Source organism: Haliotis asinina, chromosome 6 (genome assembly GCF_037392515.1).
Source record: "Haliotis asinina isolate JCU_RB_2024 chromosome 6, JCU_Hal_asi_v2, whole genome shotgun sequence".
NCBI classification, from domain to species: domain Eukaryota; kingdom Metazoa; phylum Mollusca; class Gastropoda; order Lepetellida; family Haliotidae; genus Haliotis; species Haliotis asinina.
The window spans coordinates 33,265,198-33,393,898 of record NC_090285.1 but is presented as its reverse complement, the minus strand read 5'-3'; the positions used below and the strand labels follow the sequence as shown (position 1 = coordinate 33,393,898).

General features: G+C 40.1%; 2 protein-coding genes across 5 annotated transcripts; both read left to right on the top strand.

Annotated features, from left to right (window-relative positions):
* Positions 1 to 28,469: 28,469 nt before the first annotated feature.
* LOC137287515 (probable cytochrome P450 CYP44) lies at positions 28,470 to 90,433 on the top strand. Of its 3 annotated transcripts, none has more exons than XM_067819852.1 (10): positions 28,470 to 28,578; positions 69,820 to 70,047; positions 70,949 to 71,171; positions 71,986 to 72,167; positions 72,656 to 72,854; positions 73,656 to 73,830; positions 74,106 to 74,272; positions 74,958 to 75,039; positions 75,836 to 76,048; positions 86,867 to 90,433. In XM_067819852.1, exons 2-10 carry the CDS (start codon positions 69,846 to 69,848, stop codon positions 86,978 to 86,980), a joined length of 1,557 nt encoding a protein of 518 aa, XP_067675953.1. In that variant the 5' UTR covers positions 28,470 to 28,578; positions 69,820 to 69,845; the 3' UTR covers positions 86,981 to 90,433. The 3 variants fall into 3 exon arrangements, with proteins under 3 accessions (XP_067675953.1, XP_067675954.1, XP_067675955.1); XM_067819853.1 differs by lacking the exon at positions 28,470 to 28,578 and adding an exon at positions 58,252 to 58,332; XM_067819854.1 differs by lacking the exon at positions 28,470 to 28,578 and adding an exon at positions 64,367 to 64,514.
* A 14,093-nt stretch (positions 90,434 to 104,526) lies between these two features.
* LOC137287258 (quinone oxidoreductase PIG3-like) lies at positions 104,527 to 128,262 on the top strand. Of its 2 annotated transcripts, none has more exons than XM_067819488.1 (8): positions 104,527 to 104,730; positions 123,486 to 123,623; positions 124,221 to 124,356; positions 124,663 to 124,794; positions 125,150 to 125,362; positions 125,553 to 125,657; positions 126,410 to 126,501; positions 127,392 to 128,262. In XM_067819488.1, exons 1-8 carry the CDS (start codon positions 104,647 to 104,649, stop codon positions 127,587 to 127,589), a joined length of 1,098 nt encoding a protein of 365 aa, XP_067675589.1. In that variant the 5' UTR covers positions 104,527 to 104,646; the 3' UTR covers positions 127,590 to 128,262. The 2 variants fall into 2 exon arrangements, with proteins under 2 accessions (XP_067675589.1, XP_067675590.1); XM_067819489.1 differs by lacking the exon at positions 104,527 to 104,730 and adding an exon at positions 105,662 to 105,792.
* Positions 128,263 to 128,701: the final 439 nt, after the last annotated feature.

Genomic DNA, 128,701 nt, shown 5'->3' with positions numbered 1-128,701 from the left:
TATTTACACCACTAATCATCTAGGGGGCGTGATGACATTTAATGTCAAATCATGCAGATTTCGATACTGTCCTTTCAACAGTTAAACAGAGAGTCAAGAACACACCACAGATGATATCATATTACATTGAAATCAAATAATACACAGTTACTATTTACTAGTGGTATAATTAGACGAATTTACTATTAACTACTTTTATGTTTGTTTATGGATGTTTATTTGTTCGGGAATTTTAAACATATTCGGACAAGTTTGCTATGCATGTATTGCAGGCTAGAGTTTTATAACCGTTTGGATCATATTGACTCTTTGTTTGATTATAAATACATTTCGGGTACAGATCTCTACAGATTTACAAATGTGAAATTATGCTTCCAAAATGTCTCTTTTAATTGATTCTTGTATCGAGACTGTTTTACCTAAGAAAAGGGTCTCGTGAAGAAATTGTGTTTCTGTACGTTTGACATTGTTGACCTTTTATGCTATGATGTTAAATAAAGTCTTCATCAATTGTTATTATGGCTTTTGTATTCCGGGACCAGACATACAATGTACAAGCAGTTGGCTGTAAGCGCGATCAGAATTATAACACCACGACTAGCAAATAAGCATGGACAATGGCAGACTTGTGGTCACGCCGAAGATCCGGGTTCTAATCCTCACATGCGAAGTCCATTTCTGGTGTCCCCCCTCGTAGTATTGCTAGAATATTGCCAGAAGCTGTGTAAAACCATTCTCACTCACTTTTGCACATACGCACAAAATATTTGTTTTACCCGCTCTGGTTTACCCGCTCTGGTTTACCCGCTGAAAAGACCAGTGAAGATTGCTGGCTTGATTGATTGTTGTTTAACGCTGCACCCAGCGATATTCTAGCTACATGGCAGCGGTCTGTAAATAATCGAGTCTGGATCACACAATTGATATATGCAATTAGGATAAGATAGCATGTGTTAACCAAGTCAGCGAGTCTGACCCTCCGATCCCGTAAGTCCCATCCTACGACAGGCATGGACTATTAAAGATCATTTGTAACATAAGGATCTTTACGGTTGAGACCAGTGAAGACAAATCAGAAGTAGTTGACACCAGACAGCAAGGTGAGTATTCAACTACGCTGAATAAACCCAAATTGCAGTTGTATGATAGATCGGTAGTTGTTGGAGATTTGCCTTAGACCCCGAAATCCAGTGGTTCGTAAGCCTACATGTTGACACATAATCGCCCAGTGTACAGCCAGTTCAGGCCCAGTTCACATCCAGTTCACGTAAAATAATTCACGGTTTCTTGGGATTCAGTCGACATCTACATTGCTTGTCAACAAGGTACACGTCCATAAATATAAGTACAGAGATGTCAAGGCTTGTGGATCAGTCCTTGAAAACTATAATTAAACAGTACAGTTAACAAAACGATTTATCTAACCGCGCAACATTAACCTAAAACATGTTCCTCTTACTGCTTTTATAGAAACGTCAGTTGGAAGCTCGGGAACGCCCATATAATGCAGTGAGGTGCTCAGAAAAAAGTGTCTCTTGTTATAAAACCCCATTACCATAAGCTACACAAAATGCCAAATAACTTTGGTTTCAGCAGTGGTAATTTACAAGACAATGTGGAACAACAATGGCATACATTGGAATTGGTAAGACTGAATCGTTTGACAGTTTGTCCACCTTTTCAATTTTGGACACGAGGAATAATACAACAATACTTCCCTTGAAACATTCCTTGTTTCGTAATGTAACCGAAACATTGAATTTCACATTTGTAATTAACAAAAATGCAATTCTAAAGTAGCAGATATGTAGTGCTCTCTCTACCCGATAAAGTCATGCACCGATCCCTCTCGGGGTGTGTTGATTTCCTCACCCCATAGCAACCTACATTTTGCAAAATAGCTAGACACAAGGCCACAAACCATGCGTCACTGCGCATATCCAGTTTCAGACTAGGCTATTTCTACTCACCCTTGTGACGATGAAGTGGTCGTCTTACAATCCGCTGAAATGTCTCGACATCGTATCTGTGGTATACAGAGCCTGTAACCACCTATCATGAACTTTGTGTTGACTCCTACTGTGTGAATACCTGGTGTCCTTTGCAGTGATGTTACACAAATACAATCACAACGACAATAGTCTCGGTCAACAGAATAGGGGTAATGTTGGCCAAAGTGTTATACTTACAGAACTCAATCAATCAAAACCTCACAATGAACCCCAGCACAAAACCGTTTGATCTTCTCTTAATGACCTCCAACCTGCGATACATAATCAACAAAATTAGAATATGGACACCTGTTGAACTGTAGTAAAGTAGTAAGTACACCTTTATGAAAATAGATGCGCAATATACTGAAGTCACTGAACAAAGCAAACAATGGAAATGGGATTGCTGCGTGACGTTCTTGGAGACATAATGCATGACGTTCTTGGACACATAATGCATGACGTTCTTGGAGACATAATGCATGACGTTCTTGGAGACATAATGCATGACGTTCTTGGAGACATAATTCATGACGTTCTTGGAGACATAATGCATGACGTTCTTGGAGACATAATGCATGACGTTCCATGAACCCAACCAATGGAACTGTTGTCGTTGTTGCTGTTACGTTGGACATTCAGCCCCGGACCATGTAGTTGCATCAATGGAAGAAGGTTTTGGAACTTGGTCCCGATACCGAGTGGATGACACAAGACGTACTTGCCCACCACAGACATGCAATTGTCATCAATAATATCAGTGTCTAGTTTCTAATGTGATAGAGTATATATAAACGGTTTTATCCTTCCGTTTCACATGTACTTCCACCCTTTACAGTATTGTCAGAAATAGGAAAAAAAATGTTTTTCACACTTAATCTACAATTGTGCAAGTGTGCAATATCTGTTAAACCACGTTCGGCCTAACTACAGTACCAGTGGTAGGGAGATAGGAAACGTAATAAAAGGACTTTGCTGGGGAGAAACTAGTGCAGAAATGAGTAAAACAGAGTTTTTCAAAATCGAAAGGGACGTATTTGGGACAGACTCAGCTTCACTGTTCTCCATCATTTACCGGCATGTCCCTTTCTCAAAATTACACCCCACTTACCCCTGTGTCCCTTTCTCACTACGTCCTGCAATATCTAACCCTATCTCCCTACTTACAATGCCCTCCAACATCTACCCCTCTGTCCCTCTCTCACTACGTCCTCCAACATCTACCCCTGTGTCCCTCTCTCACTACGTCCTCCAATATCTACCCCTGTGTCCCTCTCCCACTGCGTCCTCCAACATCTACCCCTGTGTCCCTCTACCGCAGCATCTTCGCCATTTGTCTGCATGTCCCTCGTTCACATATCTATTTCCATCGTTTACCCCTATGTCACTATCTCCCAGTGCTCTCCCATCGACCCACAGTTTCACATTTCACATTCCAATTCCCCTGTGATAGCATCACTTGTTCATTCTGACATCATATCTACATGTTGTTCCAAGGCACAACAAGGAATCACCTTCATCACGTTTGAAGCTGCTACAGGCGTCCCAATCCTGTCCAGGTAAGCGAAACGACAGTCCAGGGGTGCATCCGTGCATGAAATACAATCATTCGAGCTAAGATATGTCCTTGATCTGTCAGTAACTAGGTCGGTGTGTGTGTCTCACAGACAGATCCACATTATTTTCTTTACCGCTAAAGCTCTAAATCTCCTAACTCACTGGGACTACTTTTAAATTTAAATGGGTTTATTTGTTACTATGAAAATTATGTATGCAAGGACTAAGGGTTAGTTTAGCGTGTTATCTGCCAGTCTCCCACCTGGGGCGCTCAATATTTACGACTGAGTTTAAACCAGACACATAATTTGGGTGAACAGCGTGTGTAGTAAGAACTGCATTACAACTCCGTCGCATCGTCTCACTTGTAGAAAAAGACGTGCATTTACAGATTTGTGGTATTATTGTGTTTTGCGGCTATCATGGATCCAATGAAAATAAAAACCGTTGCGTGTTATCAGAAATCGGCTTGCAGTTGTAACTTGATGGCAGTAGGCTTTTCATTTATGTCGCGAGGTTAGCTATTCTACAGTTGGCGTCATAGGCGTCACGTTTCATGTTGTAGCGTCATCATTCATTAAGTTCTTTGACCTTGTGATTTGTAAATATACTGGGCAAATAAAATACAATGACAAATTCTGAATAATGATATATTTATTCAATGACACGCTGATAAAATATAAATCCTAACAACAACGGTACCAGTATCCAAAACTTATTTTGCTCAGTATAGATGACCTCCGTTGAGCCTGTTGACCTAAATTCAGCCTGTTCACCCGTGATGCTATTATATGTTCTGTTCTTTTTAGATTACCTACAAATTTTGTCGGTAACGTTATACAGTATATCCTTGCAGAACCCCCCTAGAAGTATCCCAACCCTCCATCGCCCATCCCATTTTGGGGACACCGGGCTTCTACAAATCATAATGCTCTAACTCAAGCTTTACCCTCTTTGTTCGGCGAATTAATTCAACATTTGGGAACGTTTGAATTGTTATGAATATGAGAGGGGGGATATTCACTATGGGGTGATATTATCCGAGGACCGCCTGGAAAAGTTTACTAAGAAATGATTATTCCTGTCACAACTTTCATGTGAATTCAGTGCAAACACACTCATTTCGTGTAGGCGTTTTCCATGTTGTGCAATTTACAGTGAAACTTATCAGTGTGTTGTAGGACATTTCGGGGATAAAATCCAGACTGAAAGGGAGTCTGATGTTAAGTTTTAGTCAGTTACACGTATTTTTAGGTGCACTGTCCGTTATGTCTTGAGCGGCATGTTGTAAGTTAGAACGAGACAGAGCATTGTTCGCAGAGGACCGTTTCATGGGAACAACTGTGATACGACGGTTCAAAGAGCCTCTCAAACAGGAGATGACATAAGCTACACAGAGGATCATCAAACAGATTTGTCATCCGCAAAAACAAGTGCAAATATCAGGCAGATGTCTGCACTATGCTGTTACACTGTTTTCCCGAAAACTAAAGATATGTACTATCAACGTTAGCAGACTTCTAGGTTTCAATGGTATTACATGTGACTTGTTGAGCTAGTATTAATGTGGGGTAAACAAACCACGGTTGAAATAAATATACCCAGAATCACAGAGAATAAGTAATAGATGGAAAAGGCCATGCTGTGGATGGACTGGGCGGGCATCACGCACCAAAGGACTCTCTTCATGTAGTGCATGTGCTACATCGGTTCTTCATTGCACACATGCACCCACGTACATACATACAGCTCACATATGGTACGTAATGCACTATATCAAAATAACCCCTTAAGGATATAATGCACCTTGCAAACAGATAAATCATAAGCCTAGAATACCGACAAATGTGGTCTTTGCATTCATATAGATTTCAACTAACCGTTATGTCTTCTGTCACAGAGAGTATCTTTACAAGGTATCGATGATTTCAATTCTGTCACTGACAGGAAATTAACGGCCTTGGTTAGCAACAGCTATCAACTAAGGAACAAACAAATAAAACATACTGTCGGAAAACAATCTGTCCTTGATTAGACAAGAAGGAAAAGTATGAAATCCCAAAACCAAAATGGACATTTGTTTTATCTTGCTGTGTTTTTTTGTATTTTTTGTCTTTTTCTTTTTGTTTTATTGTAATGGAAAGTAGACGTAATCAAAATATCATGTTACGCGCTGGGGAAAATCTTTTGATTTTCGTTGTTGCGTTGTTTGTAAGAGCGACAACGCGATGATGTCCTTTCATAGATTCAATTCCCTGCATAGCGATGTGGAAAATCAATAAACACAAATCAAAAGATGAACTGAATCTCATCTGGTTCCATGTCAAGATCATGAAATTTTCTTTATCACAGGACCGGTGTTGCCTTGGCAACTGTGCTTTCACAAAAAACAGCAATGCCCCTACACATAATCACTGACGAGTTTGGAAGTATAACGCAACTTCGCGTTATGTAATAACTTTCATAATGTAAGTTAGCTTTGAAAAATACAGTGGAAGCTGTCTAATCCGGCACTCACTGGGACTGAGGAAATAATCCTCTTTAGGCATTGTGCCGGATTTCAGAGCTGATGATAAATGTACAAGCCACCGAAGGGACTTGGATTTTGCGCTGGTGTTGAGATTTTGCTGGATTAGACAGCCGGTTTTGACAGCTTCCACTGTATACAGTTACACTGTATTTAATCATGAGCATCAGGTGTTGTATTGAAAATTCACTTATATGTAAACTAGGAACACAATTGCCAGAACTCAAACAAATAATTTACAGAATAAAAAATATAATATTAAACAATGTTCAAAAAAGAATAACCGGGCTTAATTATCCTTAGAACCAAATTCAGTGTGGTGTGATGGGGAACTAGCTATCTGTGACAAATATATCAATGGATAAGTGAAACTCAGTCTTGTCACCAGGTGTTCGCAAAAAAGGCTCTACAAATAGCGGCGATTCTTCCTTACCATGGAGTGATAAACAAACCAGACTATTAAGTGGCCTGAACCGAAACAGGGAGAACAGGATACCTTCCCCTTCATGATAAAGTCGAAATTGTGCAGTCTGTGTGGAAAGGGGTTTGTCTCTATTACGACTGCACAGCATAATGCAATACGCTTTTGTAAATAAATACGTATTGCAATATTTCTCTGAGAACCAGTCTGTTGGGTAAAGAACAATATATGTGATTACAATAACAATAAGATTTGTGATTATCTTTGCGTATATGGTTTAAATTAAGATCTACACAGACTTTCATTCACAGCCGATGTCTTACTTCGTTATTTAATAACGGCGTGCTGTAAAAGTACAAACTGTGTGAAAATGAAAAAGGAATCCTCGACTATGCAACCTAATATGGGGAAAGTTGATTTCAGCCATATGTTTTGTGATTTTCATTATGGAAAACAGGATTGGCATGCACAATTAGTGTCTCTCACTGTCAAACACTTAAGTGCCAGGTAGTTCGCAATACGTATTGCAATACGGGCACGCGAATCGCAATATACATATATTGCAATACAATTTATTTGCCAATAGAGTCTTATTTTCTTAGGCTCTATTGTTTATTTGATAATGTTACGGAAATGTCACAAAAAATGTGTGACGACAAAATTGTAGCATGTTCCAAAATGGAGTGTGTACGTTAGGATTATAACCACCTTGAATAGCATGTCAGTAATTTTACAACGTTGTCAGCTTACTGTGGGAGTAAAATCCGAAGTGACCAGAAGGTCTCAGACAGTTACCACGAATGGAAAACTACTATAGCCATGGCCAAGATGAGTTACCACTGCTTTTGGTGGTTAGTTGCATATACTATGAATCTCTGCATGGCCAAACACTGGCTGGTGTAGAAATAATCAGGAAATAGTTTCCCAAAACATATAAAAACAGCTTGAATAAAAATTCTTTCGTTAAATAATGCATGTAGCTTCATGGTGAGTCCAAAACATGTAGTTGTGAACATAATCATGTTTCCAATTATGTGAACGTGTTAGAACACCTTCAAAATATATAGCTAAACGTTTACCTACTTCTAAAATTACTGATTACAGAAGTAATTGTTGAAAACTAGTACAGGTTTAACACACAAACTGTATCTAGCACTAACATGTTAACCATGTTTGTTCAACATATAAAGAACTGAGCTTGTGGTATAGTTACCTACGTCTTTTTATATACTATTACATGGAATCTGTCTATAAGTGCATACATGTGGAATATATCATTCTGTAGATACACATATATACTACCGACAGAAAATAAGGGAACCAAGAAATTGAATGTAGATGACTTTGACTGTGACAGGGTCCGTTATTGTGGTGTATCTCCCAAACGCAACATCCAATGACAATGGAATTTCGCATAATGCATGCCCAGCACGTGCTACACGTGCATACAGAAGTTAACTCCTGTAAATGTACTAGAGAAGTCGCAATCACTAATGCAATAGTGATTGACACTTACGGACAGAAATGCCTCCGAGGCAGTATCTCGGTGAAGCAACAAAATGAAGAATTGTGGGGATGATAGAGGGGGGGGGGGGGGGGGGGACATCATTATGTGAAGTTGCCCAGCAGATGGATAAATCAAAAAGTGTAATTTCACGCCTGTGGGATAAGTACCGTCAAACGGGTGGGGTTGCAACGAGACCTGGGCGTGGTAAACCAAAATCAACGACACCACGACAGTATCGTCTCATTACGTTAATTGCTCTACGGGATAGGTTTAAATCGGCCCCTGCCATCAATAGAGAATTCCGCACACTCACTGGAAGACGCATTTCAACCTCAACTGTTAAAAACCGACTCTATCAAGCTCGTCTCAAAGCAAGACGGCCTGTTAAGGGTGTCACCCTTTCAGCTCACCATAAGCGCCAAAGATTGGCATGGGCTAGGCAGCATCAGGGACGGGCTATGCGCCACTGGCGTTACACCATGTTCTCTGATGAGTCAAGGTTTTGCCTACGATTCACAGATGGCAGAAAACGTTGTTGGCGTCGGAGCGGGAAGCGATATGCCAGAGCAGCAATTCTTGACCATGATCGATATGGAGGTGGTAATGTCATGGTGTGTGGTGGGATTACACATGGCAGACTGTGGAATAGATCTGTAGGTGCATACCTGTGGAATAGATCTGTAGGTGCATACGTGTGGAATAGATCTGTAGGTACATATCATGGAATAGATCTGTAGGTACATATAGAAGATATGGACAGCATCGACCGAAATGTCCACGTCTGTCCAGATTGTGACGTGCTGGTAATGTCGCGAGTGGGTATAATATTTTTGTTACCTGGACATCAAAACTTTGGGGGGCGTCATATGGTTTAAGTGATGTTTGTTGGTGCGTGTTTTATTGAAGTCGTCAGACCGTCCGTCTTGTGAAGTGCATCTGAACAACGACAGCGCTAATGTTCCATCTCGTGTTTAACTAGGTGTTCAACCAGGTGTTCGAACAGTTGTTCAACCAGGTTTTCTTTCAACTATTTGTGGACCATTGCATGTTTCCGATGTATAAAAACCTCTCACACAGATCCAGTTTATCCTGAGAGATGTTCAGTCAAATATGGTGACGCGCCCCAGCGATACATACAGGAGATTGTTTTTCAATTCTGATATGTATTAGTATGAATTATTCGCGGATTTATGATATCAGTAGTTCATATCGTTCCTTTAAGGGCACATTCTCACCCAAAAATAAACAACAACAACAACAACAACAACAACAAAAACAAAACAAAAACAAACAAGGCCACAGTAGACGGTAGCTTTCAACGATTGCAAATTGAATATTCGGATACACATTGCTATGCTTTAGCCAGTGAATTGTTGCCTTGTCAGACAGCTGAAAGTCATAACTTGACACAGTTATATTTAAGCCCCATATAACAGTGGTACGTCTGTGTATTTTCCCCAAACAATAAAATATACTTGTTAGGGTTTTATGTTATGTTGGAAAAGCAACAAAATGGTGATATATACATTTCTGTTCAGTTTGTCAAACAGTTAGTTTCTCTCCTGTCCCAGTTACGCTCTTATGACATAGAAATGTGATTCATTAAAGGCATTTAGAAGTTGGCGTAGCAATACAGGACAATTGTTATCGATAACAACTTCTTGAGTTCATTTTCACGACGTTTCGGGGCTTATCCTGGCCCCCATGTAAAAGATGAGGCATCGTAATATCCATTTAGGTCACATTTAGCTGTCTTGGAATATTAAAATCAACCCCGATAGAAATGGACATTACGATAATTACAGAATGCAAAATGACATTTTTAGATCTGGAACTGCATGCTGTGTGAAGATAAATATGATTATTAAAAACAAGGCCTTCGTACAATATGGTTTTGGAACAATATTCTATACATCAATGCCATCGTATTATCCGTAGTGTGCTATAATGAAGGCAATATGTACCTTTAGATGTTCGTTCTGATATTCTGCGTGTTGCATAATGTAACCACAACCAGTAGCTGCTAGTATATATCGAGTCTGCACCAAAAGATGTCCGAAATCAGGATTTGTTGGTAAGGTACTGTAAAAGTGCATAAATTGGTGTGAAGTTTTTTTCATACTGAAATGGCAATTCTGAAGTCACAGAGATGATTTTTGAGAAGTTAAATATGAAGATTCCTTCATGCTCTAATCCTTTCATCCGCTCCGAGTACAAGGAAAGGAAAGGAGAGACAGAGACACAGAGAGAAAGAGAGACAGAGAGAAAGAAAGAGAGGGTGAGAGACGGAGACAGATCTGGAATGAGAAAGAGAGAAGGTCTGTGGTCATGTGACTTCTATGAATGAATGTGCCACTATACTTTGATGGTTGGACCCTTGGCGTCGATCGTTGCTCACTCTATCAATCACCGTTTCAGCTTCGATCATTTACATACCGCAGTCACAAAGGTTCATTTCGCTTGTTAACGCATCTGACGAGCTATCAGCGTTCCTGCTATAGACGAATAGCACTCACCATGATGACCCATATACACTACGTTTCCAATCTGTAGCTGTTACTCACGTAGTGCAGATTGACTTTGCTGACTCAGCAACTATTGCTAATGTGTTTCCAGGAATTGCCATTCATTTGTATAAAGTACCAGGCTGATTTCGGCCACACAGTGTATTCCCATCACTGTAAATTGGTTAAGAGCTCACCGAAGACAAATAACGAATAGATGGCATACTACCAATACAGTGTGTCGTGTTTACGTATGGTTCTTGTTGTATACTTACAGGAGTTGTCTCCCTTACCTGACAGACGCTAGTTCACTTTCACAGCAAATGTAGGACCTACAAGAACAGGTAAAACACATACGTTTTGGGTCAGTCCCATACGAACGCACAGTTACGACATTCTAGAGAATTCGTTATAATGTTATAAGTAATATATTCGATCGTCTCGTGATAATTACAGGTTCACATATTTGCATACATTTGGTTGTGGTCATGTTTATTTAGTGGTCTGGTGGTTCGAGCATTCGCTCACTAAGCATAGGATAAGGGTTCGATTCCCCAAAATGTGCACGTGTGAAGCCAGTTTATGGTGTCCCCCTCCGTGATATTGCTGCAATATTGCTAAAGGCATGGTAAAACTCATCTATATTTCAGCAATTCATGGTGTGTTTCACGTGGCCATGAATTTCACTTAACAGCTCAATCTACAAAAGTGGGTAACATCACATATTGTAACCATCAGTTAAAACTATTGTGGCAGCAACTTTTGCACTTCAGCCTGGCTTTGAAACATTTACACTTGTTTGAAACTTGATGTGTTCAGAGCAGCCACACCTCACAAGCTGACATATATATGAAATGAAATTTCATGAAATGACTGAAATATAGTGATTGTTGTTACAAAAAATGGTGCGAAATGGCTGACCCTCTTATTCATTTCACGATATGACTGAAAGTTTTAGTAATTTGACGAAATGATTTATTTCACAATCTCACTGTAACATATATATTTGACAAGGTTCCACAAGAACATGGACCTTTCACTGAAAACCACGACTTGACGAGGCAAGAAGAGGAGACAACTCCTGTTGTCATTCAGTTGTTAGTCACCTGAAAACGAGAACACGCATGGTAAACGAATTGGTCTACATCTATCGACCTTGTCATTGGTCCGGCTAGTGCAGCAGCTGCAGCTTGCACCTGAGGACAGTCTAAGGCCGACCTATTGCCTTCGTGTGCACTCTATGATTTGCACATGCACGTACACGTGCATATATACTTATAAACAAGACGTCAGAATATGCGTATTGCTGCAGTTGAATGCTCACACCACCGTGACATTGCCTGCCTCACATTGCGTGTACTGGTGCATGGATACTCATGAATATACTTAGATTAATATTTCCGAACATTCCACGTGTATCGTTATTGTTTTCGTCTAAGCCATTCGAAAGTATCACACGTACTCAATATAGAAAATGTTTAACAAGGACTTTATTGAATGATTCCTTGCAAGATACGACCCTCGATAAACCGCACGGGCAGGAACAAGGTGATCGTGCTCGGAATAATTCATTTCAACATGTCTACTAAAGGTGAACCCAGGTCACACAGCAGAATACGATTCATTGCGCCTCAGTGATAAGTCTTTAACCCTTTAACCCTTTCACAGGGTAGATATCGACCAGACCGATACATTGTGAAGGGTGTATTTCAGATCAACAGGGTTTCACTGTAAGTAGGGACTGACCTAGCTTCAGGTCAGACGTAGAGGTGAATGAACTTCCGGCAAAGTAAACGTTCGGATCTAAACTGAAATGAACTATTCACCGTTGAAGTTGATATGTCATACCCTTTCCACACGCACAGACGAGCCATACGTGCTGGCAAAATAATGAGATACTTCAATCAGGGAATTCTGTACTTTTATACAGATACAGACGGAAGACTCTAATGTGTAGAGATATGGCCTAATTCCTGCACATAGAAAACACATGAAGAGAGAAGACCCGATATCTTAAGACGCTCCCATAACTGCAGACAGGCAACTCCATACCATACATATAAACAGAAGACAATAGATTTGTAGACAGGAGGCCCTACAGCGTCAGAAGAAGCGGCCATATCTGGCCAAGACTGGACACGTCCTACATATTTAAAATTACCTCATACCTAAATGCTTCTATACCAACAGAGGTAATACCCCATATCTGGAGATAATAGATCCAACACCTTTAGACAGAAGGCTCTATTTCTATAGACAGAGTACCTGATATCTGTAGACAAAAGGCCCCATATCTGTAGACAGAGAATCGCACATTGATAGAAAGATAACCCTATTTCTAACAGAGAACCTCATATCGCTACAGAAAATGGCTCAGAACCGTATATTGAAGGAGAGAAGGCACAATTTCTACAAACAGAGAACCTCATGTGGATAAACAGAAGGTCTTGTTTCTATTGGAGGAGAGTCTCACATTGATAGACAGAAGACGCTATGCAGATAGACGGAAGACACCAAACTTGTACAGATGTCATACGAAAGACATGCTTTCTGTTCACAAAAGACGCAGTTATATGAACAGAAACCTCTGCACATACAGTTAAGTACTCAACACAAATAATGGGAAGACCCCATAGCTAGTGGTAGAATTGACGTGAAGATGACTACGCTTGCAGATGTATGGCATATCATTAAAAGTATGACCCATTACTACAGACTGCTTAATATCACGTTTCTGGTTTCTAACTGTATATAACATTGATGTGGTGTGTACCTATATACAATATTCCCTATTAGTGTGAAAAGTATATTCCTAATGCTCATCTCAACAGAGAGGAAAACATAAGTCTCCTAATGCTCTCCAAGCACTGGTAAAATACATAACCTTGTGGTCTCAGGATAAACACATTTCTTTCTATGGTTTTATGTAATTATACGTATACAAATGATGTGGATTTTCAGCATCAGTAAAATCCACATAAATCACTTTAGTCCACATACAGACGACCTACAGCCAAAAGATATCCTATCTTCATGCTGACATACATGCACTCTGACAAAAGACACTTAAATGCAGACAGGACACCATATGCCTGAAGAGAGAAGACTGCATGTCTACAAACAAAAGACCCACTCACCATGACCTAATAAAATAAGTCATGCAGATAGAAAACGACATAATTATGATTACAGACAGATGTAACCATGCCCAAAGACAGAAGACTTTATGCAAACACTTTTACAAATCCCATGTTTCCATATAAAAGATACCATTGAATGTATACATCTAAATGCATAATGTATGCATGAAGGAATAATATAGTTTAAAGAAGGTATAATCTCTACTGATGGGTGTAACTTCTTTGTGAAACCATCTTAATCCACTATAATGTCTTTGTAACGTCTTATCAAGACGTAATGCAAGGGAAAGGCAGATGTTAAAGACGAGATCACATGTGTGGAGCACACATATGATACATATACCCTTGAGTTGTGCATGTAGAACCTGGCACGGTTGTATGATCAGCACAACCTTATTATTTGTTTAGAGTGCAGGGAATCTATGTAGCATTATCAGAAAGCTGGGATGTTATATATTTTTATTGGTGTCATGGTTTGTGACATTGCCACACATTGACAACTGTAACATTTTGTTTGCACCATCGTTAGTCCAGTTAGGCTGCGATCTACATTCCCACGATCCAGTGATCAACATCATGGGCATTAATCTGCCACATGGGATACGTTCATATTTGTCAACCAAAGTCACCTAACCCAAATTAACATGCTCCATTTTGTGTAAGCCACGGGAGCTGAGAAGGTTAGATGGCTGACTTTTAGAGCTGACGATTTCGTGCCTGACTCCGAGGGCGTGGGTTCGAATCCCGCGTGGAATTCATCCCCAAACTGTACTAGAATTTGTACTTTACTGAGAAAGTGCAATCCCAAATATAAAATGCGTTGTAATGGTTCAGATGCACGGTGCACAAAAATATACAGACTCACCTAACAATTTTGGGAAACACGTTGTGAAATGGATGTGAAGTAACGACAATGCTAGCTTGAAAGACATCAGTGTGACATACGAAGACATACATCTCGCACTATTGTAATTTGCATGTTAAAGAGAACAGATATGCCTGGACATGTTTTAGCATTCTTTTCTGCCTTCATATACGCAAATAACTTAGTTAGGCACACACTGACATCTATCAAGATTGAAAGAGTTCCGATCTCAACCATTTGGAGTGTATTTGGGACATGATTGTCGTCGCGTTCAACAAAAGGATCCCCCTGTACAGAACCTGGTACATTTGAAAATTGTTTTACTCGAGGAATTAGTCTTACCCTTCTTAGGATCAGGAGACTGACAGAGGGTATGAGAAGGAGAGTGCTGCCTGTCACACAGTCACATGGAGGTTGCACTCGGTAATTGACCTTGAATCGTGTAATACACGCAACATGACATTTTGAATACTCACATTCACTTATAAACATTTGAGGGCTGCAACTCCACCAACACTTTTTTGTATCAAAATCAGTGCTGTTCTTAAAAACATGAGTATTTATCATCACAATATTAAAGTGGATTCCAATCACTTTCTCGTTTTTATGTGTCAGTGGATCATATGGGTCCATAGTGGTCAGCACGAGGCGTTTAATGTACGTGTTGGAAAATCACTGAAATACATACATGCACGCATACATACATACATACATACATACTTACATACATACATACATACATACATACATACATACATACATACATACATACATACATACATACATACATACATACATACATACATACATACATACATACATACATACATACATACATACATACATACTGTTTGATACGTTAGTATTATTGTGTAGTATCTACACACACAAGAAACACATGTATTTATTAAACACTGGGTGTGTTGATCTGAAGGTTTAAATATTCTCCATGTTGAGCTAAACCATGGTAAGTATTTGAAAGTGTAACCTAATTGTTACGATCAAGTATGTATAGCAGTTCAGTATTTATTTATCATTATGATCAAATATGTGGAGTAATTAATCATTTATGCATTATTATCATCAAGCATGTGTAGTGATTCATTATTTATGTATCGTTATGATCAAGTATGTGTAGTAATTCATTATTTGTGTATCATTATGATCAAATATGTGTAGTAGTTCATTATTTGTGTGTCATTATGATCAAGTATGTGTAGTAATTCATTATTTGTGTATCATTATGATCAAGTATGTGTAGTAGTTCATTATTTGTGTGTCATTATGATCAAGTATGTGTAGTAGTTCATTATTTGTGTATCATTATGATCAAGTATGTGTAGTAATTCATTATTTGTGTATCATTATGATCAAGTATGTGTAGTAATTCATTATTTGTGTATCATTATGATCAAGTTTGTGTAGTAGTTCATTATTTGTGTGTCATTATGATCAAGTATGTGTAGTAGTTCATTATTTATGTATCATTATTATGAAGTTTGTGTAGTAATTCATTATGTGTATGTGCATCATTAGTATCAAGTTTGTGTAGTAATTCATTATGTATGTATCATTATTATGAAGTTTGTGTAATTGTTCATTATTTATGCATCATAATGGAGTATATGTACTAATGTATTGTATGTTTAGCCAGTAGTTACTATAAGCCAAAATATGCTTCATTCCATATTAATAATGATAAACAGGCATTTTATGTTTTGGGCGCATGGTTTTCGGGCTTAGATTCTGAATAAATATTAACAGTAGTCATGTAGTCTGGTCATGTGTTGTTGCACCTTGGTAAACGGACGGGACTGACGGATCATGTCAGCATGCCAGGGTGTTTTACAGACAGGTGTATTACATGTAGGTGTACCTCGTGTAGGTAATCACGAAAGTGACCCACTTGCACTGACTAAAGGTTCAAGTTGGTATCACGTGTTTGTATCAAGGAGTTTGTTGATTGGTGGTTTTTACAGATCCATTCTTTCACGTGATGTTGCATGTCTTTTTTTTATTTTTAAATATATATTTTTTTCTTTTGAAAGATATGCCTTATCATACCTACGTAACAGTTTTGTGTGATTTTAAAGTCGGGTTATCTTTGTCAAGTTGACCGTGCTGTTTCCATTTCACACGTGATTAATATCTGTAATTCGGTTTATAAACTACGTAGGTTTCGATAATATCAAGACCATTGTATTAAAATGTAGTGACACTTTTTATTCACTAAATGACGTACAATTCTAAAATAGGCACCCAACCTACAACTGTATGAAGGTGATGACTGAAGTATCACACCATCTTGCACGGGTGAGTTTAACCTACTAAGTTTGCACATGCGAGGACCAATAGCAGAAATGATTTTGACTGGTGACTTCCATTAGGTCACTGTGACCCTTTGTGTCGACCCGGTTGTTGACGCTGCACAGTGTCGAGGTCACAATGAACCAGGATCTGACGAAATAGGTGTATGCACAACTGCGTGACCTTTGGTCGTCTATTTATGACACAAAGACCCTGTATTAAATGTACCCATGCGAACCGAACAATATGCATGATCTCAGCACCGTGCTTGTCAAACCTGATTCAGTGTATCTGGTAATGCTGACTTATAACCATAATATTGAGCTTGGGTCACGGTAACCTAGTGCAGTAACTATTGTTATTTTATCTAATTTTTTTTTGTTTTCGTTGCTCGCAGACATGTAAAGTAACCATTAGGTACAATTAAAGGCATGTTAGTCAGACATTACATATTGCATTGTGCTCTAGAGCAAAGTCTCATATTTGTGTATCAGTTACGATGAGACATGTTAGATGTAGTATACAGTACGACCCTTGACGTAGACCACAAGAGTATATGTAATCTCTGAATACTGAATACTGGTTTTATTGACGTTATAAAAATTGTATGGCTACTTTCACAAAAGGAACTGATACAAAATACAGCACTGACACAAAGCCCATACCTTGAAGGAAGTCCTGGTGGATCTTTAATTAAAATAAACAACTTTAAAGCGGCGTATCCAATGACCATCACCGTACTATGTTTCTAAAACAGTCAAGATGCCAAAAAGTACTTTGGACAAGAACCATGTACAGTGATATGTTTAGAGCTAAGTTATACTGTCATACTGTCAGACACATACACTGTCATAAAAAGCAATCACGTTTGTCAGGACTCTGAGACAGATTGAACTCTGTATACAACAACCCAGCTGTTTTCCAGTGGCATCATCACGTGTATTTGTACATCGCTGTCAGAGAAATAAGAGATTACTTTCCACATCTCTCAAAATCTTTTTGTAATCTTCAGAGAGACAACGTTTCGTTGGATATCTTGGGGAAAATAGCTTTACAATAGCATATGAAACAGAAGTTAGTTACGTGCTGAAAATCAGATATCCATGAATATTGCCAAAGTAGCGATTATACTGGTTTTGGAAAATAATTCTGGGTTTAAATATGCAAACCCTTACCATCAGAATGCAGCAATCTTCATGTCGTGTATCCAGACCATATTCCACATTAATATTGTGATTTTGCATGCAAATTTAGGTCAAATTTAACCCCATCGTGTTCGGCAGAAATATATAGACTCATCTTTATTAACAACAACTTTAAAATGTAAACAGCTACGCTCGTTCACATAACAGATTATAATGACACATGATTTAACAAGGTCTACCTTGCCTCTTGATGAAGGTATTAATCCAGAACAACATTGCCCTGCGTGTCACATTTCATCTGTACTTACACCATATTATGTTTTAGAAGAACATTTCACGGCTTGAGGTATGTTTGTAATAATAATATTATTTCCGTATGAGAGACCTTAAAATGTCCTTATTTTGCCCTTCCTGTCCTCTTCAAGGAAGGGTCGTTTTGGGAGTCTGAATTTCTAAGGGGACTATTTTGGGTACTTCTTTAACATATTGCTTCAGGGTTAGAATAAATCCTCAGCAAACAGTGTTTTGTTCCTAAGGGACAACTGGTCAGAGGATAGGATGGTCAGGCTCACTCATCTCTCTCACTGCCAATTTTCTTTCGCCCATGAAGTGGGGCGGGTGCATAAGTGCATTATTGGTAAGCATATCCTTCTTGTCAAATGCATGGATTTAAATATGCAGCGTTTGTTTGCTTAGCAATAAAGGCAGCTGGCTATCGAACACTAAACCCACTTCACCGATTTAGACCGACCCACCAACAAGTCACTGTGACCCATTGCAGTAAATACCTAGAACACTGAACCCAGGTTGTACTGCAGGCGTGATAAGATATGTTTACAAAGCGTACGGATACACTGGACTGTGCTCCAATCTCATCTTAATTAGCGTACTTACTTTTATGTGCGTACAAAATGGCAAAAGAGGAAACTTAACTATTTGACTTATTAGTCAATAAGTGCACATTTCTCAACCATTAACACCAGAGCAGGAGATGTCAGAAAGTCTCATTTCTTCTCGTATACTTCTCATAAAGGCTTCGGTTACACGTGAAATACCATGCATACACAATACAACAGAGCGAGACAACTTCAAAGCTGTATTTGTTGCAGTAGATGTTTTAATGTATACTGCACTGGGGTAATTATACTCCCGTAGGGAGGGTGAGACAAGATACGCCCATTCCCGAGATATTTGGGGTCCATGTCTGACGATGTTTATGATTTAGATTGATAACCCCGTCCCCCATACACTGAGCACATGATACTGATGCACCTACTGGACGGGACGTGTCACTGGGAACGAACAGTCCCATGTTGAACAGCTACCTCCATGTGTTTACATTCCCATATCAGTATCTAGTATGTTAAACTTCTCATACATATTATCATTCGTGCTTTGTCCAAATATTCTTTTTCAACGTATGTCTCAATTATATCAGGATCCAAAGACTGTATAACACATAATAACACATACTGCAGATTTATGCATAAGTGTTGTGCATGAACCAACATGTATAGTTATAAACACATTATATCCAGCAAATAGCATGAAGTAATGCGTGTGTGAGACTACAACATATTTTGAGGCATGAATCTGTGATGTGTGTGTGAGACTACAACATATTTTGAGGCATGAATCTGTGATGTGTGTGTGAGACTACAACATATTTTGAGGCATGAATCTGTGATGTGTGTGTGAGACTACAACATATTTTGAGGCATGAATCTGTGATGTGTGTGTGAGACTACAACATATTTTGAGGCATGAATCTGTGATGTGTGTGTGAGACTACAACATATTTTGAGGTATGAGTCTGTAATGAGTGTTTGAGACCACAACATATATTGAGGCATGAATCTGTGATGTGTGTGTGAGACTACAACATATTTTGAGGTATGGGTCTGTAATGAGTGTGTGAGACCACAACATATATTGAGGCATGGGTCTGTAATGGGCGTGTGAGACCACAACATATACTGAGGTATTGGTCTGTACTGAGTATGTGAGACCACAACATATATTGAGGCATGGGTCTGTAATGGGCGTGTGACACCACAACATATACTGAGGTATTGGTCTGTACTGAGTATGTGAGACCACAACATATATTGAGGCATGGGTCTGTAATGGGCGTGTGAGACCACAACATATATTGAGGTATGGATCTGTACTGAGTGTGTGAGACAACATCATATTTTGAGGTATGAATCTGTAATGTGTGCGTGAGACCACACATGCGCGCACACACATACATATATGTTATATATATGTTATATATATGTTGCAGGGCATTGTATCTTATTATTAATTCATTGAAACAAGTAGATATATAGACATCAAAATGCAAAAAGGAAAATGCAATCTGTAAATGTTGTATTTGAAACCTAACGATTGTCAGTTTCCTTGTATATGAGAATCAAATAATAATGCTACAATAAATAATTACTTTGTTCAACATCTATAAGTTGGTATCTTAGGTAAGCCATTCAAATCTAATGCGCTTTGAATGTCTGTATTGGCCATGATGTCTGTATTGCTTTTGATGTCTACTCTTTGCAATAATGTTAAATACAATGTTGACTATATCGGTTGTATATGATGTGTGCACGTTATACATAAGATCCACAGTAGTTCTAATACCTGGGTTGCATATATTGCGTGCACGTTATACATAATCTACATTGATCGTAACGACTACTCAGTATACCATCTTCATGGCTATATTTACATCCGTCCTCTGTTAAGGATCATTCCGTTACAGAACTCTATGTATATGCTTATATATAATGTACTATCCAATAGTCAGTACATGCCGCCTATAATGACTGTTATAAAAGCTACAGTACATGCCGCCTATAATGTCTATATTGATCATGATATCCCTGTTATTAAGGCTACAGTACATGCCGCCTATGATGTCTATATTGATCATGATATCCCTGTTATAAAGGCTACAGTACATGCCGCCTATGATGTCTATATTGATCATGATATCCCTGTTATAAAAGCTACAGTACATGCCGCCTATAATGTCTATACTGATCATGATATCCCTGTTATAAAGGCTACAGTACATGCCGCCTATAATGTCTATATTGATCATGATATCCCTGTTATAAAGGCTACAGTACATGCCGCCTATAATGTCTATATTGATCATGATATCCCTGTTATAAAAGCTACAGTACATGCCGCCTATAATGTCTATATTGATCATGATATCCCTGTTATAAAAGCTGCAGCACAGGTCACCTATAATGTCTATATTGATCATGATATCCCTATTATAAAAGCTGCAGTACAGGCCACCTATAATGTCTATATTGATCATGATATCCCTGTTATAAAGGCTACAGTACATGCCGCCTATAATGTCTATATTGATCATGATATCCCTGTTATAAAGGCTACAGTACATGCCGCCTATAATGTCTATACTGATCATGATATCCCTGTTATAAAGGCTACAGTACATGCCGCCTATAATGTCTATATTGATCATGATATCCCTATTATAAAAGCTGCAGTACATGCCGCCTATAATGTCTATATTGATCATGATATCCCTGTTATAAAAGCTATAGTACATGCCGCCTATAATGTCTATATTGATCATGATATCCCTGTTATAAAAGCTGCAGTACATGCCGCCTATAATGTCTATATTGATCATGATATCCCTATTATAAAAGCTATAGTACATGCCGCCTATAATGTCTATATTGATCATGATATCCCTGTTATAAAAGCTACAGTACAGGCCACCTATAATGTCTATATTGATCATGATATCCCTGTTATAAAAGCTATAGTACATGCCGCCTATAATGTCTATATTGATCATGATATCCCTATTATAAAAGCTGCAGTACATGCCGCCTATAATGTCTATATTGATCATGATATCCCTATTATAAAAGCTATAGTACATGCCGCCTATAATGTCTATATTGATCATGATATCCCTGTTATAAAAGCTACAGTACAGGCCACCTATAATGTCTATATTGATCATGACATCCCTGTTATAAAAGCTACAGTACAGGCCACCTATAATGTCTATACTGATCATGATATCCCTGTTATAAAAGCTGCAGTACAGGCCACCTATAATGTCTATACTGATCATGATATCCCTATTATAAAAGCTACAGTACATGCCGCCTATAATGTCTATACTGATCATGATATCCCTATTATAAAAGCTACAGTACAGGCCACCTATAATGTCTATACTGATCATGATATCCCTGTTATAAAAGCTACAGTACATGCCGCCTATAATGTCTATATTGATCATGATATCCCTGTTATAAAAGCTGCAGCACAGGTCACCTATAATGTCTATATTGATCATGATATCCCTATTATAAAAGCTGCAGTACAGGCCACCTATAATGTCTATATTGATCATGATATCCCTGTTATAAAAGCTGCAGTACAGGCCACCTATAATGTCTATATTGATCATGATATCCCTGTTATAAAAGCTACAGTACAGGTCACCTATAATGTCTATACTGATCATGATATCCCTATTATAAAAGCTACAGTACATGCCGCCTATAATGTCTATATTGATCATGATATCCCTGTTATAAAAGCTACAGTACATGCCGCCTATAATGTCTATACTGATCATGATATCCCTATTATAAAAGCTACAGTACAGGCCACCTATAATGTCTATACTGATCATGATATCCCTGTTATAAAAGCTACAGTACAGGTCACCTATAATGTCTATACTGATCATGATATCCCTATTATAAAAGCTACAGCACAGGTCACCTATAATGTCTATATTGATCATGATATCCCTGTTATAAAAGCTACAGTACATGCCGCCTATAATGTCTATACTGATCATGATATCCCTATTATAAAAGCTACAGTACAGGCCGCCTACAATGTCTATATTGATCATGATATCCCTGTTATAAAAGCTACAGTACATGCCGCCTATAATGTCTATACTGATCATGATATCCCTGTTATAAAAGCTACAGTACAGGCCGCCTACAATGTCTATATTGATCATGATATCCCTGTTATAAAAGCTACAGTACAGGCCGCCTACAATGTCTATATTGATCATGATATCCCTATTATAAAAGCTGCAGTACAGGCCACCTATAATGTCTATATTGATCATGATATCCCTATTATAAAAGCTACAGTACAGGCCACCTATAATGTCTATATTGATCATGATATCCCTATTATAAAAGCTACAGTACAGGCCACCTATAATGTCTATATTGATCATGATATCCCTATTATAAAAGCTACAGTACAGGCCACCTATAATGTCTATATTGATCATGATATCCCTATTATAAAAGCTACAGTACAGGCCACCTATAATGTCTATATTGATCATGATATCCCTATTATAAAAGCTACAGTACAGGCCGCCTACAATGTCTATATTGATCATGATGTCAACTACAAAGTAAAACTGATGTCCTAAATACGTGTGTGATACTAGAAACAGATAACGTCTTTTGAATACGGGTTTGGTTATAACGTCTTCCGAACCATAGATATATACATATGGACATTAATTACACAATACCCGAATGTTCTCAGACAGAGAATTAATGAACTGGTGGACAGAATGTGTCATGACCATCTGAATGTTGTAGTGGAACGAAGGAGCTGATGAGAAACATAACCAAGATTATCATGAGATAATCTGGTATATTTGAAGACAGTACACATTTGAAAGATAAAGTATGTCAGGCAGTGCTATTACTGATTTCACTTTTCCTATACCGATTCACCTGAACTTCACAGAATTGAAGAAAATGTGTCGTGAACACTAACTGTCTGTCAGTATCTTGTGTAACCTCTCTGAACATAATAAAACCGATGCACTGGATCTATTTCCGGATTTGATTCTCAGGAACCCTACTCCGTTGCAAAGCAGCAGTCAGCATTGATAGTTTGGAAACGTGGGTCTCTCTGTCAAAATCGACTGTCTAAAATGTACCACGGTTGGTATCATGGTTGTTCATCGGATGGTCACAACATATCATGGATGAGGAATGGCATTATCATCCATGAACATATGCATTGTGACTACAGGATGCTTATCAAAATGTTGTACAACAGCCCTTGTAAAGATCTCCTGTTGAATAAACGACTGGTAATGAGGTCTGTCTTTCAACCTAAGGAAACACATCTCCATACCATGGTTGATCCCGCACTCAGCTGTCTGATAGATACTTCGGGAAACTATAGCTATGTTGCATTTTCTCCAGGAACGTGTTCGACCGACCATCCACCATATGCAAAAAGAACCGACTCTCATCGGAAGGATGTGAACCCTCCGCCATGATGCAATGTTCCTGCGAACACGTTCCTGGTGGTTCTGCAGGAAATGACTCTCCCTTGTAAGCGCTGTTGCCTCAGTTATTGAGTTCCATAAACGGCTCGCAACAAGTCTCAACAATTCACGATTATTACTGTCTTAAGGAATCTGCCCGGTTTTGACATTGTTAGCTGTTATGTGGTTTCTTAAATAGTATTGAAATCCTATATAACTTCAAGGCTGCATGACACTGTACAATTGCTCCAGATCTCTCCGCTCCTATGATAAGTTTCTCCTCTCCATGCCTTCTTATACGCGGATGTTCTTTAAGTATGCAACTGCTACCTTTTGGAACTCACTGCCTCTTGATCTAAAACTAGTACCAATTTTACCATGCTTCAAAAAGAGACTCAAAACACACCTCTTTCAACAACATGTTTCATAAATCCATATATTATCTAGTGCATATGAACTGTGACTTGTCAGCACTTTGAGAATTGTCTTAGTTTGGTGGAAGTCGGCACTGTATAAACACTCTTATCATCATTGTTATTAAATGATGGGATTCATAAAGCCCAACTCTGTATACACTTGAATACAACAATGGTAGTTGTATGGCATTTCGCGTGCACTGAATATTTCCATGCAAAAAATGATGTTTTTCAATAAGATGAAAAATGGTACTAAATCTTCAAGAAAAAGCTGTATTTTCGTAATTCACAAAATTATATGACTATGTTTTAGGTGTTGTTAAATAAAGCGCCACATTATACCCACGGAAAAGTAACTGGATGAAATAAAAGTTATTTGAAAAGTGATAAAAATAGCTGTAAATATGAGACATGTAACATAGCTCTTTGCATAAAATTTCACGTATCGCGTGCACTTTGTGCACTATGAACTTTTTGCATGTTTTTAACACCTGACGCTTGCACACCTGAAAATGAAAGATTGACTATTCTCCAGCCTCTGAATGAGTTGGCAAACGCGTTAACATCATCCTAACCTGCGCTTACGTGATGCCAAGGCTTGAAAAAAACCAGAGTCTCCGCGCTGAGTGTATACTGGAGATTGGAATGGCCTACATGATGTGGTCAGATATTTAGCTTTCTTCGATCGCTTAGTACTGTCTATGTGTCGTCGTTTTCAAGCCTGTATCAGTACGATTGGTGGACACACACGATACTGAATTTGTAAACAGCTTTTGACACCAAATCTTCTTGAGGACGTGTCAGTCACGATGCCTCATGTTAAATCATAAAGATTATTCTGTCAACAGTTAAACAGTGGTTAAGGAAAAAGCAAAAAGATCATATTTTTATCTTTTTTGCATTAAAACATAAAATAGTACACTTTTGCTTTATTCCAACACCCTTCGCTTTTTGAACTTTGGATCAGCGGTACACGTCAACAGACATTTGGTCTTTAATGCTGTGACATTTGGATATATCTGATCCAGAATTAAATGTGCTATCTCACGTTGAGGTTTTGCAGCGAAAATACGTGAAAATATACTTGTACGTTTCTTTTTTCAATATACGGGTATATGGCGGAAAATTGTATAATTATTTTAACTTGTTGTTTATTTGACGGAAACTCTAGATAGTGTCTTTGATATGATAGTATATATCTGATGTTACCGGCCAAACTCCACTGGTAGTTGATGGTTTGAAAAGTCAAGAAGTGTATCAAAGTGCATTTATTCCACAGATTTTGTAAATAAAGTGCATGTTCACTAGTGCCCTTGATTGTCTTACAGAATTATCCCTCAGAAGAGAAGTTATTGGCAGATCACCAGTTTTGGATATATTGGTCTTCAGGACAATTTTTGTTTATTTTCGGTTTCAGGTAATTTGTTGTTTTTAAAAGTCCTCATATAGCTATTACTTGTCTGGAAGGGAATATTTTGAAGACGTTTATTTCATAGTTTATCATTAATATTTTTTACACAATTACCTCGCCTCATACAAAGATAGCTTTGTTGCTTTCACAGCTTCGGTGATTATTTTGAAGTGCACATCAATATTTAAAGGTTTTCTTCCAATATCATCATGTGAAATCTTAATAGGGTTGTGATTTGACTTACTCGAAGTAATTTTCTTAAGACGGTCAAGGGAACATTTTCAATAATTCTTAAGATTTTTCAGCCCAAACATTCTGAAGTGTGGGTAACAAAGATGTTACAGTGGCATCACATACTTAAACTGGACACTTACAGATTAGAAATACGATTTCGATTATATAAAGCTTTAGAGACTTTTTCACATAGTGATTGTGTTGGGTTGTGAAAGTAATTCCATGATTTGTAGATTTGTTTTGCTTTATAACATGAATATCACACAGTGCGATCTGTGTCTAAGTAAACATTACATTTAACAGTGATTTGAGACGCAAATAAATAATCCGCCTCTCCTATATGTGGCATGTCATGTCATCAGAGGACGGTCCTGCTGTCTACAGATATCTACATTCAAACAAACACTTTTCAGAGCATGCAATTGTATAACGATTGTATGGGTCGATGAACCCGCGAACTGGCTTATTACAAAGGAGCGATTATTCTGAAATCTCTATCCAAGTCTAAACTAGTGGTCTACGGACTGGCAACCACCTAGATCACAATGCACCCCAGTGATGATTATAGTGTATCTAAGCATGGCTAATTTTAATCTGTATGCTTGACACAGTGCATCTACTAATATAAGCTACGTACATTCATAATCTACGAACTGGTAATATCAAGATCCCTTGGTACTGGTGCCAACGCTCTGTTTGTTCTTCTACGCTATAACTATGAAGCGGAATAGTTCATACGACATGTTCACCGACACTGATGCTAACGCATCTGACTTAATCTCCTTCAAGGGTTTTACGATTAAATGGTGTTGGGTTCGAATCCGCATACTCGTTTTATACCAATGGTTTTATAAGCAACATATATGTGCTCTAGGGTGTAACCATAGACTATTAACGATTGACTAGACTCTGCAAAGGAAAAATGTTCATTTCGTTCTTTAACCTGGGTATCTAAGATATTACATGAGGATTCAATTTCGATGACGTCACCTGCTTCTATTAAAATCATGAAAGTTTCTCGTTACACTGTTGTCTTTCTCTGTCGCATATGAAGCAAGGCATTTTGCGACTTGTCACATATTCCCAAGCACAGCACCAAATTTTCCTTCAAGTGCACTGCTTGATTATTGTAGTTCAGGTTATAATTTTGGGGAACGACTGGTACAATTTCTTCATTCTCAACGAGTTTCCCCATAAGTTATTTCGTGTTTAAATCTAATGAACAATACTATAGATTGTGGGGTGAGACAATTACCTGAATACGATATTTACGAGGTAAACAATTACCACATAGAATCATGTACGTCTTTTCTCACCTACAAATACGTCTTTCAACTCAGTAATTTGTGTATGAACTGTCTTTTCCTTACGTGTATCGGCGTACTCGTAAAACGTACTCTAAACCTCATCAAATACACATAGCACACACAGGATAATAGTGTATAGTATTTAGAAGGTATTACTTCCAAATGAGGCAGACTTGTTGCACGCTATTGAACCCAGTGTGTGAATAACCTCAATCGAGCTATGAATTCCCTCTTTGGACACCTGGTATAGAGTAAACTTGACCCGATTTCCAGTTAACTCGTCGAAGGCGTGTGAGATTTTGCCCGCAAACGCTGCCTGCCCTGCCTATCGACTACTGCGTCGTAAATGTTAATGCACGAATATAAATAGATTTACTATACTCTCTCCCTGTGTTTTTTTTAAAGACTTAAACGTTGTGTAATTCCCTACTACAATGTTTTTTGGGGTTTAAGAATCTGTAGAAAATACATACTTCATGAAAGCTATGAAGTTAAGTTCATTGGACTATTTACTAACAGGGTGGAACGGCATATCGCCACATCGGTCGTTGAACCCGCTCGCTCCAATATCACACAATCATACGCAACCTGGCGGATCACGGCGGAAGGACATTGTTATGGTAGGTAAACAGGTTTGTTGATATAATCTTAACTAATTAGGACAATGCCAGGTAAAAGGCTTACCAGAATCTACACATTGTATCAAAGTCAGTACATGAACGACATGACACGGTGTGTGTTTATTGTGACGATTTTCGCCACTGGTGAACGGACTACATCTTATAGGAATTCCGGAATCCCCCGATAAACTGAATGTTGTTATGTGACACTGGGCAGGGTCATAGAGACCCCGCTATAAATACAACCTCTCACCGGAGAAGTCGGTGAATACATCGAGCTTCCTCATATACACAGGTAGGTGTAAATTTGTTTTAAGTCAATTCGAAATTTATATTGATCATCTTTTTATATTGCTGCAATTTCGATTCAAATCAAAGTACGCTCTTACATATGTGTTTATAAAGAAACAATTTACCACCTAATAGGATTTACGGTATACTTGTTCGAACTGCGAAGTTTACTGATTTGGGAAAAGTCGATGTAATAAAAGTGTTTAGTGTTTGTTCAGACACTTATTTGACTTTTTATTTATTTATTATATTTGTATGTCCATATCAACCTGAAATGTGACTAGGCGATGCTCTGATTTCTTAATCATTCCAGTTAGTGTTATGTATTAGATATTGTTTTCCTCCTGATTTTGTGTTTCTGAACATTTAACACGACCGGAGAATATTGTGATCATGCAATACCATAGTTCTGTTTTTCTAAAAAAGAAAGCGCAAAAGAAATAAGTTCTTCACAGACTACCAACTGCGCTAATTTAGTGCAGTGTTCAAATAGCACACAGTGTCTACATGACTGTATCGGTATATCACAGTCTTCAGTAATTAACGACCATGTCTAAGCTTGCAGTAACGGTTTGCATTTATCTGTCCCCCAGACGGGTTAGTCTCGAGTGCATAACACATATCAGTTACATATGTACCTTGTTTAAAGCTACTTTCTATAATATCACTGTAGTTCAATACATCTTGCGTCTTTGGTTGGTTTATTAACGCAGCCTGCTTATTTCTGATTTGCTTTGTCTACTGTTTACTGAAAACAAACCATATATCGGGGTATACCAGTGTGTGTGGTTGTGGATGCGGGTAGAAATGAAGGTGGCGTTGGCGTGAACGTGGGTGTCTGCGGATCTGACCGTGGGTATGAGAGAGTGCGTGTGTTTGTGTGTAAGCATGCGTGCGTGTGCGCGTGCGCGTGCGTGCGCGATTGCGATTGCATGTGCACTTAGTGCAGTATACGTGTGTGACGAGACAGAGGGAGCGAAAGAGACAATGCGTGTGTGTGCGCCTATCCATTATATGCATGATACGACGGCTTTGTTTGTACTGAAACTTCATCACCGCTCACGTCATGTTTAATCACGTGATCTAGTCGTTTCTAGCAACACCTGTTCGTTTCGCTTTAACATACATATTGACTTGTATATGCGCTACTTTATTTTACGAGTTAGCTAACATAAAATGAAAATTACAGCCAACAGGTTATGTATGAATGTAATAGTAATACTATGTAAAGCAGGTATTAAGGAATGTAAACATACATTATGTAAAGAAAGACACGTCACGATAGCTTGACTGCCATTACTTCTTGACAATATATCCTGTATATGGCGCTGTTAAAAACCACAGCGTTACTTTTGCATGTTTGTATTGCTGTCGTCTCCGGGGACTAACACAAACAAAGCGCCCGTCTTATCTGTCCGTTTCGACACGTCGCTAGTACTTTTTGCGAGCTAGTCATCAGAAATGTACTCCGTCGTCACCCCATCCACCCGTATTTATGATTGCCATGCAGTCTTATTCATCATCCGGGTGTACCCCGGAGGAAACGACATTCGGTTCAGTCAGGTTTTGCCGTTCATTCCCACACACTATTCTGCGGCTATAACGAAGTCAAACAGACAACTCATTTTAGTTCGTTACAACCGTTGTTGGTTATTTTCACCTAAAATGTACGGGACCAGATCAACATTTCGTTATAAACGAAGTATACAGGTTTCTGAAGGTTTAGGAATGCTTAAATGATATTTCTGAATATTTGATGATACTAATACCTTTCTTGCACTGGGTGTTTGGCTGAGTTTAAAACCCAACAATGAATTGAAAGAGGTGTCGGTTTGGTTGTATTCAGGCACTATATATAATATGCTATTCAGGCACTATATATGATAGAGTCCTTTGAAGCATTTCACAAAAGCCATTATCCTATCTTGGATTGTAATTTGTTGATAATGTACTACATTGCATATATTTCTGAAACTGAACATTACGGCCTATCCTTGAAGGTGAGAATGTGTTTCATTATGTCGGCTACATTGAGATCAGATACCGTTAGACCAGCTACCATAAGACAAAGCACCGTTAGACTGCGTACGTGCACAGGTCAGATGTCCCAGTTGTAAGACACAGGCAGGGAGAGATGGCTTGTCTAACAAGTAGAGGTTTAATGCCTTGTGTGTTATTGGACGAATGTTAAGAGACTCAGATGTGTAACCAATAAATAAATACGCTTTAAATTATAATGATGTTTAAAATGATAAAATAATTGAGCCTCTCTAATACAGCAGGATTATATATTGTTCTGACCATGAAAGCGTCATTCTTAAATTTGTTTCTCAACAAACGTATTTTTACTGAACTGTACATATATTGTAAGAGATGTCTTGATTTGTCACAGACTTGACAGGTGTCAGTAATGTTTTTGCATTACCTCTTCAGCATGAGTGTGGTAAGGTGGTTCGTAAACCGCCAATATTAATACGTGCTCTCATCACAAATTGAAAGAATACATACATAATGATCTGGTTTGACATATATTTTGCAGATCTACTTAAGTTAACGTTTAATAAAATATGAAAATCAGTCGCGAAGTTTACTTGTATAAAAGACACAACACCCGACCGAAAGTAGCTACCACATACATTATAGGTAGATTTAACCTCAGGATCAGCAGTACGCTGCACCCTGTTAATATCAAGTTAGATACGAGAGGTGGTTTACATAATAAATACCAAGGTCATATCAAGGTGAATATATCCAACATATATCATGAACAGGTTCTCAAGCGTTTTCTTTCATGCAAATATATTTTGGGAATTTTTTAATAATTCTTTTTTATAATATTATTTATAATAATATTTATTACCCGTTTATGTTGATTGAACTTTGAACTAAATACATCTTAGATGCAGAATCAATGTGTACAAATATGTACTCTAATATGTCCTCTTTATACGTGAAAATGCTGTTCTGATAGGATGATAAGTTTAACTTTGGGGTAATTATATTACAGAGTGGGTGGCTTTTGTTCCAAATGCCTAAGACCGGGTACCACGACTCCCGTTATTCAGGGTACCTTTCAGCGTGCGCTGTGATCGAATTCGCTTGTCATTTGTACCGTTAGATCGAATAGCGTGAACGATGACTTGATTTTGTTCCACGCCGACCAGTGAAAAACAACGCTGTCAGGATGATTGTAAACAGACAACAATAACACAGATCAACATATCACAATCGTTTTCTTATATTACGTGAACACTTGCTTGTACAGCGCCACAATCAGCAATATTCCAGGGACACCATGTTCATTGATCTCTGTATGTACGATACCATGACATGCGTCAAGCAAGTCGGAGAGACCAACTACCAGACCCCGCCAGTCGCCTCCTTCGACAAACATGGGTTAGGATTGATTCTAATAGGCCTCAATAAGAATGAGTAAACGCTATTTTATGCCACACCAACAGCTATTCCTGATACACAAATCAACATATCGGATGTCGTAATGGATTTGTGAGGGCTGAAATAATGCCGATGCGGCGTAAAACATTATCTAACTCGCTCACTATGGATTTTGCTTTTAGTCCAATAGGTCGGGCGATATCTGTGTGTTTTTATTACTCAGCTGGGCTGTGGGGTAGCTTAGTGATTGAAGCGTTGGCTCGTCACGCCGTAGACCCAATATGGGTATAATGTGTGAAGTCCATTTATGGTGTCTCCCGACCTAATATTGCTGGAATATTGCTAAAAGGGGCGTAAAACCACACCCACTATTACCGAGCGGTATCAAGGGTTCCTTATGACAGTGCTTATCTAGATGGATGACTCATTACATGCACTGGCCCTGAAATAATCTTGTTAGATAACATGTGCATGCATACAGTGCAGCGCATTCAATAACTCAGATAACAGATTGCGCAAGTGCAGCTACCATGGGTTTGACCTATGTAGGTGATAGTGCAGTGACATCGGGCACCTGCTAAACGGAGTAATCAGTAGAGCAACGAACCCTCAGCTCAATACACCAACAGGGTCTGAGCTCGTGGTAGATTTGTAAGGATAAGAAAGGTCGTTGACCTATGTCAAATATATGTGGAAAGAACACCACCAAGCACTACCTGTCACAAGTGATGGTGTCAACGCGACCTTTTTTTAACACTTACTGATTATTCCGTATATTTCGACCCCTGATGTCGAGAACAGTCGAGAACAGTGAATGAGTTTAACTTATTTTTACGCCGCTTTTAGCAATATTCAGCAATATCAAAGGTGTACGTGTGTGTGTGTGTGTGTGTGTGTGTGTGTGTGTGTGTGTGTGTGTGTGTGTGTGTGTGTGTGTGTGTGTGTGTGTGTGTGTGTGTGTGTGTGTGTGTGTGTGTGTGTGTGTGTGTGTGTGTGTGTGTGTGTGTTGGGGCGGGGGGAACAAGAAATGGGCTTCACACATTGTACCCATATAGGTAATTGAGCCCGGGTCTTGAGCGGGACGACCATACTAAGCTACCCCACCGGTATCGAGATTTACTAATATGCAGGGATACTCAGTACGCATGTACGAATTTTTTTATGGAAAAGTCAAACAAACATCGCTCTGGGCCAGAGTTTTCTGTATCTCGGGGGCTGTTTTTAACCTTGTCAAGTTGAGAGCGACGTTAGCAAATGTTGTGAAATATATTTTTTTTGGGTGGATACCTTTTTCTGCTGCAAGTGGGTGAATGATAACTCACTATGACATTTGTTTATTTGGGTTCATTACATATCACAATCCAAATAATATCTCACGCGCTTCTCGTTTTTGTATCTCGCTTGTGGTGAGATGTCTTAAGCTTTTTTACATTTCCAAGTCTCTAATGCTCTTTCGTACGCTGTCTGAGCTGTGACATGGGCCTATTCAGAATACAGTCCTTTATGTGTGCCAGAGTCTTGCATTCTTGGGTTCGAATCCCGGATTCGGCTAATGATCCGAGATGTGTCTGTACCACATGCGTGATATTGAGTTTCGAACGTCAACTTCCACCAGTGATACAATTATTATGAATCGACAGGATAAATAAGGATAAACCTTGTTGTGTTGTTTTTATATGAAAATAATTACCGTATTAATGTGTAATTAAGATTTTATATGGTAATAATTTAGTTGATGAAAGGCGATTTTAATTATTGTTACACTACATGGAATATTATTAGGAGTAAGGTATCGAATTTAGGTGCTGACTGTGGTTCACAATGAGTTTGAAATTCCAACCTCTAGTAAGTTAGGTTATTGAAACTCACTCACTCACTCATCGTTTCACTCAGGTAGTCGGACTATTGTTGGGTGATTTTCAGCAGTATTCTTACCAAATATCCGTACTGCAAAATAAAGCTTTAATCATTGCAACCAAGGGGAGAAACGAACACCAATCTATACGCGACGAGCAAAGTGTTCAATCACTTGGCTATCCAAGTAGACCTTTGTACGGAAGCGTATTAGGACCACGGCGAAATTTTTATATATTTTTTTAGTCTCATTATCTCCATATACTTGGTATCTCCTACGTAGGACCTAAAGTTTTTTTAGTCTCATTATCTCCTACGTAGGAGATAGTAAGTCCTACACAGGAGATAGTAAGTCCTACGTAGGACATACTATCTCCTACGTAGGAGACACTAAGACCTACTTAGGAGATAGTATGTACAACGTAGGAGATAGTGACACCCCCAAAAAATGTCACCATGGCCCTAATACGTTTCCGTACTTCCGTACCTTTGCCTTAAGTGCAGGTAACTTAAACTGCACTAAGAACACACGTTGAAGTAATCACAGAACGCAGTTTCAAGATGCTGGTAGAGCGTTTATTAATTTTCGCATCATCTTACATAAGAATGTTCTTAATTATAAAGGGCAATTAGGTCTCTTGCACACACTTTCCTTTAATCTCAAATACCAAGTAAGTACATTGTTGGAGTATGTGTCATATGCATGTTTTTAAAGTACGGTTATCTGAAACTGTGCAAGTGCAGATTTCTAATAGACAGACACGAGGAGTTGGCGCGTCATTGCAAATATACCTAAAAGTTAGTCCCTGAGGGCAACCTTCTGAAAAAGGATCCCGGATCCATGAGCGGTTCCAAGGTACGGAGACTCTAAGGGAAATGTTTTTCGGGGGCGAGGTGTGTGGGGTGTGTCGAAAGGTTAGGGGGAAATACTCCTCAGGGGTTTTTTGTGGGAAGAGGGAGAAGGTGGGGAAGTGAGCACCCTACCACCCCACCCCCACACATGCACCCCCACACCGATGCACAAACTCTGGATCTGTCCCAGGGATCCTTCACTTGCAACAAATGTCATATTTGGGATTTCTCTTTCTTAGTAAAGTACAAATTCTGGTACTTTTTAGGTTGAGTCCCATGCGGCATTCGAACCCGCACGCTCAGAGTCAGGCACCTAATCCGCCTGACTACCTGTATATATTATCACACGTGGAAGTCGAGCTGGTTGAGCGGGCTAGGCGGCTGGCTTTGTGTGCTGGCGATTAGGTGCCTGACTCTGAGGGTGCGGGTTCGAATCCCGGATGGGACTCAACCTAAAAAGTACTAGAATTTGTACTTTACTAAGAAAGTGAAATCCGAAATAGGACATATGATGCATTTGCCCACTTTCTAAATGGCATCGTGTAATCACAGATCCTTCACTTGTTTAGAGTGGTACAGAATACACTGCGGTCCCTGCTTCCAAGGTCGATGACTTTCAACAACATTTCTGTGGAATCCATTAACGATATATAAAAGAGCAGAGCGTCATTCAGTAAGTTACTGAGCGAGTGTAGTGCAACAAAAAAACAGGCATGCATGTGTTGAAGAATGCAGCGTGGTTACTGGAAGATCTTCAGTTGCCGACACGGAGCTAGCGTTACCGCGGAGTACGTCAAAGTGAGGGATTATAACATCCACGTGGAACACAGGTGGTAGTGCAGCACAGAACTCCTTTTTATTCCAGTTAACGCAAGCGTAGTGATATTCTCCCCAACATTAATTACAGTTCTGAACTAAACCTACCTGCGTCACATCCGGTGACTAAAAAAATCACAAAGCGTGGTAGCTGAGAATCTGAAAATGCAATTAAAATCACACTACCCAGATGCAGTCAATATGTAAGGTTGTAATTTTCGTCGAAAAGTTTCATGAACGAGTAACTGACATGAAGAGTGAAGTGTTTATTACTTCACTTTAACGTCATTTTAGGCAATGATTCAGACAGTACCTGTATGTATTATTACATTGGGAGTACTTAGTAAACTATACGATCACTCTTACACCGAACAGACGGATAAGATGAACGGTTTGTGCCTGGCCACCTGTTATATAAGTTAGTTTAAACTATATAACGAGATATGTGTGATATGTTTATAACGAACTAACATCAGTGGTCTCGTTGAAGTTAGTTACAACAATACTTTAATGCAGTTAAACTGACGTATAAAAGAAATCACACACCTGGCAATATGTTCACACATGTTTGTGGCTTGTAAAATGTTCAAAATATAAATGATGATTTTAGAAAAATAATACCCCGAACGGGCGTTTACTAATTGTTGTTCGTCAGTATAGGTCCGGAAGCAACAAACAGAGCAACGGAACACCGAGTGGGAGGTCATTTGCATCCTTTTATGATTATTTTCAGACGTATATATCAGCTGCGAACCTGAAATATTTTACCTAAAACTGTTAGTCCAATGTACTTAATTCCATGGGAGCTTTCTTTCTTTCCTTGAAAACCAAACACAAATCCTGTATTTTCGTTCAGAGAAACAAATCCAATTTCGTTAATAAAGCGACATTTACGCATTCATGTTATAATATAGAATCAAAAACAATTATCTCACGACCTATTCGAACCCGGTATGCAGTGATTGTTCTTCGCTTTGTATGCATAGGTTAATTGCTTTCGCACAACTGGTGGAATATGGTATACAGCCAGCAAGGGTATCTTATTTCTTTCACAGCCATCAACATCATGTCTTTGACATTTGTTGATATTTCCTAATGTTCAAAATCGGAAATTAAGGATACACCAGAACACTGATGTCTATCACTATTCCCATATAACAGTTGATTTGGGGGATCTGTTCCAGCAGAATCTAGTAGACGAAGTTCCCCTTGTCCTGTAATCAGGCTGCCTATAAGTCAGCGTCTCAGGAAGAATCAGGTGCGACTCGGTGAATGCGCTTCAGAGTCTTCTATTGATCTTGTTCTATTTTCAGAAGTGAAAATTGACGGCATTTAAACGAAGTCTAGAAAACACTAAGTGGATTGTTTATTTATCATCCACCCATATCTTCCGAGGTCATTCTGTTGCATATCCCATGAGGGGACTGAGATTATGTGTCTTTAAAAATCATGTGGGTGCAGTGTGGACAAACCTCGAAACCGGGACTCGAACCAGCAGTCATAGGGCCGCAACTACACAGCGGGATAACACTCTGTCCCTTAAACTACCCAAAACAAACCTGTTTCCGTACACTGCGGAGATTATTTTGCCTTTGTGCTCCTATGGCGCAGCTCCTACAGATGATTTCCTGAGTGATAAGATGACTTCTCCATATGTTACAACAAAGTACATCTCAGTAAACACGCCGGTAGGCCTTGACTCTGTTGTGCGTAGGAGAGACAACAAACAGGCCTTGGGGAGTGAGGGGTGGGGGGTGGGGTTGTGTAGGGGTTGAGGTTACACAACTCATACAAACGTAGTGGTATTCTCTACTTTTTCCGCGATATTTTTTACTACGAACAGGATACTTACACCCATGTAGTGAGTACTACGTACCAACAACAACATAGATTATGTTCACATCCGAGTAAAAGATACATAAACCACTAATACGCTTGTGTACGATATTAGAATCAAAGTGTCAAAGGATGGTCTATGAGGGGTAACAGATGGGGATGGTGTATGAGGGGTAACAGATGGTGTATGAGGGGTAACAGATGGGGATGGTGTATGAGGGTAACAGATGGGGATGGTCTATGAAGGGTAACAGATGGGGATGGTCTATGAGGGGTAACAGATGGAGATGGTGTATGAGGGGTAACAGATAGAGATGGTCTATGAGGGGTAACAGATGGGGATGGTCTATGAAGGGTAACAGATGGGGATGGTCTATGAGGGGTAACAGATAGAGATGGTCTATGAAGGGTAACAGATGGGGATGGTCTATGAAGGGTAACAGATGGGGATGGTCTATGAGGGGTGACATATGGGGCGGGTGCAAGGTGGGGGTGGGGGAGGGGGACAGACGACGAGTGCCAACCGGTACCAGGATTCTCCCTGCATAGTCACAAAATATTCCCATTTAGAGACGTCTTGATCCCGGTGTGTGATACTGTGATCACGGAGCGAACCACTCTCATTCGAACAAGCTGTATCCTTGCTTGCAAAAATAGTGAAATTATAGCACAACGATCCCGGGGTTTGAACTTCTCCCATCCTGCTGTTTGTAGATATTAACTACCATCTACGTAACAGATGAATGGCGCTGGCCCTCCATGTCAGACATTAACGTCGCCAGGCTTCTTGCCATGGCATACAAATCTGATGGTCGCGAGTGGGTTGCTGACATCGTGACATGTGTACATACGTCACCAACATCACATTTAGAAAGTGGGTTGACGTGTACAATTGGGCTTCAACTGACTGTGCTCCTGTGGTGCGATGGGCGGCCATTAGACCACTGTAATTAACGTGCTTTGAAAAAAAGCCAGTATCGACACGGCCGCTACCCTCAACTCTTACATGGGACCCCAGAGCTGCGGGGTAGTCTTGAGGCAAAAGTGTTCGTTCGCTACTCCTAAACCCGGTTTCGATTCCTGACTGGAGGCTCATATCGACACAAACTGGGTTGAAATCTGACACATGATCATAAGCTACGAGGTAGTTTTGGGGTGAAAGCGTTCTCTCGCTATGACAAAGTCCGAGTTCTATCCCTGACTCGGATACTATCTATGTTCTCGGTTGCCCTATTAGTTGCCCTTTGTCAGTGGCAATAACCATTGACTCCGTTGCCCTCATTACTATCTTCAGTTTCCGAGCAGTAAACCCATTTCAGTGGGTTTTATGTGGTCATTGTTTAAGACCTACGGTAGCCTTACTTCGAACTTTTTCATTGTGTTAAAATAACCATGAGTGTAATTCAGCAGAAGCATTGTGCAAAACGTCCTCAAACCCAACACACTCAAATTGACTGTTTCAAAATATTTTTGCTTATGTCTGCTTAGTAAGGATATCGCGCTTCTTTGTCGTGAGGCACTACCATCTCAGTTTATCTAAGACAGATGTACTACTAAGGACATTTAACTGACGCTCTCGTTCTTCACACTGGTGAAATTCACACTTTTGAAGGTGCAAATTCTGTTAAAAATAGTGCGTCACACTGAGTACAGGTACTCAGCGAGAAGTCTCTCCTGAGATATATTCTGTGGCGGAACGCGTCTGCTGTTAAATAAGTCACCTGTTTTGTGTTAAATAGATATATTGTGACAATGAATTTATTTCTACGGATTGCGTTGTTGCTATGCTGCTAATATCTTAGTACCGTGAAAAGTCCATGTAGTTTCCCAGCAATCGTAAGATACGCTGTCTTGAACCCACTTCACTCACTCACGGGGTGGTGGGGTAGCATTGTGGTTAATGCTCGTTAGCTCGCCATGTCGAAGAACTGGGTTCGATTCCCCATATGTGTTCAGTGTGTGCTGGGGCCAATGATATTGCTTAAGTATTGCCTCAAGCGGCAAAGAATTAAAATCACTTACTCATTTAATCACTCGGTTGGGTTGGGTTTTTGGCTTGCGATAGTGTCCCGACGGCGTGGATAGTCACTAGGTTTTCTTGTTTCTTCTCAGTCGTTTCAAACATGAATCCTGCTATTGAATACTGAGTTTAACAACTGTTTTGTGTTTCATGTCCGTGTGCAGATGGAATGTGTAATCAACTGCTTTCCCCATTGTCAGACCCACACAATGGCCTAAGTTTTTAGCGTTTAGTAGTTTTTACTAATGAGGATTGGCCAATGGCCTGCTCATATGGTTTGAGCCCCCACACGCAACATGTGAAGGATATTCTTTGTCCTCCAGATGAATTAGAAATTAGAGGCCACTAAAAGACATTTCAAAGCTTCAAAAAAGACAACAAACAAAACAAAACATACCATCTGCTATTTTTGTCAACAATCATCATCTCAACAAAAGATTCGGAAACGCGTTATTGACACTTCGCCGCACAAAGAAACCTCGTCGTGATAATGAACGTGTGGATATGAGACCTAGTGCACGTAATATATACACAACTGGCTTTATGTCCTTATCATACAATCTACTATCTACCAAGGCAGGCAACGTATTTAATTCTAGCCCACGTGTGAAAGGGTTACAAATGAGATAAGCATATCCTGCCATTTGAAAACTAGATTCCAGGTTAACGACTAAATGGCGTGTAAGCATCGCAATGGAGACCTTTGGGACGACGTTTACCTTAATTTTCTTCTGTAGATGGATAATGTATGACTGGTCACTGCCTGAACATGTCACTGATCCTACTGAGAGGTTTCTTATTCTTTGTGTGCCCGCGACCGTGGACACCCTGATTGATGTGGACAGCCAAACCCGTGTTTAGCATAGCAAGCGATAGGGGAATAGACTCTCAAATACGGTCGGTGAATGACCTGTTGGACAATGAATTACACTGAGATTCCTTTAACGTAGTTCTCTCAGGTGATTCGCTGTGGCACACTGCGGGGAAGTATTTCATAATGAAATTTATGTAGGTCGCGTTCACTCTTCAAATATATTTAATGAATTTGTAATGATCAGAAAAGACGACCAGCCTGTCAGCGAAGTTTCACGCAAGGGCTGGTTGGTTTGTTGTTTAACGACGCACTCAGCAATATTCCAGCTGTTGCGGTTCATGCAAGGACTGGTTGGTTGGTGTTTAACGCCGCACTCAGCAGTATTCCTGCTATAAAGTCAAAAGGTGTATACTGTTGGCAGACCAGGCTAGTGGTATCGTTTGAGTATCATCATGATCTGGAAGAGTACATATGAATATATCACCTTGCATGGAACCTGGTTTGGTACAACACAAGCATAGAAAGGGTGGATGGTTTGGTTCAATATAAGCATAGACAGGGTGGATGGTTTGGTACAATATAAGCATAGAAAGGGTGGATGGTTTGGTACAAAATAAGCATAGAAAGGGTGGATGGTTTGGTACAATTTAAGCATAGACAGGGTGGATGGTATTATACAATATAAGCATAGAGAGGGTGGATGGTTTGGTACAATTTAAGCATAGACAGGGTGGATGGTATTATACAATATAAGCATAGACAGGGTGGATGGTATTATACAATATCAGCATAGACAGGGTGGATGGTATTATACAATATAAGCATAGACAGGGTGGATGGTATTATACAATATAAGCATAGACAGGGTGGATGGTATTGTGCAATGTACTACGTAGGAATGTAGTTATTCAAGTTTGATGAAATACATGTCACGTGAACAAGACACCGCATGCCATCTTCTCTTAGTATTTAGGCTCAAGCATCAGACCAACAGAGGATTGGGGCTTCTGCCACCCCCAATCCCCAAATGGGTATAGCCAAATGAGAAAGGCGTTCGTTCGTCACACCAAAGATCCGGTTTCGATTCCCCGTAAGTGTACAGCGTGTGAAGCCCGTTTAAAGTATCCCACGCCAACTTCGTTGGAATTAAATCACCAACACACGTTAAATCACGTTGTAGTTGACATCTTCAGCTCGTCTCCTCGAGGCTTTCGAGTCTTGGAATGTTTTGGTGCACCGGGACATTCTGATGACTCGTATGACACGGTGAGAGTTGAGTGATCGATCAGTTTCATGGAACATTCCCGTGTTATTCAACAAGCAAGAACTGTGACGACCATAAGCATTGGGAACCTCTTACAGTTTCCAAAATAAGATCCTATGAATGAAAACGTACATCATTGTCGTGAAGTTGGCAATAAACGATCGACCCTGCTTTATCGACAACTACAAGCAGCTCGGCAGGATAATGAACCAGTACTAATTTAAGGAACTGTTATCTGTGAATCTGCTGAGTGAACTCACTTCCTTGCTTCTTTAAGGGTTTTTTCACTAAGTGAAATCTCTTCAGACTTTTTTTCGGGGCAGTTATCGTGAGTGATGGGTATCGTCTTTCACCCTCTTCCCTCGAGGTATTTTATGAGCTGATGAATGTTTTATCGTTCTTTCCGTAAAGGCTTGAACGAATGGCTTTTTGAATGAACGGAGGTTCGCCCAATCCTTTCTCTATGGGCTCTAGAAGTGATGTTCGATTCACACTTTCATATAAGGGCACATTAAGTGATGTTTGATCTTCTATTAGAACTAGATTCGCATTAAGTGATATGTAATCCACCTTTTCACCTAGGAACGCATTTAGCGATGTTTGATCCCCCTTTCACCCAAGAGCGCAGTAAAGTGATGTTTTATCCATCTCTTCACACAGAAGCACATTTAGTGATGTTTAATCCACATTCTCATCTTGCTGCATTAAGCCATCATTCTGATGAGAAACATACTCGCCTATCGCATCAAACGATACCTTGCCAACTACGCGAAACAACACACATACCCATCACATAAAACAACACACATACCCATCACATGAAACAACGCACAAACCCATCACATGAAACAACACACATACCCATCACATGAAACAACACACATACCCATCACACACACATACCCATCACATGAAACAACACACATACCCATCACATGAAACAACACACATACCCATCACATGAAACAACGCACATACCCATCACATGAAACTACGCACATACCCATCACATGAAACAACACACATACCCATCACACGAAACAACACACATACCCATCACATGAAACTACGCACATACCCATCACATGAAACAACACACATACCCATCACATGAAACTACGCACATACCCATCACATGAAACTACACACATACCCATCACACGAAACAACACACATACCCATCACATGAAACTACGCACATACCCATCACATGAAACAACACACATACCCATCACACGAAACAACACACATACCCATCACATGAAACTACGCACATACCCATCACATGAAACAACACACATACCATCACATGAAACAACACACATACCCATCACATGAAACAACGCACATACCCATCACATGAAACAACACACATACCCATCACATGAAACAACACAAATACCCATCACACGAAACAACACACATACCCATCACATGAAACTACGCACATACCCATCACATGAAACAACACACATACCCATCACATGAAACAACACACATACCCATCACATGAAACTACGCACATACCCATCACATGAAACAACACACATACCCATCACATGAAACAACACACATACCCATCACATGAAACAACACACATACCCATCACATGAAACAACACACATACCCATCACATGAAACAACACACATACCCATTACATGAAACAACACACATACCCATCACATGAAACTACGCACATACCCATCACATGAAACAACCCACATACCCATCACATGAAACAACACACATATCCATCACATGAAACAACACATACCCATCACATGAAACAACACACATACCCATCACATGAAACTACGCACATACCCATCACATGAAACAACACACATACCCATCACATGAAACTACACACATACCCATCACATGAAACAACACACATACCCATCACATGAAACAACGCACATACCCATCACATGAAACCACACACATACCCATCACATGAAACTACACACATACCATCACATGAAACAACACCCATACCCATCACATGAAACAACACACATACCCATCACATGTAGCAACGCACATACCCATCACATGAAACAACACACATACCATCACATGAAACTACGCACATACCCATCACATGAAACAACACACATACCCATCACATGAAACAACACACATACCATCACATGAAACAACACACATACCCATCACATGAAACTACGCACATACCCATCACATGAAACAACACACATACCATCACATGAAACAACACACATACCCATCACATGAAACAACGCACATACCCATCACATGAAACAACACACATACCCATCACATGAAACAACAGACATACCCATCACATGAAACAACACACATACCCATCACATGAAACAACACACATACCCATCACATGAAACAACACACATACCCATCACATGAAACAACACACATACCCATCACATGAAACAACACACATACCCATCACATGAAACAACACACATACCCATCACATGAAACAACGCACATACCCATCACATGAAACAACACACATATCCATCACATGAAAAACACACATATCCATCACATGAAACAACACACATACCCATCACATGAAACAACACACATACCCATTACATGAAACAACACACATACCCATCACATGAAACAACGCACATACCCATCACATGAAACAACACACATATCCATCACATGAAAAACACACATATCCATCACATGAAACAACACACATACCCATCACATGAAACAACACACATACCCATCACATGAAACAACACACATACCCATTACATGAAACCACACACACACCCATCACATGAAACTACGCACATACCATCACATGAAACAACACACATACCCATCACATGAAACAACACACATACCCATCACATGAAGCAACGCACATACCCATCACATGAAACAACACACATACCATCACATGAAACTACGCACATACCCATCACATGAAACAACACACATACCCATCACATGAAACAACACACATACCATCACATGAAACAACACACATACCCATCACATGAAACTACGCACATACCCATCACATGAAACAACCCACATACCATCACATGAAACAACACACATACCCATCACATGAAACAACGCACATACCCATCACATGAAACAACACACATACCCATCACATGAAACAACACACATACCCATCACATGAAACAACACACATACCCATCACATGAAACAACACACATACCCATCACATGAAACAACACACATACCCATCACATGAAACAACACACATACCCATCACATGAAACAACGCACATACCCATCACATGAAACAACACACATATCCATCACATGAAAAACACACATATCCATCACATGAAACAACACACATACCCATCACATGAAACAACACACATACCCATTACATGAAACAACACACATACCCATCACATGAAACAACGCACATACCCATCACATGAAACAACACACATACCATCACATGAAACTACGCACATACCCATCACATGAAACAACACACATACCCATCACGTGAAACAACACACATACCATCACATGAAACAACACACATACCCATCACATGAAACTACGCACATACCCATCACATGAAACAACACACATACCATCACATGAAACAACACACATACCCATCACATGAAACAACGCACATACCCATCACATGAAACAACACACATACCCATCACATGAAACAACAGACATACCCATCACATGAAACAACACACATACCCATCACATGAAATAACACACATACCCATCACATGAAACAACACACATACCCATCACATGAAACAACACACATACCCATCACATGAAACAACACACATACCCATCACATGAAACAACACACATACCCATTACATGAAACAACGCACATACCCATTGCATGAAACAACGCACATACCCATCACATGAAACAACACACATATCCATCACATGAAACAACACACATATCCATCACATGAAACAACACACATACCCATCACATGAAGCAACACACATACCCATCACATGAAACTACGCACATACCCATCACATGAAACAACACACATACCCATCACATGAAACAACACACATACCCATCACATGAAACCACACACATACCCATCACATGAAACTACGCACATACCATCACATGAAACAACACACATACCCATCACATGAAACAACACACATACCCATCACATGAAGCAACGCACATACCCATCACATGAAACAACACACATACCATCACATGAAACTACGCACATACCCATCACATGAAACAACACACATACCCATCACATGAAACAACACACATACCATCACATGAAACAACACACATACCCATCACATGAAACTACGCACATACTCATCACATGAAACAACACACATACCATCACATGAAACAACACACATACCCATCACATGAAACAACGCACATACCCATCACATGAAACAACACACATACCCATCACATGAAACAACACACATACCCATCACATGAAACTACACACATACCCATCACATGAAACAACACACATACCCATCACATGAAACAACACACATACCCATCACATGAAACAACACACATACCCATCACATGAAACAACACACATACCCATCACATGAAACAACACACATACCCATTACATGAAACAACGCACATACCCATTGCATGAAACAACGCACATACCATCACATGAAAGAACACACATACCCATTAAATGAAACAACGCACATACCCATTACATGAAACAACACACATACCATCACATGAAACAACACACATACCCATTACATGAAACAACACACATACCCGTCACATGAAACAACACACATACCCATTACATGAAACAACACACATACCCATCGCATGAAACAACACACATACCATCACATGAAACAACACACATACCCATCGCATGAAACAACACACATACCATCACATGAAACAACACACATACCATCACATGAAACAACGCACATACCCATTACATGAAACAACACACATACCCATTACATGAAACAACACACATGTTATGTAATTTGATAATGCATGATGTTCAGCAAATGTTTCATTAAGTGCGGTATATTTAACCAATTTCATTTGCATCTTCACATTGTGATCCACCTTTCACTGACTCCTGTATGTTCCATGCAGCCACCTTTAAGCTGCATCACTCCCCTTGTGTGAACGTACACGCTGTACCATCACACAGTATCAGTCCCATTCTTTCACACGAGTACTAAATACTCGCACAATGGGAAGAAAAGCAGGAATCTTGGTTTCAAGCATACTGTCGTAGGAAATCTGTTGATGGGTTTCTTCACATTCTCATTAATAATAAAATCACATTCCTGGTGGCATTTATTTAAATGAAATGAGATATGTTCAGTGGAATCTAGACCAACGCTAGGTCAGTGAACACATTTTCATAGAACCAATAACTCATTTTAAGTGAAAACGAACCTCAGTGAGGTCGGAGATGTTGACTCAATTTGGGTTTTTGCAATACAGAAGGGACTGGGCCAGCGTTTCCTTCGAAGTCTTCATCTCACAACAACTGTTGATACTCTGAGCAGTACGTACGGTTGATATGTTGATGACTAATTTGTAATAACTCTTTTTTTACTTGACACTGCTGATGGCCTGTAATCAGTGTTGAGCATTTAACATCTTTACATTTTGTGTATTATATCTTCATAGCTGGTAACACACAAGGAAATGTTATTTTGCTGTCTACTTGTTTTTTGTTCGATTTTTTTATCCTTCCCCGCCGCCTGTTACTCCCCCTCCGCAATTCTCCTTCTACTCCCCTTCTTCTTCCCCCCGACTTTCTTTAACTGTCCCCAATCCCCGACTTCAATTCCTCCGTCTCCTCCTAAATCTCATAATTTTCCGTCTCGCCATCCTCCCCTTCTTCTACCAGCTCTTCTTCTCCTCCTTCTTCAAAGTTGTCTTTTCTTCTCCTGTCCATTTCTTGTTCACCTCCTTCTACCCCTCGTCCTTCTAATTCTTCTACACCGCCTTCCTATTTTTCTCACGCGGTGGGCTAGTCTGATGGTCATGCGCCCGCTAGTTAAGCTGAAGACTTAATGTTTCTAAAAGAAGCGTAAATCTATACTCGAGTATCTCACTCTAATTCTTCCTTTTCTCCTTCTCCTCTTCTTCTGATCCTTCTACTCCTCCGCCTTCTCCTCCTCTTGGTGTCTTCTTCTAATTTTTGTTCTCCTTTTCGTCTCCTTTCCCTCCTCCACCGCCTCATTTTCATCCTCATCCTCATCCTCTTCCTTCTCTGCAGACAGGTTCACCCTGACATGTGTCGATGTAACCACGAGTTATCTCTGAAATATGCTGTACACTAAGGTGCAATTACTACAACAATCTTCTTTCGTTTAAAGTGCCATCGATGCATGAAGCCCAACCCTACACTCAGATAAATATTAAGGTAATAATTTACAAAGGGTTATGGCAATTACATTTTCTTTCACCATCATTTGCATGCGCACTGAGTCCTACTAATGTAAGACTTGAGTGGCTCTCCGCCATTAATGCGCTACCGTGATAATCAGGAAGGTGCAATACGATCCAGATAACACAGGTTTATGTCAATCACCAGCTGCAGATATGTATTTCGGTGATTTATGGCGGGCATTCGAGTGCAGTTGCCTCACTTTTTCTTAAACATGCGATCACGTGTTAGCCTACAAATTAGATGTTATATAACTCAGGATATTTCATATGGAACGTTCATTACTCTCTATCTGTACTAGTATTTTTAACATTATACTGTGGAAGAACATAAGCTGGTAATAAAAACAGAATATTAACAAGTTGCCGTCATATGTTCGGCTAATGACGTTAGCAGTATGGAATGGCAGATGTTGGAGACGAACTCGCACACCGAGTAGGTATTCATTCTTGTCTAAAAAATCATGAAGTTAAATTCTTTTCTTTAAGTATCCGTAGATGACCAGCGAATTTATTTACCGTTATTCACCCAACCTTTAACATGGACATATTTATTCCGACGTAATATTTACGTGTTTGTCCAAGACGCCACTCCATTAAGACGCTCGTGCTCCCTCATCCAAATGGAAAACTGTAGTGTGTCTCAATGACAGTGTTACAAGGGGGTCTGCACATTAAATGAAACACCGAGAATCAGTAGAGTTGGTCTAAGTTAACTCTCATCACGTACCGCACGTGCATTTGTTTCAACTGCTGCTCTTACCCCCTTGTAATACAAACCAATAATGGCGATTTGAATCTATTGTCGTTTGTTAAACAACATTTATCTAAGGTGAATAAAATTCTGAGACCATTATTTTCAAGTGACAAGGTAAATTGAGAGGATTCGCTATTTTAATTTCACTGTATTTGGTTTATTTTTGTTTTGTTTAAAGTCAAATTCATCGGTACGTTTTCACTGCAAATAAAGTATAGTCCTTTTTAACTTTGCTAATGTATATGCGTTTTAGTAAAATATACGAAAATGGTAAGTACAAAGAAACATAGGGCCCCGTTTCACAAAGCTATCTCAGCGCTACGACTGTCGTACCTCCTGTGCTGGGCCAAGTTTTTCCAAGCGCTCTTGCGTCTAAGACAGTCGTAAATGCCAAACATTAACATTAACCTGCGCTTGTAATAGCGTTAAGAGAGCTTCGAAAAACTAGGCCCTGGGCCTAGAGAGTCGTAAGTTAACGTTAATGTGTGGCACTTACGACTATCTTAACGCTAAGAGAGCTTCGAAAATCTAGGCCCTGTAATATAAACTTACGAGAGCTTTTGCGCTACGATAACTTCGTGAAACAGGACCCTGCAGCTGTTTGTTGTCTATCGTTTCGCTACACGCGTGCTCGCCGTAAACGTGATTTTCTGTATGCGCCACAACTGTCTGTGTTACAGCCTGAACGTGGGTAAATCAACAAAATGCGACTCATGCAGACGCAGCATTACGTATTCTAGTGCATTTGAATCAGTAATTGAAAGCTCGTCATTGTGTTGAGCCGTGTCACCTTGCCCTATCCTCCTGCCTCTTGTTATACACAAGTATAATGTTGTATGAGCAGACGAGCCAACAAGAACGGACCATGTGCCTACATACAATCAACTATCTCAATACAAAGACTTCTTCACATTCAAAGCGCGATAATACTATATACTGAAGCTTTTCAGGCACCACTTAGTCTTACCAGCATGAGCTGCTTCCAGAGCATTTCTCAACAATGACGCTGCTTCAAGCATGAACAGATTTATGTGAAAAACTCTTTTACCCAAAGAGAAAAATTACAATTTTATGACCCTTCTCACGGCACTTTCATGAGAAATGCACAACGTACGGTGTTCTGTCATTGACCGAGATTGTGTCACGTTGACACATGGTACGTCAGTGCGTCAGTGTTCAGCTGCGATATAGGTGTACGCTTGTCAGTTTATAGGTACATTCATAGCATGATGTTATTATTTTTACATATAAAGCGATAATTTGATGTCTTAGATTCGCATTAATGGTTGTGATTTATGTCTATTTATGTCCACTGAGATATTCATCTTAACCCTTCCTGCAGAGACATGAAGGATGTATATATGGGCGAGCAAAGTCCTGAAAGGCATGTGAACCCGGTAGGCGTCCATACCATAAACTATCATGCATATGCATAGCTATATTGGCAGATTATTTAGATGTGTGTCATGTCATTCTAGAGGACGTTGTACTGCAGTATGCATTAATGGGAGAGGTCGGTGTTGGTGTGAATGCTGTTTTTGTGCTGTATCAACGGGTGAGATCGGTGTCTGTGTGCATGATGTGTCGTGATGTATTAACGGGTGGGGTCGGTGTTGGTGTGCATGATGTCTCGTGCTATATTAACGGGTGGGGTCGGTGTTGGTGTGGAAGATGTATCGTGCTATATTAACTGGTGGAGTCGGTGTTGGTGTGCAAGATTTGTCGTGCTGTATTTACGGGTGAGATCGGTGCTAGTGTGGATGATGTCTCGTACTATATTAACTGGTGAGGTCGGTGTTGGTGTGCAGGATGTGTCGCGCTGTATTATCGGGTGGGTTCGGTGTTGGTGTGCAGGATGTGTCGCTCTGTAGTAACGGGTGGTGTCGGTGTTGGTGTGCAGGATGGATCGCGCTGTATTATCGGGTGGGGTCGGTGTTGGTGTGCAGGATGTGTCGCGCTGTATTATCGGGTGGGTTCGGTGTTGGTGTGCAGGATGTGTCGCGCTGTATTATCGGGTGGGTTCGGTGTTGGTGTGCACGGCGTGTCGTGCTGTATTATCGGGTGGGTTCAGTGTTGGTGTGCAACATGTATCGTGTTTTATTAACGGGTGGGATCGGTGTTGGTGTGCATGATGGATCGCGCTGTATTAACTGAAGGGTTCGGTGTTGGTGTGCAGGATGTGTCGCGCTGTATTATCGGGTGGGTTCGGTGTTGGTGTGCAGGATGTGTCGCGCTGTATTATCGGGTGGGTTCGGTGTTGGTGTGCACGGCGTGTCGCGCTGTATTATCGGGTGGGTTCAGTGTTGGTGTGCAACATGTATCGTGTTTTATTAACGGGTGGGATCGGTGTTGGTGTGCATGATGGATCGCGCTGTATTAACTGAAGGGTTCGGTGTTGGTGTGCAAGATGTGTCGCGCTGTATTATCGGGTGGGTTCGGTGTTGGTGTGCAGGATGTGTCGCGCTGTATTATCGGGTTGGGTCAGTGTTGGTGTGCAACATGTATCGTGTTTTATTAACTGGTGGGATCGGTGTTGGTGTGCATGATGGATCGCGCTGTATTAACTGATGGGTTCGGTGTTGGTGTGCGTGATGTATCGCTCTGTAGTAACGGGTGGTGTCGGTGTTGGTGTGCAAGATGTGTCGCGCTGTATTATCGGGCGGTGTCGGTGTTGGTGTGCGTGATGTATCGCTCTGTATTATCGGGTGGTGTCGGTGTTGGTGTGCATGATGTGTCGTACTGTATTATCGGGTGAGTTCGGTGTTGGTGTGCATGATGTGTCGTGCTGTATCTAAGGGTGGGATCGGTGTTGGTGTACATGATGTATCGTGCTGTATTAACTGGTGGGTTCGGTGTTGGTGTGCATGATGTATCGCTCTGTATTAACTGGTGGGTTCAGTGTTGGTGTGCATGATGTGTCGTGCTGTATCTAAGGGTGGGGTCAGTGTTGGTGAGCAACATGCATCGTGCTGTAATTTAACTGATGGATTCGGTGTTGGTGAGCATGATGTATCGTGCTGTGTTAACTGGTCGGCTCGGTACTGGTGTGCGTGATGTATCGCTCTGTAGTAACGGATGGGGTCGGTGTTGATGTGCATAATGTGTCGTGTTGCATTAGAGGATGAGATAGTTGTTTATGTGCATGATGTGTCGTGCTGTAATAACGGGTGGGGTCAGTGTTTGTGTGCAACATGTATCGTTCTGTATTAACAGATGGGTTCGGTGTTGGTGTGCATGATATATCGCTCTGTCAGTGTTTGTGTGCAACATGTATCGTTCTGTATTAACGGGTGGGATCGGTGTTGGTGTGCAACATGTGTCGTGCTGTATTAACAGATGGGTTCGGTGTTGGTGTGCATGATATATCGCTCTGTAATAACGGGTGGGTTCGGTGTTGGTGTGCGTGATGTATCGTGTTATATTAACTGGTGAGGTCGGTGTTGGTGTGCATGATGTGGGGTGTTGCATTAGAGAATGAGGTTGGTGTTGGTGTACATGATGTGTCGTGTTGCATTAGAGGATGAGGTCGGTGTTGGTGTACATGATGTGTCGTGCACTTGCATATCGGCGTGGGAAGCGGACCCATTAACCACTCCATTAAATAAGGAATACCGATGTACATGTAGCTATTATTACGATTATCATTGATAGAGATTCTTTAAAAAGTACCATATAATATGCCTGTTTATAAAAATAAAACCTTCAAATCAAAACAACAACGCTGTTCAGTTATTTGTACTGATAACCGCAAACAGGAAACTGTAACGTACTCCTTGTTTGGATTCCTGTGAACACGAACAATGTCCACCAGTCGCCTCGATTAACTCAAGCCCTAGTGTATATGACCTGAAGCGAATATAGACATCCCTTGGCCGAACGGTGTCCTCGTTTATAAATCCTCGAGGGAAACGATGACTATTATTATCTGGGGTTGCTTGTCAACTCGGTGATGGTTCAAACATACAGGTATATATAGGAGAATGAAGGTCTCTGTGAGTATAGGTCACGGGCCGGCTTTAGGACTACAACACAGCCTTGACAAATACAGGTCAGTGACACAGAAGTGGTCGACTTGGCGTGCTGTTCTTGAAGTGTAACACACAATAACACTGTTGACATATGTATCATCTGAAATTACTGAGTGATCGGTGAGGGGATACGTGAACGGGGGTGAGGTTATGTGAGGGGGTGAGTGCTTGATCAATGGTTGATTGAATGGATGATTGTATGCGAGTAAGTGAGTGGATGGGTAGATGAGAGGAGGAAAAGGATGTGGCTTGAGTTGACAGGGTGGTAGAGAAACACGATGAATAATTGATCAGGAGAGTGTGTGAATGATTGGGTGTTCAGATGAGTGAGTGCATAACTATTAGTTTAGCTGAGTGAGTGAGATTAGCTAAGTAGGTGCATGATTGGTAGATTGGCTAAGTGAGTAACTGATTGGTAGATTAGTTAAGTAAATGCATGGCTGGTAGAATAGATAAGTGAGTGATATATTGGTAGGTTAGGTGTAAGTGAATGATTCGTGGATTAAGTGAGTAAATGATTCGTAGATTAGCTAGATTAGGTGAGGGTGTGAATTATTGATAGATTAGGTAAATGATTGATTGATAAATTAGGTGAGTGAGTGAATCATTGGCATATTAGGCGAGTAAGTGAATCATTGGCATCTTAGGCGAGTGAATCATTGGCATATTAGGTGAGTGAGTGAATCATTGGCATGTTAGGCGAGTGAGTGAATCATTGGTATAGTAGGTGAGTGAGTGAATCATTGGCATATTAGGTGAGTGAGTGAATCATTGGTAGATTGCTAATAGCTAAGTGAGTGAATGATTGGTTCATAAGGGGATCAGGGTACGATAAATAAACATGATTTTATATCATCGGTAGGAAACCAGATTCATTATAGGATATTCCCGAAATTTCACACTAACACTGACATATTTAACTATATGTACGGTACTTCCACTGACTGGGCCAGTCTAAAATCACTGTCCTTGCCGCTCGTATTCTGCAGGCACTCGTTACTTGTATAAACAAACCACCGGGTCGCTCAATACGAGACCGCGGTGTTATGGGTTTATCTAATCAGTGTGTGATGCAACATTTCGTGTGAATTGCCATCGTTACAAACTTGACCCACAAAGAGTGCATCCTGTACAGAACAATCGGCTGAACGCTGCTTTACATCTGTCTGCAGTTCATGCTGATCGATAGGGAAGTCAGAATGTTGAGTATTGATTGGGAGTGACACCTGTCGATTACTCCGGCTGAACATAAACACATGTATGTACAGATACCGAAATACTTCTCGATAGATATTTGATAGGCCATGGGCGTCAAGAACATCTGTTTTTTTGTTTGTACATGTTGCTGAAGCCATACCTAAAGATAATTTGACCACTATAATATTTATATATTTATAATAGGAACACACTATCTACCAGTTGACCCGATATATTCCATGTTGACATATTACAAGACATGTTCTTGCCAACAACATATTTGCATTAATAGTAGGTCATGAAAAGCGCTTTCCAAGTCACGGGTATATGTTCAAAGCACTTCATGAGGTCAAGTTGTAAAATGATGTGCTGATGACAGGTGCAGTGTATTAGAGGTCACTTGTAACGTAGACATAGAGGGTTTGAATGTACCTTGGAAAGGACTCGATTGGGAGTGACTTCTAAGCAGAGACGCTACTGCATATGAACAAAATTATTCAGGCAAATGATTTTAGATAATAACTCGGGACAGCAATAATAGTTTTTGTGATGAGCCTAGAGTTCTTCATGGAGCGTAACGTGTCAGTGGGTCTTAAGGTCAGGAAGGCATTAAAGGGGACATTCAACCAAGTGTGACGTCGAGTCTCGAGTCATGGGTTCATTGTGATCTTCATCATAATGTGCACAGGTATTAAGGATTTTATAACAGTATTAACAAACTTAACCTAACAAACTTAACAAACCATATATGGAATAGAAACATTATCATCGGCATAAAAGAGCAAGCACTCGGCAAGTAAGCCATAACGGTTCCCTGTTTCACCCAGTATACACTAAATGTATCGTTTGTATGTATTGTAACGGGGACGTCCATGTTGTCAAGACAATGTGCATCATGTCCAACAGAGTTGTGTAGTTCATATTCGATTGCTAGACTTTCGATTTGGTTCCATCTGTTTTTTAAATTCACAATTTAGGCAAACAAATAACACAAACATGCACGCAATGGACAATCCCAGATGAAATAGGTCCCTTGAAGATATACATTAAATTTTGCTCATTAAATGATGCACACGAAATGAAATGTCGATAGATGTGATATAGGTATATATATCACAGATATGTAACTGAGCAAAAGATTCGAAAGAGCACACGAGTTCTAAACTCCATTTCAGTCAACGATAGTATAGAATTCCCATTTCACAGTCGTTTTAGGATTCTGGATGACGCCAACGTGTCATCGCATTTCGACACTACCTGAAAATCTACATAACAAAACGTTTGAGTAAAACAGATCTTATGCCACATATAATGTTTACTCAGAATCAGCTAGCTGGAAATCCTATACAGAGAAATCGGTTCGGTCATAATCTTGTTGGTGCACGCTGAAATCCGGAACACTGACGTAATGTAAGTCAACTACATTCGGCACAGAAACTGACCTCCAGCATAGAATGCGTCACGAATAGACGCTGGGTTCACCCGTATTTATCTTTTGTATACGCAACTAAATGCATAATGTTCTACATTTTACGATCTATCCCACTGACTACTATGGAACGGGCATTGACTTTCAAGCTTTTCACTGTTAAAGATTCATCATACTAGATTTTCACTACAGAAGATCCGAGTTCAAATTGAACTTCAACAACCTGTGCTTGTCGAAAGAAGCAACTATGGGGATTCGGTGGCAGGGCATGTGGTTGGTGTATGTCAGCGTGTGACATTTGCGAAGATTACGGTGATTGATGTCAGTAAATGAATTGGCTTTTTCAGTCGAACAAGACCCTGGAATATTGCAGCTTAAAGCAAGAAACAAACATTGGTTAATGTATCTTAATTCCATAAGTCTGAGATTTTCATGAAACGATCATAGAGGGTTTCTGCTAAGCTAACAATAATCTACAATAGCTGGCCATCAGTATAGTTGATATATGGCCATCAACTAATTATTGACATTAGGGCCTTTCCCCTGAAGCTGATAGATGTGCTGAGTCTCAGTGATCTGGTGGTCCGTATCGAAACGTGTCTTTTGTATATGAAATCCACAACACAATACGTGAAAGGAAGCCGGGGTCAAGGTCGAGAGCCTTCTCTAAAGGTTAATACCCGCTTCTTACATTAAGCTTTCTTTTTGTGTGCTACACAGTGATCATGTTTCATGGCTAGTTTATTATCCTCACAATGTCACGTTGATCTCTTATGAAAGAATTTGTCTGTATTAGGGTAATGAGTAGTAGAACACTATAAATGTACAGGAACACTTACACGATGAGACAAATGATTTGGATATTTGGCAGTACTTGCATCTCAATCTTTCCATCTATTGAAAGGGAGAACTCATTGTCCGCTATTTTCTGAACACCTTTATAACGTATTGTAATGTTGGACGTGGCGAGCCATTGGAAGCACGTCTGGATGGGTGTGGGTGTGGGTGTGGGTGTGGGTGTGGGTGTGGGTGTGGGTGTGGGTGTGGGTGTGGGTGTGGGTGTGGGTGTGGGTGTGGGTGTGGGTGTGGGTGTGGGTGTGGGTGTGGGTGTGGGTGTGGGTGTGGGTGTGGGTGTGGGTGTGTTTTACTGAATTATGCTAGGATTACATTTGACTGGATCAGGTATGATATATGACTGGATCAGACTAGTAATACTTTACTGGAGCAGGCGAGGAGTATATTTCACTGGATCAGACAAGGAATATGTTTGACTAGATCATGCTTGAGACTTGTTTGACTGGATCAGGCTTGGGACATGTTTCACTGGATGAGAAAAGGGATGTATTTGACTGGATCAGGCAAGAGATAAATTTGACTGGATTATGCATGACTGGATCAGGTTTGTGAATGTTTGACTGGATTAGTCAAGGGGTGTATCCGACTGGATCAGGTTTGGGAATTGTTCGACTGGATAAGTCAAGGGGTGTATCCGACTGGATCAGGTTTGGGAATGTTTGACTGGATAAGTCAAGGGTGTATCCGACTGGATCAGGTTTGGGAATTGTTCGACTGGATAAGTCAAGGGGTGTATCCGACTGGATCAGGTTTGGGAATGTTTGACTGGATAAGTCAAGGGGTGTATCCGACTGGATCAGGTTTGGGAATTGTTCGACTGGATACGTCAAGGGGTGTATCCGACTGGATCAGGTTTGGGAATGTTTGACTGGATAAGTCAAGGGTGTATCCGACTGGATCAGGTTTGGGAATTGTTCGACTGGATACGTCAAGGGGTGTATCCGACTGGATCAGGTTTGGGAATGTTTGACTGGATAAGTCAAGGGTGTATCCGACTGGATCAGGTTTGGGAATTGTTCGACTGGATAAGTCAAGGGGTGTATCCGACTGAATCACGATAGTTAGTTAGTTTGACTAGATCCGGTTTTTGATACAGTTAGGCTAGATCAGACTTGAGGTATAACGACAATTTTAGTCTTAGACTTCATGCACCTGCAAGTTAGTAACGATAAAATGGAGAAACACTACATGCTCCCAGGTATGTGTAGTGCGTACACTGTAGTAGCTGGATCATGTGATGTAACAATACACACGCTTCGCCATGATGTTGTCATATACAAGATGTCCTGGACGTAACTGTACAACACCATGCCTGAGCACGATATTACGTTTGTCAAAGTGAGGCGACTGCAATACATCTTTCTGTACAGTGCCTTACCAGAGAGTAACACATCAAGATATCATTAGAACACTTTAGAATGTGTCTACTACCTCAGTGACCTCCGATATCAGGCATAACAATATCATTGTGAATGATCTTCGGAGGTGCTTTGACGCTGCTCGTGTCTTTTACCCACAGTCTCATTTCGGGGGAACATCCCATTAATTTAATTCACTTAACTATTACAAAGGCTAGGTAAAACAATCACCTGGATTAAACAGCGTATCTCCATTAGACTATTTTCCCAGTATTTGTAGTGGTACTGTTATGTCAGCTTTATTCGTTTAATATTATCGTGACTTTTTGGATCATTTTGGAATGGAATATATTATTAATAAGAGGTTCAACTGTATAAAATTTCCGGACACGAACGACTTTTGGTGTAGATAGCAGAACGGGTTTAGATGCTCTCGCCCGTTGAGGACGTAATGTGCGAGAGATTAATGACCGCTGGAGCTCCTTTAAACCCTGATAGGATACAATTTGCATCAGAACAACTTTGGTGGGTAGTAAAACCTCGGTGGAGAAAATGCGCTTATGTCCTCTCTTGCACATCTGCATTATTACACTGTCCGTTATTCTAAATTGAACATACGCTGACACAGTGCTTTTGCTTATAAAACTTTACGTACCCGGCGAACTGTGAACAGTCTACGGTTGAATATGACAAGGCGGTGGCTGTAAGCTTGCACAGCTGATATTGTAGTTGACAATAGGATCTCTCACGTGGTTCCAGGTAGAATGCTTCTGGGATGTATGTCACTTATGCTACTTGTAGGATATAGCTGTCACATACAGGTGAGTACATACGGCAATGTATATACAGCTACCGGCTACATGTATTCATGTTGTAGTATTGCCTGTCAATGTATGCGATCGACCTTCTTTCTGTCTGTCTGTCTGCCTGTGACGTTACTACTGTCTTAACATGTCTGTCTCTGAGTGTCTGTCTATCGAGCTACTATACACTTAGTAGCAGTGGCGTATAAGCAGCCTAGTGGTGAAAGTGTTCGCTCGTCACGACGAAGGTCTGGGTTCGATTCCCAACATGGGTACAATATGTGAAGCCCATTTCTGGAGTCCCCTCCGCGATTTTGCTGGAATATTGCAAATGGCGGCGTAAAACCATACTCACTCACTACTACACACGTAGCTAACATGTCTGTCTGAGTGTGTTTGTCTGTGTGTACTGGCATAAAGTGCCTACGCACACAACCTATCTGTCTGTCTGTCTCTGTGTGTGTCTGTGCGACTGTGTCTGTCTGTCTGTCCACACAATATCCACCATCGATCTCCAATCTCGTGTTTAATTCTGATTGCTGCCGTTGATCATGTTCCCATTAAACAAACTTCTGCACCTCTATGTGTTGTACGTTCATTTGACAACTAACGCTTGCTCAAATAACACCAATCTGGTACAATGATTAGAACTCGATAAGTACATTTCAGGATGTTTGGATTAGTTGTGACACTACTGGGATAAACTGTATATTAATTCAAATGAAACGGGGTTAAGCATCATCTTATAGATAATTTCAGCTATACAACGACGTATGTATATGAAGCTGCTTGCACTATTCTGGATTTATGGAGATCAGGGCCCTTATTCTCGAAACGTTCGTCGCCCTAAGAATTCTTAAATTTGATACTAGCCAATGTGTTAATTATGAAGTTAGGAAATTCGTAGGGCCACGAACGTTTCGAGAATAACTAGCCAGTACTTGTATCTCCTTAATACCGAGTGTCAGGTAGTGTAACATCAAGTACCCTCCCTTGGTGTATTTAAGCATGAAGCGACGGGGTAATTGAACTAGTATAATTATACCATTGATAACGCGCCTTCAATAGCATACAATCTGATTGTTATTACCTTGGATAACCCAAGCTGCCTGTTTGGAGCTGGAAGGTTGATATTCTCGCGACATATTTCACCGAGTACCCACGCTGGGGGAAATGGGGCAATTTTGAACAACCTTTCTCGTTTATCACAATTAATGGATAGCCCGATATACATTTGAGACTACAGTGAATCTGTCTAATCCGGCACTGGTTGGGACTGCACAAATGATCCGGTTAGGAAAATGTGCCTAATTCTAGAGCTGATGCTAAACGTACAAACCACGGACGGGACTGATATTTTATGCCGGTGGGGACAACTTGCCGGATTGGACAGATGCCGGTTTTGAGAGCTTCCACTGTTTGTTAGCTTACATTTCCTTATAACTCTTACAATAAGGTGTTATAATTGGAAAGACGCTTATGGTGATCAACGATAACTCGATATTATGTCGATAACATAGAAGCGATACTATGCTTCGTACCATGCAAACTGTGACTCAGAAAAATGTTAATCGTATTTAGAACATATTTCCTTTCGCATGTGATTTTGACGGGTTCCAGTTAAAGGGCAGGGTACTCTCACTTTTTCGTGGTTATCTGTTTGGTAAGTGATTCATAAACACATACTCATACAAGGCCGTAGGTTGCCCTTAGGATAAGGGGGCAGCTGCCCTCCTAGAATTTCTTAGAGAGTATATTTGTACGACAAAGAATTGATAGGTCATATGCCCAACCGCAGCCCTGGAATCCACACCTCAGTCAATGATGGCGAGCAGCCAATTTGACAAGAATGATGCACCTGACTACAACAAGTATTAATAAATAAACCAAGGACGACAGAACAATGACATAGTCTACACAGAAACCCTACAGCCTGAAGGCATATTGTGCAATACCTAATAATCAACGAACAAAACACTAATTAGAAAAAGGAACGTCGAAGTGGTCATGTAGTGTTGCACATGCACAGAAGCACGCCTGTGATAATATGATACCAAGGCCATGTACATATATTCAAGTACAGCTAAAAGTGTATGATGGAGTCAAAATCATTTTATTATATTCCCTTGGAACTGTAAATGTGTTAATTTCATGGTTGATCATGAAAAAACAATCTTTCTGACTGACGTATCTTATTAAGTTGCAGTGAGTAAACTGAGTGTGGAAATTTTGAACAAACCTGAAGATACCATCTGTATGGTGTAAATACACCTGCAATCTGAACTGTCGAATGAATTAATAATGCAACTATTATATATTAACACTTAAACTAAGCAAAACATTTTTCAGATTGCGTTATATACAGATGTGTCTAAACATATTGATAGTGTTTTGCTCAGAACATTATGTACAGATGCTACAATTTGGAACAAAGAAAGTTTAGAAAAAACATGAAAAGTGAGGTCAAAATAGCAAGTAAAAATAAAATTGTACACAAAATTAGATATTACGTAAATGGAATCATTCCACCTACAGAAAACAGGATATGGCATCTGAGAGAATCTATTTTTTAAACAATCAGGACCTCCCTAGGCCTAGATCCACGGCTCGAACGTAGATAGTGTCTAATCAACATACGATATAGGTCGGTGTACACACGATTCAGATGTTAACAGGTGTTTCTAATGAATATGGAAAGGGTTGTGTATATATCTATATATAGTATAACATATAATTATAACAATGACAGACATGCGTGTATGTACAGGTGTATACATGCCATACTCCAGGTAAGGTGATACATTTCAGTTAAACCTTTGTTTACTTGGTATTTTAGAGGGAATCTTTGTCATTGTGAACCGTATGACGCGTTTTGACAAAGGCCCGAATAATATACGATCGGACTAGAAATGTCGAATTGTAAATTACGAATAACTTTTGGGGTACATGCATGAAGGCATCAGAATTATCAAGCCGAGGATGAAGACTGAGCGGCTTTTTTCTGACACTAAAAGTGCTGAAGTAAAATAAGACAAGATGTAACTTTCCCGGAGGAAATTCTTTTTTATCAAGCGCTGCATCAAAATGACGCTGTATAAAATTTACAAAAATATACATAATAATTACATGCACAAAATGATTGCTGATGATTCCATACAATTACTCACATTGGTAAAATGACCCAATACATTATAATAAACATGTTACTAGCATCTACGTATGAGCAAATTTGCCACTAAATATAATATATTTTATTTGCCAATTTGCAAACAGATTTGCCAATGTTTCTATATTACCAGCAAGCCTTCCGGAGGTCAGCAGTTGTTACACTGAAACATATTTTAGCTGATGTCCAAATATCACAAGTTTTGAAATGAACAAGTCCAATTATAGTTTATAACATCTATGTTGAAATTTATTTCTACAGGCTTTGCTAATAACTCGTAATGTAAAGAGGGACCTTCCCATGGCTTTTCATGTGAAAAAGAGACATACTTTTCAAATTGGACAGAAATCAATACCTGTACCAGTCATTGCAAAATGAATAATATAAAACAGTTGTACATGGGTGACTAATATGCATGTTCACGTTTAGACTTGCGACGTGCTAATCACGACACAGTGTTGGTGATATATAATACGTTTGTTTGTGTCTACTGTGAATACAAAATAAGAGGGTAAATTCGACATCACTATCGTCCAGCTGAATGATCCACATTCAGGTCACAGTTTCAAGCATAACGACTTTTATTATCTTATGTTATCTTATTTGGATCCATGTTTGGATCCATGTTTGGATCCATGATGATCCGGGTTAGAATTGATCATAAGTAACCCATGATCATGGTAAAATGCGACTAACCGGATTGGGTGGTCAGGCTTGCTTAACGCATGTCATTGTGTCCCAATAGATCGATGCTCAAGCTGTTGATCACTGGATTATTTGGTCCTGACTCGACTACAGACGGCCGCTATGTGACTGGTATATTGGTGAATGCGGCGTCAAACTGAACTCACTCATTCATTCATTGTTAGCTTTATTATTAGCCCTGTGTATCACACAATAAGCGATAACGTAAAATGACCTTTTGCTTTTTGATTGCATGTATATTGTCAAACGCATCATGCCCAGAGACATCGCCATGCACAGTTTCCTTAATGTGTCATATGTGTTAAATATGTGTATATTTCTTAGTAAGCCAGAGTAGCTGTATAGTGATATGAGCTCTGGAAGATGTATTGGGAGGCTGAACGTGCTGCATTGGAAACATAACCTGTAACGTCTTCGGGAACACAATGTGACGTCATGGAAAACAATTTACATAGTTTCTTGAATAAGCAATGGTTTAGTGTTGACATATCACTTATAATATTCAGCACGAATTTAGAACTGGAACATATGGCAACTGATTGTGGACGTCATTGACACCTTGAATTCATTCAGACAACTCAGTCCTGAGTGTTTCGCAAATATATTAAAATATGAGAAAAAACACGTTTTGTCAAACAAAAGCTATTACCTTAGAGCATAATACTGGTTTGCAAGTACACTGAAGAGAAACACATAGCACTACATTGATAGTTATCAATTCAATCATCACTGCTAAGCTAACACATTTGTCAAATCTTTTGCATAGTTTTGCAGTGTATTGAATATAAATGCCAGTGCCTTCAGCATGTATTAGGTACGTGGATATGTGCAATACATGAATATAACAGTAATATACACTGTAAATGATCAAAACTGTCTTGAGATCTTTGCGTACGCAGCCCCTACCTAGCGTCAGCTGATTGCAGCTCAAGGACAACAATCCCGTGACAAATCATTTCAAAATGTTATTTCATGTTGTTTCACATGTACACATTGTAGGACAGATTTCGGTCCATGATCATGCAATACTTCCAACGACACCGTTACCGTGTTCTGTCATATTCAGACCAATACATGCTACACTAAAACGAAATACTTTCTTGTCTAAGGCCATCACACGAGAAGGTGCCTATTGCACTCACTATGCCTGGGAAAGTTCAAAGAACGACGTATTGACAATGATAACAGAAAAAAATACAAAACTATGTTCTATTTGCATATATTAGCAATTAAATTTATATTAATATAAATGTATATTCCATTTCAAATGGTATGTCTACCCCCCCCCCCCCCCCAACCAAAAAAAAACAACAACAACAAAAAAAAAAACCAAAAAAAAAAACCGTTTACGTATTTTATCTAAAAAATCATATCTTATGTAACCATCCGCAATCTGGAGTACCCTTGTGCCAATATTGTTTATAAGGTATTGTTTGCGTCGGCGTACTGTATCAAAACCAAAATCATGTCACATGTAGACATTTGACAAAGAAATGGAGTCTGGCATTTTCCAGTTCTATATTGTATGGTATGAACTACGCTACAAGGCATTCGAACACTCAATAAACTGTATTCAATACACATCTTAAACTGTAATGAAATAACAAAAGTTCTTTTGCTGACAGGTGCAAGAGAATCTGTCCATCTTCTCAAGGTCTGAGTTCTATAAATGAGATACTGGTGTTCTTTGCTCTCAAGAATCCCCTATTTTTTCCCAGAAACTGAGAACTTGATCTTCTCAGAAATTACTTAATGAAGACAAGTATGGTAAACTGTGAACTTGCTCTTCTTTGAAACCCCTTTATGCAGACAAGTATGATAAACTTTGAAATTGTTCTTCTTTGAAATCTATATATGAAGACGTGCATAGTAAACTCTGAAATTGTTCTTCTTTGTAATTACTATATGAAGACAAGTATGATAAACTGTAAAATTATTCTTCCTTGAAATCCCTACATGAAGACAAATATGAGTTTCTGGGAACTCATTCCCCTTTGAAATACCTTGGGATACTATAACCAAACTGTCCCCTCACCACCTCTAAAATCTCTTTTTCAATACAAGGATGATATAATGGTAATCCATTTTTTTATCTTAATGCTTTACATTAACTTGAGACACACGTTATGAACAAATGAGACACGCGTTATGAACGTAAACGCTGACCTCTATCAAAAATTTACACCACGACGCCAACTTACCTCGTGTCACTTGTGATTAATACAGCTCTACACGGAAGCATTGTAGAGCGTGTACATCCACGTTCATTGCCGAAAAATACATGTTGGCACTATGTAAACGCAGTGACATGTACATGTCCAGACAGCGTGTGAGTACAAAGTGTCTGTCTGTTACCCGGTTATCCTAACATTGCGTATTATGACATTGTGTATTTTGTCGAGAATAGTAATATGTGCCTACTCCGCACGTCATATTTATATACAGTTTAGTTTTCACTCGTGCTATGTGTTTTCTCGTAACAAAACTAGGGACAAAGTATGCGTGTTGTCCCATTTTACGTGTGTACAAACATATGTGTTTCATTTCGAGATGTAACAAACTCAGAAGAATTTAAATGCATATGTATTATCTTTTCTTAATTCAAATAAAAAAAAACAATGACAAGTGAGCCTATAAAGAGTACTTGTTCCTGGGAAACTTGAAAGGGAGACTGCATTTTTCATCTTATATACATATCGTACTCAGTTTTTTAATTTAAGTTTATTTTAAGATGTTGAACATGATTTCATTTGGTGCAAAGAGTGATGCGATCCTTCAAGATATTGGTGTTGTTGAAGATTCAAGAACACATATTAATAAATCTAACAATAATTGTTAAAATTCCATACACATCGCTGTAAAATGTTTGCATAGAAACCTTTTCAGAGTATTATTATTTGTATGTATGCATCTAAAGCATAACCATTTAATATACATCAGTGTTAGTGTTTTAATATACACCACTGTTAGTGTCGTATACAACCAGGAATGCCTTGAAATTGAGTATACTCTGAACTAGTTTAATGCCAGGTGTTGCTGGAATATATCAACTTATTCCACAAATGTCAGCTGTTGCTGGAAGGCATGAGCTCGGGTGTAAAGGAAACGTGTGCTTATACAAAAGTATTATTCCCATGTAAATTACAAAGTCCAGTGAGGAACACGCGTTAATCCTATTCCGTCACCATTACCAAGAATTGTTTTCGCGTTTACTTCATTAATCAACCATTGTTTTTCATTTCTTTTGTCAGCTGTAGGTAAAACAAAACAAATCATTCCTCAACGTAATACAACATATTTAATGTACTGAGTCGAAGGTCAGAAGTTCTGATGAATGATAACAAATGTTATTTAAGTAGGAACCAAATGTGTCGTTCTATTTTCCATCTTTACCTATCGTGGAGTAGGACACACAAAGCATCAAGCCATCGATCGTGCATTGAATTATTGCTCTTAAAAATAATATGTTTGAACAGCACGTATCGATAATTATAATGTAATCGTCACATCTGACATGGAGCGCCCATGGAGGTCATTGAACGACAGTTCGATCTTGAGCAACAAAAAAATCAATAGACGAACGGAGAAGCAGAAATGAGACCGAATGTGGGTCAACCGCGATATATATATATATATATTTATATATTTATGTACACTGTACTGTTTGTTGGATCAGCTGATAGCACGTATGGTAGGTGTATTTTATATCTATATACACGTTACTGGATCACACTGCAGAATGAGGTTGCTGCAACTTAGTGACATTTTCACCCAGCTGATGATACAAATCATTTGCGTGTCACAAAGCCTTGGAGATTTTCTCAAGTTTGTGTGTCACATCTTAACGAAAGAAAGTGTAATGGAAACAGCACACATTGTGAGACGGGTTTACGCGATGTATAAACACCAGTGTGAGGTAAATAGTGTCTTCATTGTTTCTTACATTGCTGAACAGATTCAGCGTATTGTTCTTCTCCAACCACACACGTGTATTTAAAAGATAATGTTCCAGGATCAACGAAAACCCAAGTAAATGGGTTTAAAAGTGCGAATTAATTCTCCTTTATGAGACGCGTGTCCCGGTCTGACATAGTGAGGTATGTCAACTGCGTCTTTCAAATACGCGAGTTCAGCATACACGCATGTGACGGGAAACGTTTGTTGAATCAGTTTGTTTTCGTTGTATACAGCGTTAGATATGCAGGTATAGCACTTTTACTTCTTAAAACTATGCCGATAAATATAATCGTTTCTCGGCTATTTTCAAAATGGAACATGTCACCCCATAAAGTACATATCATAAGGTCCACCGTGTATACACACAAGCATTCTTGTCAGGTTCCTCTAGACCGTATCATATTGCATCTATGCATATAAACTGCAGTGGCATTATGTTGCATCTGAATGCATACATATCGGTAACTATTTCATTTGCATGCATATGTTATTTTTAGTTTTTCACAAAAACAGACACATATAAATAATGTTACAGTCGGCGCCATATGTAGATTCTGTTTTTGACTATCGCAATTACCGGTAATTTTAGCAATATTTCTTTTAAAAATGTTCATTGTTGTACAATTTGCCATCTATCAACCTGACATAGTCAACACTCAGTAGTCAGATATTCTCCTAAATGTCCTTGGAGAAATACATCTGCTATAGACAGGGTTCGATGTACTCTTTGTTTGTCAGCAAAAAGATAGCATATATGCTAAGCTTCGGTTTATATAGGAGGATATTTAACAGTTCGGTGTTACGGACATATTTTAACATTGCATTCTTTTAATAACGTCAAGAGTGAAAACCGACCAGACTTCCATATGCCAGTGAAATTATCAAATATTTATTCGCATGATCTAAATATATTTTTAAATTCTAACCAATTTTTTAATCACTTTAAAGCCAAGTACATTTAGTTATTCTGACTTGTGATGGACACTAGATGAATCATACAGATAGCGGTCGGGTCGAGTCACAGTGCTATATCTGACTGGGGAATATGTGTGAAACTGCGACATTTTGTACCAGTATACAAGCAGGAGTGGTACATGCTCATACATGTACATCTATATACATGTTTAACAACGTTACTTAAACCCGATTTAACTTCATTTCCCTCACCTCATCACACCCGAGTACATCTGAATTTAGAGGGCGGCTTGTTCTGCATGACTCGAGGAGGAACCGTTGAGTGAGAGCTAGTCCAGTTCCTAGTCACCACATGGTGTGTGGCATTCAAGTCACACTGCTATAGCGTTTGCCGAACATGTCAACAAAACTGTACGCAATTTGTCACGGATCGTACGTAAACGCCAGATCAAGTGCTTCGGTGAATTAAATGCACACTTATATCGCAGCAATATACGAATACTTATGCACAAATATACACACACCTACCTTCCCCTGCAACACATTCCACACAACTATAATATATTACGTAACGTACGTCTGTACTATGCATGCATATATGTGTGTGTATGTGTGTATACTTGTTTGTGTTACATGTATGTGTCTATACACGTGTAGTTTTGTATACATACGTGTGCGTATATATGGTTGTGTTGCATATATGGGTGTATATAAATGGTGTTGTGTACATATATATGTGTAGATATGTGTGCACATATATATGTGTGTGTGTGTGTGTGTACACACACACACATATGTATGTATGTATGTATGTATGTATGTATGTATGTATGTGTGTGTGTGTGTGTGTGTGTGTATGTGTAGATATAGTTGTGGTACATGTATGTGTGTATACATAATGGTTTTGGGTACATACAAGGATGTGTGTGTATGTGTGTGTGTGTGTGTGTAATGATAAATGCTTTCGGTACAAACAATGTTGCAGGCGGAAAGATAATAGTGCCCAACCCAGTTTGTACGGTATCGATCACTTCCTCGTTCCGCTGCAGTTTATCGATCGATGTATCGACGAGGCTCCGTCTAGCTAGGTAACGGCTGAAGGTTGCAATGCATGTGTAGCATGTGGCTAGACCGATTTCCAGCTATTTATAGCTTATCATTACATGGGCCATGATGCGATGACTGCTGGCTTGAACAGACATTGGGTCACACTGCACCGGGTCATCAAGGTCATCCACACTTCCCACCTCGTCCACATGTTGCCATTTTATAAGCAATGGGGTTACATATTTATCCATGATTCAGTCGTATCAGAAGTTTGGGGGGGTTTTGAAATGGGACTGGTAGAGATAAACGCATTAAAGTAGGGTACTTGTGATGATAGTGTGATACTAGTAAGTGATGACAGCTGGCTTTATTGATCAGGTTTTGGCAACAGTTTCTCTTTCCATGCAGTGAATGTACCTTCATCACTGTGTGTGTTTAACGAATCATGTGAGTGTGTGTGTGTGCATGCGTGCGTGTAGAGTGAGCTCTATATATTTCTGGTAGAGTTTTTTTGTTTACCTTTATTACATTTCATAGTTTGGTTCGAAATTTATTTTCGAGATGTGTATAAAATGTACATTTAAATACGCTGATGGATTGCTTTTGGAGATATTTATGACATGTGTCAGATATATATCTCGCGATGATAAGCACGTGTGCATGGAATGCATTATGGCTCAGTGCCCTAGTGCCCTCGAGCCAATCTCATATAAAATATCTTGTAAAAGATTCAGTCTACTCCTAAATCACATAAAATGCGACATTAATTACAAAGTTATCACCCGGAGAGACCCCCTCCTTGTAAGTTATTGCACATAAATTATACCTTAAAAACTATACACAATCACCGACATTTTATGACGATGATTACTTTCATACGAGCTTGGTTCGAATACGTTGAAAAGAGACAGCAATATATATCATAACTATCATCAGTTTTAACAACTGGATGTATGTACATTTACAAAACCGAAAACCATTTTCAACATCACCAAATCGCAGCTGTGAGATGATTCAGTTCAATGGAGGGTTAGTACGATAAGTGCTCCTTAAATACGGATTGTGATTTGGTGTAGTCAATGTAACCAATGTCACACCAAATTTCTCTAAAAAATCCCAAATGCATTTCTCTCACACCCCTAATCGCACAGTTAGATTAAAATATTATATTAAAAGCTAGAATGAATTAATGCAACATTGCAAAATCAACTCTGCGCCATCTACTGGCCGAACATTGTTTCAAACGTCTTTTGGATCGCTCTCTACGAATATCCTACCAAGCACTTTGTAATTTAAACCGCGTGCGACACTTTTCGACATGCGGAGAAATTCTTTACATTCCATATATGCCAATTGCTATCTATTTGGAAGTTGTTCGATCTTATCGATTATCGATTTCAGGCAACTTGTAACTGATAACAAGTCTTTTATCTCACCCGTGGGAAGTTAAAGAGAGTGCTTATGCCCCCAATGTATAAACCATAGGCCAAACTATTGACGAACATGTGTGACAGTGTGCCTTTAAGCAGGAGTAATATGACTGACAATATTAAATATGTGCTGAACGTGAATAAAATATATGTGTATTTTCCAACATTTCCAGTGCATCCATCTGTTCAAATTATCTTGCTCAGAAACTAGACCTCGGCCTCTCAGTCAAATTAAATTACTGATATTGGTAAATGTGATTTATCAGTTGAAACCATTTTATTCAGTCGCCACACCTCCGCCTTTGAGCCTGATGAAGGCACTACGACGCCTTGTCGCCCAGTTTCGCCGCTCACACAATGACATCCTGGTCAAAACACAAGCCACAGCCGCCGCAGCCGTCTCACCAGCCGATGTCGTTACCAAAGACGTCAAACCCTTTGAGGCCATACCTGGACCAACAGGAATATGCAACTGGACTCGATTCGGAGCCATGCTGTATTTCAAACCATTCAGTAGGTAGACACTATTTAAAACACGCAGAAGACTCCCAAACAAATGGCATGTTATAGCGAATCTTATTTCTGACTTCAGTTTTCTGCCGCTTTAGCAATATTCCAGCAACATCACGGCTGGGGACACCGGACGTTGGCATCACATATTGCACTCATGTGGGGATTCGAACCCGGGTCTTTTGCGTGACGGGAGAACGTTTTAACCACTAGGCTACCCCACAGTCCCTTATTCAGAAGCAAAGGATAAAGTATAATCTAACCGAATCTGTGCCAGACACTTTTAATTCTTTTTACAAAAGTGTTTTGATTTGTTCTACACGTTTGTGCATACTGTCTCGGGAATCTAATAGAAGGTGTCGCGTCTCAAAACATAGTAACAGTTTCAGAGTAGTGTTTCAGATCAGAATGAGTAAGACATTTGTCGATCCCCAACAACTTTGTACTGCTTGTTACTTAAGTCGCCGACATTGCAAAATCTACATTTCGTGACCAGATCCTGACATCAACAGAGATTAACTTACAAAATGACACGTTCTCATTAAAGACCCCATGCGTCACACCATCCAACCCCATCTTTTTCCGTCATGAGCCCAATATGACATGTATGGTCTCCCCCTGACATGCCCAAAACACCAGCTCGCACGCACGCACGCACGCACTTACCAACGCACGCACACACACACACTCACGCACTTACGCACTCTCCCAGTATATCTGTGTGCCACCTTCTCTCTCTCGTTCGCTCTCTCCCTCCCTTTCTCTCTATCTCGATCACTTTCATTCAAAAACCAATCCTGTATCCACCCTGATTACATTTCTCCTCATGTGTTATCATTTCCCTCTTTCCTGAAGTAAAACTACTCGACAGGTATATTTCTAATCAGAATGACGCGTGTTACAGCAAATTTCGAGCCTTCTACAATCCACTTGTTGTTTGATCACCTTCACGACAAGTATGGCCCAGTGGTCAAAGCTCGAATGGGCGGATGGACAGTTTATGTAGAGGATCCCGCAGACATAGAAACTGTCTTTAGAAACGAAGGACGCATGCCCAAAAGACCACTTCCGCATCTGCATGTGTACTACAGCAAAACCAGAGGGATAATCGCTGGCTTGGCTTCAATGTAAGTTACAAATAATTTGTTCTAGTACTTTGTACATTAATATGTTCAGCATAACTCCTGTTTGCACATTTATAATGTTCAAAACCATACATGGTAATATTTTGCGGGTTTCCGAACCTCTTTTACATGGGTTCACTGAAAAACGAACTTCGAAGTGCTTAAATAAAAACCAGCAGGCACGTAGCGCCCTGTATGACATTCGTAAAGTGAGTGAGTGTTTAGTTTTACGCCGCTTTTAACAATATCCCAGCAATATCAGAGCAGGGGGACACCAGTAAGGGGCCCCATATATGCGGGGAATCGAACCCGGGTCTTCGGCGTGACGAGGGAACATATTAACTTCAAGGCAACTCCACTTCACCTCATGAAGTGTAACCTAATAACTAACTCGAATATCATTAAACGAGGTATGACTCAACGGCAGACTCCTCATCATGTCTTTACACTACACATCAGGCGAAAGAAAGCAGATACTGATATCTGATGTTAGATACAAAGGAATGAAAAAGAAAACGGTTTGGGAATTATCACGTGTTCCATATGAGTATCACAGAGGTGTTTTGGACTTGTATTTGCAGTTTTCTGCGACTGAAGAGAAACTTTTGTGGAATGCAAACCATTAATTATAATGTTCAGGCTATAGTAGCGTTTTGAGTTTTTCAACTGTATAGTATTACTTTGAATTCTCTTTCGCTCATGGATAATATGGAAATATGGATGACACATAATCACAAAGACCTAGAGGTAATGAGGTTTCACAGTGATGTAATCCATTACCAGTACATATTAACCTCACACTTTCTAAACAATTTAGGCAAAATGAAGAGTGGTACACCCTGAGAAAAGCTGTGAATGCCAAGTTAATGAAGCCGAACTCTGCACTTCGTTACCTGGCAGCGCAGAACGAAGTCGCTGATGATCTTGTACAGAAACTGACTCATCACAACTTTACGCCAGAAGAGTTGCAAACTGTCTTCTCCAAGTATGCGTCCGAAAGTAGGTAATACATGAAGTCATTAAGCCGCAAGCTGCCGTGTGCACGTGGCAGTTCTTTTGTTCTGTCAGATAATAATGATTAAGTCCATCTATACTGCTCTAGGTACACACCGACTGCATGCTACAGCGTAGGTTGTTCATCATTACCCTGGATAGCCTAGGCTGCCCGTGAGGCGTTAGAAGGTTAATGGTTACATGACTTATCCTATCAGGTACCCATTTTCTGAAGGGTGAGCAGAGCCATTTTTCATCAAGCTCACTTTCTTACAGTGCAAACGTGTTAAACATAGTCTAGTTGCAAGATTAGACTAATGCTAAACAGGAATATCAAACACTTTCTTTCAATTTGAAAAGTTGCCAAAAAAAGCATTTCAGAAAAGGTTATACAGAAGGGGAAACACTGGGGTTCAGGAACTGTGAGACAGACTATATATAAAGTAGGATGTGATGTTGTCATGTACGCTCACATTTGTTTATTACCGTTTCAGGTATTTGCGTGGTTGCATTAAACAAGAGACAGGGCCTTTTGGATTCAAACATGGACGAACAAGTCGATGAATTCTGCAATAACATTCGAATTTTTTTCGACTTGTTTATGAAAGGTTTCCATGCACCTCCTTTGTACTTTGGCCTGTTCGAGACTCCCCTGTACAAGCAGTATTCAAAGGTTGTGGATGACATCAGAGAGTAGGTAGTTCACTCTCGGTCCGTATTTCCATATCTAGAATGAAATTAACACAATTAAGACACAATGAATGTTGGTTCCAACTGGAGAGTAAGTAATGTATTGATCACGTGTTCATGCTTGGGGCATTGTATCCAAATGATGTCAATCTTTGGATTGTCATTAGTGTGTTGGCTTGAGTCTTTCAACGGCAAACAAAGAGCATTATACTTAGTTCTGTCTGATTTATCACGATGATACTGGAAAGTGACAGGCATTCGAGGTTGTATAGTCCACAGTACGCCATGTTGATCATGTCAGTGGGATACATTGAGCATTGTGTGGGCAAATGCGTGAATTGGTTACCTCGAACATAAGTATTCTGGTGAGCATGACGAGGGTAACAGCTGATCAGTGAAACATGAAACATACAACTTTATGGTTGGCAACTTCTTGAATGCCGATCAAACAATTATTTTATCAATTATTGTTTTTTTTCGGGATATAATTCCTTTTCAACTTTATTTTTTACAGTTTTATAATAAAAATGAACTTGAGTCAATTACTACGTTTAAAACGAACACGCTTATTTCTTCCGCTGACATTTGCAATATGTTTTGGTGGAATGCACATGACGAAACACTGTTGTAACGAACTGATATGAGTGATCCCTGTGAGTTTGTAATAGCCTGGGTTAGTCACGTGTATTATTGTGATAATTCACTTCGTATGACCCGTCACAAGAATGTGTCAGTGGAATGGAGATATTTGATATTTGAATGTATGGCTATTTTAGTTACTTTGAAATCGTGTGTCGTTTGCAGACATGTGGGTGTTTTACTTTGTGAGGCAATGGAGGATTTGAAACAGAAGGAGAAGATGGGTTTGCTAGATAAAGAAGAACCCAACTTCCTGTTGTCACTGCTTGGCCATGGGACATTCGGTATGGCGGAGATAGAGATGATCGTCCTGGATCTGCTAATAGCCGGAACAGACTCCGTGAGTTGTTCAACACTTCTGTACACTGTGGAATATCCCAGTGGATAAGACGTTCACTCACCACACCGGTCACAGTGTGTGAAACCAATTGTAGTGTCAGCCTCCATCACTTGAAAGATTTCTGCTCTTCAACTGATAATTTATTGTACATACTACTAAAAACGTTAAAGGACAGCCAACGCTTTCAAAACGCGAGCCCTAATCGAACATGTCCTAAAAGAGTGAGTATGTCATGTGACTTTCTTTAAATGATTACTCGTACATTGATTCTTCAGACCGCGAAGAACCTCCAGGTGTTTCTGTACAACATTGCCCGGCACCCGGAGGAACAACAAAAACTGTATGAAGAGATACACTCTGTAATTGGAGACTCGGGCCCTCTTACAGAAGACCATTTGGGGAAGCTTGTATACCTGAAGGCCTGTCTCAAGGAGTCCTTCAGGTAGGCATGAGATCAACAGATGACACAAATGGTACATAAAAGAACGAACGGATCGAATTTGGTGCTACAAACGTTCTCAACCTGACCTAAAAGAACCAAAAAAACGATTTGATTATATCAGTTGAGAGTAAATCGGAGTGAGTCAACAGAGGTTAACAGCTGTCGATCCCCAACATCTTTGTACTGTTTGTTACTTAAGTCGCTGATATTTCCAAAAAAATATATTGCGTGACTAGATCACGACGTCTACAGATATTAACTTACAAAATGGCATGTTCTCATTAAAGATCCCATGCGTCAAACCATCCAACCCCATCTTCTTCGTCATGCCTCCAATAGCCACATGTATGGTCTCCCCTAACATGCCCCGAAGCACAATACATCGACACATATATACGCACGCACGCACGCATACACACACACACGCAGCCAAGCACATACTTTCTCTCCCTTTCTGTATGTCCTCCCTCCCTTCCCCTCTCTCTCTCTCTCCCTCCCTCCCTCCCTCCCTCCCCCTCTCTCTCTCCCTCTCTCCCTCCCTCCCTTCCCCCTCTCTCTCTCTCCCTCCCTTCCCCCTCCCTCCCTCTCTCTCTCTCTCCCTCCCTCCCTTCCCCCCCCCTCTCTCTCTCCCTCCCTCCCTCCCCACCTAAAAAACTGAGCTATGTCAACATTTGCATTGTTGCAGATTCGTATATCCTACCGCGTCTGGTACTGCTCGATTTATCCCGAAAGACTTGGTGCTGGGTGGATACAATGTCCCGGCCGGGGTAAGTCAGTAAAACCTTGTGCAAGGTTAGAATAGTCACAGCTACATAGTAATGCCACAAGAAGTGATTAGGTTGGACTCTGTTACTAGGCTTATGGGGGAGTTGTACACCGACAACATGGAACGTTGCTCATGATGTCAATCACTCGATTGTCTGGTCAGCAAGTAGTTTCAATTGACCTTCGCTATGTAGCTGAATCATCGCTGAGTACAGGTTTAAACAACAAAGAAGAAAACCGTTACTTGATGACCGCAAAGTGAAGCAAACGTGCACACACACTCACACACGTGCGCACGCCTTCGCGCACACATTCACACACCACCACTACCAGGGTCCACTTGCACAAAGCGATTTTAGATAGGAGTAACAATAATTGTAGTGTTGAGACCCCTTTGTGCAAGTGAGCCGTGGTCTGTTACTGGAATTGTTTTACACAAACAGTCATCCGTCGTCGTTGAGATTAGGGCTTGTTTATTGCTGATTGCTACCTGAATTCTTTGTTTGGCCATGTTCACTGACCATACCTGCAACACTTCAGGCTGCCAAACCATGCTTAAACTGATATACTGCATCAAACCCATTCAACAGAATTTACATATTACCTATGTTATCAATGCATAGTTTGACCATCACATACTTCGACAGCAAGCATTCTACAGCATTCGGAACAGTCTGCAACCTGCAGTATCCGGAACTGTCTGCATTCCGCAGTCTCCAGAACAGTCTGCATTCTGCAGTTCCCGGAACAGTCTCCACTGCAGTAAGCACGTATTGTGACCCCCCTTCTCTGCTGCAGACGCTGATTGTGATGAATAACCAGCGGACAGTGAGAAACAAGAAATATTTTGACCGTCCTGATGAGTTTATCCCTGAACGCTGGCTCCGGGATGAACACGGCAACAGACAACGCTTGATCCCACCCATGGCTCTTCTACCCTTTGGATTCGGACCCAGAAATTGTCTGGGGAGGCGCTTTGCTGAGCAGGAAATATATCTGGCGGCTGTAAAGGTATGTTCAATAATTTGCTTCGGCATCATAATCTAGTGAGACTTGCTTTGCCCCTTCTTGATTTATATATTTAGTTGTTGCCTAAAAGATACTGTTAGTACGAGGGATTACATCAAACCATCAAGAGATAAGTTATGAGACTGAATTTCACATTCCTCCCAGTTAATGTTGCAGGAGGTGTTTCTGTTTCAGTCAAAGTGAAAGGTTCATTGCCACTGGCTGACAATCCATAATAACAGTTGGTCATTCTATGGAAAGGGGCAGTTTCAGCTTTTGCTCTTAGAAAAAAAATTATTTGCATTTTCTATAATTTTATTCCGTCATGTAATCTACTTTGCTTTGTACGATTGATTTATTGCATCAGCATTTTGGACTGGAGTTTTTTTCATCAAATTTATTGTGACGTTTCAACTTAAAATCAAAATGTCATTACTGCAACGGCGGCATAAATACTGATTTTGGAAATTTCAACGACTAATTTAAATAACTAAGACAACGATAGCTCTTGTCTCCAACAGTTATCAGAACATTTTTGAGTACCTACGAAAGGCAGCTAGTTTGCATGATCTGGAATTCAAGTGGATTTCTAGATTCTAGATAAATAATATTTAGCTAACAGCGCATTGCCGGGAGAGCCACAGTCACACGATCATTCAGTCATGGCCATCGTTGGCTGAACCACACCATTTTCGATGTGTATTTCACGGGTTACAACCATATCTAGTGAGTTATAGATGGAGTCTTTACATAGCTTTCAACATAATTCCACTCATATATCGAACAAAATGCAAGCTTGTGTGTGTAATTTACTAATTTGGACTTTTATAGTGGTAGCCCATAGAGACAGCATGCCTGAGGCTAATATGAAGACGCCGATCAGGCACAGTGTACAGGCACCAGCCGTGACTGACTAATCCTTCTTTCAAATGTCGTGTGCCAGGCGCGGTGACATCAAGTGCCATTTTTAATGTTTGGTATAATGCGGCGAGACAGAACACACATGACATTCATGTTTTATAGAGAAGCGACACATACCAACAAATCCTTTATACATATTTCATCCAGACAAATTCAGCATGGACACTGCGATATAACGTAAAATAATGTTTCCACAAATCGGAATCACTCCGAATGTATGTGTATAGGCTGAAAAGCATCTCTTAACCACGAGTCACAGCACACCTAGGCCATAACTGACATACTACCCGAACACTGAACCACGAGTCACAGCACACCTAGGCCATAACTGACATACTACCCGAACACTGAACCACGAGTCACAGCACACCTATGTCATAACTGACATACTACCCGAACACTGAACCACGAGGGACAGCACACCTATGTCATAACTGACATACTACCCGAACACTGAACCACGAGTGACAGCACACCTATGTCATAACTGACATACTACCCGAACACTGAACCACGAGGGACAGCACACCTATGTCATAACTGACATACTACCCGAACACTGAACCACGAGTGACAGCACACCTATGTCATAACTGACATACTACCCGAACACTGAACCACGAGGGACAGCACACCTATGTCATAACTGACATACTACCCGAACACTGAACCACGAGTGACAGCACACCCATGCCATAACTGACATACTACCCGAACACTGAACCACGAGGGACAGCACACCTATGTCATAACTGACATACTACCCGAACACTGAACCACGAGTCACAGCACACCTATGTCATAACTGACATACTACCCGAACACTGAACCACGAGGGACAGCACACCTATGTCATAACTGACATACTACCCGAACACTGAACCACGAGTGACAGCACACCCATGCCATAACTGACATACTACCCGAACACTGAACCACGAGTGACAGCACACCTATGTCATAACTGACATACTACCCGAACACTGAACCACGAGGGACAGCACACCTATGTCATAACTGACATACTACCCGAACACTGAACCACGAGGGACAGCACACCTATGTCATAACTGACATACTACCCGAACACTGAACCACGAGTGACAGCTCACCTAGGCCATAACTGGCATACTACCCGAACACTGAACCACGAGTGACAGCACACCCATGCCAAAACTGGCATACTACCCCAACACTGAACCACGAGGGACAGCACACCTATGTCATAACTGACATACTACCCGAACACTGAACCACGAGGGACAGCACACCTATGTCATAACTGACATACTACCCGAACACTGAACCACGAGTGACAGCACACCCATGCCATAACTGACATACTACCCGAACACTGAACCACGAGTGACAGCACACCTATGTCATAACTGACATACTACCCGAACACTGAACCACGAGGGACAGCACACCTATGTCATAACTGACATACTACCCGAACACTGAACCACGAGTGACAGCACACCTATGTCATAACTGACATACTACCCGAACACTGAACCACGAGGGACAGCACACCCATGCCATAACTGACATACTACCCGAACACTGAACCACGAGTGACAGCACACCTATGTCATAACTGACATACTACCCGAACACTGAACCACGAGGGACAGCACACCTATGTCATAACTGACATACTACCCGAACACTGAACCACGAGGGACAGCACACCTATGTCATAACTGACATACTACCCGAACACTGAACCACGAGGGACAGCACACCCATGCCATAACTGACATACTACCCGAACACTGAACCACGAGTGACAGCACACCCATGCCATAACTGGCATACTACCCGAACACTGAACCACGAGTGACAGCTCACCTAGGCCATAACTGACATACTACCCGAACACTAAAAATTCGCTTAGCCAAGATAAAAATCTGATTCTTATGAAAACATACAGCTTGGGAATATTAATTATAATGTGTCTTGAATTCCCTATCCATTACACAACGCACAAAGGAAACGATTAACCTATATAATTCGATACCTTTACGGCTCCAAATAGCATAGAAGATCGCGGGTTGTGCAAGTCGTTACCGGCTTGGATTTCGGATGTCTGAACGTTCATTTAATCCTTATGGGATTGCCACCGTGAAGTCCCCATCGATGTCACTTATGTTGATTCTGGGAGTAAAGTTTCTAAACGTAGTTTATGTGAGGTTAAATGGACGCCACGTTCAGTGGTATTGCAATTTTACAGCTACGTGCTTCTCGAAAGGAGGAAAAGGATAATAGAAACCTTCTGAGGTCCAAACAGCATTTGGATGTATATACCTTAATGTATGACGTCACAACGAAACGGTATCGAGGACAATATCAGATGACGTCAGCTGGTGCTCATGAAAAGAAAACAAGATAGATCAATAGGCAAAGTTAGGTTACGTTAATATCTGGATGGTATACTAAATAGCAAAAACATCCCACAATTTCGTTTATTTTGTTGTTCAGTATATATCATGATTGACTTTCCAGCAGTTCTGACTTTTAATAACGGCGTGTAAATTTCCTTATTCGTCTGTGAAATTGTTCAATATCCGGATGTTTCATACAATATTTCGAAGATTATATGCAAATTCCTCTCATAATTTGGTTGTACCCCGTTGGTCAGGATCAACTACAAAATATGTAGGTATATACGAACATTGTAAAATATGAACACGGATGTCCAAACACTGATTATAAGGACATGACAAATGGTCGCTGTTGAGAGCGCCAAGGAAAAGGACACCATCAACCAGCAAGAACAGTCCACATAACGCCTCTGTGCGTACGGTACGATGTATCATATGTTGTCGTAAATGCCATGATGCGTCTCCATTACGTTTACGGCTTCATTAATGTCTTTATTAGTCATAATAGTATAATGTATTGCTTCACATATTTCACCTGCTTAGTAATGTAATGTCATCTTCTTCACGTCTAACTGTGGTTTTTAGGATTTATTTATCCCGTTAATTTTTCTTAGTCATTTGTGTCTCCGCTGTAAACAGAACCTAACTGATTCCTGTATCTAGCTGTGTCAGTTTGCACCTTAATATAATACATCATCTCATTTGGAAATCAGTTAATCCGGTTTGTTTTGTTTTCGGATTTTCTGTATATACTGTATACTGAGTTTCTTCTATTCTAACAGACACATTTCTGCTTAATACATTTCATCATGTTCTTGCATACATCATTCAATTCATTTATTTCACCATGTTATTGTATATAATAATGAAATATTGTATATAATATATGTAATATATAAGATGACACAGACACATCACTCCTTTATACATTTCATCATGTTATTGACAATGTATATAATAATAATAAAATACTGTATATGATACGGATACTATAGAATATCACACACACACAACTCCTTTATACATTTCAACATGTTATTGAACATAATAAAAAATACTGTATATATTACATATAATATACAATATCACACACACAACTCCTTTATACATTTCAACATGTTATTGAACATAATAAAAAAATACTGTATATATTACATATAATATACCATATCACACACACAACTCCTTTATACATTTCAATATGTTATTGAACATAATAAAAAAAATACTGTATATATTACATATAATTTAAAATATCACACACTCAACGCCTTTATACATTTCAAGATGTTATTGAACATAATAAAAAAAATACTGTATATATTACATATAATATACCATATCACACACACAACTCCTTTATACATTTCAACATGTTACTGAACATAATAAAAAAAATACTGTATATATTACATATAATATACCATATCACACACACAACTCCTTTATACATTTCAATATGTTATTGAACATAATAAAAAAAATACTGTATATATTACATATAATTTAAAATATCACACACACAACGCCTTTATACATTTCAAGATGTTATTGAACATAATAAAAAAAATACTGTATATATTACATATAATATACCATATCACACACACAACTCCTTTATACATTTCAACATGTTACTGAACATAATAAAAAAAATACTGTATATATTACATATAATATACGATATCACACACACAACTCCTTTACACATTTCAAGATGTTATTGAACAGAATACAAAATACTGTATATATTACATATAATATGCCATGTCACACACACAACTCCTTTATACATTTCAACATGTTATTGTATACAGTCTGTATTCTAGCAATCATCCCAACATTTCACCATGTTCTTGTACACTGATAATCCTTCTTACATATCGATTGCATCTTCGCTGAAATTAAATTGAAATAGGTGGATTATCTTATTCAAACCGTCTGCTTATTTCATATTTTGTTTGCTACACCCATTCCCATTGGCATTCTCACATCGTCGTTATAGATAAGTTTAAACTCATAGAATGGACGTCCCATTTCAGTACAACATAGACGTGGTTTACATTTGTACCTAATGAAAACTATCAAAAAGTCAAATAGGAACTTTCCGAAATTACATGATACATACAGTGCTCCCTCTTCATAACGTCCCGGGTCAAAATGGCACCCTGGATTAAATGCCATGTTTAAGACAGAACGGATTTCCTGCCTAATTAGTGGCTGCCATACTAGAATGTATGCATTTTATATTTCGTTGTTAGTACGTGCCCCGGTGGAGATATGATGTACATGTACACAAGTGCAACAATGTATCGGCAATGGGTAACTTCAAATAACGTTATGCCCTATATCCTTCACTGCAAACGGTTGTGGCGGAGAGCCAGTCGGCCATGAAATATGACCTGTTATTTCATTTTGACATACAGTTGATAGTGTTCTCGGCAGGATAAAGCCAACGGATATTTTGCTGTATCCGTCGGTGTCATATACGGGTATCGATGCAAATTTGAGAGGTCATATGAAAATTTTAGGGACTACTTTCTGAGTGTAAATAAAGATGGCGTCAAGGGCCGGTGATCGTGCCCGGATTGACGGCCGTGGTTACGGTACTGTCAGTGCTTTGATCCATGAAAATTCGTGCCTCGATATGATAGATGGAGCAGATTACAAAGCGAAGATAGATATCCATTGGCTTACGAAGATACCAACAACAGTTTCCCGACCGACTGTCAGTGTTAGCGTGAGGACGGCATGTTAATGCACGTGCACAATCTCACGCGAACATTAAGCGTATTTGTTGTTCAAAACGTCAATAATTGAAATTTTCTGAGCTTGTGACGTCACGTATTACTACGCACATGTATATGTTTGCGACGTCATAGATATGAGGGCACATCACACAGAGTTTAGGTTCATAATCTATGGCAAATGAAATCGTATTTTTTTAAACTGTAAAGTGAGAATGACATTGTATGATAAATAGGTTACCATACTTGTGTTTTTTTACGATGGTTAATATTACGTATAGCCAAGGCTCGCTAAATACAATGTTTACTACTGATGTAGGAAATTAACCACCCGAAAACACACGAGTATGATAACCTATATATACTGCTTTTAACGCATGATCACAAACCGTGTGGGTTGATTCTTGTGATCGTACAAGGTTAAACTCTGTAACTACCTCTACATCTGTAGTGAGGTCAGTAAGGTATGTGCTAATCATGGGAGTAACAATCGACTTACGAAGGACAATCACCCTTTATCCTTTAGGCAATGGTAAACATAGATATAAATTTCACAAGTCAGCATTATTACTTGGCACAGTAAACTTCTACAAACGACTATTGATTTGAGAAACCCAAACTGATTAGAATAGGCAGGGATAGAGTGTTATGTTTCTCTCCTCGCTTCAAGGTCGTGTATATTTTCACATATGACATTATCCATTTCTGTCTATAGTGTTGGAAATAGGATTACAAATTCTACACAACAAAAGGTTGTTAACTGGAAACCTACAGTTCTCCCAACTGATCAGAATACATGCATCCATGTGTAACCTTTTATCAAACGTTGAGGTTAGTATGTTTTCTGGCGGAGCGGTCATTCACTCAGTCGCGTTTAAATCAGTACATCTATTCTTATGTACAGTTAAAAGGTCACAGGCACTGGGGTACTCTAGTCGAGTTCGTATGTATGCCAGGTTAACAAGAGCAGTTATTAAGAGAGGTGGTTTCTCAGCTGACAAGTATGCTTTCGCTTTTATGTATGTTATTCTGTGGACTTTACGTGTTCACAACACTGTGGGGTGACGCTGACATCTGATATTTTAAGAGGAATCCAAAGCAAAACGTTTCCTCAATGTAAATTTGCGTTGTTTCTTCACGTCAGAAAATGACGTAATATATGAATAGTAATATATGTGTTAGCTGAATTAGTGGTTAAAGTGTTGCCTCTTAACGCTGGTGTCTCCATTCAATGATATAAATGGTGTAAAGCACTCGTCTGTGTGGTATAAAGCACTAGTCAGTGTGGTATAAAGCACTAGTCAGCGTGATGTGATACGCTACACATAGTACTCCTGTTAATATTTCCGCTGCTTTTGGCGGTTGGGCCTTGGCCAGTCAAGTCGAACTTCCTGGTTCGATTCCCCTCAAAGGTATAATGTGAGAAGTCCATGACTCGTGTTCATTATATATGCTCGAATGTGCTGGGAGCGGCGTAAACGAAACCTACTTACTGGTTGTCATAGTAGTGTAACACAAGAATGTCCTCCCCGGTAGCAGTGATGAAGCCATATTGGAACAGACATCTCTGGCTTGACGAGTTCCATTAAGGCAATAGACAGGCAATACTTACAATTACATAAAATCGGTGGTAACGATAAGAGAGGTTTTCTACCAAAGCACATTTATGTTTAATGCTGAGTTATCTGTATACTTTATGTATTAAAATTAACACATGTGGTGGAGACATCCTAACATTTTGCATCAGCAAAAGAACGACTTTTTTACCTAGTAGTACTGCAGTACAGAGATGACATGCCTTTATGAAAATGGTTGCTGAACCATTTCATGACATGCTGTTACCCCGTTTGATCAAAGTTTGATCACCTGTTGAATCAAGCATGAAAAGGTATGCCAGTCACATTTGACATACACATCAATCGTCGTGATCAAGGATATATTCCTTGACATTAAGGGAATACCATTGACTGAAACACATATCATCGTTCACATAATGAACTCTGGATGTTACAGAACATTGTATGTAACTGGGATACGTCGACAAGTGTCAACCAAACAGCGAGTCTCTCTACCTGATCACATCAGTTTCCATGGGTTACTGAAAACACTTTTCATGATGGAATAGTGTGTCAGATGCAATTTACATGCATCTGCCGTATGTCGCTCGGTGGTTTCATTATAGAAATATATACTTTGCTTTACCAGTAGAATCTGTCCCGATGGCCAGAAGCTTGAAAGCAAGTTTAACTCTTCTTGGATAAAATCAATGAATGTGTCTTATGAAGGACAAAGAGAAAAAGTTCTGAAAACTTCAAATTTACTCAACGCGAAAACGACGGGTATTTCTTTTTACAGACGCTTCAGTTTATATGCCTTTGAAACTGGTTCACTGGGCCAGGGACTCCATGTATTCTTTTAACAAAATTCGTTTTAATGTTAAAACTCCCTCATATAATTATTAGACAATCTGCTTACGTTTTCACCAGTGAGCTGATTATTTCGGTTTGCAAACTACATGGATGAAATACTGCTCAATACGGCCTTAGGGTAGGTAGCCTGGTGGTTAAAGCGTTCGCTCGTCACGCCGAAGACTCGGGTTCAATGCGCACAACCTGTGAAACCCATTTCTGGTGTCCCCAGCAATGATTTTGCTGGAATATTGCTAAACGCGGCTGCGTAAAAAGAAAGTTACTCACCCATTCACTCCTTACGGCCTTAAACAATATTCGCTCACTCCCTTCTGGCCTAACGAGTAAGCCGTTACCAGAATAATACCGACACAAATTAAATCAGTGCATTGTAAGCTCATATTTCATGAGCATACAACATTGTCGGAGTACCATCACCAGCCAGTCTGATATATGCCATGCATACTTTGTTCTCGGAGAGCGCATAGCGTGACCACAAATGCCAGTGTATATGCCCCTGAAACGAAGACCTACACTGACGTGCAGCTGGATCAGCTTATTGACACTGACGTAGATAACTGCCCCATGTAGGTCAGTCAGGCTACTGATCCTCCCGATGCACTGGTACACATGTACTGTAGTTGCCAGAGGTCATCGTCTCGCGATCTCATTTTGCCGTGATGCTACTCAACCACAACATAACTATACATGAGAGATCGGATCATATGATACGAATACTCGAACATGGTATTTTGAAATACCAGGTACAATACATGTAGGTGATATTGCTGAACAAGGCAGAGATGTTGCTGAACAAGGTCGTCCCATTTTACGCTTCATCGCATCATCTGTAGGCTTATGTGTGTAGAATATATATTTCTGATAAAATAATTCGTCTGTCACCCCAGATTCCTTTTCTCGTTTGTATATACCATTCTAACGTTTTGAGATCACCACTGCAAAGACATCGTGCCCATCAGTTCAAATATAGAAGGACTATATGGCGTTAACAACACAATTACCAGGGATTAGACTAGGATGCATGATCCTAATAGAGATGCAAAAAAGAAAACATGCTTTCCCCAGGACATTTCTAAAGTGAAGTGCTTGCAACTTGCTGAAATCTTTCCGTCTAACCGCTATGTTGTTTACCTTCATTTTAATGGGTATCGGATCCTGACATTGTGCTTTGCGTCCATTCCTTGCAGATTACATTAGAGGCATGTATAACGGGACGAGAAACAGGCTCCGTATCACTCAACCGCATCACAGCTTCTTGAGCACTCGTCCACAGCATGCCAATGACCGCACGCCTGTGACCAATATAAAGTACTACGAGTAGTGAGGGGTTGCATATTGGTATAAGGGGATGGATTTTAAAATCCTCAAAACTTGATCCTTAGCAAACCTTTGAGTGTATACAGTCAAAGTGATAACTTCACACATAAACAACTTTCTAAAAGTGTGTTTTAAAGATTAGGTGTTGCATTTTCACAATTCATAGACGTCAGTCGGTGCAACATGAGAGTGCATCATAAGTGTCTTATGTGCATAAAACAGGAATGCATTTAGCATTTCTCTCTTCAATCATAAGGATTATAATATATCACCGCCTTCATGTAAAATATGTGTGACATACCTAACGATGATTGTATAGGTTTATGAAGTCGTACTAGCACTTTTCGATCAGGGTGACATGCTGTTTGCAAAGAACAGTGGCTGAGTATGGCTTTGCGCCTTTTTTAGCAATATGTCTGCTTTACCACGGCGGGGGACACTAGGAATGGGCTTCACACATTGTACCCATGTGGGGAATCGAACCGGGGTCTTAAGCGTGACGTGCGGACGCTTCAAACACTAGACTAGCTTCCCCATTGCCCCAGAGAACAGACGAGCGAGTGGTTGGTGTAAACAGCACAATCGGGTTAAGATAACACACTTTGTGATATGTCACAATGTACATCACAGCGACGACCATGTCTTTACAACATGCACGGGTTACACGGGTCCTATCCTGCCGCAGACATTTCGCGTTGGGAGGTGATGTACATCATCACGCACTGCACACAGGGCGTCCGCACGTACGCAGTGATGTCTTGGCACACTCTCACTCCCTCACTAAAACTCCCAATTACAAATACACACACATTCACACTGGCACACACTGACACGCACACACCTTCGTTGTACTGATCGACCCGAAACCCGAAGCCAGATAAAACAACCGGTAGTGCACTACCCGAATGGTTTGGGTTCCAGTCAGATTGTGAAAGCAGTCATTTCGTGAACTGACTAAAGTTTTCAGTCATTTCGTGAAACGACTAAGAGATCTTGTACCATATTTTATCTTTGTTGCAGTTGATTCAGAAATTCAAAGTTGAGTTGGAGCCCGATCACGAGGACCTGGAAGTCGAATACTTCACTTTCGTCTCCCCGACTCGACCAATCAGGTTCAAGTTCACCAGACGCTGAGATGTCACGCTGTTTCTGACTGGTGCTAGTAGTAATGCGATTGGCCAATGAGGACCAGGGCCTAGATTTTCGAAGCTCTCTTAGAGCTAAGATAGTCGTAAGTTCATGTTAATGTATGGCACTTACGAGAGTATCTTAGCGCTAAGAGCGCTTCGGAAATCTAGGCCCAGAGCTTTAGTTCTACACGACCAAGAACTGGTTTGGCAATCAGAGAAAGGTATTAGGCACCTGAACATGTATTCAAAGATATACCTGTGCATTACGTATACATGTACATATATGTCAATTTTAATACAATTGTGGAAATGCTTTTTCACCTTAATGTGCCATATTTTGTGTACAAATTTACACCGTACATATATTTTGTTTTGATACTGTGCTTTCTCCTTGCAGGTATACTGCACAGCAAAAGAAACGCAACTCTGCCTTTTTAGAAAGAAAAGATAAATATGAACACTAACTTTAATGAGATTTCATGTTTTCGAAAATTGGTTTTCTTTTGCTACTCAGTATATATTCGGTTAAGCTCATGTGTTTCCTTACGTTTTTGCTAAGTAAACATGTTTCCGTTACAAAAGACCTTGTGAAGGGAAACGTAACGAGCATACTGATGTTTTGTAAATGTGAACTAGTGCTGACAAGTTTATCTGCAAACATTCCAGACACGAGTACCTACTATACACAGCACACATGTCTGTACATGTTCAGCTGGTAATTAATTAGCATATATTTTCCTTACTTACATCTCTTGCAAACTAGAAGTGCCATTCTAAATATCTTTATCCTCAAATCTGGTATATATTCATTGCGTAGATTCAAGGATAAAGATATAGGGGGAAAACTCGTCTATCGACTACAAATACAGATAATACAGTCTAACCCCAAGATTTGTGAAGCCGATCTCTGGGCCCACCTGCACAAAGCGATCTTAGAGCTATAATGATTGTAATTCCATTCTCCAACACAGGCTTAAGATAGTTGTAGCGCTTAGATCGCTTTGTGCAAGTAGGCCCATGCCGTGACATTGCTAGAATGTTGCTAAAAGCGGCGTAAAACCACACTCACTCACTCAGTCACTCATTCATTGTCGATGATGTCCTGTTCTTCACCCTGTGTTATGTTTTCCACAGTGACTGCGCTAACACGTCGTAACATTTCATGTCCGCTTCATTTGATTCACTGGCGTCAAAATATATTTCACAAAAAGAGGAGCCAACGGACACAAGCATGCCTCACATTGAGCCCGGGCGCCAGCCACTTTGTGCTGACGAAAGTACAATTTTACGACCGCTTCATGTTTTTGACTTTCATAACATTGTTTTTGCAATACCGACACTATTAAGAACGTACCGCGGAGTTTTAGTCAGATATATTATTCCAAGGTGTATGTACTTTGACATGTATTTATTTCACTCTATGAGTGTTTCATAAAGGATGTTCTATGTAACCTGCCAACATTTTTGGGAATGTATACTACTCAAAATAACAAAAGAAACCCAATTATTGTAGATTACTGTTAATGTTTAATGTGGATGTTTATATGCTGAAGAATATTTTCTTAACCTTAATGTTTGTTGTATTGCATATGTTTGAGCTCTGTAAGAATTTAGAAGTCGAAATTCCTTCCTTTTTTGCCTTCCTTCCTTTAAAAAGATTTAAAACCTTTAGAAATCGTTATGAAAGTTATACGACCAGATGACTTTAATGACATCAAATACAACGGTCACTTGAACAACAGTTGATAGTATAGGATTTCATGTAATTATTTCTTTCTCTCTTTCGACTCATGCAGTTTTTTTTCTAAAACATGTTAGACAACCGCTTGGTATCACATACTTTCTAAACTGGCCCTTCTCATGCTTTGATTTAAACATTTGTTATCATTAGTGAAATTAACATAAACATTAATCATCTGTAGTCAAATGATATGTTTCGCTCAAAGGATATAACACGTAAGTGGTACACTTGGCAGTGAAAATGTAGGTTTATATCATTTTTTCCTGTTGGTTTACAACCCACAGTTTTCTTCCTTCCATAGAACATTCCAACCCACCGAAAGCCCCTCAACCAAAACCCTACCACCCACTTCCCCCACGTTTCAACATACACCCTGCAACCTGGAAACCACCACCCAAAACCCTACACCCCACGAGTCACACCCTACTCTATACACCCTACACGCTTTTACTAACACTCAGCAATCCACACCCTACTTCCAAAACCCTACACCCACCACATCCACCAAAGCACACTCAGTAACCACATCCAACCACCCCTGCAACAAATCCCCATCCAACTCTTTCTTATTTATAATCTCAATTATATGTTCTGTTACCGGAAAAAAACATTATATGATGTAGAGAATAATTCTTGTTAATTTAAAGGATTGTTGATTGTGTTACAGGTTCGTATTTAATTATGAATAATTATTGATTGTTGCCTTAAATGACAATTTCCTTGATGGAAAGCAATGGTTTGTTGAAATGTCTGGCACTGTTATCGAGGTGTGGTGATGAGAGGAGTGCGTTGTGTTTATGATTAGCTGTGAAGGGCTAACTCTGTTACAAACATTGTAAATAGTGTACTATAGAGGTGTCTTGACACTGTATCATTGTGGACTCCATGAGGATAGTTCTAACTCTCACAAACTAAACACAGATATACCCGCAACAGTCGTTTCTGTAATAATTCCTTTCTTCTCTCGTTTTTCATTTTGAGCATTGAAGCATGCACATACAATATAAAATTAATACACCAGTCATTTCGTATCTTTTGATATTCGGAAACAAAAACGAAATTTCGGTTCTGCAGAAATGGGATTCCGTACTGTCATATGCCACTGCTTGTGAAGGTCGTCCCGGTGAAAATTGAAACCTTGTAATTCTACAAACTTACAATTGTGTTTGAGATCAAACACTGCCTTTAGTATTCCAGACACATGTGGTCGTGGGTCGAATCCCGGTTAGATGCGATTAGGTTTCTACGTATGTCAGCCCGGTGTCACAGGTGCAAAACATCGAATACCTGCATCGCTTCGTGATGTAAGGAACAACGATATACCCAGAATATGAGCAGTTCACTCACTCACTCACTCACTCTCTCACATATGCGCATGCTTCTTGTATTCCGTCATTTTTTCCAGCATATATTATAATACCCATGGCGCTTAATTTTATTTCTTTCAAAAAGGAATCGTATCGTTCGTCTAATTAATTATATAATGCGTTAACCTTGGGCTCATTTTGCTTTTAAAGTATAAAACATTTGCATATATTTATGTGTGCCGCAATGCTTACCTTTACGACAGTATATACAGATACCATTTTTCATTTCTGATTTATTCTCGTTATGTAATTAACTGTTCATAACCTGCCATACATAAGAGATGTTAGTAAATTATGTATACTGGAAAATAGGCAGTGATATTGTTGGTGAATAAAACACTTGAATGTAGTTTGGATGCTTTGTTGTTTGTCTTTGTTCATACGTGTCGTATTATATTAGTAACGCGTTTTCAAAATTCAATACATACACGCACGCGCGCGCGCACGCACACACACACACACACACACACACACACACACACACACACACACGCACACTGTGTTTATCATTTGTGCATTTCACATTCATGTTTCAGCTACCGCGATTGTTAAAAAGACGCTCTGTCATCCCCCAACAATTCTTCATGTCTTAGGTACTTGTAGTTACACCGAGTCTCGCCAGCTGCAAACACTGGATTCGCATGACTATACACATATCAGCGTCTATATAGCAGATGAACTCTTCGACCTAAATTTAGCTCATGTCCATGTAGCCAGTTGGAACGGAGTTCATCACGTGAATTATTTAGAAAGGTAAGAGGAAGGCTGTTCAACCCGACAAACATCTTAACCGGTGATGCAAGAAAAAGTATTTCTGAATGTTGTGTGCAGCAAAGCTTACGGTGCCAGGGATTGTGTTGTAGATTTAACTGACTGATGGTAGCTACTTTTGACTAAACACAAGGCTGAAACGAAAACCGGAATACACAACCTGTTTAATGGACGGGCAAGATGATTGGATAACTTTCTATTTGCGTCCGAAGCTATTCAGGTGATAACGGTGCCCAAGTGTGGACGGATATGGGGTAGTGACTATATTGTAATGCTGGTATTGGCATACAGCCTGCGATACTAAACGGTTAGTGATGAGGATGTATTGCCAAAATATTGTGCACTAAAGCTGCGATAAGATACGAATCTGGTTATAAGGGTGGCGATACGAATACGCATCCCGATAGTGAAACCTTTACTTCTAACACCAACTGTAAAACACCGTGTCACTGTAAACACCTTCAGATAAAAACAAAAACAATGTTTAAATGAAATAAACTTTTAATTTGAAAAGAGTCGTATCAGGCACTTTTTTATAAAACGAGTACAAACAAATAAGTGAGTGAGTTAATATTTATCGTCACATCGGCAAGATAGCAGCCATATCGTGACGAGAACAAGTAATAATGACATTGCAGAATGAATGAATATCAGAAACTAAAACCCTGTTCACGAAGAACAGTAAAACCACTAATATAATATTATATCGCAGATATCCGTATAAGACTAGTAATTAAATCTAAAACGGTTTAACTATAGAGGACAACACAATATAAAAATGGACTATAGATTGCCAGCAACTGAAGGTAGATCACCATACTAGGGACCATGGGGACTTACATTACATTTGCTACCTTCATGGACCCCAGCTGGATTTACACTACTCTTTCGGTCGTTAGCGATTTAGGTACATCTAGCCATATACACTGGCCCAAAAAAGAAACGCATAGGTGAAAATCCAATGTTATGAGAGATGATTTATTAACTTAAATTGCACAAAAAGTAATGGAACTTGAGCAATGATAATTCACACGGGTATTAACAAATGTGTGTCAAGACATATACAATCATTCACAGTGGTATTAAGCGTCTCTATTTTCCATGGCATAGTGAGAAAGTCAGTATCTGGTGTGACCACCACGGGCATCAATCACTGCTCTGCATCGCCTGGGCATTGACTGTATAAGACGTCGTATCCACCTTTGTGGGATTCTTCTCCACTCATGTCGCAACGCATTCACCAACTGTAGACGTGTCTGTGGCTGCGGCTGTCGACGTCGTAACCGTTTACCCAATTGGTCCCATAAATGTTCAATTGGGTTCAAATCCGGCGATTTTGAGGGCCATGGAAGAACTGTAATGTTGTTGTTGGCAAGGAAACCCGTGGTAATGCGTGCTGTGTGCGGTCTTGCATTGTCGTGCTGGAAAATTTCCCTTCTAGCGTCAATTGTAGGAACAACATGACGGTTCAGAATTTCATCCCGGTAGCGTACAGCATTGAGATTCCCTTGCACATGCACCAACTGTGTCCTGCCGTTCATAGATATGCCTCCCCACATCATTACACCTCCACCACCGTGTCTGTTGACCTCACGAACGCACTGTCGAGCATATCTCTCATTTCGACGTCTGTAAACACGCATCCTTCCATCATGTCTGTACAGCAGAAAACGTGACTCATCGCTGAACCAGATCCTCCTCCAATTCAAGAGGTTCCATGCCCGAACGTTCCTGCACCACTGAAGACGTGCACGACGGTGATGGGGATGCAGAACAGGTCCTGCATGAGGTCGCATAGGTCGAATTCCATGCTCTCTTAGGCGATTCCTGATGGTTTGTGGAGAGACTCTACGCAGGACAGGAACGTGATCAGCGGTATACGTAGCAGTGACGGCCCGATTACGCAGATGAAGCACCCGGATGTAGCGGTCTTGTGCTGGAGTTGTCACCCTTGGTCTCCCACTCCTTGGACGGTCTCTGGTCGAGTTGTGTTGCGTGTATCGTTGCCAGAGACGGGAAATCGTGCTCTGCCTCACATTCAGACGTCTGGCAACTGATGACTGACTTTCCCCAGCTTCCAGACGTCCAATGGCTCTATTTCTGTTTTCTTCATTTAACCTTGGCATTTTTCGCGTCGCATAGAAAGAAATTCGAAGAATGAATCGCAACAGGACCTGTCCCCTTTTATAGCCATCATAATCAAGATTGAGATCCTGCATTTGCACGTGCATAATGCTTTCAGATTTTCCCACGTGCAGATTATACAAAGCGTTTTCAAGGTGCTGTGGTGTGGCGAATAATCACCAGAGGTTGTGTTTGTTTGTCTGTTTTGGTTGTATTGACTATAAAAACACTTAATATTTACATTAATTGTCATTCCATTCCATATTTTCCGAAAAAATCTACTTTAAAAATGAGATTTCAGCTATGCGTTTCTTTTTTGGGTCAGTTTGTATTTACTATGAATGTTTGTTGACTTACGTTCCCTCTCAGGGGGCAATATCTTTGTAGTACTTTAACCCCCCTCGAGGATACAGCCACTAACAATCTTAGTTATCAATTTAAACTTCCAATCCTTACAATATTTATCTATCTACAAGTCTGTTATCAAATTTACTTTTTTTTAAATGGAAAAATTAAACGTGAACTTTTGTTACTAAAACGATCCTTCATAGTTCATGATTTGAAATCTTTATCTCTTGTGATGGAATATTCGACATGCTTCACCGTGATTTACAAACAAATAAAACACAATAGTGTTATAAACAGTAAACAGACCAATACATCGTTAATACCTGTATGGTGCTGAATGCTGTCACTGCAGCCGCATAATAGAACGAAAGTTATGCTGATATTGAAAACGGTATATCTTGATTCGGCAATATGCAAAGTTCAATATCGATGTATCGTTGTCTATATGAAGTATGATATCGGGATATGTAACGATGTAAAACTTTGTATCGATTCACTGTACAGGCCCATGGATCGATTGATCGACGCGTATCGATGAATCGCCACACCACTAGTGTATTGTGTTGTGAAGAAGGAGGTGTTTATTGTCCTTGTATCTGTGTAGTACGTGCATATACCTGTGGCAGATACATCATATAGTATTCCTTTAACACTGAATATTTGTGTATTTACAGTCTCTTTTAGAGTGGCGGGATGTCATTACTTATTTGTCCTAATGACTGTTTTCTTCTGTCAACAGGTATGGACATTTTGAAACTGACGATACTCATCATAACAAAGGTCTATATAGTCAATATTATTCTAGTTTTACTTTGTAGTTACGAAGGGTCAGCACATTATAATTAAGAAGTCCCGAATCCATCCAAGCTGATTGGATCATTGGAACTCTTGCCCTCCATTTCTAATTCTAGTCTGCACTTCACATCACTCTTTTCACCGGCGAGGCCCTTGTCGTATTTGTGTCCAGGGTGATTATAGGTCTAACTTGAGCTCAGTCTTGAATATCCGGGGCAACGTCTGATTTCTCCAGCTTCCATTTCTACTGTATACGTCTCTTCTTTGGTCTTTTGGCCACTTCTCTAAAGTTGCTTTTTAACCCGTCCTCCTCATGCACTGTTCACGAACTCTGATGAGGCGAGGTTTACACATTAATACGCATGGAACGTATGTTCTCAGTCCTTAACCAGTGTTCTGGATTGTGTTATATTCACTCACTATCTCACGTGCAAGTCTCGTGAGGCGCTACTTCTGTACTGTGAAGGTTCCTTCGCGTTTCCCAACTTCATAATGAGAATAAATACAAATTTATTATGCGAGATTCGACAAAATAGATGTGAGTTTAGTATGAGTTTAGTTTTACATCGCACTCAGCAGTGTTCCAGCTATATGGCGGACAAAACAGGAGTGGAATAAGAAGAGGCAATACCGAAACACATACCCCATACAACACACCACATACTAGTACCTCATACCGACACACCACATACCACATATGTTCGCTGAGTTGTTGGCAAAAAAATGTTATTTAGTAACTCAATGAAACAGTTCTATCATTTATTCATTTCATGATATTATGGAATACATTTTACAATATTTATTTTAGCATTAATCATATGCCCCCAACTTCTATGTAGGAGGAACATACTCCACGCTGTGAGACCGAAATTCCACACATTCAAATGGTAACTACAACATGGTTTACACATATATAACACTAAAGTTGAAATTTGGTAGCGGTTTACTAGTAACCTGAATCAAAAACAAAAGCACTTGAATATCAACGAAACGAATCACGCTACCAATCGGATTGTCACCCTGGTTAGAACTGATCCGGGTTAGAATTCCATCTTCAGAAACCCATGCTTGTCGTAAGTGGCGACAAGCGGGATCGGGTGTTCAGACTCGCTGACTTACAATTGCATAGACGGATGCTCATAATGCTAATCCCTGGATTGTCTGGTCCAGGTTCCATTTCTGGCTCAAACTATAGAAATTGACATCTGCAAAACTTTCCTCCTTATGTGTATCACTTCTATATGACATTAGGACGGTGTGGTATAGCCTAATGGTTAAAACGTTCGCTCATCACACTGAAGACTTGGGTTTATTTCCCCACATGGTTATAGTGTATGAAACCCATGAAGATCCGGAGTTGACTAGGCCTTCAACATCCCATGCTTGCCACAAAAGGCGACTATGCTTGTCGTAAGAGGCGATTAACGGGATCGGGTGGTCAGGCTCTCTGACTTGGTTAACACCATCGGTTCCCAGTTGCGTAGATCGATGCTCATGCTGTTGATCACTGGTTTGTCTGGTTCAAATTATTACAGGCCCCAGCTACATAGCTTGAATATTACTTAGTGTGGCGTAACACTCACACACCCACTTCAATGGCTCAAACCCATTTCCAGTGTCCCCCGCCGTGAAAGTACTGAAAGCGACATAAAACCATACTAACATACATACATGCTCTGAATGCCATTTAAAGAACTTTTGGAGGACTGTTGGACTTAAATGACAACAAACATTACATTTTAACGAACAGACGTTGATTTCACACATTGAGATATGCTATCAATGAACATTCCACGGTTGCTTCTTTACAGGGGCGACGTCGTGCAACACAAGTTGACATTCAGGCTGTATTCACTGTAACCAGCTCAAATAACATTGTAGTACAATCCGGAGATGATTCACTTACTTATTGTAGCCGTGTTCGTGGCAGGTACGGTACTAATTTGGGTTTTTTGTTAACATTGCACTTTGTTTGAGGGGTTTTTGCAAACCAATAACAGCTCCTGCAATAACAGTTTCAAATTTAATGTTGGTTAGTGAATAATATTTTGCGTCTCAAGCAGCTGAAAGGTAAACTAAACAGCTGTAACAGATTGTGGGTAATTGGTCTAGAGCAACGGAGTAGGACATTTAAATATACTGAGTCAAAAAAAGAAACTTCACAAAATGTGATTTTTGGAAATAATGAATATTTTTTCTCTCATAATACATCTATGTACATGTATCCGAAATGGATCCTTATCTTTCCACTCTAGAAAAATGTTAGCAAAACCCACTCAAACCAATCCATTCGTCGTTCAAATGACGTTAGTGCCAGATCAGGTTTTTGCACGTGCAGTCTATCACGTGATCTTCGCATCGAAGTTTTCTTCATTTGTACGCGTTTGCATTGACCTCAAGAATTGAAAAAAAACACTTTTTAAACCACAGTTCTAATTGTACTTTAATTGTACGATTGGCAAATGCGCATCGTAAACGCGCCGTTGGCATGTTGCAAGCGGGAAGATCAGTTATTGACGTCGCAAGAGCAATGGGATGCAGCCGTCGAACTGGGTATGACTTGGGAGGTCGTCTACAACAAACTGGCAACATGGTCGTGGTAGTCCACGTGTGACCTAACGAACAGAAGACTGTCAAATCGTCCCACGTCACCTACGTTACAGATTTCTGCAGGCTACACGAACCAGGGATGAGGTGTTTAGAGGGCGACTGTCCTCACAGACCATTCGAAATCGGTTGCCATTCTCAACGTCCATATCGTGGGCCAATACTGACACCTTTTCATCAACGTCAACTTCTGCTGTGGGCCCAACGTCACCTCCGATGGACCCAGAGAGACTGGAATCCAGTCGTCTTTAGCGATGAATCCAGGTTTACTCTCACATTCGCGGACGGCAGGCACAGAGTCTGGTGACGACGTCGTGAACGGTATGCCCAATGTTGTGTACAGGAAGTCGGCAGATTCCGAGGCGGAAGTTGCACGGTGTGGGGTTCTTTCTGTGGGATCCAACCGTTCCCGACTTCAGGTCATCCGTGGAAACCTCACAGCTGCTGCTTACCGCGACCAGGTGCTCACCACTGAACTTGTTCCTTTCATGGCCTCTCATGGCCCTGGTCTACAGTTCCAGCATGATAATGCTCGACCGCATACCGCGATGTTGACACGAAATTTCTTTCAAAACGCTGGAATCAACGCCAGGGACTGGCCACCAAGATCCCCTGACCTTAATCTAACACAGCACGTCTGGGATTTACTTGGGAGAAGGCATCGTGGTCTTAAGAACCAACCTCAGAATTTGCAGGAACTTGGCGCTGCCTTGCAAGAGCAATGGTGCAGAATCCCCAAGCACATCACACAGATCTCAGCAATAAAATAATAACAATTTAATCATCTCACCATCTCTTGTCCTTTTATAGTGCACTGAAGCAAGACTGTGAAGTTTCTTTTTTTGACTCAGTATACCAGCATGTGACATAATTCGTATACACATCGGTTTTGTTAAAGTGGATATGCATTGAAACATCTTTCAGACATACTACGCAGAAATATGTCAGGTTGCAATGCTGCTTATGAGTTGATCTGTCCAAGGTTTACACATGACTCATTCAAGACACGATAAAGGACACCAAAGTCCACACTGCAATGCAATCTGCGGACACGTATTGGGGACATGGAGGATATTGGGAGGATACACATCTGTATTTTCATCTCTGTTTTACGTACGAGGATATTAAATCTCTTTTGAGCAAAAGCCCAAAGGCACAGGATAATCGTCTCTGAACAGTATTTGAAGGGGTTACTGACATAACAGAGAATATTTCAGCATCCTGGATGTATTTTATCCCAATAAAGAAACGCACAGGCGATTTGTATTTTTAAAGAAATCTATGAATAACGTATTGTCTTGAAAGAATCGTCAAAATATATAACAAAAGTGTTGATAACTTGCTTTCACACAGCTGCACAAGTAAAACATCGATTTCATCTGAATATTTTGATTTTGAAGAGATTTCTTACAAGGATTAGGAAGGCATTGCCACAAAGCAAAAGAACTCGTTGCAACGAAACAGGTATAACAAATGACCGTCCCCGTGCATCCTGACCTCGAGTTACCACTGCAGCCCAAGATCGGTACATCCGGGTACTACAGTTACATGATCGTACTGCCACGGGTGAGAGAACGGCAGCCACGGTGCCTGGACTTCAGAGGATATCCGGTTAAACTGTTTGGAACAGATTGAAAGACGTTGGTCTGTGAGCCAGGAAACCCGACGTCGGGGTAATGCTACGTCGTCACCATCGCGCTCAAAGTCTCCGTTATCTTAAAATACCCACTTGGTTGTTTAGACATTACCTTCTTCTAAACTGGTTTAAAATTTCAGGCAGCATAGTCTATCTGTGGACGAGTCCTACAAGTCTGAAAATATACATTGTCAACATGTTTGCAACAATGTTCTCGCCTATGCGTTCCTTTTTTTCTTTTTTTTATTGATTTTTTGTAAGAGTTTATTGGGAGCCTGTCTGGACAGGTGCATGGCTATCGCTTGATGCACTCAAAATGCACCCTTCAGGACTAGTTGTCAAACAGTCAACTGTGCGAATGTAACAAAGGCTGGTGGGTCCTCAGGGTGTGGAGATACATCGTAGTAGAGGGAGGCTCCGGAGACGTACATATTCAACAAACGGTTGCAGTGGCATTTTGAATCTAATTACAAACTAACATCTGGATGGATTTTCCCTCAAAATCATTTGGTTGGAAGCTGCCAAAAGCAACAGTGACCCAAAGATTATTGTCGGGCAGTAATTAAATGTTATCATAGATGTTAATGGATTTTCTGTATATATGCCTGGTGACCTGGGGACTGAAAATCGAACAGTTGCCGTTTCACAGAAATCCCTGAGAGTAACTACGCGTGATCGTCTTCTGCACTTCTCTGCAACTTCTCTGGAACAGGTCAGCATGATCAAAGAATTGAGTGTTGCTTGGACATTCTGCGAAGACAGAATATACAGTTTTAGATGAATCGGTTTGAAGAGATTATATGACATACTGGACAAATGTTTCAGTCAGTTCTGATTTCTCCACATCCTGAACGTAAGCAGATGTCATGTGATATTCAAACTCTTCAAGGTATGATCTTGGAAATGTGCATCTTTCATCTGACGAAATTGGAAATGATTGCAAGTTGACAAAATCATTAACGGTATTGTCTCGTTGTATTGGGAAAGGCATTGCTATCAGAGTTACTCGTCTTTGTCTTCTATATCAGTAATAGCTATGGTTCTGTCCTGACCACTGTAACTGGTTCTATATGAAGTCCTATACATCCAGGATGTCAGCACAGGTCTTCCTCCGAAATAATCTGAGATATGCCAGTAACCTTTTCAAATGCTGTTCAAAGATGGTTATCCTGTGCCTTTGGGGTTTTGGTCAAGAGAGATTTAATCCAGAGGTAGGTAAAACTGAGATGAAAATGCATACGCATTATATCCGACCCGACATCCCCTACGTCCGCAATACGTGTCCGCAGATGTGAATTATGTGGTATCTGCAGTGTGGACTTTCATGTCATGTATCGTGTCTTGAATGAATCATCCCGTGCGCAATGGTTAAAGCGTCCGAGATGATTCCCCGGGTACACTGGGTGAATCGTATGCACACTATATTACATCGTGTGCACAATTAAGTGTGGTGCTAACCAACCTAAAAATATGATCCGAGCCAACCTGGATTCGAAAAATGTATTATTCATAGGTTTCTGGCGGTCAGCTCTGCATTCTGAATAATGTACTGAAAGGTAAAAGAAACGTCGTAATATGGCAGTAGCTATGGCTGGGTTAACGAGAGGTGTTGATTGTCGATATGACAATCCTGGCGACGTGTTGTTACACGGGGTCGACCACTACGTTGTACGGTCATAAGGGCTGTCGGTGGCGTTATATCGCTGTCTGGGACGCTTTATTTTCGCACACTGCAATTGAAGTCATTAGCAATGGCTCGAGCACTTTGACCAGGGTCAAGACGTCTAGAGGCTTGTCTTCGTTGATAGCTTGTTGTGCTCAGAAGACAATTGTGTGATAGCCATTCAAGTCAGCAATTTATGTCTGCATGCATGCGTCTCTATTTCAATGTTGTGTTTGTGCGAGCTCTTCCCTTTCCACAAACAAAACCACAGTCTCGAACAATACTTTTCGTGTATACCTCAAACTTGACATCCGGTGTATCTTTAAAATGAAATAGTCCATTGGTACTTAAACGTCATTTCCAAAATTAATATTATTTCTTTTACATATCAGTATATCACAGGCACTCCCTCCACCCCATCAACACCAAGCCCACGTTAGAAAGTGATAAAATGGTGGAAAGGTAAAGATTACTAGTACGTTATGTTTGTAGGGTCCAGTGGCGCCCTACAGTTTGCCTCCTACTAACAGGACCATATGGTTCTAAGGAGAGGTCCTCAACGGGCCGTCATCTGGGGACATGCCAACAAAATAGGGGACACTGTCACAGTTGACACCATAGGTCACGGATCGGGCACAGGAACTGTCACCAAAGATGTTACAGGACATGGGACGTGGAAGGTCAAGCTGCCCGCAATGACGTCCAAAGGCCCTTTTACTGTGTCCGCTTCTTCGAGCGAGGGGTCAGTGACTATCAAGGATGTCCTCTTCAGAGAGGTATCCAACTAAAGGTATCCAGAAATCCTTACTAGTCAAGATTGGACTGTGATACGACCTAAATGCCTTTTATATTTAAGTAGATAAGTACTCTAATGTTAGTCGTCGGAAGGTGAGAATATTTAGTCGTTACATATTTACTAGATATACGACAAGGTATTAAATATTTTCTTTAGCAGGTATTAGCACTTTTTCTGCTGTGTGCCGGTGAGTATTTCTACCCTGACAGAAAGTACCCTATTGGTCTGATCGAATCCGACTGGGGAGGGACGCCCATCGAAGCCTGGTCGTCTCCTGATGCTCTATCAGCATGTCACAATCATACAAAACGGTAAGCATTACATCCCTTTATAATCATCTCTTGTCTTTGAGTCTTAAATGTTTAAATTTTATGATTAATTTGCATGTGTCTCGAAATTATTTGAAATTCCTTTACGTGACAAACTAAATAGTGTCAACATGTTTCACAGAGGTCCACGTGCGGCCACTGTTCTGTGGAACTCAATGATCAATCCTCTCCTAGACATCACCATATATGGAGCTATATGGTACCAATTCGCAAGGTATCCACCCAATAGCTGAATATATCCTTTCTGAAAATGATAATAGTATGCGGATATACCATGTACTGTTGTTTATCGTAATTATACTTTCAATACCCTTTTACCCTGTTTGATAAAGTTTACTTGGTGTACAGTAACCGCCTACATCATACAGATGGGCCCACTTGCACAAAGCGATCTTAGCGCTACGACTGTCTTAAGCCTGTGTTGGAGAATGGGAATTACAATCATCATAATTCTAAGATCGCTTTGTGCGAGTGGGCCCATAACGTTAACAGATTTCATGACTAATGTATTATTCTAGTAACTCTTCATCTTCGATCTATCTATTTTTACTGTATGATGATGATGTTTCCTGACATTGCCATTCCAGGTGAAGGAAACCGTGATCGTGCAGATCTATATTCATCTCAGTTCCCTGCATTGATCAACGACTGGCGACAGAAGTTTCACAAGGCTTCTTTGGGAGAAACCAGCGACACATTCCCGTTTGGTTTCGTCCAGGTGTGATGTTATGAGGACTAATGTACAGTCCTGTTTACGTACATTATGTTTGTTTTGGCCATAAGACCTATTCCACAGTGGTCATAAAACGTGCGACACAATTAACAGAGCATTTAGTGGTTTGCTAAACTTCTAAACTTAAACATGTTTCAACAATAAAGAGCTAGCTTAAACAGCACTTAGTCACAATGTGTAGTAATTAAGAACATGAACATTACACTGATGGATGTTTAAAGGTAAATGACTTATACCAGGTTGTGTATAAATATCATTGTTCTAGTTACATATTGATTAATTAGTTAACCAATGTATAATAACTGAACTGATGTATCACTGGGAAATATATTATAGGGCGGCTATATGATGAAATATAAAACACAATAAGTTGAATGTTGGTGAAATATACAACACGCATTCAATTTGATCTTAGACTCTGCATGATATATCAGCTGTGATACTATATGTAACATATGTTTGATAAGACCTATATGTAATATCTGTCAGATAATACACGATGTATAACACGGTTGGTTGGACCTGACTATATTATACTGTGTCGGATGTGCTATATACAACATGATATGTCAGATGTGATACTAAGTGCACGTGGTGTGTTGGGTGTACTGCTGTATAACGAAGCAGTATAATTTATCGGATGTTTAGGGTTTTTTGCAATATACAACATGGCATATTACAGGGGGCGATATTAACAATATATGTCAGATGTATTTCCAATATATAAAATATGCTGGCTGTAATGCGTTATTATTTATAGAACATGATACATTAGATGTAATGCAACATACATTAAGATATGTTTGGACATGATGCAATATACAGCATAATAGGCCAGATATAGGGATAGAGACAATATGATATGTCACACATGACTCATTCAGCTGATGTTTATGATGTAAGTTGTTAAGATACGTACTTTTTTACAAACCAGCAACACTGGCCGCACTTAAAAAATGGCCTAGACTGGTAATCAAACCTCCAAACTGTGTCCGGTGGAATGTCTCCAGCTACCTACAATGCTAGTAAGAACATCAAAGAGTCCTTGCATCAATACATCTTTAAGAGTAAATGATTTGATAATTTTGTCTAGACCAACTTGTGTACACAATGAAATACATCGGCACGCTCAAGGTTCATAAGCACGTACAATGCACATATATCATCTGATTTGTTGTTTTTGTGTAACCAGTTCTTGTGCAGTGTATTTATGTGATATGTGTACCGGTGAGGTATTAATAAAAGAAAAGTATTGCAAGTTTATCAAAAGAGCTATTTTATAATAAATTATGTTTATACCAACTGTGGGTGTTGATACAATGTGAGCTGGCTGAGGAGGGCCTTTGCTCCTTTACACTGTCGAAAACACTCTTACGTGTTGAAAATAAACTATTGTGAGGTAAATTGTAATCCCTTGTGTTACACCATAACAAACCATATGCGAAAACGTCGACGAGTATTTTTGCAAGCTGTATTCCGTCAAACCCTTTTGCCCCAAGTTGCATTATAAAGAGAGAAGGCAGTACTTGTCGCAGAACAAGTCTGTTGCTAGAAAACCTTATCGGTCTGGTACGAAACTGGTATTATATCAATGTCGTTTTGCGTTACAGAATTACACCGATTAAGCACAAGATACAAAACTGGTGTAACCAGTGAGCCAGATGAATTGTGAATCATTTTACGACCTCATCAAACAGGTACAGTCTTGGTGTTTTTAGTTAAGGAATGCTGCCTAAACATCGACATAAAATATAGAAATTCGGTGTTATTAAAGTTTCCAATTAAAATTTATTTGCAAATACCATTTTCGTAAGAAACAAGGAATAATATTATTGGAATTCACTGTAACCAGAGTTGTTGGTGGTGTCGAAAATGTGTATTAGTATATTCATTATGCGATCAGTGTGATGTTGGTCCAAGGCGGTCTTGAGTCATTCCCATTAGGGCACAGAAATTCACATTGCATGTCATGTTTGTCCAGTATACACCGTACTCAGCAGTATTCCAGGTGTGTGGCGACGATAAATAATCGCGCCTGCACCAGACAATCCAGTGACCAACAGCATGAGCACCATGCTACGCACATTGGGATACGATGACGTGTCAACCAAATCAGCGAACTTGACTACCCGATCCCGTTAGTCGCCTCTTACTCAAGCATGAGCCGGGTTACTAAAGACCAGTTCTAACTGTTTCCTTCGATGAGCCCGCTCAAAACGAAGCGTATATTTTCATTTACAATGATACAAATAAATAACAATTAAAGTGTTTAAACTCATCAACAGTATCTGAAAATAGAAAATGCAGGGGCGGATACAGCAGGGGTGCTTGGAGAGTGCACTGTTCAATTTTACCCGTTTTTACGAATTTCATTTGTCTTGTAATAACCTTTCAGGATGCACACACACACACACACACACACGCACGCGCACGCGCACGCACGCGCACGCACACGCACGCACACGCACACGCACACGCACACGCACACAACACACACACACTCACACACTGGGTTCGACTATGAATTCATTGTTTCGATTCGAAATGCGCGCACACACACACTCACACACTGGGCTCGACTTTGAATGCAGTGTTTCGATTAGAAATATTTACTGTACCGACAGTTCTCGACGATAAGTCGAGGAAGGATTATCTCCCTTCCAGAGGCAATCTCACCACGTTGTGCTTCAACTAGCATGACTCCACAGAACACCTTTACTTGACATACATACAGATCGTCTCCTTACAGTGGTCAGTCGTATGGTGGAAGTTCACGTGCTGGTCCAGAGATATATTCTATGTGTGTTGCTCTCCGCACACGCTGTGAGCTCTGCAACTGACAAGGTTAGTATTCACTATTTGCCAGAGTTAAAACGGGGTCAAAGTTTGCCGTATTCGATCGCATGTGAACGTGTGACTGGGAACAGGTGTTCTGTATGAGAATATGCAAACGCACGCAGGTACGGCTAAGGTCGCAAATTATATCATTATATATTTCCAGTGTACATGTGTGCGTATTTGATCATATATAATCTTAATTATAATTTTGGGGGTGTTGGTAGTGTTGGGGTGGGGGGAGTGGAGTAGGGTGAGAGGGGTTGGGGTTTTTTGTTGTTTTTTCTACATGTTAAGTTAAAAACGGTAATCGGTAATGTTAATTTAAATCATCAATGTGGCCACCGAATGCTCGGCATCTACATCGACCAATAAACTAGTTTCGTCACACACCACACTTGTTATATTACGTCTAGTAGGCAACTAATTGGTTCGGATGTGTTCGTCGAGTCGTCGTCCACAGTGTCCTAGCGTGTTGAAACATTGCATATGATATCAATAGCTTGACTAGATATGACTGTCAGTTTCACATCTTGGTTGAAAAGTTACACATATTGATCTCTATGGCTCAGTTCCAGTGTAATATTACAGCAAGCTACCGGCTCGGATGCTGCAATGTGTAGGCATTCCCCATTTGCCGGTGCTCATGCTGTCAACCACTACCTGTTTTCCAGACCTGAATATCTACCGGCCTTCGCAATAGAGCTACAACACCGGGTCTCTATAGCACATAAATATTGTACTTCATTCTCAGTTAACGAGCATATATAGGATGCGGATATGTTTGGCTACATATTAATGCGTCACTCATTTACTTGAAGTTCCTGTTTCTCGCCATAAATACCACGAATGTTGATCAGAGGTAACGCGGAAACTGTTCAGGAACTCTGTCCCCTTCAGTATTCAAAAGTTTCCATGTAAAGGATGCTACTTTCACTTTATTCCTATCCTTGTTTGTACGGCATCGCCCACTTGCTAGCTGATGTGTAAAGTGTACAGAAGTAACTGATCAGTCCGTGATTTACTACAATGATACGGTATAGGACACTATTAGCCCACATGGCGAAACAGGTAAGACCGATGTGTTGATGACTACAGAATACGTTTTTAGTGTTTAGGCTACAAAGCCAGGGTCATTACTACAACCAACCGCGAATTGCAGTTACAATATTGGTCCCCCAGGAATCCTTGCTTGTCGTAAAAGGCGTCGGGGTTTATCGGGTGGCTAGGCAAGGTGGAATGCTGAATACGTGATGGGTGATTAGCCAAGGTTGAATGCTGAATACGTGATGGTTGGTAAGGCAAGGTGACGTGCTGAATACTTGATGGGTTGTGAGGCAAGGTGACGTGCTGAAAACGTGATGGGTCGTTAGGCAAAGTGATGTGCTGAATACATGATGGCAGTAGATATAAATTTCATTCTACAGCACAGACAATAGAAACTATGTCAAAACAATGCTAAAACAATGCGGTAATTAGCTAAAACAATAGCCCATGACCCACATCCCTCATCCCTCATCCCTCATTTCGTGCTCCAATTAGCAAAGACAATGAAACCAGTGACCGTAAATCCCTCATCCCTCATTTATCCCTCATCCCTCATCCCTCATCCCTCATTTGTCCCACATTTCATCCCAAAAATAGCTACACGTGACAGTCATTATCTAAACATATCAATTTCATTAAGCCTAGTGATACATAATATCACCATGGTGAAAAGAAGTTAATGACGTTTAAGGAGAAATTATCAATGGATGTTTCACGTCTATTCAAATAAGTTGTTTATACAGAACAGTCACGACAGGGTGGCATGACCGGTTGATACCCAGTGCACGGTGTACTCTATATATAGAATCAACAAGCCAGGGGTAGCATGACTGGATGATGAAACTTAAACCTTTGAATAGTGCCATGTCATGATTAGTCATCCCTTTCACATTCTTTTTTTAAAAAACACACGTTCCACTACGTCTATAAATCTACCAATGAGCGATGGTGATTATTGTGTGTTGTCCAATGACATAGTTTGAATTCACCAATAGATGTGCGCATGCTCGCATCCATCACTGCTTACAGCAATGTTATTCCAACTGAGTCCAAGCAACAGACAAGGTGTGTCTTTGCTGAACAGACATCATGGGAACAAGAGTTACAGATCGGTTCGTATTCTTTTATACAAAATCTTCACCATTTAGCCAGTACTATCCTGTTAGGATTGAAGTTGATGGTAAAATCTTCAACTGTGCTGAGCAGTATTATATGTACATGAAGGCAATGACGTTTGGCGATGTGGTTACAGCTGAACACATTTTAAGAGCCTCTTCTGCTGTTATGCAGAAGAGATTAGGAAGATGTGTGAAAAACTTTATTCAACACAAATGGGATGTTGTGAGTTACCATGTTGTGAAGAAAGTTACCCTGGCTAAGTTTACTCAGTCCTCCACTCTTCGACATGCATTAATGAACACCTCCACAAAAATATTAGCTGAAGCCAGTCCATATGATAGACGATGGGGTGTTGGACTCTCTCTTCACGGTCCCAAGCTATTAAATCCATCTAACTGGAAGGGACAAAACTGGTTGGGGAAAGCTTTGATGGAGGTCAGACAAGAGCTTATGGACAAAGTTGTTGAGAGTGAAAAGTGTTAAATTCTTGTTTACAGTCAACTGAATGGTAAAGCAGCTTTCTATTCCTGGAAGCAAGTTCTACAATCATCACACACCTTGCACGAAACAGTTGTCATGCAATGTAACGAATGGTTTCAAGATCGCAGTGAATGTGTCAAGGATGCTAAGAGAAAGTTTCAAGATGATTCTAGGTCAACGAAAAGAATCATCATCAAGAAGACAAGAAAACTGTTCTTGTGTGTCGACGAAGTTGATAGTGGAAATCACATAAAGCATGCGGAAAATCTTCTCACTTTGTGTTACACTTTGGAACTGGCTAAGATTCTTAGACGGTTATCCTGTGATTTGTGTTTTGGATGTATGTTTGAACCTGAGGGAGAACTGGAGCACACGTGTAAGCACATGCTAGAACAGGATCACGTTGATGGTCTTTTCATGACGGCCATGAGTGAAATAAATGATGAACACGTGATTGATAAATGGTTGGAAGTATTTAGTGATGACACATCTCTGAATTACGTGAACATAGTTTCATACCGCTGCAAAGACTTTCGGGACACTCATTTTAAAACATCAGAGTGGCTTCATGATCTGAAGCAACGTGTGGTTAAGATGCTGTTGTTAGAAAATCGCTTTCAATAATTGTGAATGTATACATGAATGAATTCTATTAATTAAAGCATATGTTCCTTCCTATTCGTACCTTCATGTTATATATTGCCTGTTACAACTGGTTTCATTCAGTACGTGTGTGAGTTCACAAAAGATGAACAGGGTATTGTTAGAGAGGCACGAAAAAGCATTAGAAAAGTATTATTATGACCCTCACAATCCAGGAGCCTACTATGGTCCGTCCAAACTCCGACGGGTATTGAAGACAACACCTCAACCTGATGTTAAGCTCAGGAAGGTGAAATGGTTTGTCAACAACCAAGATCCTTACAGTTTACACAAACCAGTCAAGCATAGATTTAAAAGGATGAAAGTCAGAGTGAATTCCATGGACGAAATGTGGGATGTGGACCTTGCTGATCTTTCACGCTACAGCAAAGAAAATGAGGGTATCCGGTATTTGCTTGTCGTGATTGACATACTGAGTAGGTTTACTTTTGTCCTTCCTTTGGAAAATAAAAGGCCAGAGTCCGTGTTGAAAGCCTTTAAAAAAATACTTCAAGAAAGAAAACCAAGAAAAGTACGCGTAGATGGTGGTAGTGAGTTTAAGGGAGTGTTCAAATCTTTTTTGGAAAAACAAAATATTACCATTACTATTGCACGCAACGAAAACATTAAAAGTAATTATGTGGAACGCTTCAACAGAACACTGAAGTCGTTGATCACACGTTACATGACACGTAAGAACACCAAGCATTATCTCAGTGTTCTACCTGATTTGGTGTACAACTACAATAACACCCCACATTCGTCTTTACCCCTTCTATCACCTGCTCAAGTCAATAAAAGCAATGAATTGAAAGTTTGGCAACACTTGTATGTCAAACCCTTGTTGAAGTCAAAGGAAAAAAAAGGTCAAGTGATAAAGAAATACAGATATAAAGTTGGTGATCTTGTTCGCATCCCATACCTGAGGAAACCGTTCAGCAAAGAACTTGATCTGAAGTGGACGGAAGAACTTTTCAAAGTAACAGAACGTTTCAAGAAACAAGACATACCTCTGTACAGAATTAAAGATTTTCATGGTGAACTTATTAAAGGGAGTTTTTACACTGCCGAACTGCAAAAGGTTAACAAAGGAGACGATATTGAGTGGCAAGTGGAAAAGATCTTAAAGAAGAAACGCATGAGAGGAAAAACGTATGTTTTGGTTCGTTGGTTAGGTTGGCCTAGTTCTTTTGATTCATATGTGGTAGAAAGTCAACTGAAAAACCTATGATGGAGAAATATGTGTTTCTCAAGAGTTCTGACACAAAAAATTCTTATTTCAAGGATAACAGCCCTTATCATTTTCGCATTAAGCTCAATCAAAGACTGCTGTTTGATGGATTTTGGGTCGTGTCTTTATCCGAGTTAAACTTTGGAAAGATAGACCTCACTCATGTGAACGATCCTTATGTAGATATACTGTGTAACCTGTGCGATAGTTCACTGGTGGGTAATACCCAGTTACCACTGTTAAGACGCATTGATCTGAGGAATGGACCCAACTTTTCCTTTGCTAATGAATACAATATCCATGTGATGGTCAAAGAGTCACCTGACATTGAAATCTGTATAAAAGCGAGCAGTGGAACACCACTGTCATTCTTGAAAGAGCAGACTTATGCAACACTTCACTTGAGACGTTATCCCTTTGCTGACTGAACATGGATTCCCTCCCTCTGTATATCCCAGATTATAGCAAATGGCAGAATTACTTCAAGAAACACATGACAAGTACTTCTCGTGTTGTGAATGGAAAAGCTCCCCCTAAAGTTATTCCATCTCACCGATCTGTTTCTCAACCGGAAGAACCTAAAATCGAACTGCAGATGACTTCAGAACAACAAAGTGTTGTGGAGAGAGCGGATGCTAAAGAAAAGCGTCATAGGTCTTTAAAAAGAGCTGCAGGTGAACAGATTGCCACAACCAAGAAGATACGTCAGACACGTAACATCGCCTCCAAGACAGCTAAAGTGCTCAAGTGTACTCCTGTGAAAGAAAACGACATCTTCAGTTGAGCATCATGTCTTTATTGAATAGCAAAACTTTTGAAGAGTTGGTACCGGATTCGCTCAACCTATTTACCTTACCTCCATATCAGACCAGTATCCAGCAACACTATTTTGTAGATGTACACCCACTCAGTCAAATTAATGACTCTTCTCCACTGGAATTTCACATATCCAATTCGGGTAGTGATTACATTGATTTGAAGCGAACAAAACTGCATGTAAAACTCAAAGTCACCCATGCGGATGGATCGGTATTGGATGCAGACGAACACGTGGCACCTGTCAATTTGCTTTTGCAGGCACTGTTTTCTCAAATTTCAGTGTATATGCAGAACCAGTTGGTGTCTTCGACCAACAATCATTATGCTTACAAGAGCATGATGAAGACCTTGCTAAACTATGGAGCTGATGCGAAAAGCTCTCAAATGACATCGCAGCTGTTTTACAAAGATGAGGGTGAAGATAATGATGCCATTGAAACAACTGATTGTGTCACTGGAACCAATTACGGTTTGATTGCACGTGGTACCTACATCAAGAAGAGCAATGAACTGACCATGTCTGGACCTTTGTATGAAGATGTGTTTAGCATGAAAAGACATTTAATCAATGGAGTAGATTTGACTTTGAAATTGTACAGATCATCACCTACTTTCTGTTTGATGAGCGGTAAAGCCAACCAAGAGTATACCATTGAGCTACTCGATGCTTATCTTCAAGTATGCAAACTCAAAGTCAACCCGGCGCTGATTCTAGCTCACAACACCCTGTTCGAAAATAACTCCAATGCACTCTACCCTTTCACCAAGTCTGAGGTCAAGGTCAACAGCATCCCTGTTTCTCAACTGACGCATACCATTGATAATGTGTCCAACCCCATTGCTAATCGTTACATCATCGCCTTTGTGGAAAGCAAGAGTCTGAATGGGTCATATGACAAGAATCCTTTCAACTTTCAATCCAGCATGCTCAAAACTGTCAGTCTCTATGTGAATGGTGTCAGTGTACCTGGGCGTCCAACTCGAGCTGATGATGTGAACAGCTACGTAAACATGTTTGATGGCATGGGGTTTTGGAGAGAAAATCGAGGAAATTTCATATCCAGGGGAGAATTTTTGTTAGGAAATGCACTGTTTGTCTTTGAACTGGAAGAGTTGTGTGGAGAATCCGAGTACCTCAATCTGGTGAAGACTGGAAATGTGCGGTTGGAAATCGAGTTCAAAGCTGCACTAACCAAAACGCTGAGCTGCATCATTCTCAGTGAAAGAAACTCCATCATCGAAATCGATCAAGCGCGAAACGTCTTCATCAAGTAAACACAGAGATGAAAGCTTCACAGTTGATGTGCGCCCTTCAGTGTGATTCAACCTTACAGACTCACGTCTTGGGGGTGTATGCCAGAGATACGCTTCCTATAATCGCACCTTTCATGCAAAGACAAGGTGTAGGATTTATTGTGAATACTGAGTCCAGTCAGAACAGTGGTCGCCACTGGGTTGCTATGTACTTTAAAAACAATACAGCAGAATTCTTCGATAGTTTAGCAGATCCTGTTGATGTTACATTTGATCGCTATTTAAAGACTTATGCTGGTTCTTACTTACGCAGTAATCACCGGTTACAATCTGTGAATTCAAATGTGTGTGGGTTCTATTGTTTGTACTATGTATTATGTAAATTTAAAGCATGCCTGAGTCTAAACCATATACTTCATCAGTTTGATGTACACAACTTCATGTGGAATGACGCCTTTGTATCTGAATATGTTTGTAATTATTTCAAATACTGCTCTGCTTCTTGTCTAGATTGTAACTGATGTTATATCTATGTATGAAAAAAAAATATCAATAAAATTAGTGTAGATGAGATTAGGTTTGTGTTGTGTATAAATACCACGGTATCAAGCCTAGTATTGCAGTTCTGTGCTAAAGAGCGATCTGAATACATCATGGGAGAATGTGTGTTACCATTTCAAACTCCTACTACAATATCGGTTGTGGGAGGATCTTCAAGTGGGAAAACCTTTTGGGTTGCACAGCTCTTAAAACAAGCTAGCTGCATGTTCGATCCACCACCCAACCTGATTGTGTATTGCTATGCCGTGTGGCAGGATGCCTACAGCGAACTTGAGAAGACGATTCCCAACATTCGATTTAAAGATGCACTACCTACAGAAGAGGAGTTAAAATCATATTCTTCGGAATCCGATAAACGGTGTGTACTGGTAGTAGATGACTTCATGCAAGACATTTGTAAGAACCCTCTGTTTTTACATCTTTATACCACACTATCTCATCATCTGGGAATTACTGTCATTAACATTCAACAGTCAGCCTTTCCTAAAGGCGAATGTAACAGAACCATGTCTCTAAACACCCATTACTTTGTTCTGTTGTCTAACCCGCGTTCAGCACATGAATACAGAATTTTGGCATCGCAAATATTTCCAGGTCAAATTAAATATTTTATGGAATCCTTCCAAGATGCAGTTGGGAGAAAACAATATGGGTATCTTGTTTTGGATGCTTCACCCCATGCTGATGAACGCTATGGACGTTTACGCACAAACATATTTCCTGATGATGAAGTATGTACAGTCTACTTACAACAGTCCCAGAAGTAGGACTGAAATGATATATTCGTCTCTCTACAAGTGTTTTCATCATTTCACACTCACCGCTGAAGTTGAACAGAACCATGGATGTGTGCGGACGGTTCAATGATGTGCTCGCAGACTGTGTTGAAACAGAGCGTTACACTGAGGAGTATGGCTATAAGTTTAGTGACAGATTGAAGTCGTTCAACAACTGGCCTGTTCAAATGAAACAGTCGCCAAAACCCATGGCTGAAGCAGGATTTATTTACACAGGACAGTCTGATAAAGTCTACTGCTTCAAATGTAGGCTTCGTGTACATCAATGGATACCCGATGATGATCCCATGACTGAACACTTCAGACTGTCTCCTCACTGTAACTATATACACATGGTGTCTGAACCCATGGATACCAAGAAAGGTTAGACGTGAGCAACTTTGAATAAATATTAATCACCGTAGTTTTTCAAACTGACAACCTTCCATATAACAACCAATTCACGTCACTTCAGCCATAGTACAGTCAGCCCTCCCTCAGAATGTATGCAGTGAAAGAAAGGAATTGTCTGATCAACATTATCGAAAAACACAGAAAGGATGATGCAACATTGAAAGAAACAGCTTCTCGAATGTTGTTTACAGTGTCAGTGTGGGGAGACGATTACGCTGCTTTACAAACAGAACATCACTATGACTCATGGACTGAAGTCATTAAAGACTTCTTGTGGAATAACAGACTGTGTCCCAACATATTAGATGAAGACATATGGATAGATGGAAGGGTAGACTACGAATGTTTCTGTAGTGAAAACGAGCGAGTGGTTGCTAATAATATTTTTCGAAAGGCTATGTCTTTACAAGATTACGAAGACTCAAAACACAGCACCACTGTGTCTGTTAAGGGTGAAGATTTGTTGGAAAGTTGGCAAAGAGATCCTCCTCATGATTGTAGTCAGTGCAAAGAAGATGACAACAAAGAAGATGCGATTTTGGGTTTCTAGATAAATAACACTAACCAAAGATGTGTGTCTTCATTTGAGAGTGGAACAGCTACCATACAGCATCAACATGAGTGGTCTGCTCCAAAAACATTCAGCTTTTCTTATGATGTTGGAACAAGCTAGTGTCAGGCAAAGAAAGGCTTTGTTAATACATGCCTCACGTGAACAGCTTATGTCAGTGATTACTCTTATATTTAACATTTTGAGAGGAATCATACCCTTACCACACAGTGATAAAATGCGTCTCTCACGCTACAAGAAGTGCATTCGATCTTTAGCCAGCAAGACAGTTAGTAGTCGCGAGAAACGTGAGCTGATTCTGACACATCATTCGGTTCTACCCATTTGCATAAAATCCTTTCAAGTATACCTCTCATCGATTCACAATGAGCAAGCCTATGGTTCTTCTGACAAGAGAGACCTACCAGAGGTTGATGAACAATCAAGAAGAACAGATTCTTCCTCAGACAGCGAATCAGATACTGAATCAGAATCCTCTGACGAGACAAGATCTGAAGATGATGAATCATAATAAGGGTTCTAGTGATGAAACAGTTGCATCTGTCATGGAACATAACATGGACTTTATGCTTCGTGTCCCCGAGCAGATCATTCGAGGGGTTTCGTCTACAAAGACCATTGGGAAGTTAATGAGCTTGTGGATATTTGTGAAAGAAAATATTCTGAATGGTCAAATAGGACTAACAGGAGATCTAAGACTTGTGTTACCTAATGGTGAGGTATTACATGGTTCAAATATAGTGGACTTGCTCCGCTTTCTCATCATGAAAGCAGGTGCTGAGAGTCACCGACCAGTGGGATATAGAGAGTTTTATAAACTTTTGAGACATTTACACATTCCTAAACATCTCATGAAAAGCAGGCAAAATAAAGACAAAAAGAAGAAGACTGTAAATACTTTATATATAAAACGCAAAGCGTCTCATGGTGTGCCTGGTGTGACAAACGTAAGGAAAACAATCGAACCATTTTAATGTACATCCATTCTTCTATACATATTATGTACAAGGAAATAAAAAAATGGATTACTAAATGACTAGTTGGTCTTGTTGTTTATCGTAAATGCATGTTGAGTTTGGTCAGCATCAGCAGTTTCTCTTTTCCTGTGTTGGAAAGCAAACCAGCGTTCAAACTGTTAATGTTGTCATACCAGTCGGTGTATCTATCATGGAAGTCTAGTCTGAGTTGTGTACGTTGATGACGTGCACTTTCTAACATGTTTTGATGAGATATTCCACTCAGAGCTTCTTCAAAATAGCGCTCCACCTTTTCATCACTATTCAGCATCACACACTGGTGATTGATTTGAAACGGATGACCAGTTTCACATCCATAGCAATCGTCTTCACACAATTTGGTGAATTTTGTCTTGAGTTCATTCAGGTAGAGCGTTTTGAGAATAGACTCGAACATTTGACGATGGTGTCTCAAGTCACGTGCACGCTCAAGAGACCGCCTTGTGGTGTTAATTTCACGCACTTCCACAGGATATACAGTGTTAGCAGGGATCACACCCTGTTCCATGACCCGCTGCAGAACCCTCTGTGCTGCTTGATAAGCAGCCATTCGTGTTCTTCTTAAGGTTTGTCCTTCACGCAGCGTTTCACCATTGGCACCGATCAGTCTGTACATATATGTCTGAACATTCATTTTGACGCTGAAAATAAATTAATGATTAGATAAATAGTTAGATAAAAGGAGCAATATATATATAATTAGATAAATTATATATAATGAATGAGTAAAGGAAGCAATATATGGTGAATGAGTAAAGGACTCCATACATGGCAAATGCGTAAAGGAAGCACATACCTGTTGAGCACTGTTTTCTTGTGGAAAGATGTCTTCACATACATAGTGAATGTATACAATTTTTTTTAGATTGGTGAATATCCATATGGAACGCTGTGAACAGCATCATCTAACAGATACCTCTTGTCGTCAACTGGTGTCAATGCCACTTTGTTTTGTCTCTCAGTGTACAAAGTGTTATTGTATGATCGAATCAAGTGAAAGGAACAACTGAACCTCTTCTGTTCAAATAATGATTGTTTATACATATCATGTCTGAGAAATTTCTTGATGACAGATTTCTTAATGCCTTTAGCTGTCTTTTTTTCGATGACGTTTTTAGATTTTTGCATCAGAAAAGAGTACATTTTGCTTTTTAGTCCCACAAACTCTAATATGATGCTCCCGCCTGCTTCATCCTTCATTTTACCAGTTACCTTGCGATTTTCATCCGAGTATAACCCTTTTGGATCATCAGGTGCATAGTTGGAAGTGTCAAACAAATGTTGATTGTATTTCATGAACACATAAGGATTCAAAAGGGGTTCATGTGAAGGTGCATGTACATGCATAAACAAACTGTCCGTGTCCGTCATCAAAAGGTCAAGTCTTTCTGGCCCATACTGCATTTGCATGACATCATAATAGAAAGTGTAAATTTCATATTTGGCTAAATCCAAGATGGTGAAGCCAACAGCAATGGGTTGATCTAAATGTACAGATAATTTCTCCAACTCTACTGCAGTCACGTCTTCTGAAAAAATTTTGACCTGTTTGAAGTTACTTTTCGCTGCACATTTTCGAAGTTTAGATCTCTGTGTTACCAACTGAACTGTTTTATGCTTTCGTTTATTCATGCAGAACCGTCCAAACACACAGTTGTTCATGAGTTTATAACGATCTTTATCACAGTCATCCTTGGCATTTTTGCGGTTACTCAAATTAAGATCGATGTAAGGTTTCAACCATGCTCCTTGTCTAAATTTTAACACTCTGTGTATTTTTGTACATATCAATCCATGTCTCAGGTACAGCTGTAACGTTTTGAAGTGAACCACGTAGTGGGAACGATCTTTTAGAGTAGTGAACAGTTTTTTACCGGATGATTTCTTTGAACCTTTACGCAACGATTTTTTGAGTGGGTTGAAATGAGTTAACAGTTTCTGGTGAGCAGGTGAAAACTCATCATAGGGAATGTCATCATGTGTAGGAGCCATGGGAAAAGCAGCATGAGCTTTGTGTAAGTGTTTGGGATACAACAAATCGACTTCAAGGATGTAACCTGTATCTCCTTCTGTATCGACAGTTGTCCAGTCAATGGTGTCATACTCTTCAGAACTGATGAAGCGATAGTTTCCAATGGGGAGCGGTTGTAGCATGACTGTTGCATACAGAGAGTTAACATCAAAGTAGAGAAGAAAGGAGGTGTCTTTCAGTGGATCAAAACCCGATAGGTGATAATTGTTAGCAACTGCATATTTCTTACTAATCATAGACACCCCACCACGAATGGAATTTTCAATGAAATTGTAAGTGTCGACATCAGTGAACAGATCAAGTTTGGCATCTGTGATTTTCATAGCAGCATCCAGACAAAAACCTGGCATGGAGTAATAATGACAAATGTCAAGACCATAGTCAGTCAAACACCCTGTTCTGAAGGTCTGTATGATGTCGGTTAATAGCAGCACATCAACACTCACATACAACCGGACAAAGTCGCTCATGGTTTCACAGTCAAACTCCTTCCATAATTCATGAACAAATGTATAGTCTTCCTGACTAATATTTTCATCAGACAAAGAACTGAAGAAGGATGCTTGAGAAGGTAAACAAGTCTCATTCAGTTTTCCCCAGTCATCCATGTATTCATAAGGAAAGGGAAGTTTCCTTGTTAACATGTTTCCATGATGGGGGAAGTGTTCTTTCAAATAGACAAATGAATCCACGCCTTTGTTCAGTTGGTTTTGTGTCAGTGCATCTAAGGAACTTTGCAGAAATTTGTAACTATCCAAAAAGACCAAATTGTTATCCACTGTAAACGATAGAAACTGTTCTGAGTTGTGAGGGATGACTGTAATGTCTCTGTCACCAAAGTGTTGTGCTACTTCCAGTATCAAGTGAGAATCATAACGTTCAGAGTTATGAAGCATGACAACCACTTTCTTGCGTAACTGAAAATTCAGGTTACATCGATTATGCAAAACTTGTCGAAAACGTCCTGTCAGGTGATCGTGGTCTAACACTCGATCAGTACCTAACAGTTCACTACACAAACCACAATGAGTAGCATTGGCGATGGTTATCTTATCTTGGACAGTGAGCTGCATGGGTTTGATAGAATCCAACAATGTCTGGATGCTGTCATATTCCCTTAAAATACTTTCAATAAAATGCTCAGCTGCCTGTTCTCCTACATATGTTTGTACAGGTTTCGAATACCGTTCCTCCGTGCACACCACTTTGTAAGCATAAGCACAAGGTACATGTTTATTCAGTCGTGAACTACCCGGGCTGCTTTCTGGAATGAGCAAGGACTCAAAATCAGCCACGATAACAAACGTGGCTCGTTCTGTTTTGCTTTGAGAACGTAATCTAAACTGATACACCGCATCCTCTGGACTAGGCATAATGACTCTTTGTGCTTTGTCATAACAGTAGTCTTTATGCTTATCCAGACATTGTTGTGATGTATAACACCAAAGACATTTGCGACAGATGAACTGAGTGCGGTTATTACGTTGCTTGTTTCTGACTAACCCACTTAAACTGGTAATGAGACAGTAATGTGTATTTGGTTTAACGTCTACGTCCATGCGTTCATGTTCTTCTAACCCTAGGATGCCTTCAAAATCATCCGACTCACTTTCTTGTGAAAGCAACAACAAATCAATCTTCCTGTTTTCATCTGCATCCAGCCTATTACTGATGTACATGGGATACAAAGTATTATCTTCAAACCCATACACGTTGATACTCAACTCATTGGCTTCTTCAAATCGAGGAATTTGTTTTAAAGTCATGGGAAAGGTGAATCCTTCTAAATTCAAACGGTTTAAATAAGGACGATAATTTCCCTCGCGTTCTTTGTTATGAGAAGCCGGAAACAGTTTTGCTAAAATGCTGTAAGCAAAACAAAGATTATCGCCATTTTTTATGTTGATAATACTTTTGGATTTCTTGACAAGAGTTTGTGGTAGTGGAATATAACTACCACCTTTGAAAGGTTCAAACTTTACCACAGTGAGTTTCAAAAGTACGACGGCGGAGATATTCAAACCAGAATGAACCCCCTCATAATCATCCAGCGTCTGAAGCATCTTGTGTACGGCTTCAAGATACTGTTCATTTAAGTCACTACCCTCTGTAGCTATAGTCATGACACTTCTGAAATAAGCCTCATGGTAACTTGTGCTCTCATCTTCCCGACTAGGTTTGGCCATTCTAATATGGAGACACAACCCCCATTTTACGGCTTTTTTCTCACGAATTTCATCCTCAATTGTATCAATAACCTGACTTTGTTCACTAATCATGAAATTCAGTGGGTCCGTGCTATTCCGTCCGTCAAAGTCATAGTCTCTAACATCTCCCTGTAGGGAGTGGCTTGAACATGGACGTGAGGCGATATTGGTGGCGGGAGGGGCGTTAGGTGGGGGAGGAGGAGGGACAAATAGCGTAGCCGTTTTAGCCCTTTGTCTACGTTTACCTCTGCCACCACCCGACATGTCATGGTCAGTTTTATGTGTGTGCATTCTTAATGCTTTAGAGGTTGGGAAAGATTGATGATACGTTTGACAAATATGTTCATCAGGAGCAGATGTTTTACAGTTACATGAATGTCGTTGATAACCGAATTTGCTGTTAAACCTTTCAAAGCAATGTGGACATTGACGACAATAAACATTTTCGGAACAACTTTTGACATGACGTTTTAAATTGTCTTCCCGATTAAACGATCGATGGCAATGGTTGCAGGTAAACAATATGCCCACTCGTTCACAATGTCTCTGATGTCTTAACAAATGACATTTCTGTTTGAAACAATGTCTGCAAATTTCACATTGGAAGACAGGACATGTAGTTTGCTCAGACATTTTGTTATTTGTTGTTATTCACCTACTATAAAATTTGAATACGATTCACTATTGCATGTTTTTTTCTGCGCCAACTTCTTTGTTTATCTGAAATAATTAAAGTTATGATAAAACGTTTCGAACAATGTTTTAAAAAATGATGCACAAAAAAGGCCAAAGACTAAGTATTCTGATTGTTACTCACTTCTCTGTTGCTTGTACGTTCGCTTGAAGAAGTCGAGTCTTGACTGTCTCTAGTCTTTGACGGACTGTTGAAGTGTGTTTCCGGTCGTGCATAACCTTATCCTTTTTATACCGTGTAAGTGCGCTATGTTGCTTGCTATTTCTCATGTCTTGTATCGGAAGAGGGATGCGACTGGGGTCGCCACGTTTTGAAAAAGTGTCACGATTACTTCGCTTCTGTTTTTCAACAGTACAACGTGGTTGCTCGGTACATGCAGGGACGTTGATACAACGTGTTTTGGAAATGATAGAGGGGTGTGTCGCTCATATATACTGCTCACCATCACTCATGATGTTGTCTTGACTGATATTCTTGTATATGCGCGGATTCACATGGACACTCACGCGCGCGCACACACACACACACACACACACACACACACACAGACACACACACACACACACAAGCCATCGAACCACATGCGCGCACACAGAGTGAGAAGTCGACACTGCTAGACTATGGGTGAAAGTCCAACAAAGAATAAGAACAAGACTTTTCAAAGTAATTATTCGTTTTATTAAATTAATAATTCCTTTTCATTCCTGACGACCAAACCTCACCCCGCGTTCAGTGTGGTACGTGTCTTATTACAAGGACGTTGTTTGCTGGTGTTGTGGGGAAAGCGTAGGGGACCCGTGCCTGACACTGTGTCACTGCATCAAGAGGATCCCTTGATACCTTCTGACAGCAACAGGAAATGTAGACTAACGCTTAGTTTCTGAATACATATCATTTTGATAGTAACACACAAACACATTCAAATTCAAAAGGAGCATCAGGGAGACCAGAGATTATAGGGCTTGAGCGCTGCAGCTAGGGCTATGGTGTTTGGGAAATAATATGGTTCGGGGGGCTGTGAGACAGACTACAAGGGATATTATCATCTCAGATGGTACGGATCAAGACAGCCACATCGATTGCGAATACACTCAGCACAATCATACATTCAGCACAATCAGCGACAACGTGGTTGTGCAGACTCGTACCACTTCTGAAATAATAAAATTTGTAAGAAGAACTCATGTGTGTAACGGTTTTTAACAGAATTAATGTTAAGTAACTTTACGGTAGGAGTACTACATCATTACATGAGAAGGGGCGTGATTGGACGAGTGGTAGTGACGTCGCACTGTATATCAGTGTGTTCTAAATCGGATTTGCAAATAATTTGAAAAAAAACCCTTCTTGCTATAATTAGACTTTACACACACAATTATATGAACTGTTTAAGACAAAAAATGTGACTTACTCAAGACAGTAATCTATATAAATTTATTAGACACCGCATTGTGAGAAGCTGGTTTTGGTGAACATATGAGTAAATTCATTCATAACTAACGAAGCCAGAGGAACGTTTCAGATCACTATCACCAGCTTGCCGCTTTAACCGGAATGAACCCGGTTGTCGAGCGAACAATATGATTAAAGTCAGGCCATAGCTACAGGTGTAACCTAACCTATCACCCGTCGTCTACCTTCACCGCTTTTCATTCAAGACGATATGCTTACTAGAATGAACTCGCCTCACGCATATATTCAAGACTAACTAAACAAACTCAGTGAGCGGGTAAGCACGTGTTCCCGTTGGTGAGAAACATTGTGCAAGCACCGCCATTCATGTGTCCATTTAGATTGCCTCGCAGAATATCTACCACCCATCATGATACTAACAGCGCAGTGATAATAACGTATTTTAAAACTTGTACTTCTCACATCTTAGTAATAATTTATCCAACACTATGATGTAGGTAAGAACACTTTTTGTGAATTTCTGGTTCTCATAAAATTCGTAGTCGCCTACAATAGGATACAAGGTCATTATCAGTACACCTATCAACATGTATCATTTTGTGAATACCGTCTTTAATCAAGGCGATCGCACGAACAGAATTATAAACCACTTATCAATCAGATAAAGTAATCACATGATAGTTAATACGTGATTGTGGTAACATAGATGATGATCAAAGTTACAAAGTACCTGCGCGTTAGGTTCTGCAACTTTTCAACAGAACACTAATCACATGGTTTAACATGTAATGTTTGCATCAAAATCTCTCCCACTTTGCTAGTGAATTCACTCTCACGTTTGTGTAAAGTCGAGGTACGTTCTAACGATTCTATCTAACGATCTATCACTTGTTACAGCATGATTATCATAACGAATTTCATTAAGAGTGGAAACACTGAGGATACACATCACATAACAGACATTTTTGATTCGGTAAAGTGTTACAAAGTAATTGAATCAGAAGCGTTAGTACTCTTTATAATTTTAAGTTCGTACTCTGTTCTTTGAGCATTAAATGAAACGCGAACAGGCATTACGTGAAATATTCCAACTAAAGCTGTTGCGAGCGGTGGTGCGTTTTAAGACGTAAACGAATTAGCAGACTCTTAAATGTGGAAAACGAGCTGTCTGCTGCTAACAATTTCTTTTCATCACTAATTCTACTGAATTTGAAAACATAGCAGGGAGGGTCTTGCACATCTCAGTTAAATAAACAGTAATTTAAAGCAAACTCATCTTGACCTACAGATCAAACCATCTTGACCTACAAATCAAACCTACTTGTCAGCACTTTTTTACACAATGGGCAATGGCGGAAAAAGTGGTGCATGGGCATGACACAGCGTTTCTCTTGCTGCTGATTAAGTTTCATTACAACGCATGAAATGGGATCGCGATGGGTTAGGGTTTGTATGTGACTTGATTAAAAAACGCTAGATCATAAAGACACTGTCGAGACGTCGCCAAGATAACCAGTCACATGACACCTTTCATGGTTGTTCTATATTACAGAGTACACCGTGCACTGGGTATCAACCGGTCATGCCACCCTGTCGTGACTGTTCTGTATAAACAACTTATTTGAATAGACGTGAAACATCCATTGATAATTTCTCCTTAAACGTCATTAACTTCTTTTCACCATGGTGATATTATGTATCACTAGGCTTAATGAAATTGATATGTTTAGATAATGACTGTCACGTGTAGCTATTTTTGGGATGAAATGTGGGACAAATGAGGGATGAGGGATGAGGGATGAGGGATAAATGAGGGATGAGGGATTTACGGTCACTGGTTTCATTGTCTTTGCTAATTGGAGCACGAAATGAGGGATGAGGGATGAGGGATGTGGGTCATGGGCTATTGTTTTAGCTAATTACCGCATTGTTTTAGCATTGTTTTGACATAGTTTCTATTGTCTGTGCTGTAGAATGAAATTTATATCTACTGATGGCTGGTTAGGGAAAGTGATGTGCTGAATACGTGATGTGTGGTTAGGCAAAGCGATGTGCTGAATACGTGATGGTTAAGCAATGTTGTAGTGGGTTTGCTGTGTAAGATTAGGTACGCTCTACCGCCTTGGACTCAAGTCCTTTAGTTGATTGATCATGATATCCATCTCTTATTTCTTGTGGTTGTTAGAACGCGTTCGTTTATACACTACCACGATGAAGATAAATGTCTGTAACTTCACCTTCAAGAGGACGTGCTGGTCGAAATTTTGTTATGTTAAACCTCTAAAACTCATTAACTGTTTATGAATAAATCAGCATAAACCAAGAGCACTGGCATTTTGATATCATGTGCGCAATATTCCTAAGACTAAGAACACCAACAGTAGCCAGTTTAGGGGATTCAAACGATAGGGGACCATTGATAGTTTGAACCAAGTGTAGCCATAGCAAGGGATCTAGAATAACTTGATGTAATCACCTGCTGTTGTAGATGATGAGAGCAGCTCAGTTTGAAAAGGGTGGTCCCGAGAATCTGTACGTTGGCGAGGTAGCCAGACCTGCTCTCGGGGAAAGACAGGCTCTTATCAAGGTGCATACCTCCGCCATCAACAGAGCCGATACATTGCAGGTGAGTGACTGTCACGGTAGGTATCTCACTTTGTGGCAAATCTTAATATTCAGTGTCTCTGGAATTGTCTAAATCCCATTATAGTCTCTCAAAGCGCTACTGCCAGAGTGTTTTAGTCAGACAGCGTGTGACGAGTATTATTTCTCATGACATGCTCGGAAGTACGAAAGTACTCAGGTCTTGCAAAGTCACGTGACCTACGCCCGGACTCTGTTCTCGAATGTTTAGGTAACTGATGCACATGCATTATGAATAGGTGATGAACACGGCTTAACTGAAGTTTAGAGATTCACAATGAAAACCTGGTCCTTCAAACGAAACACTTATTGATTTACCATACCCATCCTCTCTCATCCATAAGCTTTCGCGAGCAATGTTAGAGGAGTTGTATGCCAGATTCGTGGTCGTTCCTGGTAACACGTTATGTCCATAACGGCAAGATTTGACAAGTATCCATGTAAAGCCCTGAACATATCGGTCAACCCATGTTTGGGTACATTCCCACAGCCGTTCAGTTTTGGAGAAGTAAACTAAACTGACATCTCCTTCAGGTATTGTTTCAATTTAAGAATGCTTTTCACATGCACGATTCTTCAGAGGAAGGGTCTATACCCACCCCCTCCAGGCGAGAGTGACATTTTGGGTCTAGAGGCCGCAGGGGTCGTGGATTCTCTCGGACCAGGATGTTCTGAGAAGTGGAAGATCGGCGATAGAGTTATGTCCCTTTTGTCAGGTAATGAAACATCCGTTATATCGTCGAAGCAATCCGTTCTAGATTATGATCACACATATATCTTGAATATCAGGAAATAGCATTTTCATCGTTGAATACGTTCTTAATCAATTATTTCGGGGCAGTGTCGTCTCAAAGTTCCGACAGCACTCCTGTACTGACACAGAGAAAGTACCACCTGGTTAGATGGTATCGGGTAACCAAGGACCAAGATCGTGATTGTTAAATGAATGCCATGCTCTAGTCAGTTGTCAAAATCAATATCCAACAGACTATGACAATCCTCTGTACAAATCCTGTGTTCAGGGGGAGGTAACTCTGAGTACGTGGCCACTCCCGAGCAGCTCCTCATGCCAATACCGGAAGGGATGGACTACATCCAGGCCGCAGCGATCCCTGAGGTTTGGCTGACTGCATACCAGTTGCTGCACTTTGTGGGTAAGATTATGATATGTACATATCTCAGAATCTCCGACAGAAGGCCACATCTTCCACTTGTTAGTAATGCGTTCTCATGAAGGAGCAAGTGTGTTTTACAACACGACTCATCTTTCACTTTTTCGGTAATAAATACTGATTTGAAACCACATCTGTACATGCAAACTTCCCAGTTTGATTCTGGTCAATTTCATGGCCTGAATAATGACAACCTATCCTTGATATAACCTGACCTATCTTACACCCTCTTGAGAGAGTTGCGATTGTAGAATAATAAAGCATTACCCTTTAGGGGAGCTCTTAATGCTGTACCTTCTCCACGCATGACTTCCAATTACGCTTGTTTCTCCAACAGGCAAGGTCCAGACAGGGGAGACAGTGCTGATTCACGGAGGAGCCAGTGGGGTGGGAACCGCTGCCGTACAGCTGGTATCCCTGGCTGGTGCCAAGTCCATTGTGACAGCAGGATCAGAAGCCAAGATCGCGACTGCCGTATCCCTTGGGGCCTCAAAGGGGTTCAACTACAAGGAGGGAGACTTCAGTCAGAAAGTTCTAGATGCAACAAACGGTTTGGACTATTTGCCAAGCGGTTTTCTTATCGAGAATTTAAGTCAAAGGGTCATGGGAAATGCTCAAACATGTAACGTTTCAGACTAGTAGCCCTTCTAGCGCGCTGACTCATATCCCTCTGTGCAATGACATGATACATGTTAGTAGTATTTACAGTTTTCATTTTAGCACATTTTCTTTGTTGACAGGCAAGGGAGTTGACGTCATCCTGGACTGCGTGGGCGGGTCCTACTACGAACAGAACATGAACGCTATAGCCGTGGATGGACGATGGGTGCTGTATGGGTTGATGGGTAAGGGTTGATGGGTACGGGCTGAGGAATGCTGAGTAAACGCTGGGGCATCAAGAAGGCAAGGCAGTAACATGCGTTCTAATACAGGGCATGTCTATCTGGAGGAGGCGACACTGAGTCATGGTCGTAACACAATTCTGTCCAACCAAAGTTCGTAAATGAAAGGAAGTCGTGATACATTAATGACATCAAATAACGGACAGATCATTTGAACTCATACATTGATCACCCAACTAATATGAATTACGTCCCTTTGAACAAATCCGTTTTTCCTCCAATAACTTTCCACACAACGAACGTTGCAAATTTTATCGTAATGTATCGTTACACAGTGTGTGTTGGCAATTATGTGTTCATGTGTTCGAGAAGGTGGCCAGCGTTGGTGATTTGATGGATCATCGTATTGCAACTGCTTTGAGAGGTGGATAATCATGATGCCGATGATTGTATTGTCTGATCCCGACTCGATTATTTACCAGCAGCTGTCATATAGTCGGGGCACTTCTGAGTGCCGCGTCAAACAATAAACAAAAAAATACTAAATGATAAAAATAATTAACAATTAAGGTATTTGCATATGTTTCTTCGTTTCAAAAATTAGTCCCTCCAAATATCTGTGTACAAGAATACAGCCTCTATCAATATGCTAAACTGGCTCATGAAAAAAGCAGGACAAATTCCCAAGTGACAGACGTTTGTTAAAGCACATTCTACATTCTGCAGTAGTTATAGAATGCATTTTTTGTTTACAGGGGGTGGCACGATCAGCGGGGATGTGTTCGCAAAACTGTTGCGTAAGCGAGTGTCTGTTACAGGGACAACTCTCCGTGCTCGATCTCTTGAGGTAGGAAATTGAAAGGCAGACACAAAAGTCATCTTCTTTGTCCTCTACCCGACAGTCAAACACTATAATCGTCTTCAGTGGTGGTCAAACACTCTTCTTCTTTGACAGTCCTTTACACTGACTCTAACGGTTTTCACTGACAGTCAAACACCGACAGCTGTCTTCGCTCATAATTCTCTCTTTTGACAGTAAAACACCGACAATCGTCTTCATTGATGATTCCCTCTTTTGACAGTAAAACGCCGACGGTCCTCACCTGGCACAGTCAAACACTGATACTCCTCTCCCCGCCAACCTTCCTACTCTCGTATCAGTCAATCAAACAGTTTTAGTCAGTAGAGAGGCCTTAGGCACATGTACCGAGATATAACATTAAGTGACATTTTCATATAGTTGCATTAAGTAATATAAAGGTGACAATTTCGCAGTGAGGAATTACGAAATACAAGAGCTTCGTTTATAAATTTTGAAATGGATATTATCTTGTTTAAACTGCTGTTCTGTAAGATACTAACAAACATTTCTTTATTGGTGTACAGAGGAATATTTGGGAAATGTGTTTTACGTAGATCATTATATATTGGACAATTATAAAATTCATTTTCGACGTTATTAGATTTACATAGCTTACAACAACGATACTGTCTCGAAATACCATCACGTCTATCGATATTCTTATTAATAGGTAATACTACTCATGCCTCTTTAGATTTTATATGAGAAAGATAACTTTCTAAATAGAAAGAAGCTTTAATTCTTGAATACAAATACAAAGATGATCCATTCTTCATCAGCTCATGATTGTATGAGCCGTTATCCATGCATATTGGCACCGATCTGTTAGACCAACCGATTTCTTTTACTCGTATTCATGTTGTTGTTTTTTTCAGTACAAGTCCCAGCTCGTTGGAAGCTTTATGCAAGAGGTGCTTCCACATTTCATCTCGGGCAAGGTGAAGCCGATTATATTCACAACATTCCCACTGGAGAAGATCGGAGATGCCCACAAAATGATGGAGGAAAATAAAAATACAGGGAAAATAGTAATAGAGGTTATTCAAGATCGGGACAAGAAAGATGAACTGTGATGAGTACGATGTATAAGGTATATTGTTTGCCACTGTATTTACATATTCAGAAAAAATCAACACTGTTGGAGTAATTTGGAAAATATATTTGTAAACGATATCGCCATGTTATGATTGATGTTGTCCAGAAAATATTCAAGAGGTAGTATTTATATTTTTTCACTGTTCATGTATACATGTATATATATAGGCACATGAATATGTCATATTTGGTATCATGAGTAGATATGACACAAGACTAATACTATTGCATTCAGCATTGTACCATACATGATGTCGGGCAAGAATTAATTACATCTGGACCAGGTAATCCGGTGACTGGTGTTGTCAGCTTCCACTCCCGTTCCCTTAGATGACATCAGTCAATCACCTGCTGATATGGCACGTTTTAGTCCCCTTTTCTCAATGGGCAGTTTCTCCTGACGCAACAACCCCATAAACAGTTTAGGAGTGAATTAATATTTCAAACTAAGGACAGCTGTGTCAATGGGAGACTACCGTTCTACGGTAAACGTTTAGTGAAGGCAGCGGCGTGTCTATCAGTTTGCCGCTATGTGTATAAGAACAGGGGTTCATCTATTACCAGCAAGGCGTTATATGTCAACCCATTATGTTAGAATTGGAGTTCATCTGAATCTAAAAAATGAATAAACAAATCCGAAGTTTGAACAAACGACGTTTCTTTTAAACAAATATGTCCGTCAGGGCACTTTGTTTAGAATGCTGAAGATAATAATTATACAAAAGACATGATTTTGCTTCATGTATATTTGATTGAGAGAGAAGCGCCTCACTATACAAACTCCTGATTTGGAAAGTGTTCTCACATTGCTTACATGTATACTACCTTCGTGTGAACTCATTGGCTTTCTCTTTGCTTCATATAATTAATAACGGTGTTGCAAATTGAACCAAACGATGAATCAGTCACTCGTCCAGTCAAACGTCAATTCATTATCTTCCCTGGCTGGAGGAGGGGACTAAATGGGTGGAGTTGTCCGGCTGGGTGACTTGTTTCACTACGTGTCATCGTAACCCGTCTGCGTGGGTCGCTGCTCACAGTATCGATCATTCGATTGCCTCTGTCAGTTACTTACAGGCCGATATGGTAT

Bases quoted from the DNA above. Each gene is read 5' to 3' on its own strand.
- LOC137287515 (XM_067819852.1), top strand. From the start codon at position 69,846: ATGAAGGCACTACGACGCCTTGTCGCCCAGTTTCGCCGCTCACACAAT. The intron at 70,048-70,948 runs GTAGGTAGACAC...CGCGTGTTACAG, and splicing joins GCTGTATTTCAAACCATTCA to CAAATTTCGAGCCTTCTACA. The intron at 75,040-75,835 runs GTAAGTCAGTAA...TCTCTGCTGCAG, and splicing joins GATACAATGTCCCGGCCGGG to ACGCTGATTGTGATGAATAA.
- LOC137287258 (XM_067819488.1), top strand. From the start codon at position 104,647: ATGGTGGAAGTTCACGTGCTGGTCCAGAGATATATTCTATGTGTGTTG. The intron at 124,357-124,662 runs GTAATGAAACAT...TCCTGTGTTCAG, and splicing joins AGTTATGTCCCTTTTGTCAG to GGGGAGGTAACTCTGAGTAC. The intron at 126,502-127,391 runs GTAGGAAATTGA...TGTTTTTTTCAG, and splicing joins TCCGTGCTCGATCTCTTGAG to TACAAGTCCCAGCTCGTTGG.